Source organism: Mauremys reevesii, linkage group 5 (assembly GCF_016161935.1).
Source record: "Mauremys reevesii isolate NIE-2019 linkage group 5, ASM1616193v1, whole genome shotgun sequence".
Classification (NCBI taxonomy): Eukaryota; Metazoa; Chordata; order Testudines; family Geoemydidae; genus Mauremys; species Mauremys reevesii.
Genome location: NC_052627.1, coordinates 103,260,249 through 103,399,240, shown reverse-complemented (window position 1 = coordinate 103,399,240; position 138,992 = coordinate 103,260,249). Strand labels below are relative to the sequence as shown.

General features: G+C 40.7%; 1 long non-coding RNA gene across 1 annotated transcript; it reads left to right on the top strand.

Moving 5' to 3' along the window:
• Window positions 1–26,680: 26,680 nt before the first annotated feature.
• On the top strand, window positions 26,681–119,987 carry LOC120405809. The gene is made up of 3 exons (XR_005598902.1): window positions 26,681–26,768; window positions 27,676–27,812; window positions 119,759–119,987. It is a non-coding gene; the product is annotated as an uncharacterized LOC120405809 (long non-coding RNA).
• Window positions 119,988–138,992: the final 19,005 nt, after the last annotated feature.

Sequence of the window (138,992 nt, the reverse complement as noted above, 5' to 3'; positions counted from 1 at the left end):
GCCCTGCCCTGACCTAGGGCCTAGGCTTGCTACTATTTGTACTGTTACTGCTCAGCCCTGCCTGAGCCCCTGACTCATTGCTGCCCCGCCCTGGCCCACGGCCTGGTCTTATGGCTACTGTTTATACTGCCAGTTCTCAGCTCTGCCGGAGGGGCCTGCGTGTCTGACTCCTTGCTGCCCCACCCTGACTCTGGGCCTGGGCTTGTTGCTCCTACTGTACTGTCACTGCTCAGTCCCTGCCTGAGGGCCTGAGCACCTGACTCATTGTTGCCCAGCCCTGACCCAGGCCCTGGGCTTACGTTGCTTAGTCCTGTTACTGCAAGAGCTGCCAGGAAAGACTCCCACGGCCGGACTAATTCCCCAAACCTCAGCAGTGTGCAGTGAGCCGGTGTGGCTCCCCACTGCCCCGGAGAGGGTTGAGCCCTGGCCAACACTCTTAATTCATCTACTCTGAACATCTGCCACAAGTAGGTGCCAGCAATTAGCTTGGCTGCCTCCCCTGACATCTCTTCCTTCCCCCTTTTTATATGGGCCAAAACAAATGGTTTCCAAAGCTTGACGGGGGAACCCCATCCTCCCTGAATAATTTAGTGCTCCAGCATGCCCAAATTGCTGAGCATTTTATAACCCCAAGGAATTTGGCTACACGCCTGTTAGAATCTGTTGAGCCTTGTCCACCCAGGTGGTGCCCCACGGCTCCCAGCCAGACCCTGCATTAATGTATGTCCGACAACACGGATCTGCATCAAGTCCCTTCTCGTTCTGGGCAGTAATTGAACCCCTTTACATATTGCCAAATAGTGTTCTCCAAGGTGTGCCACATCCTGTTGGTGACTGCTGATGGGCCCCTATAGTGCACAGCAGTGGCAACAAATGGTCCAATAACATACTCCTCCCTACGTGCATAAAAGACAATCCTGTGCCTACAGTTTCACACCAAGTCCTCCACAGTTGATCGTCCAACATCTGGAATGAAAATACATAAGAACATAAGAAAGGCCGTACCGGGTCAGACCAAAGGTCCATCTAGCCCAGTATCTGTCTACCGACAGTGGCCAGTGCCAGATGCCCCAGAGGGAGTGAACCTAACAGGCAATGATCAAGTGATCTCTCTCCTGCCATCCATCTCCATCCTCTGACGAACAGAGGCTAGGGACACCATTCTTACCCATCCTGGCTAATAGCCATTTATGGACTTAGCCACCATGAATTTATCCAGTCCCCTTTTAAACATCGTTATAGTCCTAGCCTTCACAACCTCCTCAGGTAAGGAGTTCCACAAGTTGACTGTGCGCTGCGTGAAGAAGAACTTCCTTTTATTTGTTTTAAACCTGCTGCCTATTAATTTCATTGGGTGACCCCTAGTTCTTGTATTATGGGAATAAGTAAATAACTTTTCCTTATCCACTTTCTCAACATCACTCATGATTTTATATACCTCTATCATGTCCCCCCTTAGTCTTCTCTTTTCCAAGCTGAAGAGTCCTAGCCTCTTTAATCTTTCCTCATATGGGACCCTCTCTAAACCCCTAATCATTTTAGTTGCCCTTTTCTGAACCTTTTCTAGTGCTAGAATATCTTTTTTGAGGTGAGGAGACCACATCTGTACACAGTATTCGAGATGTGGGCGTACCATGGATTTATATAAGGGCAATAATATATTCTCAGTCTTATTCTCTATCCCTTTTTAATGATTCCTAACATCCTGTTTGCTTTTTGACCGCCTCTGCACACTGTGTGGACATCTTCAGAGAACTATCCACGATGACGCCAAGATCTTTTCCTGACTCGTTGTAGCTAAATTAGCCCCCATCATGTTGTATGCAGCCCCACCTTCTCCTCTAATTTCTTTCTCTGCTGGGAGTTGATGGGTCCTCCCAAGAGGTGGATGTTACTGATAGTAGTCTTTGTCCTCCTCTTCACTGTCATTTTTAGTTCTGAAGGATGCTGTGATGATCCTGGGACCATTGTTGTATGTATAGTTGGGGTTATTTTTTCCAATGTGTATTACTTTACATTTATCCACATTAAATTTCATTTGCCATTTTGTTGCCCAATCACTTAGTTTTGTGAGATCTTTTTGAAGTTCTTCACAATCTGCTTTGGTCTTAACTATCTTGAGTAGTTTAGTATCATCTGCAAACTTTGCCACCTCACTGTTTACCCCTTTCTCCAGATCATTTATGAATAAATTTAATAGGATTGGTCCGAGGACTGACCCTTGGGGAACACCACTAGTTACCCCTCTCCATTCTGAGAATTTACCATTAATTCCTACCCTTTGTTCCCTGTCCTTTAACCAGTTCTCAATCCATGAAAGGACCTTCCCTTTTATCCCATGACAGATTAATTTACGTAAGAGCCTTTGGTGAGGGACCTTGTCAAAGGCTTTCTGGAAATCTAAGTACACTATGTCCACTGGATCCCCCTTGTCCACATGTTTGTTGACCCCTTCAAAGAACTCTAATAGATTAGTAAGACATGATTTCCCTTTACAGAAACCATGTTGACTATTGCTCAAGAGTTTGTTTTTCTGTGTGTCTGACAATTTTATTCTTTACTATTGTTTCAACTAATTTTCCCGGTACCGACATCACCCGAGGTTGCACAAAGGTATTACATGCTTCTGAATGCCAATGCCCAATTGTCAGAATTGCCTGTGCTCCTGAACCCAGCTATCTTGCTGCTGTTTTGGCCCCTAATTGCCAATCAGTGGGAACCAAATTCCATCGGGTAGAACCAAGCTCACAGCCTTTCTGGAAGATAACAAATGCAACCCGGCCTCCTTGATCAGTTGTTGACCATTGCAAGTTTAATATCCCTGCTTGCCCCTGCCGGGATACATCACATAGTTCCAAGCTGCCCCCCACAATATCCCTACAGAACCCAGGCATTAGCTCGCTGATCCCGAAAGCACCAACATTCAAGAATGCTGCTCTGAGCAAGGCCACTTAGATCCCTGTTAATCTTAACTGTGATGCGCCTGCATGACTGCTGCAGGTGGCCATTGGAATACAACCACTTGGCCAGAAACCTTTCAGTGAAGACTGCTGTGTGGATATGGATAACCCTTTAGCCCACTGACAAATGTAACAGCAGGGAGGCGATTCCAAGATTGTTGAGGATGCCAGTTGACAGGTTGCCAACAATACCATCTACCCTTGCACCTGCTGTTCTGTAATGGGCCACTCGGTGACCAGCCTTCCCACTCCTGTAATTGCATGAATTTGTTAAAACTTGTCTCATAGCTCTGTCATGTGAGTGGAGGCAGTGAATCTCCATGCTCCATCGAGAACCATCCTACTCCCAGGTTCCATGTAGCTAGTAGCATCCACTCAGGTTCTTGGCTGCCAGCTTCCGAAAGCTGTTATCTAAAAATGAGACAAGGTAGCTGCTATGCCAGTATAAACCTCAGGAAAGCTAATAAAGTAATCAATATTATCCTGGAGCCTAGCCTGCTTCCTGTAAAAGGGAGGCTTTCAGGTGCAGTGCTGCCCCTTTCAAACCCTGCATTCCCAGGGGATGAGTCAGCGACCATGCTGACCTTTTTTGCAGCAGTTTTTCTCTTCCCCCAGCCATAAAGCACTGTTTCCTTCATTTGGTCAGCCAGACAAATATTACCCCTCGCCACCTCCTGCTTAAAGGTGCAGGATAATCAATCTACAGACCACTAGCTAGTGCGCCACAAACTACATCTTGGGAGCCTCTAATTTATTTTGCCAGGCATGTTTATTTCATCTTCAAAATCTAAACATGGAAGGTCTAGGGACCCAAGATCTAGGGACCCTAGGTAGATAATTGGACTACATTTTTAATTAAGACAAAAACTGTAGTAGCAAACCAAGAACCTCTTTGTACACAAAAGCAGCTAATCTACAAAAATAATTTTTTCTCACCTCCATACCATATAAAAATATAAATCTCCATTTAAAACCACCAAATCTTAACCATCCTCAGATGCTTCCTAAATATATAGTTTTTGTATACAGGTGATATATGTTGTTCTGAGTATGTTGCTTTCTTAACTTCTAATTGTAAAATTGTTTGCTTTGGACTACTGCATTAGAAAAGATTTTGAAGATAGTTTTCCCTAAGAGGAGTCTCCAGTGAACAACATTTATTTAGCATGGACAAAAACATTTTCTTGTATGAGTTATCTAATAAAAACAGGTTAATGTAACTTGTGCCTGCAGTTTGACTAGTGTCATTACTAACTACAGCCCAGATGCTGCAAGAACTTGCATGAGTTTAACTTTAAAAATGTAAGTAGCCCAACTGACTTCAGTGGGATTACTAATGCATAAAGTTAAGTACATGTGCAAGTGCTTCCAGGATTGAGACCTATAACAGCCTATATTGAAATGAAATCTCAAAGGACTGTGTGGAACATCAGATAGAATGGTTGTTTGGGGGCTATTCAGCATTCAGAATAGTACTGGCTTGTTAACGATCACTGAAAAAGACCCTTGGGCCAGATTCTCACCCTATATAAATAGTTGATGAGCAAAATTGAGGGATTTGAAAAAAAAATAGGAGTATTACAAAAATAGACAGGAATAATCACAAAATAGCAACAATATTTTCACCTAACAGACATTGGTCTCATACATAGATAGAACATGTAGGGTAGAGTAGAAGAAAAGTACTCTTAAGACTAAGCAGGAAATGGGGAATTAAGGTGGCCAGCAACTAAGGGGCTTCTATTTTGAATAAAGAAGATGTTGAAAAATTTTCTAAACAAGATACTTTTTAGGGCCAATAGATACTGAAATAGGAAATAATAAATATGATCAGAAATTAACTGCATAAATTAAAAGATCCTCTGATCATATTGAATGTTTTCCTGTTATAGCATGGTACAGACAGGGAAACACCCAATAAAGGCAATGGTCAGAACAATACTCACTGGGGAGGGTGTTTTTATCTGTTTATTGCTCTAACCCTAAAGCTCTCTGTAGAGGTTAGAGCTGGGTGAATAACAGTTTTTCCAGTTCGCTGGCAGTTTTGGAAAATTGGAAACACCCCAAAACTCTGTGTAACTCAGCCCTGAGGTGTGACTACAGCCTTCTTCCTTTTATCCTCAGGGTTATCAGTCCTGGGTTCACCTATAAGGGAACTGAAGTCAGGGGCTGGCTTAAAACAAAATAGCAAAACAAATGAACAGGGATGTTCTTACAAACTACCACACCAAGGATAGTAACATTGTCCTTGTGGCTCTCTGATCTGGATTCCAATGTACAGTTAGGCTGGCTCCTGGTAGTCTGAGCATGACTTTCTCCTCAGCCTTCTGGGTTTCTGGTCTCTGCTGAGATGACACTATTCAATGTTCAGGAAATCTCAAAAGGACTCAGTCTTCCACTGGGTAGGAATGTGGAGGGTAGAAAGGTCCTCCCAGGCCGTGATGCTTCTCTACCTGCTATACCCCAAACCGAAAGCAGGACCACACCCTGTGTCTGAGTTTTGGCTTATGATTGGTTCTAGTAGTGTTGCTAGCCAGTTCTAGCTCCGCCCTGCACCCTAGGCAATCTACCATTGCTGCTGTAGCCCAGGGTAAGTGCCCTATATGCTCAGTGTGGTATTTCAGAAGGACCCTCTCTAAAGGGATTACATCTGTTTCCCTGGCCCAATGACAATAAAGTGCCACTATGAATGAAAATGAATAATCATTGGGCTAGAGAAAAAGAGGATTTGAGAATAACCCCATAGCTTGGTGGTTAGTGTACTCCTATAATACGTGGGAGATTTAAGTTCAATTCCCTGCTCCCCTGGCTTATTGGCTATAAAAGATGGAACAGCTTCAACCAGAAACATGGGAGGAGCCCAGTCAAGGCTAGCACATAAATTAGAGAACTCTTCTTTAATGTGGGAGACTGATGTTCAAATCTGTTGTCCACATCAGATAGAGGGGAAATTGAACCCATCTCTCCCACACCCCACATGAATGCTCTTACAAATGGGCTGAAGCTTATAAGGGAGGCCTCTGCCACCACAAACAGAAAAAAAAATGAGCCAGAAGTATTTAAGTCAAAATCATGAATAGTTTTGGGTACACCAAAACTACATTTGTTTGTGAAGAAACTATTAACCCAACATTTTTTGCTCAGCTCAAGTGGAGATTGGCAGCCAGGGTGTCAGTTAGTACTATTTGATTTGGTGTTTTGTAAAATGGATTCTTGCTTTTTAGTAACAGGACTGTAATAACCAAATTCCTTTTTAAAAAGCCATTGAACAGCCATTAGATGGTAATAACTTTCAGTCACTACCAACAGGCTGAATTTGAAAGGCTTCTCTAGAGGTAAAAGGCTCCAAATTCCATTATAATCGAAATTATAATCCTAGGCAGCAACAGACCCTTCTAACACTACAGCTACGAGGTTTTTAGGAGGAGAATGCATAACTGTTGCTGTTATGGCCATTAACTTTGTGAGGTTTGAAAAAAAAATATTGTGTTTGAGAACTTTGTTCCAGACTATAGCCAATGGCAGTGAGAGCCTGATGAAATCTTTATGGAGATAGACACATAATAGTGTGACAAATTATAATGACAAGGTTGGACTGAGCATTTGTGGTGTGATTTAGCAAAATAAAATCAATTTCTATACAACACATGCAGAGTACTCCTATGTTTGCAATAGCCACCTTGGAGAGCAAGGGCGTATATTACTCTTTCTCCACACCTAGAAACATACCCTTTTAAATATGTCCCCTCTCCCAACCCCAGTTAATCATCAGAAACCAACATAGTTTGAAGAGAGAGCTCTTTCTCACACTGAGTGTATGTAGGGAAAGTGTATGGGCCTCAGCCAGCTCTCAGTGACTTCAATACCAGCTGGATCAGGCCCATACCAAACTCCTATAAAAGTCCTAATATCAAATTTTCCTTTAGTGAACAACATGAACCCATTTTAATATTGCTTTAGAGCAATATTTTATTATATCAATGGGCAAACTAAGATGGCTGCAAAAATGACACAAGATAGTGAATGGAGCAAAGTAACTTTTTCATTAGAGAATCTCCCTCTGCTTGTGTATTATTTGTTACCAGTGCAAATGAAGGGGGACTTCTCTAAATAGCCTTGAAAAAGTATAGGTTATGCTAGTGGACAGTTATGTCCCGTACCTCATATCTATGCATAGCAGGTTACCCACCCTACATTTGTCTTACTGTATAAGTGTCTTAACCTGAAACAGCCTAATTATTTTAGGGCCCAGTTGCAGCAAGCTGTGTAGGTGTGCAAATGGGCATTCAGAAAAGGGGAAGGCAGGGCATGTCTGGCCCCCAAAATGACAAAGCTGAACTCCATGTAGGAGCTGGCCTCAGTCCTACTAAATAATATTGGCCCTATCTTCCATGTGAATGGGAGCCTGGCCCACCCAAAGCACCTGCCTTAGAGGGGAAGAGAACGTTTACTTTGTGAGGTTACTTTGTGACACTGAGGGTTCTCCACGGGGATAATACTAATGTGGGGGATTTAAAATTGGCCAAAGGAAGCAAAATGTGACCACTGTTAAAACTTTGCCAATTACCTTAAATAATTAAATACTGGTAACTTCCCTTTGGTGTTTGTAGTATTCCAGGTATTCCCTCTAATAAGCATAGGGAACTGTCAGGCAAGCTTCGAAGAGTGACCACTATATATGGGAAGATTATATAACTGAAAGAGCTTGAGAATGGAGAGGGAGAAGGAACACTGCCTGAACAGCTTAATATGTCTGTAAACTTAGGAGGACTATGGGGAGATGCGTGTCTTGTTATAGCCATTCAAAAGGTGTAGCTGCAGCTCCTCCAGGTACAGCCATCCAAGTACCCAGGGTGAATAGGTGGTAAGCATAGCCTTACCCTCACTCTACCTAGAAACAGGTCCTCTGCAGCCATCGGGACACCTGGTTGTACTAGATGTTCCCACTCTTTGTTCTCCGGCATGGGGAATCAGAGAATATCTGTTCTGTCTGTTCCCCACACAGTACCAAGGGCGGCTCCAGGCCCCAGCACGCTAAGCGTGTGCTTGGGGCAGCAAGCCGCAGGGGGCGGTTTGCCGGCGCCGCGAGGGCGGCAGGCAGGCTGCCCTCGGCGGCTTGCCTGCAGAGGGTCCACTGGTCCCGCGGCTTTGGCGGACCTCCTGCAGGCACCTGCAGGAGGTCTGCCAAAGCCGCGGGACCAGCGGACCGTCCGCAGGCAAACCGCCGGAGGCAGCCTGCCTGCCATGGTTGGGGTGGCAAAATCCCTAGAGCCGCCCCTGCACAGTACACACATGCAATAACATAATTTGAGTCCATAAAGTACAGCAGTGTAAAGCCAATTGGTTAGTGTTGTATAATTGTATTCTTAAAGAGAGAGAGAGACCTCTATTAAATCAGGAACATAATGAGAAACAAAGCAGTCACATATAGGTAGATTTAGATTACCTTAACTGGGCTAGTCAATTGCAAATGCAGCACTGTAAGGGAAAACACAGAACAATAAATCACAGAACCAAAGGAGAAAATATTGTATGTGCTAAAAGGAAAGAGTCTGTAGCATTCTGACAAAAAAAAAAATTGGGAGTTATTGTATGAAAAATCCATAAAGTCTTCTCAGTGCAGTGCAGTTGCAACGCTGAAGACAAACAAGGTGCAAAGTTTGTATTGCTAGGGGGATAGAATATAAATCAATGGTGTAGGTATTATTTCTATCTGAAGTGGTGGGTTACATTGCCCCTTGAATGCAGTATGAACTATTGGTCTTGTTACCTTACAAAGTATACAATTGACTGAGAGTATAGCATAGTATAGAAAGAATGAGATCAAGCTTCAAGGATCTGTGGTGAAGAAAAGTTGAAATCAGAATTTATGCTCATTGAAAAAGGGAAGACATGAGTTGGACTTTACTGATGTTTTAAATGGATGACAATAGCTGATAGAATTGATGCTAGGAAAAGTGTATATGAAACTGTGTGGTACTGGCAAAGTACAGTTATGTAAAAGCGAAACAACAAAACCAATAAGGATGGTAGAAATAATCATTGTAATTTGCAAAGCAAGCAGAAGCAAACAAGAATAGAATAGCAAATCAAAACAAATCCACACAAAGTATGAAAAATAGCATGTGATAAGTTAACAAGAATGTTACTGAATGAATGAGAACAAATGAGTTTCAGAAGCAAACGGCTGGATTTCTATATTGAAAGAGCAGATAAGGCAATGGAAGATACTGGGAATAAAAGGAGTAAAAGAGATCAGATAATTGTTGTGAACCTTGAAAAATATTTGGTTCAGTATTCACCTGGGCTTAAGTGATATTTCTATTTTAGCTATCTAGTTAAAATCATTTTTATATGGTTATCATTGCCACAGTATTTGAGCACCTCACAATCTTTTAATGTATTTATCCTCAAGCACATTTCTGAGGTAGGGAAGTGCTATTATCCTAATTTTGATAGCCTCCCTGTGCCTCAGTTCCCCAGATGAGTGACTTACCGGAGATCACGCAGAGAGTTTCTGACCAAGCAAGAACTTAAACCCTATAGGTCCTCCTTCAGGTCAGTTCATATTTAATCTGGGCTAGTTACTTTATCCTAATAAGAATGGTAAATTGAAGCTGGGGAGGGGATATGAATGAACAATAGCCATCCTCAACCTTTGCTCAGGTTGATCAAGGCCGATTTGAGGTTAGAAAAAGTAAAAGGTACTCTTTAGTTTAAGTTTCATACTTGCTGATATCAGGCAGGACATGAAGAATTGTGGAAGTACATGAGAGAGGCTAGATCCAAGGAACAGTATTTTCAGCTTTGAAACCAGTCAAAACAGTAAGTCGCACAACAAAGCTTATTGTAGTGTGAGGCTCAGGGCAAGAAGACTTTAAAGGGAAAAGGAATTCTTAGCTCCTCTGTAGAAGAAAGGGAAACAAAGTAGTGGGTGGCTCATTCTTAATTTACATCAATGATAATTTTGACCCACTGAATTTCTGTACAGATTTCATGTTGTATTTTTTGGAGTTTGTCTTCAGTTTGTGAAAATATTATATAATGTATGTAAATGTATTTTCAGAATGTATTGGGGGAGAAATAGTAACAAGTATAGCCTAGAGAAAGTAGGACACCCAGAGCTGCAGGCAGTGGATTGAACAAAGAGATCTGGCTGGAAGAACTGTGGCTCTATCTTGGAATTGTGTTTTGCTCTGAGTTTTCTGTCCAAAGATTCTGAATTCTGACCTAGGCAGAAGAAGGGAAGGTTTTCATAAGATTAGACTGGGAGGCAGTAATGTGGTACAGTTGACTTAATGGAACCAGACCTGGAAGCTGAAGACCAGAGTAGTACCTGATGGTATAGGCTTCACTGGATAGGAGTAGACAGGGAAGAGAGCTGCCTGCTGGTGCCCACTTGACCACTAGTGAGATTAATTGGTTTTCTGAGTGTGATTGTAAGGGGGTGGGGGCTGTTTTATGAATAAGAGTTCTGGGCTTCAACAAACCAGGCAATTAATAACAGGGCCTTTGGGGACACCCATACTTCTCATACATGTTTTGTGGGTTACTAATTTTATTTTTATGTGGCTATAGCATTTTCCCACATCAAAGCTGTTATTTATGGTTTCAAAATCGCAAGGACTCATGAGTCCTTAGAAGTGGGAAGAAACATTTTTAAAGATGCCCAAGTTGATGAAAATTTTAAAGCCCTTAAACTCCATTGATAAGGTTTTAGGAGAGGACTCAAGCCAATAATTTTATATATATTACATCAGGGGGGAGGGGGGGGACAACTGTAAACATTTCATACAGAAAAATAATGATTCAGTTAAGCATTCATGCAGAAGACATCTAGCTAAATGCTAAGCCAACAGTGGGAGAATTTTACCACGTTTTCAGTGTACACACAGCCATAGTGCAAATGCATATGATAGAAGACATTTTATCATTATTATTTTTCTTTTATTTACAGGGCATCAGCCCCTATATTTAAATTGTTTAATATTTTCCATTATAAAAATCTAACCATTTTTCTTGGAGGGTACTAACACTTCCAAGTTTTATAGCAGGTCTTTGAAATTTGGCAGGGGTATAGTCCCATGCAGAGGGAAGTGCCTTCTACTGACTCCATGTAAATCCATTGACATTTGGCTGAGTTATAAGTTTTTGAAAATTGTCATTTCCTGCCTATTTTTACTCATTTATAAATAAGTTCAGCCAAATGAATTCCTGGTGCACATCCATTGAGGCCTTTGCAATTTGGTGAGTAAAGTAGCATGTGTGTGACTAGAAGATGTGAAGCTGTTCATGAGCATTTACAATTTCCAGTAGCTTGTCATTAGACAATTTGTGAGGATAAATTGGAACCATAAGGAAGTATTCCATGGGGACTGTCCATGTGCCCCTGGCTTAATTGTTCACATTCTTCATGAAGCACGATATTCGTGTAGCAAAGGGAATCCAATAAAAAGGTCTCAGCCAAAATGTTTGAAAAGGCTTTGGGTTTACATTGGCTGCATAAAAATATTGTAAGAAAGATTTTGGTTATAGATATAAAACATTCAATCGCAGAGTACATTATTGTACTCAGTGAGAGCTTTGCAACTGGCACAGATATGGAGAACATATGATTGAGAAGTGTGTTATAAAGGTTTATTGATATGAGTTTGGGATGACAGTATATTGGGATTTTAAGCTCCATTTGGGGCTGGTCAAAATTTTTCTGTTGAAACTATTTTCTGAAGAAAAGCAAGAGTTTTTGACTAACTGAAATTTTTTGCAGTGGTTGTTTTTTTGTGGAAAATTTTGACTTTTGTTAAAAAACAAATACCTGAAAACTTGAAAGTTTTTGTTTTTTGGCTGAAAACTGAAATATTGTGATTCAGATATCATAGAATCACAGAAATTAGGTTTGTCTATGTGCCAGACTCTGCAGCGGGACTGAATCTCTCATGATTTGCTCTCACCAAGAAGGGAGACTGTCGTTTATCATGGGACATATAGTTTGAGAATAATGGGAACATGAGGCACTCAAATTATAACTCCCAGGAAGTACCACAGTGATATTTAAGAATCAAACTATTTCAGTTTTTGGTTGAAATATTTCATTTTTTCATATTTTGCCAAAAAGGTGAAATTTTTTATGGGTAAAAATATATATATATATATAATAAAAAAAAATTTCTGATCAGTTGTAGATCCAATATCTTGGGCTCTACCAGGAAACAAATGCTTTATTCCATTTGAAAGTGGGGAGTCCTTGTTTCCCTCTAAGCCCCGATGGCTCCTTGAGATGGGAAAACTTTAAACGTGTCCCTTGTCCAAGGCTGAACATTGCCTGGCTGAAAATCAGCACAGTGTACTTTTTTAGAGGAAATTCACAATTTTGAAGATAGTAAGTAACTGTTACCTGGAAGGTTTAAAACCAGAAATTCTACAAAGCATCTGAGAAGTCTGAAGTATTAGAAGTGACCCCAGTAGTGACAGATTCCAGGGCAGAACAGAGGTGAGGTGGTCACAGGTACATAGTAAATACCATTTATCACATTGCTCTGCAATTTCACAATCACATACATGGTGTGTGCTCCATCCCAGTTACATGATGAGCAGATTGGAGCATATAAATTAATCTACGTGTTTTTCAGATGTACATGGTGTGACGGTTAGGATCACAGAACGCCCCGATATGCCATGACTACTTCTGCCCCTGCTTTCCTGCCCCATCAGCTTAGGACTTCGAGCCAGGCTTGCTAGCTTGCTGCACACCCAGACCCAGGTCTGAACCACGTCCCCTAACAGCTTCAGGCTTAACTGAAAGCAGCTAACAGAAGTGTTCTTGTCTTTAACACTCAGATGCCCAACTCCCAATGGGGTCTAAAACCCAAATAAATCCATTTATACATTTATCCATTTATAAATCCCAGCTTTATACAGGGTAAACTCATAAATTGTTCGCCCTCTATAACACTGATAGAGAGAGATGCACAGCTGTTTGCCCATCCAGGTATACTCTGAGTTAATTAATAAGTAAAAAATGATTTTATTAAATACAGAAAGTAGGATTAAAGTGGTTCCAAGTAGTAACAGACAGAACAAAGCAAGTACCAAGCAAAATAAAATAAAACATGCAAATCTGTGTCTAATCAAACTGAATACAGATAATCTCACCCTTAGAGATGCTTCAGTAAGTTTTTTCCTCAGATTGGACACCTTCCAGGCCTGGGCACAATTCTTTCCCCTGGTACTGCTCTTGTTCCAGCTCAGGTGGTAGCTAGGGGATTCCTCATGATGGCTCCTCTCCTCCCTTTGTTCTGTTCCACCCATTTATATATATTTTGCATAAGGCAGGAATCCTTTGTCCCTTCTCAATGGAAAGACACCAGGTTAAAGATGGATTCCAGTTCAGGTGACATGATCACATGTCACTGTAAGACTTCAAGCCTTCATTCCTCCCATCCTGACTCACAGGAAGGCCTGCCTGCAAACAGAGCCATCCACAGTCAATTGCCCTGGTTGATGGTAGCCATCAAGATTCCAAACCACCATTAATGGCCCACACTTTGCATAATTACAATAGGCCCTCAGAGTTATATTTCATATTTATCGTTTCAGATACAAGAGTGATACTTTTATACAAATAGGATGACCATACTCAGTAGATTATAAGCTTTGTAATGATAACTTACAAGAGACCTTTTGCATGAAACATATTCCAGTTACATTATATTCACTCCTTAGCATATATTTATATAATCATATAGAGTGTAACGTCACACATGGTATGACAAATATATACTTTATATCTTTAAATTAGATATTTACTAAAATCAATGAGAATAACCAAAGTAATTGGGCTTACAGTGTGTAGATGAAGATCGGTGTAGTGATTTTGCTGGCAGACACTACTGGTCACTAACGCTCTGAGAACTGCATGTTCTGTAATGCTTTGAAAGAGACGCCGATCTTCCATTAAGAGAAGTTTTTGTGTCAAAATTAGGAAGGGTATATGTTTAGTATTATTCCAAGGTGCTAAGAGCAGAGCCGTGCAAAATATTTGATGCCAAATTAAAATCTGCAGAGTTCCCACTAAAATGAAGTATTCCATGAGACAGTTATAGTGGAAATCATTTACTGGAAAAATTTGTTAAAGTTAGACATACCATTTTTCTATATTTAATTTTTAAAAATATGAATGTCAACTAAATTTACGAGGCAGATTTTCATGGTGAATTTCAAATTCCTGTTTCACATCTGGGTTTGTTCATCAAAGTGGAAATTCCATGACTGAAGTTCCTTGATATTTCTTTTGTTTACCCTGATTGGCTGAGCTAACCTCATGTGAACAAAAAGGTCAAAAGAAGCCATTTTGACCTGTTCAGATGGACTGTTGACATTTTGTATGCTCGCTCTTATTCAGAATAAAACCAGTAATCTAAATTATTCTCTTAGTTATTCTGCTGTAATATTGAAAAAACTCCTGAAGATAACCAGGATTTTGCACTTGTGCAAATGACAGCAGATTTTCTTTAGTATCTGTTATTTTTCCATGGCCTTGTGTGTCTTTAGCAACAACAAAAATACACATCACAATTTCACCGTAGCTATAAAACCATGTTTTCTTTAGCAATTGTGTTTCTTTAGCAACTGCTCACAGTCTTATGAGTGTATCTCTGCCACAGATCCCCAGTGGCAAATAGGAAGTAGTTCTCTGCTACTCTTCCGGGGAAGCATTTTTTTCAACCTATACTGGGGGTGGAGAAGTGATTCTGCCTGGTGGTCAGTTTGAAGACATAAAAGAGGGGAAAACTCTACCATCTCCCAAAGACGCCAGGCAGAAGGGGACAGGTGGACTACAAGCCCCTTGGTACTTCTTCCCCAAGAAGACAATTCAAGGTGAGGTGGTGATGTGCCTGTTGCAGGAGGTGGGTTTTCTGGGTGGAGGGCTGCATATCCTTGTAGGTACCTCAATAGGTTTGGGTGGTTCTAGTAAGTATCCAAATTGTTGACTGCTTTTCCAAACAAAAATCAAAACTTATTTGAGATTTCCCCTTATGAGGTTAAATTTGTTTTTGTTATGTTAAGGCTGGTTTGTTGCATGCTTTTATAGCTATGGTGAAACTGTGATGTGTATTTTGGTTGTTTTACTCACCTCATAGTACAAGGAGCAGAGACAAGCAGGAGAAAACTAGGCACTGGCTCTTAGGACAGTGGCAGATTGGAATATGTGAATTCCCATCTCACACATGTACTCTTAAAGCCTGATTCTCCAGAGCCTTGTAGTCATTTGTATTTGTGTAAAGGGGGAGTTAAACACAGCACTACTGAATCCAAATGGTTGCATTCCACATCCACTCTATTCAGGTGTATAAGATGTATTCCACAGGGGGGACGGATAGTTCAGTGGTTTGAGCATTGGCCTGCTAAACCCAGGGTTGTGAGTTCAATCCTCGAGGAGGCCCCTTAAGGATCTTGGGCAAAAATTGGTCCTGCTAGTGAAGGCAGGGGGCTGAACTCAATGACCTTTCAAGGTCCCTTCCAGTTCTAGGAGATTGGTATATCTCCAATTATTATATTATAAGACATAAGGCTGTTGAGAGTAAGGCCCTGAGTTAATTTTTTTAGTACAGCATGTGCTGTTTGGCCTAATGGATAATGCTCTGGACTGAGACTCAGGAGAACTGGCTCTGCTACTGGTGGGAGAATGGCACCTTTTGAAAGCACTTTGAAGGCTATGGATGAAAAGTGTTATATAATAAGAGCTAGATACTATTATTCTTTATTAAATTTTTGCACTGTTGTACAGCTCTAGTTAAGATACAGCGAAGAATAACGCTGTGTTGGAACAAGTCACTGAGAGTGCTCATCCAATTGTTGGGGTCAGTTTCTAGCACTGCTTCACAATTAATGACAAGTTACTTTGCTTCAGTGACTGAACTAAAATTTCCAACTTTACAAAACAAAAATCTTACAAAGCTGTTCCTTCTAAGTTTGTAATAGACAGAATTCTTTTTTTCCTATCCTTCAAACATTTTCCCCATTCTTGTTTGTTCCTGTTTTCTTATGCTGGGAAGGTACTATGCAGGGGGAAAAAAGAAGAATTCACAAGCTGTGATCTCTCACCCACATCTTTTTTACACCCAACCCTACAAGCATATCATTTTAAAAGCTCATTCTCAAGAAAAAAGAAATGTAACTGGTAATTGAGATTTTAAAAAAACCTTGTGAACTGAAAAGGACACTTTATATTACTTAAATCTAACTGACAAACTGCATTCTTTAATTCTATTTAGGAGCTTGCCTTCCTCATTAACTGAGAAGGAATCTGCTTGACATTTAAAGTTTCAGTGATATGCAGCATGTTGACAATACATTGTTCTTCAGTATAAATTAAAATATGTTAACATTGTGCTAAACTGTCTAATGCTGAAATAAATGGTTCTCAGGGACTTTTTAAATGTGGTTCATGTACAAACAAAGAAACTCAGTGTTTTCTCTTTTAACTGAACACAGCAAATATTCAGAATTAATAGAATATAATGTAACTGTTCCCAGTTGGTCCATCTCATTGTCATAATACCCACATATATTGCAGAGTAAATAATGTCTAATATTTTCATGAATAGCATATCTTTTCACTTTAATTAGACATGTGAATGGGATGTAGAGGTTTGGAGTTTGATACACACTGTAGGTTGCAAAATTTGCCCATTGGCCTTGACTTTGAACTGGTGGATGATGCTATCTTGGACGTTGTCTTTCATTGAAATAACACACATTTGAAGCAGTACTTCCAAAAATGATGTTCATAGTAGAATTCCTATCGGGTATCCCAGATCTGTTTTTAAAAATGCCTGTACATCATTGTGATTCATATATCCAGAATACATCAACACTGAGATTTTGAAAGCTAATTCCCATCTAATTTTAATGATAATTGGGTAGCCAAATCACTTAGGTGTCTTTGATAATCTCAACCTGAAGATTCACCATGGAGTGCAGGGCCAACCACTGAGAGCATGAGTATGACCATTTAAAGGAGGCTGTTACTCCCAGAATATCTATCACTAAGCATGGGAGATGCTCCTTCTAATCAACTAAACCATGGACACACTTCTCAGAATTTAGCAAAGTATTTGGGCACAATCCTGCAGTCCTTACCAAGAGAACATTTTCTCTGAAGTCAATGGGGAGTTTTGCCTGAGCAAGGCTTGTATGGTCAGGTTCAGGCTTCCTGTTTGGGAGAAAATAAGTATGTTGCCAGATACATCACTACCATGGTAGCTAACAGTGACTGCTGCTACCTTAAATCAACACTATATTAAAGGAAGTAATTACAAATTATATCAAACTAAAGTCAAACTCAGAGCATCTTATGACAGGGATGCTGTCATAAAAATCTGACCTACGTTTTGCCAGCTGTCCCATGTTGTAGATCTTAGCTTAAGGATTGAAAAATGCAATTTCCTTCTTCAATGCATCTTTATAGTGGCAAACAGAAAAATAAACTTGCCAAGAGATTCACTGCAACAAACCACTGTACCTGTGCTATGACAGGAGATCTCATTTCAGCACCAGATTGTCTTCAGCAAGTGGCACAGCAAGTCTGCCTTGACTGTGTACTCTTCTAATTCCTGCTCCAATAAAGATCAGTGGATAAAATATGATACGTGTTTGTTCTTCTTAAAGAAGGACCTTTCTGATTAAAGCAATGTCAAGGGAGAGCAAGGTGTAAAGAGATCCATGGTCTAGTGGTCTGAATTGCTACAGTGCCTGGCTGGGTACTTGATCAGTTCTGTTGTGTGTAAACTTTGTTTTTCATCTTTTCACATGTGAATAATGAATAAGAAATATAGTTCATTGCATTATTCACATTTCAGAATAAAGGATATAGATCCAAAATTTCCCAAATAAATATCCCAAACTCTTTAGGTTTTACCAAATGAAAATACAGCTTTTCAAACTCATCTTTACTCTTAATAGAACAAATTGTGAAAGTGATGCTGGGCTTTTGACACTGCTACTGAACTAATGGTTGTTGCAGACTCTCGATACATTTCAGGAATTAGCAAAGTTAATTTTGGGTTTCCTCTATGTCCTTTATTTATTCTTCTGTCATTTGCTGGACGGAGAAAGCTAAAAATAGATCACTGTCATCTTGGCATATAAAAAACAGAAAATGAACCTATATTCCAAGAGTGTACTAGGCCAGTACCATTGTTAGACTCTGGGTTGGACTTACAACCCATTAACCTACTAACTCATGCAGTTTGGGGGGGACTACCCATAGTGGAGGCTGCCTCTTTTTTCTTCCCACAATGCTGTGTGAAGCCTGCATTATCCATTTACTTGTGCTGTGCTGTTCTTCCCTTAGTCTGAATTTAAGAGGGAAAATGTATGCTACAGTCTAGTTTCATTTGCAATATTAGTTAAGCACAGGCAGAGTCTAATGATCAGATATTTATTTATATAAAGCCTCACCTTAAGCACATTGAAGCTTTGAATCAGGCTCATATGCATACATTCAAAAATGTTCTATTATATAGATAATGCACTTGGGGATGTGAGGAGAAAGAAGGATCATTGCACATTTGTTAAAAATTCTTCACTCTGAAGTCTTGCTAATATTATTGTTACAGATGTCAGTAGAGTCCCGAGGAGAATGAATGTAAAATATACCACTAAATATTTAAATACTGTACCCTTAGATGTCTAATTTGTTATTTACTGTTATTTCTTCTAGTCATTTCAAAGACTCATTCATTTGCATAGTTTACTCAAGCACCATTGTTCTACACATCCCCAGTCATGATGGCCAGGAGCACATAGGAAAAAAAATGAGTTCAAACTGCCCTCGTTGTATTATTTTTACAGTTGATGTGTTTGATAGCTGTTCTATTCTTTTGCTGATCCAAGTACACCTCTACCCTGATATAACTGTCCTCGGGAGCCCAAAAATCTTACCGTGTTATAGGTGAAACCGTGTTATATCGAACTTGCTTTGATCTGCCGGAGTGCGCAGCCCTGCCCTCCCGGAGTGCTGCTTTACCATGTTTTATCCGAATTCGTGTTATATCGGATTGCGTTATATCGGGGTAGAGGTGTATTGTCATTTGATTTTCAAAAACTGAAACTTCAGGAAAAGGAGTGATAGAACTGTCTAGTATAATTTTGTAATAGTAGATTTACATAAAATACAATTTATACAAAGAATGTAACACCGCTGCAAACCCATGGAAGTTGTTTCCTTATAACGGACTCGAATCAAAGGAAGGTTAATAACAGTTCCTATATTTGATGCCCATTTACATGTATATGAGTCAGTGACATTCCTTAGAAGATCTCTGCCACAAGAATAAGAATCTTCCACAGAACTAAAAACAAATGGAACGTTAACACATTTCGGTTCAGACAATATTATTCTACTACATTCACCCAGCAATTGCTACAACAATAGGTTTCAAAAAGAAAATAAACTATCAAGCCAACAGCGTTATTTTAACTTTTCTCTTACAGGTGCATACATGTTGGAAAAGAGGCCAGGACTAGTGATTCAAGTTCAGGTCCTAAAAGGATTTGAGAGCAACACCAATACACTCAGTTGCATAGGCTCACTTTATTTGTAATGTCCAGTAATCGGTCATGATTTGGGAAGGTGGCTCAAAACATGCTTAAAGTTACACATATGCCTAAGTCTCACCGACTTTAATGGAACTTAAGCTTGGGGGATGTTTTCCTGAACTGATATCATGATCAGATTTTCTATAAAGGCATATTTCAGAAAAAAATGTTTATATCTAAATGTCCACAGTATTGTTGTGTGGTAGGTGTACTGCTCTTGCTATTCCTAGTGCAAAAAAGGTGAATTAACTTCTCCTATAAAGTAATTTTTGCTGCCTTGCACTAGGAATAGCAAGAGCAGTAGATGTTGTAAAAAAAGGAACTGGGATGAATAGAAGGAAGTAGTAAATTTGAAGCACAATAGACTACATTCACCGTGTTGTAACTTCATTGACTTTAGTGGAGTTACACTACAGAGGAATTTGGGCCATCAGTGGTCTAGTTCTGACTGCATACAATAGCATAATTGAGTAAAAGTTTATTAAATTTGCAGTTTAGGCATATTCCCCAACATCACACTAGTGATGAATGCTTTAGAGAGCCTCAGTAGCAACTTTGAAGCACATATGGTAAATTGCTTCCTGGAATCAATGATCTGGTTTGATTGTTGTCTATGTGATTACAAAAAGCAGACAGTTTTTGAATCAGAAATGTTAAAGGTAAACTGTGAGAGCTGATAAGCTGCTTAAAATACTGTATAGATGGGCCATTGGTTTGATCTGATGTGTCTGTTCCTATGTTCCTGGAAATAGCTTTTCAGCATCTGAATGCCAAAAAGAATTTGGCCTCTAGGATGGTGTAGAACTAGTTAATTTTATTTTAAGGTCTTCTAGTTCAGGAATATTAAACAGAACATCCATTTTAGCACATACATTTACATGCATAAATCCAATACACTAACGTAAGCACAATGACTTCACAATCTTACTTTGACATCAATGGGGGTTGTGGGAACTCAGCTATTCCCAGAGTAAAATTTACAGTTCCTGCAACTTCTGTGACTGATCCTAAGATTAGAGAGTTTAGAAAATAAATATAGAGCCCAAATATATTTTGAACTCATAGTTGTGCTTGTTTTATTAATTACACTTGGGCATCAACATTTATGTGTGCTCCCAAAAGTGATGATGTGATGTTTCTGATTCCAAAACTGTCCCTTTTTTCTAATCCAGTTGACAACTATCAAATCAGCCCATTCATTCTAGTGAGCAGTTTGTGTGCATATGACTTTTACTGAGGCTTCGTAAAACATTCAGTGTTTTAACGTTGGGGAATACGTCCACGGGGCAAAACTTAGCTCTGTGTAGAAAGCAAGTACAACGCCTGTGCATTAAAATCTGTTTAAGTCCAGAAAGTGGGATTTAAGTGCTTCATAGCCCCTGTGCTGGCCCCCTGCATAGGGGTGAATTTCAGCCACACTGCAGATATTGCAGCCCAAACTGACTTGAATATGAGCTGATGGTGGGTTAGGCCCTTTATAGAGATTAATATGATCACAGATACAGAAGAACATCAGCTAATATGTCTAGAGATCAATCAACAATGGTATGGGTTGAAAGTAGAATTTGGTACCTTTGTTATACCTTGGATGAGATCTTAGTTGACCCTATCCCAAGTTTGTTTTCTCCCCACATCTTGTGTTCTCTGTCCCACCACAGCTCCCCCATCCCCCCCCAGCTTAATTCCTGTGAAAGTGATGAGAAGCATTATTTTGGGGGTTCGTTTCAGTCAATATGAAGGTATATGACAAAGATTTGCCACAGCCAGTACGGTGCAGTACACTGGGTGATGAAACCATTTGCTTCACAGATGCCATATGTTTTATTCCACAAAGTAAGTTTGCTACAAAACCATGAACACTAGGATTTGCCCCTGTGAAGAACTTTATGATTTATGTCATCAAATTTGCAAGTTGCCCTAGAAGCCAACAGAGCCACTTTATCATTTTTGTTTCCCCATGGTAAATTCCAAATGTGCCCTTGCATTGCTGTGACCACCTGTTCTCCCACACCTGTTTCAATTTATAAACCATATGTTGCAGTCACAGACTAGAACCACTATGGGCATGATGTACTTGCTCATAAATATTTCATAGACTTGCTGCTCTCTGCACTTCAAAATAATTTGAAAGCATTAATTGCGCTGAAGAATTGAACAGAGACTGGATATTCATTCATTATTACCACTATTTGTTAGGCAATGAGGTATAAAAGTTGCTGAATCATAAAGTAACCCATATAATAGTATTGCGGCCAGGTATTAGCAAAATCATTTTAAAGTGAAACCTCCCTCACTGACAATTTTTTAATTAAGATTGGATGTTGTTCTAAAAGATAAGCTGTAGGAGTTATTTGGGGAAATTCTAGGGCCAGTGTTATCCAAGAGGTCAGACTAGATGATCACAATGGTCCTTCTGGCCTTGCAATCTATGAATCAACTGTGATCTATGGTTAAAAAATATACAATTGTATTATCTCTCTCCACAATGTATGTGTGTTTAAGCAAATTTGATAAATAATTTATGGCAATATATTACCATAATTGAATAAAAGATGAGCACAATGAGCAATCAAAATAAACATTTAGATGATGGGCTACATCCGTGACTGGTATAAATTGGCACAGCTTCATTGACTTCTATGGAGCTATAGTGATTTATGTCAAGTGATGATCTGGCTCATTGCCTGAAAATTTGAATACAATTCACTCACCCTCCTCTGATGTAGGCTAAGAACTGTGCAGGGCTTGGGATGGGATGCACCCCTCCTCCCTTGGGCAGACTGGGGGATGCAATAGGGCCCTTGCATGTCTGCTATTCTACCCCTACAGCTGGAATAATAATGATAGTATCATCTATAGGCCTGATCCAAAGCCAAAGACTCCTACAGACATCAGTGGACTTTGGATCAGACCTGTGAGGGAAAATATGGGGGGCTTAAAACTTTGGCCAGGCTTTTAGGCCTAAACTTTGGATAAGCTTGTTACTAGGCTGTGTTGAACTTTGGTTCAGCTTGTCTCTGTGTATAAGGGGCAGAGAGGAGGGGGACAGAGTGATGAAAGAGTCATGGAAAGTTGCTTGTGTGTGTCAAGGGGTAAAAGGAGTCACAGTGGAAAGTTCCCAAAATGGAACAATGGCTTTGTGTGTATAAAGGGCATGAGGGGACAGAGTGATAAAGTCCTCAAGTAGCATAATTTGCAATAGCCAGGCTTATGAAATATATTACCACAACAGTTGTGTTAGAAAGGTCGCTGACCGCAAAAGAACAGACAGTGAGTAACGGGGGGGCCTAGTGGGCGAGTCGCTTGTTTTTGCTTTTGTCCTATATTAATTTTGCAATGTATTCCAAATAAGGTAATTAATACGGAAGTATGTGTAATTTGTCTGTGGTTTTAATCTTTATAAGCTAGCTAAAATTTAAGGAGGGCAGAGCAGCTTGCCGCCTTGCATGGGGCCATGCTGACTCTCCTTGCATATATACTCATATAAAATAAAGGAGCCTCAGGCTGTCTGATCCAAAATCAATCGTGTGGTCAGTTTTCCACAACAGACCCTATAGGTGGGCTTTCAGAGAATGGATCTCATAAGTGTGGATTCCATGGCCCTCCTCAGGTCTATCTCTGCACCAGCCTGTTCTGGGTTTTTCTGGGGCTATACAGGATGTGCTGAAGCTCCCCTGCATTTCCTCTTCATCTGCAGCCACTTCCTCATGGTAGGCCTAAGTGGCCTTGTGAAGGCCTTCTATGCTTGGTTGAATTGCATCCATTGTAAAGTATTTGGATCAAATGGAATTGTTTGCAAAATTGTTTGTCATCGCATGCACTCAGAACTTCACTTTTTACCCTTTATAGGGAGGTTTGGAATGTGTACCACTACAAAGGTAGTGTATCATCTTGAGTGATGTTTGTTAATGCGGAGCTGAATGTTTAATTAATGTCATTGCTAAACCAGAGTAATATCACACACTTTGTATTTTAGTGTCAAAAGAGAAGAAGCTGCTAACATAAGGTACATTATGTTTGTAATAGCTTGTATGATGAAAAATTCACAGGCTGGTGGAGGTGGAGATCATCTCTCCATAGTCTTCCCTTTCTCCTTCTTCACTTCTCTTTTTCCTCTTCCCTCTGCTGTATTTGCTGAGCAGTCAATTGTTAGGTGGTAGGATAGTGACATCAGAAATAAGAGACCACTCTCTCTTCTCCCTTCTCTCTTCCCTTTTGCTGCTGGTTTTCATTCTCTCATCTCCCACTCATCCTCACAGACCTTTCCAGTTGCTTTTCATACTGAAGCTATATCGGTTGAAATGAAACTGGCTTTGGCTATTTCAGGGGGAAAAAATAATTGCTAGAACCATACACTCAAAAGTCAGTAATTCTCAAAAATGTGTCTGCTCAACTCTAACTCAGTCTCTTTGTGTGACCAGACATTTGGCCTACTGCTTGTCAAATAATAATTTATTAAATACGTTACAAATTAGAATTTATTATGCAGCTTTAACTACCATCCCTATACCAGGCTATACTGTTAATTTCATTTTGCAATTGGCTATTACTTTTCACTAAAGGCTTGATTGTGATATTATGAGTGTAGTCGGAAGTATGGGGCAGCACACTGCTGTATGGCCTCTGAGGAGTCCAGGAGGGAGATTGTCTCCCCGCAGCACCAGGCAGGGAGTAGGTACACTGCAACAGGTCTATCCATACCTGTCACAATGTATGCTCCCTGATGTGCTGGTGTAAGTTACCACTGAGTATGTTGGAAGAGTAGAGTCAACACTTTGCCCCGTCCTACCCATCTGTATGAGTTGAGGACACAGTGGCTCTATGGATGCTGCTTCTTCCTATGTGCAAGATGCAGCTGTTCAGCATGCCATCAAAAGGGAGAAAGAGCCTGGTTTAAATCCCCTTTCTACATTGGAACCACAGGCAGGATGGGCCACAGTCTAACCCTAGCTTTATCATTAATGTGCACATCCAATTGTATCAAACTCTTGCAACTGAAGCTCATGTGCAAAAAGCTCTACTTGCTGACATTTTTCACTTACATAGTCTAGTGAAAGATTTCACAGTGTTATATTGGGAGTAGGTGAGGAGACATTTAAGACTATGACCACCCTATTAGCTAGGGGTGTAATTCTCCTGCTCATGTGCATATTCTTGTGTCAAGGTTTCCTCCCCCACTCTGAACTTTAGGGTACAGATGTGGGGACCGGCATGGACCCTTCTAAGCTTAATTCCTAGCTTAGATCTGGTAACACTGCCACCAGCCAGAAGTTAGTGTCTGGCACACTCCCTGTCCCCCCAAAACCTTCCCTGGGGAACACAGATCCAAACCCCTTAGATCTGAACACAAGGAGAAATTAACCATTCCCCCCTCCTTTCCCCCACCAACTCCTGGTGAGTACAGACCCAATTCCCTGGATCTTCAAACAAAGAAAAATCAATCAGGTTCTTAAAAAAGAAAGCTTTTAATTAAAGAAAGAAAAGGTAAAAATTATCTCTGTAAAATCAGGATGGAAAATGCTTTACAGGGTACTTAGATTCATATAGCCCAGAGGAAACCCCCTCTAGCCTCGGGTTCAAAGTTACAGCAAACAGAGGTAAAAATCCTTCCAGCAAAAAGAAGCATTTACAAGTTGAGAAAACAAAAATAAACTAATCCGCCTTGCCTGGCTACTTACGTTTGAAACATGAAAGACTGATTCAGAAAGATTTGGGGAGCCTGGATTGATGTCTGGTCCCTCTCAGTCCCAAGAACGAACGAAAAACAAAACAAAGAGCACAAATAAAGACTTCCCCCCACCAAGATTTGAAAGTATCTTGTCCCCTCATTGGTCCTCTAGTCAGGTGTCAGCCAGGTTTACTGAGCTTCTTAACCCTTTACAGGTAAAAGAGACATTAACCCTTAACTATCTGTTTATGACAACTTGCGCTATCTCTCATTGAGCTAGCATGAGTACGAAGAGCAGTGTAGCATGGCTGAGTTGGGCCGCGTACAAACCTTCCTGATCTGGTCGGTAAGTACTCTACACTGTTCAGTTCTGCCTCTGTTGCCATTGCCAGTGCTACCGTGGCTACACTGCTGTTTACACTAGTGCTAGGTCAATGAGAGTTAGATATGTGTAGGCATAGCCTTACTGGAGGGCTTCACTGCAGCTGGGAGTGTGTTTCTCAGCTCAGATAATCAGACACATGGTAACTAGCTAATAATAGCAGTGTAGTGGGGAGTAGCACAGGTGCAGCTTGGGCTAACTGCCTGAGTATGTAGGAGTCTAGGCAGGTTTGCACTCAGGCAGCTGAGCTGCTGCCCCTGCTCCCCCCCCAGTTTTTACTGTGGGAGTTTGAGCATAGCAAGCATGTGACTGTCTACCAGAGCTGGGAAGCATGCGCCCAGCTGCAGGACAGACATTCCCTAAAACTCATGTATTTTGAAACTGAAACTTACCACTGCACCTTACAAGTTCTGTGGGCATTTTTCTTCAACAACACAATCCTTACAAAGCAGCTTAGGGCCAGACTCTAATGCCCTTACTCAGGGAGAGGGTACGACTCTATGTTAATGGTACTACTCAATATGAGTAGGGGTGTCAGCATCTGACTCATAATATGTAATCCTTTGATCCAGTTTCATTTTGAAATGATTTACAAGTAAATCAGTCACATTTTATAGAAAGGGTGCATTTGTAAGAGGGGTAATAATGTTCTATGTACCAGATCTGTAAATAATGTCATATGAAATAGAATTGCAGTATATAAAAAAGCAATTTCTGCTTGAAGTGATGAGAATACCTAAGAGATGGACTCAGACATTGCAATCCCTTCCTGATGCCACATGAATGGAAAGCCTCCCAAAGCAGGCTTGGAACCTAAAGAATAACAATGTGACTGGTATACGTAACTCACACTCAGATGGACAATGACGAGGTGAAGGGTTTGATCTTGCACTATTGAAGTCAGTGGAAACTTTGCCATGACTTCAGTAAGTGCAGGATCAGACCTTAAATCTCTTCACTGGTGTGAGATAAGAGAGAGCACCCAGCCCTGCAAATACTTAATGAGCTGCCATTAAGGGCTGGAAATATCGCTTATTAAGAGGAAGGAAGAAAGAGGGTGAGGGAGCTGTTGGCTAGTAACTTCTGATCAGAACAAGCTGTACTTCTGCTGTGCTAAGCATAGAGTTCTAAGAACTGGCAGAACTCAAGTCAATGGGTGAGACATGTTTCTCTTTGTTTAAACAACCTTGCAGGCAAGGAAACTTTTTTGTATTTGATTATTCTACTCTACCAAGAAAGAATGATTCTCTGACATGAAGAAGTCACAGATTAAATAGAAAAGACAGATAAAACCTGGGAATGGAAGCAGAGAGGCAAACAGAGGTGAAGTGACTTGCTTGCAGCAACATCAGTCAGAGGCAGAGCCAGGAAGGCTTAAGTGCTCTCTATTTGATGCACTTGAGACACCTAAGGTTTGTAAGCACCCCTTCCTGTAGCATGTTAGAACACTTGGAATATATTCCAATTTACCTGCTATGTATTAGTATTTGACACATATAATGATATAGAAACCATTTTTAAAGCACACTACTGAAATTTTAATCCAACATTATACCTCACTGTGCTGTAGCAGTGCCTCAAAAAAACACACAAAACAAATGAGATTCTACTGTACATATTCCTGACTTTAAATGCTTGTAACTTTACAAAATACTAAACAATTATCTTCAAAGTTAGGTGAAACCATAGATCTCAATGACCTCTACACACCTATCAGTTTGTTTCGTCCTTCAACTGTTTTTGTTGAGAGTGCAAAATTTGTGATAGGAATATATGGGCAAAAATGTCTTCTATACCCTAATAACTCAGACAGCTTCACTGAATTTTTCATTGTTCTTTAGGTGCACACCAATTGTGGAAATATCAGATCCACAACCCGCTCCAAAAAAAAGTATTTGAGGAACAGAAAAAGTGGGGGAATGATTAGATTGCAAATTAGTATTCATGGTTATCTATAGTGTATGTGCTCTATGGCTACTATAATACCTGAGGAAACATATGTGAATAAAGTTACAACACAATGGCTGTTCTGGAGATAAAATGTATTTTTCTTACCTTTCTAGTCTAGCATACCATCCATATTCACGTGTCCTCATCAAGGAAGAGATCAACCTTTGGTGACAGTTATCAATATTCAGCATTTTGATAGGCTGTTCTTTTCTACCCCCACTTTCTGCCACATTATCTGTGGTGTTAAGAGGTAGGTGCCTATAATAATAAAAAATTTAATCTATCAATATGCGTTCAGTAGGGACAGCATTGTATTGGGTATTAAGCTGCAATGGTAAATTAAATAATATATGCCTGTACCCATAGTGTTCTTGGGAATAAGTTTTTAAAACAACAAGGAAAAGCTTGTCCTTTCTGATAAAGCTTGCAACAAGGAGAAGAAACTGCGCTGAATCTTAAATCCCAAATCCATTCCTGTGACAATTTAAAAAGTATAATTTTATACTTATCCTCAAATACAGTACCTGTGTTTGGAGTAATTTCAAGACCTAGCTGAGCTGCACTACTTTGGATTAACCAGTAGATTGTGTTGCATCTTCAGAGGATAATTAAAAGCAAAGCAAAACAAAAACAACCCCCTCCCCATCAGCAGTTGGAAATAAAGTTGAAATAAAGTACCGCTCTATCGGTTCAGGCATTATTTTTCACACATTAGTGTTGTAGCCCAAGTCAATGGTAGCTTTTAGTTTTGCCTCTCATTTTAGCTGGACTTACATGTGGCCATCAATTTTATGGGTGAAATTAAATTGTGCATGAAGTTACAGCCATTTATAAAGTTTATGGGAAAATGATTTTTTTTTTTTGTGAGAGAAATGTTATTGAACTTCTTTTGTCATTTCCATCTATTTTTTTCTTAGTCATTTTTCAGGTTTTCACTGAAAACTTAAACGCATGCTTATTTATTTATATATTTATTTAGCTATTTCAATTTAAAACTGACACATTTCAGTTTTGGGAAAACAAAACCCCAAAACATTAATAAATATCAGCTCTTGCATTTTCAGTGAACACCTGTAACATTTTGAGAAAAAATAAGTATTTTCATGATACTTTTATCTCTCAAAAAATGTTTAGACAGAAAAGCTCACTCACATAGATAACCAGTTACCTGACCTGTGAGTGGAATCAGATAGCTATATCTAGATGCTGAGTGGCTCTTAATTCAGGCCTGTAATGTGTGGCAGGGGGACGAAGAAGGAAAAGAGAAGGCTCCCACACCCCTTTGTATGGGGTGCGAAAAATCAGCCAGAATTACAACCCTCACGTTTGGAGGAACACAGAGCTATTACTGAGTTGCTTCGGTTCCTATGGAGATCAATGCCCAAAAGGGGAGGGTAAGGGATACTAAGCAGAGCTACCAGTGCGGTCAAAAAGTATAAGACACCAAGGAATTAATAAAAAAATAAACAACGGCAGGTTATTTATATTTAAATAGTAAATAAACATCTTCTGTCATTCTTTAATCCTGAGGGGGGGAAAATCCTTTTTATGCCCTATTTCACAAATCAGTTGGTTACTTAACTCAAAAGTTGGAAGGGGGTTGAAAAGAGGACTTAGAATGGAAATTTATAGTCACCCTTAACCATAGTTACTAGTTACACTTCCATATTGTAGGCACTTGTCAGTATTATCTAATAAAGGTGATTCACTGACTGACAGTTAAAATCAATGGCCTCCTTGACCTAGGATTTTGAAGTTTGGTAATTTTCTTTTCATTATGGGTTGCTGCATATGAAAATCTCCCCAATTTGACCTTTCCATCCAAGGTCACTAAAAGGTCATTAAAACAACAAGGAGTCCGGTGGCACTTTAAAGACTAACAGATTTATTTGGGCATAAGCTTTTTGTGGGTACCCTAATAAATCTGTTAATCTTTAAGATGCCTCCAGACTCCTTGTTGTTTGTGGATACAGACTAACATGGCTACCCCTTGATAAAAGGTCATAAGTCATTTTCATCAGATTTCAAGCATTCAAGTGCACTTGTTATGTGGGATATGAGGACCCCAATTTGGAGGAATAAAGGTCATCTGAGATCACAAACCATAGTTAAGGCCATGAATTTGTCATGGATATTTTTGGTAAAAGTCAGGGACAGGTCACGGGCAATAAATAAAAAATCACAGGAGCTGTGACCTGTCCCTAATTTTTACTAAAATCATCCCTGACAAAATGGCGAGGGAGGAGGCTCCAGCACCTTTCCCCCCGCTCTCCCCTGCAAGCTGCAGGGGCCCCATTGCACAGTGGCTGGGAGCAGTCCTCCTGCTGTCCTATGAGGCTGGGCGCTGTGGGAGAAACTACAGGGAGCCCTTACCCGTGTTGGAGGCTGGGGAGTTGCAGGGGGAGCCTCCCCTGCCCACAGCCACTGAGCAGCTCTGGGGTCCCTCTGCCAGCGGCTGGGAGCTGCGGGGGTGGTGCAGCTGCTTTCACACTGTTTTCAAACTGGTCTAGTTCCCTTGATTCTAGGCCTGGGCATTTGTGTATTTCATCATTGGCTAACAGGTACACAGGAAAGTGACATCATCTTCCACACAATCAGTATAGGACTGCCGTAAAACAGACACAATCGATAACATGTTGTTGGGATACTAATATATCTCGTCCACCAGTTTTATAGAGTTTGAAGGTATGGTGAATCACTTCATTCCACTTCACCATACATTGAAACATGTTAAGCATTGTTAACAGGAGCTATAAAGCTTAATACTTTGAATAATTCATCAGTGCTGAAGTTTAAAGGATCCTTGTATTGTTCCAAACCACTCTTTTCCATTTTAATAATAAATAAAAAGTCAGAGCTTATTAAGGCAAGGAAGTCCATTACCGGTGTTATGCTAATAGCTACATGTGCTAAAAGAGAAGGCTATGACCAGCTAATATCACGTCCTCCCAGTTTTGAAGAAATTGTTGCAACTGATAGAACACCTATACAGTGTGCCCAGATAATGCAGTGATGAGTGCATTAAAAATGTATTAAATAAGTGTGTGTGTATGTATGTCTGTTCCACACCAAGAAATGTTATAATTAAGGTTTTTTAAGTACAATTCAAGAGGATCCTGTTAATTTTATTGCACAAATTATTTCAGTGGTATATATTCTTTTGCATTGCACTTAGCATCCTTAAGTGTAATTTTAAAAATGTTCTTGTTTTGGAACTTCCTTCATTTTTACTAGATCTCCTGTTTAACTAGCGGTGGTCTCAGCAACCCTCCCCTCTCTCTTTATCTCTAGTCTTCCTCATGCTCCTAGCAAACTTGTCGTATGGTGGCAGCCTCACGTTGGCTAATTGTCTCTGTCTTCTTCCTCTTTCTCTTTCATCCATATTGGGCTGTAAGAATCTCTCCTTAATGGTGACAGCAAAACCAGTGAAACTGGCTGGAGCCCCTGGCTGCACCTTGCAGTGGCTACTAAGAGGTACTGCTGCTGTACAACATTTTTCTCTGCACGCAGCCTGACAACTGAAGCAGTTGCCTGTAGCGGTCACTCCAAGCATTCGCAGGCTGTGAATCAGTGAATGTGTACTGGAAGTCAAGGAGTATTAATGGCATTATGGAGTTGTCTGTTGTGGATCCATAGTTAAAACTGAATTGAGTTTTGCACTTAAATCAGGGGTTCAAACTCCCAGCTATGTATGAAGAATACAGCATGTACTCCTACAGCACGTACTCATTAAGTACAGTATGAACGGCATTTTGGGCTGTATAAGTAGGGGCATTGCCAGCAGATCGAGGGATCATTCCCCTCTATTCTGCATTGGTGAGGCCTCATCTAGAGTACTGTGTCCAGTTTTGGGCCCCCACTACAAGAAGGAGGTGGAAAAGTTGGAGAGAGTCCAGTGGAGGGCAACAAAAATTATTAGGGGTCTGGAGCACATGACTTATGAGACGAGGCTGAGGGAACTGGGATTGTTTAGTCTGCAGAAGAGAAGCATGAGGGGGGGATTTAAACAAAATATTTGTTTAGATATTGTGCCATGCCTAGCTTATCCTGTAAACGGAGTGGAGATTAAGGATAAACTAGGCATGGCACAATATCTAAACGAATATTTTGCCTCAGTCTTTAATGAGGCTAATGAAGGGCTTAGGAATAGTGGCAGAGTGACTGATGGGAATGAAGGTGCGGGGTTGGAAATTACAGTATCCAAGGTAGAAGCCAAACTTGAACAGCTTAACGGTAGTAAATCCGGCGGCCCGGATAATCTTCATCCTAGAATATTAAAGGAATTGGCGAGTGAAATTGCAAGCCCGTTAGCGATAATTTTTAACGAATCTCTAAACTCGGGGGTTGTACCGTTTGACTGGAGATTAGCTAATATAGTTCCTATATTCAAGAAGGGGAAAAAAAGTGACCCGGGTAACTACAGGCCTGTTAGTTTAACATCTGTAGTATGCAAAGTCATGGAAAAAATATTAAAGGAGAGAGTAGTTACGGACCTTGAGGTCAATGGCAATTGGGACAAATTACAACATGGTTTCTGAAAGGTAGATCGTGCCAAACCAATCTGATCTCCTTCTTTGAGAAAGTAACAGATTTTTTAGACAAGGGAAATGCGGTGGATCTAATATATCTTGATTTCAGTAAGGCGTTTGATACGGTACCGCATGAAGAATTACTGGTTAAATTGGAAAAGATGGGGATCGAAATGAAAATCCAGAAGTGGATAAGGAACTGGTTAAAGGGGAGACTGCAGCGGGTCGTATTGAAAGGTGATCTGTCGGGTTGGAGGGAGGTTACCAGTGGAGTTCCTCAAGGTTCGGTTTTGGGTCCGATCTTATTCAATCTATTTATCACTGACCTCGGAACCAAAAGTAGGAGTGGGCTGATAAAGTTTGCGGATGACACGAAGTTGGGAAGTATTGCCAATTTGGAGAAGGATCGGGATATCCTCCAGGGAGATTTGGATGACCTTGTAAACTGGAGTATTAGTAATAGGATGAAATTCAATAGTGAGAAGTGTAAGATTATGCATTTAGGGATGACTAACAGGAATTTTAGTTATAAGCTGGGGACGCACCAGTTGGAAGTAACGGACGAGGAGAAGGACCTCGGAGTCCTGGTTGATCGCAGGATGACTATGAGTCGGCAATGTGATGTGGCCGTTAAAAATGCTAATGCAGTCTTGGGACGCATTAGGCAAGGTATTTCTAGTAGAGATAAGGAGGTGCTAGTCCCGTTATACAAGGCATTGGTGAGACCTCATTTGGAGTACTGTGTGCAGTTTTGGTCTCCCATGTTTAAGAAGGATGAATTCAAACTGGAATGGGTACAAAGAAGGGCCACTAGAATGATCCGAGGAATGGAAAGCCTGTCGTATGAAAGGAGACTTGAGGAGCTCGGTTTGTTTTCCTTAACCAAAAGAAGGTTGAGAGGAGATATGATTGCTCTCTTTAAATATATCAGAGGGATAAATACCAGGGAGGGAGAGGAATTATTTCAGTTCAGTACTAATGTGGACACGAGAACAAATGGATATAAATTGGCAGTCGGGAAGTTAGGCGTGAAATTAGACGAAGGTTTCTAACCATCAGGGGAGTGAAATTCTGGAAATGCCTACCGAGGGAAACAGTGGGGGCGAAGGACCTCTCTGGCTTTAAGATTAAGCTTGATAAGTTTATGGAGGGAATGGTTTGATAGGATAACGTGATTTAGTCAATAGGTCAATAACGTGCGACCACTGGTAATTAGTACCGAGGGTCAATGTTGGGATATTGAAAGTCTTTTTCCTGAGTGTCTGGCTGGAGAGTCTTGCCCGCATGCTCGGGGTTCAGCTGATCGCCATATTTGGGGTCGGGAAGGAATTTTCCTCCAGGGTAGATTGGCAGTGGCCCTGGAGGTTTTTCGCCTTCCTCCGCAGCATGGGGCAGGGGTCGCTTGCTGGAGGATTATCTGCTACTTGAAGTCTTTAAATCAGGATTTGGGGACTTCAACAGCTGAGTCAAGGGAGAGAATTATTTCAGGAGTGGGTGGGTCAGCTTTTGTGGCCTGCATCCTGCGGAAGGACAGACTAGATGATCATAATTGTCCCTTCTGATCTTAAGTTCTAGTTCTATGAGTTCTATGAGATTTGATAGCTGCTTTCAACAACCTGAAAGGGGGTTCCAAAGAGGGTGGATCTAGACTGTTCTCAGTGGTACCAGATGACAGAACAAGGAGTAATGGTCTCCAGTTGCAGTGGAGGAGGTTTAGATTGGATATTAGGAAAAACTTTTTCACTGAGAAGGTGGCGAAGCACTGGAATGGGTTACCTAGGGAGGTGGTAGAATCTCCTTCCTTAGAGGTTTTTAAGGTCAAGCTTGACAAAGCCTGACTGGGATGATTTAGTTGGGAATTGGTCCTGCTTTGAGCAGGGGGTTGGACTAGATGACTCCTGAGATCCCTTCCAACCCTGATAGTCTATGATTCTATGTTTCTATGAATATCTTTAAAAGCTGCTGATTCATATGTATATATTTACAAACTGGCTTTCATAATGGGGTCTGTATAATAAATATCACTATCAATATATTTTTTTAAATACACCCAAACTGTGGATTTTCAGAGTATTTTATGACTGAATATGTAGACAAACTATACATGTGCCAATATGGGAGTCTAAATTCTTATTCATGGTGGTTTTTCTAGGGCTAGCATGGACTAGTAGATAGTGCAGTCTGACCTCCTGCCTAACACTGGTCATAGAATTTCATCCAGTTGCTTCTTTATTGAACCCAATAACTTGTGTTTGACTAAAACACTTCCTGAAAGGCATCAATCAACAAGTGTACTCTGTGTTAGGAAATAGGGACTGAAAAGTCATGGCCAGCAATTTTTCAAAAAATGCCTATTTTTAATGAACTAGTATGGAGAAACTATGTCTTTTAAAGTTATGAAACCTTCAGAAAAAATATTCTAACTAATATCAGAGAGATTTTCAGACAACTCAGATCAAAAGTTGGAGTGTGTCTTTGTGCCAAAACAAGGCTTAAAAAGTAACTCTAAATACAACCTTAATTATGGAGTCAGTTCCGTGTTTCCATAATTATATAAACAGTTTTAATAAAATAATTTGGTATTAATTAAATTACTACTACTCAGTTGAATTCTTTTGTATTAAAATGAAAGAAGTACGCAGTTCCTTAGGAATTTCTTTGCATTATATAGCTATTAGTCATCCATTATTTTAAAAGGGTTATTGCATATTTTTCCTGTAGTGTTCATTTGTCAGATGAAACTGTAGCTAGTGACTTGAATATTAACGCACCTATCAATAAAAAAAGTCCTTTTTTTCCCCCAGGAGAGCTGCAGCCCAATTTTATTATTTTGCATGAAGTATGCAGTTTTTAACAGCCTATATTACTGCAGTATAACTTTGTGAATTGTAAAATTTTGGTATGTGGAACTGATAAATATTTTTGTAATTGAAAAGCTGCTGTGTATGGAATAACTAAGAAAAAGTAACAACTGTGCTTTTATATACTTTTCAAAGAAACTTGATCAGTAGTAAACACAACTGATAATATATATCACTGTTTGGAATGACTATTTTGGAGGGTTTTATTATGCTACTTTTTATTGAAATAATTGTCATTGCAATATAACAAAGTACAGTTCTATGTATAGTAGAAATAAGGCCCACTTCTCAAATTTAAATAATTAGTTTTAAATAATTAGCTGGAGTTAAGTAATTAACTAAATTCTGCATTTGAATGCTCACACTAGCACATAAGAGTGCAAATACTCGCTTTTAGCACCTAAAACCCATTTGCACACCTGAATGCAAATTTGGGTGGCTAATTTAAGTGCCCAAATTTAAACATTGATCTTATAGTGTACCTAATGTAAGAACCAAATCCAAACCCCAGTGAAGTCCGTTGGAGTCTTTCCATTGACTTTAATGGGCTTTGGATTAGGCCCTTTAATACTATGCACTTTATGCTTGTATAAAATATAGGGAGTGGAGTCATATTTGAATTTGGGCTGTTTTACGTATGGCTGGTAAAAAGTGTTTGCCAAAAGTGTTTGTACTTGGGCTCCCCTCTAAAGAGTGCTTGACCTTGCAGTATGCTCAATAAACACATGATCTCTCTTCCCTGTGCCAGATGCAACCTCTATCACTACACCCCTGGCTAATTTATAGAACTCATGGACTTTAAAGCCAAGAAGGGACCATCATGATCCTATAATCTGACATCCTGCACATCACAGGCCACAGAACCTCACCCACTCACTCCTATAACAGGCCCATAACTAGGGCCCTATGAATTTCACGACCATGAAAAACATGTCACAGACCGTGAAAAAAACCTTACCCCATGAAATCTGATCTCCCTGAAATCAGCAGGGCTGGGGAGGGAAAGGACTTGTCCTTCCCCTGCACAGCTGTTACGGGGAGAGATCAGACCCACCCAGGGGTGGCTCTAGGCATTTTGCCTCCCCAAGCACGGCAGGCAGGCTGCTTTTGGTGGCTTGCCTGCAGAGGGTCCGCTGGTCCCGTGGCTTCGGCGGACCTCCCGCAGGCGTGCTGCAGGCATGCCACCAAAGGCAGCCTGCCTGCCACCCTCGCAGCGACCGGCAGAGCGCCCCACGCGGCTTGCCGCCCCAAGCATGCGCTTGGCGTGCTGGGGCCTGGAGCTGCCCAGTGATGAGCTGCCAAAATCTTAACAACCAGTTCCCTACCGGGTCTTCCACGGCACTTGGGTGGCGTGTCCTTCACTTGCTCCTGGTCTTCGGCAGCACTTTGGCGGCGGGGCGAGTTAAGTACCAGCCGCCGAAGTGCCACCGAAGACTGGGAGCACCGCCTGGTGAGTACAAGCCCCATGTGTTTTTTTTATGTTTTTTTTTAGTTATCCCTTTTCAAATTGGGCCCTGCACTTCCTAAAGCTGGCCCTGCACATCGAGGTTGCAAAATTGTATTGGGGGCCAGTTAGGGAAGGCTGTGCCTCCCAAAACAGCCTGTCCACCCCATCCAACCCCCACCCACATCCTGCCCTGGACTGCCCTCCTCAGAACTTGCAACCCATCAGCTCCCCGCTGCTCCTTGTCCCCTGACCACCCCCTCCCGAGACCCCCCACCCTAACGGCCCCCCAGGACCCCACCCCTTACCCAACCTGCTCTGCTCCCTGTCCCCTGACTGCCCCGACCGACCCCATCCACCACCACCCCGACATACCCCCGGAACTCCCATGCCTACCCAACCCCCCCCGTTCTCTGTCCACTGACCGCCCCCCCAGAACCTCCACCCCCTCTAACCGCTCCCTGCCCCTTATCCAACCCCTTCTCCCAGCCCCGGCCCGACCCCCTTACCATACTGCTCAGGGCAGTATGTATGGATGCCGCACGGCCCACTGGAGCTCACAGCCTCACCCCCTTACCATGCTGCTCAAAGCGGCAGGAGCTGCAGAGCTGCCCAGGAGTGGTCCAGAGCGCTGGCGCTGGCAGCGCAGCATGCTGAGGCTCTGCGAGAGGGGGAAAAGTAGGGGAGGGGCCGGGGAAGCCTCCCCAGCAGGGAGCTCAGGTGGGCCGGACAGGATGGTCCCGTGGGCCGGAGTTTGCCCACCCCTTTAACAACCGGTTCTAAACCAGCTTCTAAATTTAAGAACCAGTTCGCGTGAACCGGTGCGAACTGGCTCCAGCTCACCACTGGACTCACCTCCACAAGCAGTTCTGCAGCAGCCTTAGAGCTGGGCTCTGGACTGAGAGGAGCTTGGGACGCCCAAGCTCCAGGGCTTCTGGTCCCTCTGCCCCATGGCTCCTGCCTGGGGGCTGCTCCTCCCCCCTACCCCCTGTGGCTCCTGCCAGGGCTGGGGGCCACCTGGGGTCCTGCTGGGACTTGGGCTTCCGCATCCTGTGGCTCCTGCCCAGGCTCAGGCACCTGGGCTGGGGGCTTCCATCCCTCCACAGCTCCAGCCCCTGCAGCTGCCTCCTGTCTGGCTCGGGGCTGCCCCCCACCCCCATCCTGTGGCTCCTGCCAGGGCTCGGGATGCCTGAGCTCCAGGGCTGCCCCTGCCCCCACCCCCACGGCTCCTGTCCAGGCTCAGGGACCTGGGATAGGGGCTGCCACTGCCCCCTCCCCACCCACAGCTTCAGCCCCTGCAGCTCCTGCCCAGGATCAGGGCTGCTGCCCTCCCCCTCCATGGTTCCAGCTGGGACTCAGGGTGCCCAGGCTCAGGATTGCTGTCCCTGATGGCTTCTGCCTGGACTCCAGGCCACCCAGGCTCAGGGTTTCAGCCCCCGCTCCCAGCTCCTGCCAGGGCTCAGGCCTTTCAAATTGTCTGGGGCCCCTGTGTACGGGCCCCATGGGCCCATGCATTAATCCACCACTGGCCCTGACTAGCAGCTAGGAGCCCCCAGTTGGGTCACTCCCAGGAGAACCAGGGAGAGCAGACCTACCTCCACCTCCGGGAGCCTCCTCCTGCTGCAGGAAACTCTGCAGCTGCTGTCTTCAGAGCTGGGCTCTGAAGGCAGCACAGAAGTGAGTATGGCAATCCCGCCACCCCCCTACAACAGCTTTAGGACCCCCCCCTCCATGATCCCCTTTTGGATCAGGACCCCCACAATTACAACACCCTGAAATGTCAGATGTAAACCTCTGCAATCATGAAATTGAACAATTTTAAGACTCTGTGGCCGTGAAATTGACCAAAGTGAACTGTGAATTTGGTAGGGCCATACCCATAACCTCTGGCTGAGTTACCGATGTCCTTGAGCACACCAGGAAAACAGGCCCTGAACTGCTTGGAGAAAGATCCATCTCCCCTGTTTAGGGGTTGAGCAACACACAACCCTGGGCCAGGACCTGAGGGACAGAGAATCCATCGAGTTACAGAGAATCCATCATTTATCAAGTTCAGTCCAGCAAGTGACCCATGCCCCATGCTGTAGAGGAAGACAAAACTCACCGAGGATCTCTGCCAACTTAAACTCGGTGAAAATTCCTTCCTGATTCCAAATATGCTGATCAGTTAGATGCTGAGCATGTGGGTGAGACCCACCAGCCAGACACCTGGGAAAGAATTCTCTGTAGTAACTCAGAGCCTTCAGTATCTAGTGTCCCATCTCTGTCGATTAAAGATAATTGCCTATAGCAGTCACAGACATTGTGGGCAACCTCATCATCCCATCTCCTCCATACATTTATCAAGCTCAGTCTTGAAACAAATTAGGTTTTTTGCCCCCACTACTCCCCTTGGAAGATTGTTACAGAACTTCAGTTCTCTGATGGTTAGAACCCTTCATCTAATTTCAAGCCTAAACTTGAACACAGCCAATTTATACCCAGGCTCCGTCTGCCTTTAACTTTCTTTGATTAGATCGTGGAAAAGGAACTCTGACGTGGCAATCAGTGGTGGAAGCATTTTTGTTGTTGTTTGACATCTGGCTACATGAGTGAGAAGTGCCAGGAGCATTCTTTCTTTGTGCTAGCAATAACACCAAAATAAACAAAATAACAAATAAAGCCTTTACTGTATTGTGTGCAGTGCAAGCTGCATTCAGTCAGTGCTGAGGATGGTTATAAGGCACGGATCTTAAGGCTCAATGGATACTGAAATCCAAAAGGGATATTTTTATTTTGTGGTTGTGTTGTGCTTTGTTCCTTTCTATTACTATTTATATGTAAGAACAGCAGGGAGATGGATTTGGTGCTTTCTGTTCCTTACTAGATTCTTTAAAAGATAGTGCTGCAGGGCAGTACTATTTTCTTCCCTATATAACTTAAAAATATTCTTATTGTTCTTCTGGAGCTGCATGGTCCCATTTCAGGCTATCAAAGGATAATTTGTAGCAGGGGCCTAAAGAAACACAAGCAGTTTAAGCATGCAGATCTGTGACAGTCTCCCTCCCTAAAATTATAGACTATAACAAAACACTCAGTAAGATATTTTGCTAGAATAGGCTTGCTGATGAGATGAGTTGTACTGCTGATTTTGGACATGTTTGCCATAGCATGACAGAACCTCATAGGTTCTATTTTTGTGTTGGTCCTGCCCTACTTTGAATAGGAAGAGATGTCCAGGTCTGGAAGTTCTGGCTCAGAGAAATGTACAAAAATAAAAACATATTTTCCCCAGGCAGACTGGTTATTTGCTTATGGTTGTGAAGAAGCAGAGAGACTGCAGCTGGGCACAGCAGGAATTAAGAACACCTGTGCGGTAAGCTAGCGCCACCCTGTTATACCTGCAGCCAATGCCATGCCTGGAGGGGGGGAGAAAAGAATGGAGCCTGGCTCAGTCAGGGGTGACTGGCAAAGAGGCAGAAGCTCTCTGTATGCCTGCCTGAAGGCCCAGATCAGCAACATGCCTGCCAACGCAGCCACTGGAGGCAAGTGGAACCTACAGAGAAGCCCCAACCACGGGGCAACTGGGCTAGCGGGGCCACGCTCCAAAATAAAAGGACTTGCATATGGAGCACACCAGGAAAACAGGCCCTGAACTGCTTGGAGAAAGATCCATCTCCTCTGTTTAGGGGTTGAGCAACACACAACCCTGGGCCAGGACCTGAGGGAGAAGAAGGGGTCAGGTCCACCTACAGCCCCCCTAACCAACGGTCTAGCCACTAGGCTGCCCGGCCACTGAGGGCCCTATCACAATAGTATTTATTATTTGTACTATGTAGTAGGTATTGTTTGATGTTCAGAATATGACTAAATGTATTAGATTTCTCTTTTATTAGATAACTGTAGCATATGTGTGTTGGTACAAATTGACCATTCCAGCTCGGCTGAAGCTGTTAACTAAAAAACGTAACGATAGTGTTGTGCTTAAATGTGCTTGCTGCCAGCAAGCGAGTCTTGGATTCCTACACAATCACAAACCTAAGCCAGCTGATGTTCCAAGCACTCTCTTTTAGGCTCAACAGAAGACCAGTCCAACCCGATAGGTAGTAAAGCCAGCTGTGAGCTGTAGGGCTACCACCCAAGGCACTAATCCCTGTGACAGATCAGGGCTAAGCTGTGTAGACTGAAGACTTTTCCTGGTTGCAAATGCAGGAGCTAGGACATTGACTGCTGGCCCTATTTGTTGGAGGCAAAAAGCCAGAAAAAAGGTGTTGAGTATGATCCTGAGAGGAAGCAAAGATACAGAGCACTGAACTCACTGTATTGGCAAATATGGGAATGTCTGAGCAAGGAAACTGCCTGCTGTTTGTTTCTACTGTATTCAGGTACACTGTGTGCATTAGTTATAATCAGACAAGATCACACCAAGAATATACCTGACTCATATCCCCAATTCCTTATCCGAACAGAAACAACCCTGCAGGGGTTGCACGTGGGCCAAAGGCGCAACAATAGCAGTGTAAGTAGCATTGCTAACTATTTCATTGTTCATCATTTTTGCAGAAGATTCCCGCTAATGTAACAAATTAATTTGATGGCCAACAAACTTGTAATTGTGACTGTCTGAAGCAAACAACTAGCCACTTCTATGGAGTCCTTTCAAAAAGAACAAAATTCCCCTGGCAGAATCAGCGTGGCAGGTCACACACACAAACTTGAAAATATAAAACCAAATACCATCATTTAAGACTAGGATGAAGATTTGACTAAGTATTTTAGCTGGAGCAGCTCACTTTAATTTTCTAACATTTTGGCACAACAGGTGGCTTCAGGACAAAGTTTTAACTTTAATACTTTATGTTCTTGCTTTTTGTGAATTAAAAAGAAACAAGCAAATTAATATGCAGTAGTAGGTGTTATTGGGTGTTACCAATAGTGGGTATTCTTACATAATCTTAAACTATCACAAATACTGAAATGCTGGGATGTGGTTTAAGGACCATGTTTTAGCTTTAGTTCTTGTTTGCTTTGTTGTTATGGGTATAAATCACACCACATTATTTGAATTGTTTGTTATGGTTTAATCTTAGAAAACTTCTGTCTGGAAAAAAAAAGAATACATGTTAGCTGTGATATCCCCTTTTGTGTCTACATACATTTTAATCAATAGCTGCAGATGCATTTTCTCTTTCCTTTGATACACTACTGCTCTACTTGTCTTTCCCTCTGGACTGAAAGCTAATCCTTTGTGTTAAACAACAGCAGAAATGAAAATGGAGGTTGTTATTTTTGAAAATTTGGGTTTAAGTATTTAAAGCTAAGCACCCAAAGATTCAGCTGTCTCAAATTAGAGGCAGCTTCTGAATATGTTGGTGTACAGTAAGTAAATTGCCCCAGGAGACAGAAAGTCTGGCAGAGCTAGGAAGAGAACCAAGATCGCTTGCTTTAACCACACATTATTCCTCTCTCCCTGATAGAAATAGGTTTCTAAAGTTAGTGGGCAATTATAGCAATATTTTGGAATGCAAAATGAAATTTGTGTGTACCATAGATTATATACAATGCCGAATTCTATATTAATCTGTGTTTCCTAGTAAAAGGAAAGGTAACACTGCCTGAAAAGTCTCGCCTTAGTAAGAATGAAATTGGTAAAATGAACACGCCAGATTACTGTTCATTTCTGGATTACTCTAACAAATCTATATGCAGCTATCAGCAGACCAGAATACGAGATGAATCTCAGAGTAGGATTAGAACACTGGTTCTTTAGCTCCAAACAGTTTCCTACTTCTTGAGATAAAATAGATCTCAATTAGCCAGCACTAAACTTCCATGAGAATTGGTCAGATAACAAATAAAACTACAATGCAAATTCAGTAAGGATTTTGTCCCTTGTGATGTGCAAAACTCTCATTAATATTAACAAAAGTTACAATAAACGCACATTGTTTACCCTTTATAATGTTGCTTCTGAACACTGGTTGTGCTATGGTGCTCATTTTTGTGCAATTTTCCATAATAAAATATGAGCCTTACTAGTTACGTAAGGAACATTTTTCACTAGGCCAAAAATGTATTTTACTGCAAATCTTTTGGTAGTGATAATACCATTATTTTTATTTATATTTTTTGCTTAAAGATTAGCTTTCACTTCAAAACTGGAGGCTAGTTAAACAGTTATTCTATCAAGGGGAAGAGAAAATGAATCTGTAGCTATTGATTAAAATGTCTGTAGAGACACACAAAAGAATTACAAAGGTAAATATATATTGTTTCTAACAAACGTTTAACATGATAAAATGACAGGGAACTACATGCAGATAGCGTGGTGTGATTTATGCCCAAGATAACAAAAAATTTAAAAATTAAGGCTGAACCAAATGCTCAGCTTTCTTTCATGTAACAAATACTAATGACTTGGGTGAGTGAGGTTTACCTCAGAGGGTAAAGGTTGCAGAAGCAGGACCATCATATAGTATGTAACTTTATCCAATATGGATACAATCCTAAAATGCTGCATGCTTCTTAGAAAGCTCTTAGCACCCTAGGCTAGATTCATAAAGGGACTTAGACATGCATCTTGTCATTGTTTTTAGATTATAAACTTGTTGGTGGAAAGAGTATCCTTTGATTTATGTTTGTACAGCACCTAGCACAATAAAGATCCAAACTGATTGGGGACTAGGGTCTACTGCAGTACAAATAATACACAATAATAGTAATTGATTCACTGTGGTATTTATTTTTTGTTCCTGGTATTGTGTATTTTGTGTCAATTACTGTAGAGAAGGTTCTGATCCACATCATAAAAACATACCAAATAACTGATAGTCAGGATTTGGTGTCTTATAGAACATAAATATTGACAGCATTCACTGCTCCTAATTTTCACTCTGCTCAGAAATAAGAGGCTCAACCCTGAGCATCTTAAATTCTGTGCTGACCACAACTCCTAACTAGATTATATATTCACAGATTGATAGGGGTTTTTTTAAGGCCTGAAGGGATCATTATAATAAATTAATCTCACCTCCTCTATAACACAGGCCATAGAATCTCCCCAATTATTCCTTTTTCAGCTAGAACATATATCTTAGAAAGACATCCAAACTTGATTTAAAGACTACAAATGATGGAGAACCCACTACATCCCTAGGTAAATTGTTCCAATGGTTAATTACCCTGACTTTTAAAAATGTGCACTTATTTCTAGACTGAATTTGTTTAGCTTCAGCTTCCAGCCACTGAATCCCATTATGACTTTTTCTGCTAGATTAAACAGTCATCTTCTATCAGAAATTTCTTCCCCATGTAGGTATTTATAGGAAACTGATCAATGGACATTAGCTATATGCCACATTTATCCAACAATAGAACTCCAAAACTTGTAGTCTACGTTTTAATTAAAAAGTTTCATTTTCTGAGGACTGTTTAAAAATATTTCTAGTCCATTGGATCTTCAGTGTGTCCTTGCTATGACATTATCTTAGAACACTTTTGTATTCCTAAGAAAGAATAACTTAATATTCACCTTCAGTCTTTGTATGACACTGAATCCTGATGCACTTGACCCCAAAATATTGATGAGATAGTTATCTAGCTTCTTGTAATTCAGGTTTCTCTATTCAAGCGATGCTGATTGCCATTTAAAAGCCTTGCACCAGAACATTGTTGACAAACTGTTAGCACTAACTGATATCATGTGGAACTGAGGAGTCAAGAATTGGATTGACTTTCTATCGGTCTGAAATGGGAGAAAATTCATCATAGGCTGTCTGTCATCTGCATTACTGCCAAAAGAGCCCCTGATGAAGTCAGAAAGGGTCAAATGCATAGTGCTTTGTTTTCATTATCTTTATCTCCTCCTTGTGCACACACTGGACAAAACCCTTGCCAAACTGCTGCCTGCAAGGCTTCTGCAAAAGACAAGTAACATTTTAAAGGGCTTCTACAAAAAGAGTTGAACTTACAGACAATTGCAAAATGTTCTGCTGTAGTCATTGACATATACTAATAGATATCTATGGTATGTTATCTATTTAGGCACCTGAATTAGCTCTTGGCTGCCTAAAATAGGTATATAGGCATCTAACTGTAGGCTTCCAAATTTAAATAATTTAGACTAATTTTCAATAATTGGTTGAGTTTTGGGCCCATTACAAACATTTAAAAAAAACCCATCAGTCAGTAGTTTCCATGTTTAATGTGTATTATTCATATACACCAACAGTAATAACTGCCATTCTCATGTTAACTGCCCCGACCTACAAAACATAGAACAAGTTCAAATTATTAGCTAGATATTAAGAAAATGTTTGGTGTGAAATATGAGCCTTACTCGAATCCCAAAAGCCAGCAAATTCTGACACTGACAGACCACCAGAGGGAGCAAATTCCACACCTCCACCATGAATACTTTGTATTTTCCCTCCTCCAGCTTCCAGTTCTCAATATATTAAACCTAGGGACTATCAAAGGCTGTCATTTAAATGGTCAGGTTCCAAATCACAGAGGCCTTAAAGTGGATCCTGAAGAATGATGTACAAGTGTAGTGTTCTCATATCAGTCTGCTCAGTTAATGATGCAGTTTGCCACATTCTGCACTGGCTAAAGCATCTGATTGCTCTTCTAGGGTAGCCCAAGCAATAGTCAAGCCTGGAAGGATATGACTGTAGGAAGGTCAGGCTAAAGGCCACAATTTCTTGGCTAGCTACATGTATGAAAAAACCTGAAAGCAATTTCAGTCACTGCTTATCATAGAATCTCAGGGTTGGAAGGGACCTCAGGAGCTTCTCTCTGGGAATCCAGGATTAGGTGGTAGTCCAAAAGCATCCAAGATTATGAAGCTCTTATGAAGGACAACACACAGTTAAGTCAGTCACAAACTGCATCAAATCCTGTAGTTGTTTCTCCTTGAGAACTAGTATTGTCTCTGCCTTATCCACATTAAGTCAGATATAGAAAGAAGTACTTAACAACCCTATATTGTTTTGTTTGTTTTCATTTCTTTTGTAATGTGACTATGATTTTTCCATTATTCTTCGAAAAATACTATCAAGTTTAGACAGCTAAACTGCATTCAATGTTGTTTGTTCTGAGTCTCATTAATCCTCAGCTAACCTCATTTATACCAAAACCTATTTGAAAAACTTTACCAATAGGGCTCCAGAAAAATATTTGGAATCTATCTGATGATGTTTTTATCCTCCTAACTGATAATTTTATCCTCTAAACTTTTTAATCATATAATAGTGATGTTTCAAGTTTGTTTATCTCCAGGCTGCTGGTGGTTCCAGATGTAGTGCTGACCAGACATATGGTATAAAAAAAGTTTGATTTTTCTCAAATAGCTCATAAGAATGGCCATAATGGGTCAGACCAATGGTCCATCTAGCCCAGTGTCTGTCAGATGCTTCATAGGGAATGAACAGAGCGGGGCAATTTTGAATGATTCAAACCCATGTTGTCCAGTCCCAGCTTCAGGCAGTAGGAGGTTTAGGGACACTTGGAACATAGGGTTGCATCCCTGACCATCTTGGCTAATAGCCATTGATGGAACTATCTTCCTTGGATTTGTCTAAATATTTTTTGAACCTAGTTATATTTGGCTTCATGACATCCCATGGCAATGAGTTCCACAGATTGATTGTACATTGTGTACTTCCTTTTGTTTGTTTTTAAATCTGCTGCCTATTCATTTAATTGGGTAAGCCCTGTTTTTTATGCAGGGATAAATAATTCCCTATTCACTTTTTTCACATCATTCATGATTTTATAGACCTTTATTATATTCCCCCTTAATAATCTCTTTTCTAAACTGAATAGTCCCAGTCTTTTTAATCTCTTCTCCATACCCCTCATAATTTTTGTTGCCCTTACTTGCACCTTTTCCACATTTTATATATATTTGTCTGAAATGTTGCACAAGGATTTTCTTTCAAGTTTTGCCTGACTTGTTTTCAGCAATCCAGCTGGATTGTATAAAAAATCCAGATGAACCGATGGACACCTATTGCTGTATATGTAACCTTTAAATTGGTCTATAGTATCTACAGAGTGTATAATTTAAACTAATATATATAGCAACCAGAACTGCAGGGTGTATTGAAGATGTGAGTGTACCATGGAATTATGATTGTGATATTTTCCCTTTTATTATCTTTTCCTTTCCTACTGGTTAGTAATATTCCAATAGTTTTTCTGTTTTCTCCTGCCTCTGCATATTGAGTGGATCTTTTCATAGAACTATCCATGATATTCCAAAATCTTTCTTGAGTGGTAACAGATAATTTAGACTCCATCATTTTGTATGTGTAGTTAGGATTATTTTTTCCAATTTGTATTATTTTGATTTATCAACATTGAATTTCATCTGCCATTTGGTTTCCTGGTCACCTGGTTTAGTAAGATCACTTTGTAACTCTTTGTAGGCTGCTTTGGACTTAACTATCTTGAATAATTTTATATCCTTTCTAAATTTTGCCACATCACTGTACACCCTCTTTTCCAGATCATTCATGCATATGTTGAAAAGCACAGGTCCCAGTACAGATTCTCAGGGGACATGGCTATTTACCGCTCTTCATTGTGAAAACTAATAATTTATTCCTATTTTTTGTTTCCTGTCTTTTAACCAGTTACTAAGAGAACCTTCCCTCTTATCCTATGACTGCTTACTTTGCTGAAGAGTCTTTGGTGAGGGACCTTGTCAAAGCTTTCTCAAAGTCCAAGTATATTATATCAACTGGATTGCCCTTGTGCACATGCTTGTTACACCCTCAAAGTATTCTAATAGATTGATGAGGCATGATTTCCCTTTACAAAAGCCATGCTGACTCTTCCCTAACATATTGTGTTTATCTATGTGTCTGATAATTCTATTCATTAATATTTGCCTGGTGCTGAAGTTAGGCTTACTAGCTTGTAATTGTCAGGATTGCTTCTAGAGCCTTTATTAAAAATTGATGTTACTTTAGCTGTCCTCCAGTCATCAGTTACAGAGACTGATTTAAGCGAGAGATCAAGTACCACAGTTAGTAGTTCTGCAATTTCATATCTGAGTTCCTTCCGAACTCTTGGGTGAATACCATCTAGTCCTGGTGACTTATTACTGCTTAATTTATCAATTTGTTCCAAAAACCTCCTCTGCTGACACTCAATCTGGAGAGTTCCTCAGGTTTGTCACCTAAAAAGAATAGGTCAGGTGTGACACATCTGAGGAACTGTCCCAGGCGAAGGTGTCAATTTGTGTCTCATCCTCTACAGTGAGGACTGAATCCAAGAAATTCAGTTTCACCTTATATTTTTTTAAGCATATCTAGTGATTGTAGAAGTTTGTCATTAATAAGACACTCTGTGACTCATTCAGGCCTTTGTGCTTCAAACTGATTTTCAGTTTCCTACAGAAATCAAATTTTTAATGTGTAAACAAAAGAGAATTTGAAAAATAGAACACCTTATTTTCAGAAATTAAGACGATAAACTTACTGTGTGGAAGGGGATGTGACTGGCATTTCTTGAGCAGGTAATTCAAACTTCTTAATTTAGTGTCACACCAGATTATAATTCATGAACACTAACTGTGAATTATAGTGACATCCATTAGTGCTGCTATGGTCATTGGTCTGTCAGTTTCTTTCTAGGGCTTTAAAGGTTAGCCATTGAAAATCATTGTAGTTTGACACTTAGCATACCTCATGTCAGCTCATGCTTCTTCTTGCAGTTGCTTGCTTTTTTTGCTATTCAAAATAATCTGTGGCTACTTTCAAAACTGATGTAAAACAAGAGGGGCCAAGTTCATCTGGATTCAGTAGTTACACCAGGGATGAAGTTTGCATAATTTATTAACTAAGTTCAGACATTTTTCAAGATCAAAAATGGGTAGCATTTTATTTTAAAAACACTCATTGATTCATAAAGCCAACAAAATTGCATATGTGCACCATTTAAAAAATTATAATACACATCCATAGAAATAATGCAATAGCTCCACATTTCAGAATACCATAATATTTTTTATTGTTGTTGTTGTTGTTTTATTTATAAGTATCATGTCCAAGATTCATATGAATCCAAAACAGAAATTATGGATTCTCAAATAAGAAATCCACTCTTTACAAATATCCAAATTCAAATTGCACAACAGACTACCTGTTCCATTGTAACTATTATAATTAATTGAGTAAATTGAATGGATTCTAAAAATGATTGACTGATAGCTGCACAGCAGCTAGGAAATCAAAAAAATCTCAAACATTCTGAAACTGCAAAGGGCCAGACCTGCTCACTTGACTCACAGAATTAAATCCCTTGGGTCAACAGGACTACTCTGTGAATCAGGTGAACAGGATTTAACTCAGAGTCAATGCTAAACTTTAAAAGCTCCCTGGGAGCCATTAATCCAACTGTCTAATTCACGCATGTCTTCAAATTTTTCCAAAAATACATTTAGAATACACGACATATTATACAAAATAATGTAACAGTTTCCACATAGTTAAATCAAGCCTCCTAGAGCAAAGGGGATTCCATTTTATTTCTTTTCAAATACAAAATAGAAGTAAATATATAACAAAAACCTGCATTCAAATAATATTTAATGGATTTATTTTTTTCAGAACACACTCATAAAACAAGGAGTTAGTTTTATATGCTTCCCTGAACTGGGCCTACAGAGGTCCAGATTCGATGAGATGATGAATGCTTTTTAAAACTCCTATTAACTTCAGTGGAAATACAGGGAGCTAGATTCATAAAGGACTTAGGCCCCTAAAGTGGCACCACTTAGGCACTGCTGGCATTCATAAAGCCCTCGCTTAGCTGCTGCCTAACCCTGTAGGCATGTAAACTCCCTTGATGCCAACATTTTCACTGTAAAAGTCCCCTAGGCGCCTAAAGTTTGTCCCTATGGGCATGTACAATGCTGCCTCACTCTAGGCGTCTGGATGTCTATCTCACACATAAGCCCCAGTGCAATCCACAAACCAGGGGAAGATAGAGCAGGCAGGATAGGCAGAGGAATGTCTAAACTTGCTTACTGGATTGGGGCTCATTCAAAATCTGGCCACAGGAGGGAGTTGTTGTACTCACCTTATAACTTTGAGCCCAGTGGTTGGCACATTTATCTAGGTTCAATTTCCCCCTTGCCTGAAGAGGAGAGAGAGGATTTAAACAGGGGGTCTTCCACCTCTTAGGAGAGTGGCCTAACCTCTTGGGTATGGAATATTCTGGTGGGGAGGGAGAAAGGTCTCGCCTGTTGAATCAGTTGCACTTTGGATTAAATTCTTAAAATCATTGGGTGAGGGCGAGCAAGCAAGAGAATGACCCTGTAGCCTGATGGGTAGGGCACTTGCTTGGAAGGTGGGAGAAGCAGGGTTTAGTACCCAGGTGCTAATAACTGTTTAATTATTTATACAAAGTGCAAAGTTTCAGCAAGAGTAATTGCGAGGCACTTCCTTCCTCCCCGCTCAGAATAGCCCCGTGGTTAGAGCACTCTTATGGCAGGTGAGAGACTACTGTTAAAATATTTTCTTCCCTTCAAGCAGAGGAGGGAACTGAACCCATGTCTCTCTCAGCGCGGGTGAGTGGGGTAACTACTGGGCTAAAATTATACAGTGGGTGGTGGCGGTTGCTTGTGCCACATCCAAAAGCAGCAAGAAACACCTTAGGCATCTAACTCCAGGATAGGGTTCATAGCTGAAAATCCCAGAGATAGGGGCCTCCCTCATGCCTGGATTTAGGCGCTTAACTGCCCGAGAGGGGCAGGATTTAGGACACACCTCTCTCCTTGGCATCACCCATGGGCTAGTTTAGCAGCTTCTCACTCAGCATTCTGGTTTTTGTGAATCCATGCGTAGGTGCCTGTATTTCTCCAGTCATTGTATAAGGAGCCTCAGTGCCTAACTCAGGCTTTGTGATTCCTGGTAATTTGCTTAGGTGTTCCTAGTGTGGAAATCAATTTTCTATTTTGATATCACTGTAAATTCAGGTTCCTCTTCACAATTCTTTTTCCACTCTTTCTCCTTCATTCAGTCTGCAGCCTTGACTAATTCAAATTTCAATACCACTTTTATCAAATATTTTTTTGTGATGTGCTACTCTATAGTTAATGTAACTACAGTGGTGTTGTCTCCCAGACTTGCAAAAATGTAAATGCCTGTATTGGTTAGATGCCCTGACTTTTTTGCAATAATTTTTTTGTTGAGGTTCACTATTCATTGAATACCTTGGAGGCTCATCATGACTAAAGCTGAACCTATTGGGTGAACGGTAATAAGGAACCATATGAGCACAGCATGCCTTGCTTTCCAGAGTTCATGAAATGGGTGAGCAGTTTGAGGCAGCTCTAAATTTTACATGACCTCAAGGTGTGTGTTGTGTGGTGTTTTTTTTAAAGATTAACCACACTACACAATCAGGCTGAATTTAAATAAGTGTTCTAAACTCATACATTCTCTAGCCTGTGTGTACTTGACACTTTAATGAACCAGAAGAAAATGATCTGAAGCAGATGGTTTGCTTGATAATGTTTTTGTTCTCCTCTCAATCAAAAAAGAAAAATCACCAGCATTAATGAAGCCTCCTCACTGACAGGTCAGAATGTATAGTTTTAATTACAATTATCACATGGAGGAGATGGCTTACTTCAGTTCATTGTGCTGGAAAGGTTCAGATTTGGAAGCATGAATCCAACTGTTTCCCTGAGTCACACCTATTTTAACATCAACATTTTAGTAATCTTAGTAAAGTTTTCCTCCTTCTCTTCCTAATTATCTCCATAAGGTGCAGATTCTCTTACTATTTCCATCTCTGCCTATTTTCACCTTTATTTACAACCTGTTTTTATGACAAACCCAAACTCCTAGGTCTCATTAAAGTTTAAAGCATTACATTCAAGCTAGATCTACAAAATGTGTCTCTATAAATTCCTTCCTATACATTTCAAAAGAAATGAAATTAACCTCACATTTAGATGGCATGAAGTACAGCTCAGTAGGAAGGATAGGGTAAATCAGAGACCTTTTTTGACACAACTGCATAAAAAAATCCATTTTTATGTCAGAAAATCCATTGTGCCCAGGATTATTTGCTATCTGTAGCTGCTTTTTCTTTTAAAAATAACTTATCATTTTGGCTGGTCATACTTAATGAAGCATATGGAAACTTCATTGCAGTCAGCCATGCAGAAAAGCTGTACATTTGTCATTTAACATGGCATTTTGTTTCTACAAACTTACTAACTTGACTTGAGCTCTGGCCCCACAAACTGAAAGAGTGGCTCAAAGGAAGAATTGATGACAAGTCTTGATAATACACGTATTAGTAAGTCAGTTTTAGACTCCCAGAAATATCATATGCCATGGTTAGTGCTTAATTCTCTTTCCATTGCACATCCATTTCAAATACAAGTTAGTATATGTTAAGGAATGATCAAAGCTTTAAAACAATTGTATTCATTCTGTGCCTAGCTTTACTGGGACTACGCCCAGAATAAGTTATAGCTCACTGTGAGTAAGGTATCAGAGTCATGCTGTGAATAGAAACATAAATGCTTCAAGCTAGATTTTTTTTTAAATGGCTAGTGTTTTTGCATGCATCATAATTTGGATTCTGAATAAAACATGCCTTAAATGGATCTAATTTTCAGAAAGTGCTTAGTACCTACTCTCTGAAAATTAGGCCCCTTTGAGGTGTTAGAAGTTGGACACCCAAAATCGCTAGTTATTTTTGAGAAATTTAGTCTTAGTCATTCTTTAACATAGGCTGTTAGCTTATTTGAGAAATCTGATCATCATGAAAACACAGTTAACCAGTACAACCATTTGCTGCAGTAAGGTATGATTAGCTACAAGAAAGGAGTAGAATCGGGCCATTTGCTAATGTCTGTTAAAAAAAAAAGATGTATTATGCAAGATACATCAGTTTTGTGAGATGTCAGAGAAAATGTGCTCTCATTCATTTTACTTTCCTAGTTTTTAAAGATCCAAGCCCCAAATTTCTTTACTCCAGGTTTTGTCAGTTATGTGCCCATATTTTATACTGCACAGAGATCAATAGACAATTTGGAAAGTGTTTTATAATTTATTCATTGGGTATTTCAGGCATACTGAAGGCATAATACACATAAGATCAAAAAAGCCTATATTGGTATTGATCCATATTTTTGTAATGATATCCAGCCTATTAGGAAACCAAGTAGTATAGACTTTGTGAAACCAAGCTCATCACAAAAGACATAGTGCAAAAGGAAATCCTAATGAAGCATAAATTTGAACGTGTTTGGTGTGAACAATTAAGAGGATTTAAGTTTTTAAAATGTACAGACAGCAACTCAAAATACATTTTAAAACCCTGCAGGTCATGAAGGCATTTCTCATTTCGTTCAGAGGCCAGGTTTGTGCAAATGACCTAGTTACTCATCCAAAGTGGTTCTCCTGTAGGATTCCTATAGTATAGTTTAGCTAGTGATCTGGAAAGTATCTTTGTATTTGAAAATGAAATGTCTGGTGATGAAGGCACTGGAGTTGGGCTTAGGTGATCTAAATTTAATTCCTCTGCCTCAGACTTAATTTGTGTCTTTACGCCATGCAATCTATCCTTGTCACAGTGCCCCATCTGCCCCAAAGAACTTTGTCTTGCCTATTACAAATGTTTTCAGGCAGGGACTGTGTCTTATAATGCATATGTACAATGTCTAGCCCAATGGAACCCTGCCCTTTTGGGGGGTCTTTAGGTGTTACTGTAATACTACTAATAATAGGATTGTTTAGTTGCATTTCTCAGTAAAGAAGTATTTCATAGAAAGATTATTTCAGCTACAGGTGAAAAGAACTATGGTCAAATTTTGACTATTATTACAAATAGTTCATTTCTAAAACCGTTGGGGAAATGAGTTCATAAACCTAAACACTCTTCTCCCATTGCATGTCAGCCACAGTAGGGCTCTGCGTGACTTTAAGAATCCAATCTGCCAAAAATAAACAAATAAAAGCCCTTGCTGAATAACACTTTGTGAACTTTTCTTTTTTTCAATTAGTTGCTCTAAGAAGATGGCAGTAAGAACCTTCGCCAGAGCCCTTGGCTATCCTTAACTATAGAAAGTGTCACAATAAAAGAGATTGATATCAAGGTCTTTGGGATACTTTCGCAGTGAGAAGCATCAACAAGTAGCCATTAAATGCATGGTATTTGTCGAAAGCAGTGTTAGGTGAGCCACAGAAAGTCGGTCAAAATAAAAGTACTTTGCATTTTACTGTTGTTAATAGTATAATATACAGGACTGACTTCCAAGCAAGGAACAAGCTTGGTTTGATTCACCCATAAACATACCTGCATGTCTTAAGAATCATTCCTGTCTGTAGATGGAATCAACTCTAGAAAACCAATGCTAATAAGCAGAGTGTTTTATTTACTGCTCAATGGGTTGATGGAAGTAAGGTCTCTGTCTCCAGTGATCTCCCTCTCTGCCTTATCAGGTTTTGCATTTTCCTCTTGAAATTCTCTGTCTATCAAAAAGCAAAACAAAACAATAGTTAAAGCTTAGAAAGATCATCCAGAAATTCAGCCATTTTCTAAACAGCTTTATTATATTTTTTAAAATAAGAAGCAAGACTTGCTGTATGTAACAGCTTTAGGGGAAAATGAATCCTACAGAAGGACTTTTAAAATATTAGGTAATTTTGGTGTTCTGATAGTCTGGCTTTTGAGCGGCATTAATGTATTACTCCAACATTTCAAGGCAAATGTTTTTGATCAATTCCTGTCTTCCCATCCATTACTGACAGTAAGACAGGTTGTAATGTCACCTCAGTGCCTACTATCAATAACAATCTCAGGAATGAATGACAGGAGGGACAGCACACTACCCTATCCCAGGCTAATGGACACACAGATGAGAATATGCCACAGGGAGGAATTGGTTGTGAATCTGAAGATGGAAGGCAGCTTGAGTGAACGTGATCATGAAATGATAGATTCCATGATCCTAAGGAAAAGAAAGAGTCAGTGCAGTAGAATAAGGATAATGGAGGTCAAAAAATCAGTCTTTAGCAACTAAGAAAATGGTATATAAGATCCCATGGGAAGAATATCTAAGGGGAAAAACAATTGAGGAGTGCTTGCAGTTTCTCCAAGAGGCAATATTAAAGGCACCACAGCGAACTATCTCACGCAAAAGAAAGATAGGAAGAATAGTAAGAGTCCAATTAGGCTGCATCGGAAACTCTTAAGTGACCTGAAAATCAAAATGGAATCCTACAAAAATTAGAAACATGGACAAATTACTAAGGATGTGTACAAAAAATAGCATAAGCATGTAAGGACAAAATAAGTTACATTGATCACGGGACATTAAAAAGGAATATAAAGATGTTCTATAAATACACTAGGTGCAAGAAAAAGATGAAGGAAAGCGTAGATCTACTTCTTTGTGAGGAAGATGAACTAATAATGGACACCAAAAGGCCTTAGGGTAGATTGTGGGTGACTAGATCACAAGGATTGAAAAATTAGCTCTTTTTCTCACTCTGAGTATTTGTCACATTCTTCTTCAATAATTATACCTCATGTGGACACAAACTGATGGTATTCTTTTGTGTTTCTTCTGATTTGTGTCTTGGATTTATTTTAGTGACTTCATATGCTGTTCAAACACTCTTCAAGAAAGGAAAGCAACATATACTTTATAAATATGTAGCTCTCCCAGCATTCAGTAATGGGGACCATCTCAGAACTCCCACTTCAGAGGGTCTTGGATTTCTCAGTGGCACTTCTATATTCCACATGATGTTGCTCCTTTTAAAGATATCTCTTCACTTGTTAGAACTTGTCAGCATCCAGAGCCCACTGCCTTGCAGAACTTCCCCTAAAAATTCTGGATGAAATTAGGAACACAAGAATGACCATCAAACCAATGGACCGTCTAGTCCAACAGGCACTGTTGTCAGTGCCTGATGCTTCAGAAGGAATGAACAGAACAGAGCAATTATGGAATGATTCATCCAGTCCCATCTTATGGCAGTTGGAGGTTTAGGGTTACCTGGAGCATGGGGCTGCATCCTTGAACATCTTGACTAATAGCTAGTGATGCACCTACCCTCCATGAATTTATCTGTGGTAAGATTGAGATTAGCTAACATTTGGTGTTTGCTGGTCAAAGTTAGCTAAAATGTGTTAGCTGATCCTGACTGCATTTCCTAGTCTAGCTAACCCTAAATCACAAGCTTATATACATGGCTCCACTTCACCACCTTATTGTCCACAATGGGTTCCATATCTTCTGATCCTCACTCCTTCCCCCAACAGTTTGCCAACAGAAACACAGCTGTGTGACACACAATCTTAACCACACACTCCACCAAATAGTTCTTGTCTTCTGTTGCTGATCACTTTATCATTTATTCATATTTTTTAATTATTTGTATTACCATAGTGCCTAGGTGCCCCAATCTTGGATCAGATCCTCATTGTGCTAGGCATTGTAGAAACCCATAGCAAAAAACTCAAGCAACTTTGTCTAGTTGTCTATAATGACCCTTAAAGACCACTGTAAATGTCTCCACTCCTGTTTTGCTATTTGATTTACATCACTCTAATAACAGAAAAAAGTTTTACTTAATTTTTTTGTTAGGAATTGCATCTGAAGATGTCCTGTTTCTAAATATCAGATGTTATTTTGTGAAGTATTTTTGGCTGATGTATACAGTGTGAACATAACACAGTGATGGAATGTTTAGTGTGAGTCTGACATACTGATGGCATATCTGCATTGAGTGTGTTATAAAACTAAATAATATAGTTTGAGTAGATGGTTATACTTACTGATATGATAGAGCTATTGTATATCTAAACCAGGGAGAGATGCAGATAAACAAAGTGGTGCTGCATCATTTATTGAGTTACTATGAAATATCATATTCAAGCAGTAGTTCAGTATCATCTCAAAGTTGATGTGAAGCAAATTTCCGTGACTAATTTATGTAGTAAGGTTTTTATTTTCATTAGTGTGGCAGTCTATAATCTTCAAATTGTAATGAGAATGGACTCTGTACCACTTCCATCTTTGTTACCAGTATTGGGCCATTCTGGATTTTAGTTGTTCTTTTTCATGAGAACAGATTAATTCTGTGCAATCTTTGCCCTTTGTCATGGGGAAAAAAAGACTTTAGAATGAGGGTGAGGTATTATTTTATCTTCAGCTAGCAATAAGAATGAGCCCTGTCTCTTGGACATAAATGTTGCCATAGTTATCCATGTCTTCGTCGTTTCCAGACTAGACTACTGCAAGGTATTGGGCTTGGGCCTGAAAGTGAAGGCCATGGCATTCTGCTTTTGGGACATGCCAGAGAGAGCACACATCCAGTGAAAATATCCCAACAGTGATCAAGCAAGTATTGCCACTTTAAGGACTCAATACAAAATCCACATCTTCATGCGGGCCACACTCAATAACTGAACCTGAGGGATGGGGGAGGGTTGATCTGCCTAGAAGACTACCACAAGTAATTTTGGAAGAAGTATAGTCTAATGGATAAGGCACTGCACTAGAATCCAGATGATGTAGATTCTTTTCCTGGGTCTGGCCTGCTGTGTGACCTGGTTTAAGGAATTTCTCCTCTCTTATAATTTCCATACTTTTGGCGATCTTGTCCATTTAGGCTGGAAATTCTTTGGGAGGCAGGGACTTCTTTTTTTACAATGTGTGTGTAGAATGTCTACCACAATGTTCAGTCTTGGTTGGAGCCTCTACTGTAATACAAATAATAGTAATAATGGTTGATCCAGCTCAGGATAGCTGTGAAAATCTAATGAGTGGTAAGGAGTATTTACTTTTTTGGGAAGAAAAATGTTATGATCCTTATTTCCTTGGCTATAATACTGAGATTTTACATGGATAGAATAGTTAGAATTGTAGTTAGTGTGTGTGTGTGTGTGTGTGTGTGTGTGCGAGAGAGAGAGAGAAAGCGTGTACACTTTTAAATATTTTCCACTTTGATTGGTTGTCTGTTCTAATTTTCCATTATATGTAGTTGCTGAAATGGATGAAAAACAATGGTCAGCAAATAAATAACTGCACAAATTACAGTTCCCTCAGCTGAAAAGTGTGGATTACCCCAGAGACAAACCAAAAGAAGCAGGCATGTTCCTGCAGGAGATATGAAATCCTGTCTGCCTTTTTAGATTTTCTTCTCTGGGGAGCAAATCCCAGCAGCTGCTTTTAAAAGTTCAGGGTTAAAAGCCTTTTTGTTGCTGGGAATGTACAATGAAGCATATGTAATGCTCCAGTGTGCATATTAAAGCTAAAATAAAGCTTTTTGAAACCTTTGGAAATAGTCAACGAGCGTTGCTTCTCAAACTGAGTGAGTTCAAAATGGTGCCCACGGAGTAACATGTTGGGATCTCAGCATCCTGCTGCAGGATCTTGCTGGGTCCACCAGTCTAGCCTAAAGTGGTAGTACTCTAGAATAATTTACAATTATGCTTGCCAGAGTACATGAAGGATTTGAATTCTGTTCCATCAAGAACAGGAAATGTGAAAAATATCAGTCTGTCCTTGCAACAGTAACAATAGTTAATGATGCAAAACCCAGTCTATTTTCATGACAATGGTAGGGTAACCCTCTATTCCTGAGAGGTATAAAGTATTCCTTTTCAGATACTGAGCTAGTGCAGATTGCAGTGACTGATTGCTTAGCAGTACTCTCTGGGCCTGATATTCTGAAGTGCTGGGCACCTAAAGATTCCATGTAATGCAGGTGAGGTTTTGAATGCTCAACACTCTCTACATATCAGGCCCTATACACTCAGTGATCTGGACTGGCCTCCCTCTCAATTTCTGGTGCACTTTAATGTGTTCATTTTAATCTCTGATGCCCAAATGGTTTGAGATCCAGTTAACCGAGAAACCAACTCCCACCCTGTGTGACATTAATGTAATTGAGGATGCAGTCAGTTAAGGGCCCTCAATTTTGAAATTTGCTTCTTTGCTTTGGGCTGACAGAGCCAGTGGCTACTGGCCTTCATAACCTGCTGCAGACCTATTTGTTTTCCCATGCTTTTGAGGAGAGGGTTTCCTAAGAGGAGGGTAAATGAGGAGTTTCCTATTTTGTGGAATTAGGCTAGGTGAGGAGGGTCCACCATTTATTTAATAAGATATGTAATTGTTGTTACCATATTGTGCCTGGAGCTTTGGATGCGTGCATTTACAAAAAACCAAACACCTTAAGATACAGACACAGAGATCAATACTGTATCTTACTTGTGAAGTACAACGTATTTTGTTTTCTCCTCAGATATTTTACTATCCCTTAGCTATGGGGTAAATGTATGTTGTAATCCTATTTTTATTTTTAATGCTTTCTAATACTTTCTTGTAATAGATTGCACTTGAATCAGTGGAACTACTCATGTAATTAAAGTAAAGCATGCACTTAAGTGCTTTGCTAACTTAGGTCTTAATACCCCAATCCAAAGCCCATTGAAGTTACTTAGGAGTCCTGATACAGTAACAAAGGTTTTGCAAATAAAATCAGGGTTTCATACAGTCCAGCATCCTGCACTCACACGGGACATCTACACAGCCCACGGCAGCGAGTTTCAGAGCCTGGTTAAGCTCACAAGGCTCGTGCTACAGTGCTAAAAATTAATGTGTAGACATAGTGGCTCCCCCTTTACTACTTTCTCGGACACAATCATCTACCCATTCTGAATGCGTTGTGTGGTACTCTGCACAATTATAACTGAGAGAGCATTTGTCTGGCTGGCAAAAGCTTGGTTCTTCAGGAGAGCAGTTTGGCTCTCATAAGTTCAGGTAGCTTTGCACATTTCTAGTAACCCAGGGATGACGTTTGAACATCAAGTCCGACCTGAGTTGAGGGAGAAATACTCTTTAAATTTAATAGATTTATTGCAGAGATGGAAGATGAGTAGAGCTGCCAGCTGAGAGAAATATCTGTGGAACTCTTTCTGGTGTTTAGATGCTAACTTGAACTTGCAGATTGAGAAGAAATAATGAAGTGCCTTGGCAATATACTATTTTGATGTATATCTTCTACTGGAAAGGAGCCAGTGGTATTTACTCTCTTTCTGTTTGTTGTCAGTGTCTTAGCACTCAACATGAACTCTACTCTAGCAAACTGTCAGAATAAGTTATTTCTAGTCTGTAATGAATGCTTCTTTAACATGTTATTGAAAATAACAGGTTTCAAATGTGTGACCGTATGGTATACAATTCATTTTATTCTCCTGTAATGTCCTTAGGAGAAATAAGGGTAGAATGAGAGTGAACAACATACTGTAGCAGAACCTAAACTGGCAAGGCTAAAAATAAAACTTTATACATATATGTGTGTGTACATACATATGTATACACTATATCTCTATAATGTGGGTATATGTATAAAAAACTGGGCATGTTTAGTCTTGAGTCTTCAAATATGTAAAGAGCTGTTATAAAATGGACAATGATCAATTGTTCTCCATGCTCATTCAACAAGTTAGACAAACTCTTGTCAGGGTGGTCTAGATATACTTCATCCTACCTCAGAATGGGAGAATGGACTAGGTGACCTCTTGAGGTGCCTTCCAGCCCTGTATTACTATGATTTTATTATTATCTCTTGGTACAACAATGTTGAGACCACCACTGGGATACTGCATCTGGTTCTGATGTTCGCACTTTATAAAAGATGGTGAAAATTTTGACAGAGTGCACAGAAGAACCACCAGAATGTTTCAAGGAATGGAAAAAATGCTTTTCTGTAGGAAACTGAAAGGCTCACTTCCATAGTCGTATTTATTTTTCACTTTTCCAAGTGGAAGAAGTCCAAACTCCCTCATAGTTAAATTCTGTCACCCTTACTCATGTTGAGATGTACCTTACTCCACAAATAGTCCATGTGAAATAGAGTCTACCCCATACACAGTGCTGTGCTTAAAAGCCACAGTCTTGCCCCATAGGACAACTCTGGCTCTAACCAGTATAGGTATAGTAAACAGAAGTATATGCACATTGTATTCCAAATTAAAGTGTATCAAATACTTCACATATACCTCCCCCCTTTTTTCCCTCCATTCTAAATCACTAAGGCACTCCCCCGCAACCCCTTTTCTGCTATGTGTTTTTCAACAATAAACATAAAGTCCTCATTTATTCTTAACAAGTTAAGATATTTTTGTTTTATCTGTTTTTGGTGATTTCTCTATTAATTAGTCTGTCATTGAGCCAGTCCTTTCTCAGGCAGAATTCCTTCTGACTTCAACAAGAGTTTTGCCTAAATAAGGACTGCAGGATTTAGCCCATTGATTTTATATGCAGACACCAATGTGTTCTTTCTCATTGAGTTTTTCAAGAAGTCATGCTTGGAAAAGAGACACTTTTTTTAGTCAACAGGCTGTGAAAGCCAAAGTATCTTCTAGTTTCTACTAGTTCATTTCTTTAAAAAAAACCCCAAATATTCAGATTCTCCAATTAAATACATTAATAGAATGTTCTTAAACAGAAATTGGAATCTCTGACTGGAGTGTGAAGACCCTTATAAAGCTTAGCATTTCATTTCCAATTATAATACTTGGGAAATAGTGATAGGAAAATGTGCTAGCTTTTACACACCAGAAGGAACAAGTCAAAACTGACTTTCTTACGAGTTTTTTCTTATCATAGCTGTACACAGTGGTACCGTCTGACCTATCATGTTGAAGATGTTCAGGCTATTCAGCTGTTAGAATAAACTCCAGTAGCAAGTATGAAATTAATTTCATATTAAAAATATGTTGATAAAATGTTGGCAGGTAAAAGATGCATGCCTGATGGAAAGAAAATGACTTTGAAAATACCTCCTGAATGTTCACATTTTGAGTTAACAAGTAGTCGTGTGAACTTTCCCCTGTAATCAGGAAACTGCACACCTTGCAAATTGTATTAGGAACTAGATTCCTAGAGCCAAATAAATAACTTACAGAGCATAGGAAGTGGAAATAGGTGGCACTTTTGCAAAGTTTCTTATTTGGGATATAACCATTATTTTAATCAAAATCTACCTTGGATGTACTCATACAGCTCCCATTAAAGTCTGTGTGTCTGAGGGCTGAATAAAGCCCTTAATTTTTAGTATTGTGCATGAAATGAATGTTTGCAATGCTGACATTATGAGTTATGTCAAAGTGAGTAAAATGTTACAACATATACAGTATTTTTTAACCTTTGACTGCTAATCCATTATCTGTCAATATGATTTTATACCATTTATCTCAATAGCACATGCATTTGAGAAATGGAATGAATAGTATGATGCTGTTAGATAGTAAATAATACACTTTACAGTATGGTAACATGTTCAAATGGTGGGAGACCTCCCAATGAAGCACCTCTAGGTCCAAAGAGATATTCTGGATGAGTCAGCAAAAAATCCCCCTGAGGCTACCATTACAGTGCAGCCCTTAGGGCTATCCTCACAGATAATAAAACTTTGGGAACTGGCTATAATGCTGCATCATGGTAAAACTCCTCTGTTCCAGATACAGTGGCCTTACTTCATGGTCCAAAGTGAGAGGATATGGTTAATCACACAGTCAGCATAATGCAGGGGATTATTAAAGTACAGTACTGTACTGACTAAGACAAGATCAGAGTCTAAATGTTTCTGTGGGAGGCTTAGCCTCCCCTGGCCTATTGTACCTGCCACCCAAATCTTTTTAGAGGAAAAATTCTCCTTTCCCCATTGATAAGCCTTCCTAGGTCTAGCTTTTCAAGAAAAAGTGAACTTCCAAATTCAAACGTTAGTATGTAACTTTTGAAATCAAAGTTTAATCAACTCACACAGTTCTGGGAGTCCAGTAAATTAGGTTCTAATTCTCTCCAGCTTTCTAGTCGTTCACTACAAGATGGCAATAGAAGTTAGACTTCTGGAACCCTGGTGAACACCTCTATTTCTAGTGTATCATAATTCAGGAAGTCCTTTACAACTCACTGCAATTTTTGTAGAAAAATTCTACTTTGGCCCTAGATTTGAAGGGGTTATTCCTTTTTTGGTGGATTTCAAATGTGAGCCACAACTGGGCTTATACTATGGTTGGACATTTGGCAAGTGAATTAAATTTGGCTAGCTAGTGTGTGTTACAGAATTCCTGTGAACTAGCAGGTAAAGTTTGCCAAATCATTTAGCAACCTCCTAATCTTCATTGTTTTTTCAAGACACTCCATGGAAATAGGATGTTTGGTGAAGCATTTTTAGATGAGAAGACTATGTCTATGTGTAACCTGAGATGAACATAATTTTTTCTACTTCAAATCAGAGATTAAAAACTATTACTCATGTTTACCAGAAAACAATGCAGTATAAAGCACCACTGTAAATGGTACCTACCCACTTTCTGAGGATGTATTTTTTTCTGGATAGGTGACTAAATTATCATTTATTTTCATTATCGTTATGTTAAAAGCCAAGTAGATATTGTGCTAAATATTCATGACATTTTTTAAAAGTTGCAAGTCAAAATTCAATTGTTTTACACTGGTATATGGAATACTATTTTCACCTGCTACGCCTAATGCCTAGCCAGTTATTTCCCATTTTGTATTTCTTCATTTGAATTTTCCATCTTACCTGGTTGTGTTGCCACATCTTTTATTGAACTTCATCTTGTTGATTTCAGACCAGTTCTCCAATTTGTCAAGGTCATTTTGAATTATAATCCTGTCTTCCAAAGTGCTAGCAACCCCTCACACGTTGGCCTCATTTGAAAATTTTATAATCATACTCTCCACTCCATTGTTCAAGTCATTAATGAAAATATTGAATAGTACCATACCCCGTATAGACTCCTGTGGAACCTCACTAGATATATCCTCCCAATCGTACAACGAACCATTGATAAATACTTTTGAGTACAGTCTTTCAACCAGCCGTGTGTGCACCTTATAGAAAATTAATCTAGACCAGAGTTCCGTAGCTTGCTTATGGGACTGTCATGTGGCACTGTGCCAAAAGTCTTAAACTCAAGATAAATCATGTGTCTACTTCTTCCCCCATGCATTAGGTCAGCAACTCTGTCAAAGAAGGAAATTAGGTTGGTTTGACAAGATTTGTTCTTGACAAATCTATGTTGGCTATTACTTATTACTAGGGCTGTCAAGCCGTTAGAAATTAATCACAATCGCATGATTAAAAAAAATTGTGATAAATCACTCAGTTAATTGTGCTGTTAAACAATAATAGAATAATGCCATTTATTTAAATATTTTTGGATGTTTTCTATCTATTCAAATACTTGCAGAATTCAGACCCCTCTCACAAACCATGAAAATCCACCCAAATTTGAAAACATAAACAGAATGTACTCCAAAGGCACAAAACCCAGAAGTCAATTAAATAGCAAAGTAAAAAAGAACCCCAAATTTATTATTTTTAAAAACATCTCATGGTTTTGGGTGCCTAACTCATCAGTACTGAATGCTTGCATTTGGCAATATTGGAATCAGTTCAGTATGCAGTTTCAGCTTATGCAAATTGGAGTAGGTTCATTTACTTCACCAGAGTTACACTGATTTACAGCAGTAAATGGGCTGGTCCAATCCATGAATATCCATGAAGGTGGCTGAGGTGTTTAATGCCTATTATGCTTTAAGTATCAGAGGTGTAGCTGTGTTAGTCTGGATCTGTAAAAGCAGCAAAGAGTCCTGTGGCACCTTATAGACTAACAGACGTATTGACGCATGAGCTTCCGTGGGTGAATTACTTCGTCGGATGCATGCCTTATTATGCCTTATTAGTTGCCACTAAAAGGGTTGATGGTGATCAGATACCCAACACAATTAATATTGACAATAAGGGGCATGGAATGCAGGCCAACATAGGGAAAAAACAGATTAAAAAATATTTAGATAAATTAGATGTATTCGTCTGATGAAATTCATCCTAGAATACTTAAGGAACTAGCTGAAGCAATCTCAAAACTGTTAGCAATTATCTTTGGGCACTCACAGAGGACTGAAGAGGGCAAACATAGTGCCTATCTTTAAAAGAGAGAACAAAGAGGATCCGTGGAATTATAAACCAATCAGTCTAACTTCGATACCTGGAAAGATACTGGAACTAATTATTAAACAGTCAATTTGTAAGCACATTTAGGAAAACTGGGTGATAAGTAGAGCTGTTGATTAATCACAGTTAACTCACATGATTAACTCAAAAATTAATCACAATTAAAGAAATAATCCTGATTAATCACAGTTTTAATTGTACTATAAACAATAGAATACCAATTAATATTTATTCAATCTTTTTGGAAGTTTTTCAAAACTTTTTCAAATATATTGATTTCAGTTACAACACAGAATATAAAGTATACAGTGCTCATTTTATATTATTTTATTATAGATATTTGCACTGTAAATATGATAAAAATAATTAGTATTTTTCATTTCACCTTGTACAAGTACTATTGTGTGATTTCTTTACTGTGAAAATGCAATTTACAAATATAGATTATTTTTGTGACATAATTGAATTAAAAAACAAAACAATGCAAAACTTTGGACCCTATAAGTCCACTCAGTCCTTCTTGTTCAGCCAATCGCTAAGAGAAACAAGTTTATTTACATTTATGGGAGATAATGCTGCCCACTTCTTAATTACAGTGTCACCTGAAAGTGAAAACAGCCGTTCGCATGGCACTTTTGTAGCTGCCATTGCAAGGTTTTTATTTCCAGATATGCTATGTATGCCCCTTCATGTTTTGGCCACCATTGCCGAGCACATGCTTCCATGCTGATGATGCTCTTTAAAAAAAGTGTTAAGTAAATTTGTGACTGAACTCCTTGTGGGGAGAATTGTATGTCTCCTGCTCTGTTTTACCCACATTCTGCCATATATTTCATATGTTATAGCAGTCTTAGATGATGACACAGCACATGTTGTTTTAAGAATACTTTCACTGCAGATTTGACAAAATGCAAAGAAGGTACCAATGTGAGATTTCTAAAGATAGCTACAGCACTCAAACCAAAAGAACTGGAAGTGCCTTCCAAAATCTGAGAGTTATGAGGTGTGGAGCATGCTTTCAGAAGTCTTAAAAGAGCAACACTCTGGTGCAGAAACTACAGAACCTGGACCACCTAAAAAGAAAATCAACCTTCTGCTGGTGGCATCTGACTCAGATGATGAAAATGAGTATGCGTCTGTCCACAATGCTTTGGATCGTTATCGAGCAGAACCCATCGTCAGCATGGATGCATGTCCTTTCGAATGGTGGTTGAAGCATGAAGGGACATATGAATCTTTACCATATTTGTCACGTAAATATCTTGCAACACTGGCTACCACAATGTCATGTGAATGCCTGTTCTCACTTTCAGGTGACATTGTAAACAAGCAGTAGGCAGCATGATCCTGGGGATGGTTTTGTTCAACATCTTCATTAATGATCTGGATGATGGGGTGGATTACACCCTCAGCAATCTTGCAGATAACACTAAGATGGGGAGAGAGGTAGATATGCTGGAGGATAGGGATAGGGTCCAGAGTGACCTAGACAAACTGGAGGATTGAGCCAAAAGAAATCTGATGAGGTTCAACAAGGACAAATGCAGAGTCCTGCACTTAGGATGGAAGAATCCCATACACTGCTACAGGCTGGGGATTGACTGGTTAAGCAGCAGTTCTGCAGAAAAAGATCTGAGGATTACAGGGGACGAGAAGCTGGATATGAGTCAACAGTGTGCACTTGTTGCCAAGAAGGCTAATGGCACACTGAGCTGAATTGCCAACATTGCCAGCAGGTCTAGGGAAGTGATTATTCCCCTCTATTTGGCACTGGTGAGGCCACATCTGGAGTACTGCATCCAGTTTTTTGCCCCCCACTACAGAAAATAAGTGGACAAATTGGAAAGAGTCCAGCAGAGGGCAACAAAAATGATTACGGAGCTGGGTTGCATGACTTATGAGGAGAGGCTGAGGGGCCCAGGGAACTGGGCTTATTTAGTCTGCAGAAGAGAATAGTGAGGGGGGATTTGATAGCAGCCTTCAACTATCTGAAGGAGTGGTCCAAAGAGGATGGAGCTAGACTGTTCTCAGTGGTGGCAGATGACAAAAAGAAGGAACAATGGTCTCAAATTGCAGTGGGGAAGATTTAGGTTAGCTATTAGGAAAAACTATCTCACTAGGAGGGCGGTGAAGAACTGGAGGGGGTTACCTAGGGAGGGGGTGGAATCTCCATCCTTAAAGGTTTTTAAGGCCCGGCTTGACAAAGCCCTGGCTGGGATGATTTAGTTGGGGTTGTTCCTGCTTTGAGGAGGGGGGTTGGACTAGATGACCTACTGAGGTCTCTTCCAACTCTAATCTTGCATGATTATATTATCTCCTGAAAATGTAAACAAACTTGTTTGAGCGATTGTGCTGAACAAGAAGTAGGACTGAGTGGTCTTGTAGGCGCTAAAGTTTTACATTGTTTTATTTCTGAATGCAGTTATTTTTGTACATAATTCTACATTTCGACAGGTTCAGTGGGGACAGGTGAACAAAACCCAGAGGTAAGTGGGGAATATGGAGACCTGGGAGATGGATCGGAAATAGGAAGGAGTGTGGGCTATAATGGCAGAGAGAAAGGAGGGTCAGGGCAAAACTGAGAGGCAAGATCAAATCAGTATCTTAGATGCCTATATACAAATGCGAGTAGTATGGGTAATAAGCAGGAAGAACTGAAAGTGCTAATAAATAAATACAGCTATGACATTGTTGTCATCACTGAAACTTGATGGTATAATACACATGATTGGAATGTTGGTGTGGATGGGTACAGCTTGCTCAGGAAGGATAGACAGGGGAAAAAGGGAGGAGGTGTTGCCTTATATATTAAAAATGTACACACTTGGACTGAGGTGGAGATGGACATAGGAAACGGAAGTGTTGAGAGTCTCTGGGTTAGGCTAAAAGGGGTAAAAAACAAGGGTGATGTCATGCTAGGAGTCTACTTCAGGCCACCTAACCAGGTGGAAGAGGTGGATGAAGCTTTTTTTAAATAACTAACAAAATCATCCAAAGTCCAAGATTTGGTGGTGATGGGGGACTTCAATTATCCAGATATATGTTGAGAAAATAACACCGCGGGGCACAGACCATCCAATAAGTTCTTGGACTGCATTGCAGACAACTTTTTATTTCATAAGGTTGAAAAAGCTACTGTGGGGAAGCTGTTCTAGACTTGATTTTAACAAATAGGGAGGAACTCGTTGAGAATTTGAAAGTAGAAGGCAGCTTGGGAGAAAGTGATCATGAAATCATAGAGTTCACAATTCTAAGGAAGGGTAGAAGGAAGTACAGCAAAATAGAGACAATGGATTTCAAGAAGGTTCATTTTGGTAAGCTCAGAGAGCTGATAGGTAAGGTCCCATGGGAATCAATATTGAGGGGAAAAACAACTGAGGAGAGTTGGCAGTTTTTCAAAGGGACACTATTAAGGGCCCAAAAGCAAGCTATTCCACTGGGTAGGAAAGATAGAAAATGTGGCAAAAGACCACCTTGGCTTAACCACGAGATCTTGCATGATCTAAAAAATAAAAAGGAGTCATAAAAATGGAAACTAGGATAGATTACAAAGGATGAATATAGGGAGACAACACAGGAATGCAGGGGCAAGATTAGAAAGGCAAAGGCACAAAATGAGCTCAAACTAGCTACAGGAATAAAGGAAAACAAGAAGACTTTTTATCAATACATTAGAAGCAAGAGGAAGACCAAGGACAAGGTAGGCCCACTGCTCAGTGAGAAGGGAGAAACAGTAACAGGAAATTTGGAAATGGCAGAAATGCTTAATGACTTCTTTGTTTCGGTCTTCATTGTGAAGTCTGAAGGAATGCCTAACACAGTGAATGCTAATGGGAAGGGAGTAGGTTTAGAAGATAAAATAAAAAAAGAACAAGTTAAAAATCACTTAGAAAAGTTAGATGCCTGCAAGTCATCAGGACCTGATTAAATGCATCTTACAATACTCAAGGAGCTAATAGAGGATGTATCTGAGCCTCTAGCTATTATCTTTGGAAAATCATGGGAGACGGGAGAGATTCCAGAAGACTGGAAAAGGGCAAATATGGTGCCCATCTATAAAAAGGGAAATAAAAACAACCCAGGAAACTACAGACCAGTTAGTTTAACTTCTGTGCCAGGGAAGATAATGGAGCAAGTCATTAAGGAAATCATCTGCAAACACTTGGAAGGTGGTAAGGTGACAAGGAATAGCCAGCATGGATTTGTAAAGAACAAATCATGTCAAACCAATCTGATAGCTTTCTTTCATAGGACAATGAGTCTTGTGGATAAGGGAGAAGTGGAGGATGTGGTATACCTAGACTTTAGTAAGGCATTTGATATGGTCTTATATGATATTCTTATCACTAAACTAGGCAAATACAACTTAGATGGGGCTACTATAAGGTGGGTGCATAACTGGCTGGATAACCGTACTCAGAGAGTAGTTATTAATGGTTCCCAATCCTGCTGGAAATATATAACAAGTGGGGTTCCACAGGGGTCTGTTTTGGGACTGGATCTGTTCAATATCTTCATCAACGACTTAGATATTGGCATAGAAAGTACACTTATTAAGTTTGCAGATGATACCAAACTGGGAGGGATTGCAACTGCTTTGGAGGATAGGGTCATAATTCAAAATAATCTGGACAAATTGGAGAAATGGACTGAGGTAAACAGGATGAAGTTTAACAAAGACAAATGCAAAGTGCTCCACTTAGGAAGGAACAATCAGTTTCACACATACAGAATGGGAAGAGACTGTCTAGGAAGGAGTACATCAGAAAGGAATATAGGGGTTATAGTGGACCACAAGCTAAATATGAGTCAACAATGTGATGCTGTTGCAAAAAAAGCAAACATAATTTTGGGATGCATTAACAGGTGTATTGTGAGCAAGACACGAGAAGTCATTCTTCCTCTCTACTCTGCGCTGGTTAGGCCTCAACTGGAATATTGTGTCCAGTTCTGGGCACCACATTTCAAGAAAGATGTGGAGAAATTAGAGAGGGTCCAGAAAAGAGCAACAAGAATGTTTAAAGGTCTAGAAAACATGACCTATGAAGGAAGGCTGAAATAATTGGGTTTGTTTAGTTTGGAAAAGAGAAGAGTGAGAGGGGACATGATAGCAGTTTTCAGGTATCTAAAAGAGTGTCATCAGGAGGAGGGAGAAAACTTGTTCACCTTAGCCTCTAAGGATAGAACAAGAAGCAATGGCCTTAAACTGAAGCAAGGGAGGTTTAGGTTGGACATTAGGAAAAAGTTCCTAGCTGTCAGGGTGGTTAAACACTGGAATAAATTGCCTAGGGAGATTGTGGAATCTCCATCTCTGGAGATATTTAAGAGTAGGTTAGATAAATGTCTATCCGGGATGGTCTAGACAGTATTTGGTCCTGCCATGAGGGCAGGGGACAGGACTTGATGACCTCTCAAGGTCCCTTCCAGTTCTAGAGTCTATGAATCTATGTATCTATGAATTTGTAAGTTCAACTTTCATGATAAAGCTTTTGCACTACAGTACTTGTATTAGGTGAACTGAAAAATACTATTTCTTTGTTTTTTACCGTGCAAATATCTCTAATCAAAACTAAATATAGAGTGATCACTATACACTGCAAGATGTTTTTTGAATAAAGGGAACAACTAATTAAATTGTATTGGGTTGGCCTGGGTGGGTTGCTTATCATAATTAATCTAGATCTCTGTGTGTTTCTGGATGCACAAAGTGAAGGCTATGTTTGGGACTGAAGTGAGAACGTTAGCTAGTTCTCCAAGTTAAGATGTTCAAACAAGAGAATGCATAGAAGCACAAGGGTTAGAGTAGCTGAAGGTAACACATTGTTTTAAAGCTGTTGATGGTTGATGAAATGCAAAGCAGTTTGCTGGAAGATTTGGGTCAGGCTAAGAACTGGGGAAATAATGGAAACAATGAATTTTTGGTGAACATTTTGTGAACTCACTCTTGAATTAGCTTATTTTCATGCCCTTTGTTATTCCCTTTCCCACAAATGTTCATCAGAACTGGTTTTTGCTCACATGAATGTTTGAGGAGGAGCTTTAATTTGTGTAAGTTCTGGAGTTTGGGTTCAGATGGGAATCCAAACTTAAGAATCAAGCTCAGTCAAATTTCTTGATGAGAATCCAAATAATTTTGATCTATAAATCAAACTGGATACTTTGCAGAATAAGGCTATTGGAGAAGGGCTTCATGACTTCCTGGTTTCATTCTCACCTAAAATATCAGGAAAACATACTTTTCAATGCATTATGATTTTTCTAGTGCTAGTTGAAACTGGGTAGTGCAGATGGCATTAAAAATTAAAAACAAAGTAAAAGCAGCCAACCAAAACCAAAAAGAATCCCCAAGGTTTCCTTTTTTAATCTTAAAAAAGATGTTTAGTTCAATTCCTGCCCACTTTGTTTCAGAATCATTCAGATGAGTTTTATAAAAGGAAGGGAAAACATTGCTAAATTGCTTTGAGAAAGGTTAACAATTGAACATGGATAAACTATAGATTCCTTCACCACAAATATATATGACATGTTGAGAAATGTTTTAATGAACTAACAAAGGTCTACTAGTGAGTGGGTCAAAGGTAAACATACAGCAGCGTAGTCCACTTTGAAATGATAGCGGGATTCTTTTCTTTTTATATATACAAAAACCAGTTCAGATGAACATTTGTGGGAAAAGGAAGAAGAATTCAAATCACAGTGTTGTATGTCTTTGTATATTATGAACAATGCAACACTGGCATTGTTCATAATATACACCCTAAATTCCAGGTTTGGCATCTGGCATTATATGAGGTATAATTGGATTTAATATAAGCAATTAAAATTGAAATTTGTGCTGCTGAAGCACTTCAGTGCAGCTTTTGCTTGGAAGGTAGTGTTGAGCAGTTTGTTTTGTACCTGGAAAATCTGGCATGACAAGGCTTCATAATAGAGCCAATTATCATGTGTGCTGTTACACATAGCCTTGCAGACCCCAATTTAAACAGAAACTAGTGACAATTCCTTCTGAGAAAATCTCCATAAAACTTAGAAGCCATATGTGAAGACCTGCATGCTTACCGAGGATAAAACAAGAAATAGGAACTTCTTGTTAAATAAACATATGCTTTGAGGCTGCAGTGATTTACTTTCAAACTAAAGATAATAGCACATATTAATGCCACCTTCCAAAACTGCTTTCCATCTGTCATTAATATTTAGCAGCATTTGTTAAATCTGTTGTATTTTATTTTTTAAAAGAAGAAAAAAGTACCTACCAGAAGGCTGTTTTGAAATGAATGCATTCTACTTTCAGTGCAATAGAGAAGAATATATTTGGTCTCTCTCTGCATGAAATAATAGTTTTCTACAGCATTGGTGTAATAAGTTGCTTGATCATCTTTCCTTTTCATGGCCATCCTGCTATATATATATATATATATATATATATATATATATGTACAGCTTCAAAACTAAAGCACATTTCTGAACATGTTAATCAAGTACCACACCTTGTTTTCATGTATTTTTAAAACATATAAACAAAAAATTGCCCAGTGTTTTTTCCCTGAAAACCCATATCATTAAAATGTTCAAAATACTAGAGAGTCCATACTCAGAGCTTCCCTGGGAACATCTCAGCCCACAACCTAGCAATCCTATTAGAGAACACAATGATTACAAAAACAATGCCCTTCCCCATCAAGTTATCTTGCTTTCAGCACAGAAATCCAAACACTGCTTTATACATCAAATCTTGCTTTTCATATATTCATAACAAGTTATCCTGCAAAAGCTTATTCTTTAAGGATTATGATAAACAGGACTGTGACAGAGTGCAGAGAACCAGCAGCTGATCACTATAAATCCATTTAGTTTCCATGTAGAAGAGCCTTGTTGAGGAAAGCTGTGGTTAATTACTAGATCAGTCTGAGGAAGGGGAGAGTTAAGGAGGTAGTAAATCAATTAACTGGAAGAGTAGAAAGCAAGGAAATGCAAGGGCAGAATGTGAGGGCAGAGAAAGAATATGAGCATGAGAGACTAGCAAGACCAGGGTAAAGGGAGATTGCTGCATGGAGAGATCTCTTCCCTCTCTTCTCTCTGGTAAAGCGGGATGATTTTGGTGTCTCACTGTAGAGTTGCTATACAGGAGTGCAAAGGGTGATGGCTGAGATAACATACATAACCTACACATTGGTATTTACGAAGTAGATGTTAGAGCCACTTGTATGAAAAAACAGGAGTGTAGCGCTGCATCCTCATTTTTTCAAGTGTGTATGCATATATCTATGTATATATATTAATTTAGACCTCTCAAAATATATCTACACACACTAATAATAATTCTTCTCCTTACTCTCACAGAACCTTCCACCAAAGTGTTTTTTTTAATCACGAGGGGCCTTGATTCCTTAACATTTATTCACAAAGCATAGCTAATGAAGCCAGTGGGACCAGTCAGAATAAATGCTGCTCAATTTATTGGTGGCAGAATTGGGTTTCAGACCTGGGAGATTTGGGAATTTGGGAAAGCACTTTCATGGGGAAAAATGCCTGGACAAAAATTTTTGGTCAATAATGTTGGTTTTAAATCAAACTGAAAATTTTCAATTTTGATATAAAATGTCATTTTATTTGGGATTCTGGAAATTTTTCTGTTGGAAAATTGAAAATCTAACTGAAATTATCATTTTCCCATGACAAATATCAATTTGATATAAATGTATACAGAAAGCAGGCCATACTTATTGGATGGGGGATCTTACCCTGGGAAGCAGAGAATCTGAATAAGATTTGGGGGTGGGGGTGTATAATTGATTAAACATGAGCACAATTTATGTAAAATTAAGACCTTATACAAATTTAATAATGCAAAAATCATGGTTCCCTTTTGAAAAAAAAAGTGTATTAAGCAAACTAAAAAAAGAAAGAAAAGAACCTTAATAAAATTTAAAAAATCCTAAAAATTAATATTTATAAAAATGCTAGAGGTGGTGGAGATTTCAGCAAGTTACTGGCTAGCAGCCCTTAAGGGATCTATAAAACTGAAGTAGCCCAAGTGGCCCCTGAAAGTTCTGGCCATAACAAAAAACCTGCCAAAAATAAAAAACATTAATTAAAATTAAAACAAAAATCCTAGTTACAACCCTCAATCCCCCACTCCAAATATGTATCCCATCCCCCTAAAAAAAAGCAAAAGCCAGCCTAAAATAACAATTAATAAACTCTTAAGACAGGGAGTTTTAGTGAAACAGTCAAGTCCCAATAACACTACCCTATGGCTAGGCCTTAAAAGTGACGGCAAAGCTTGGAGTGGATTTTTCACCCCTTAATCAGGTAACCCCACTGATAGCCCCTGTTGTAACAAAATATTAAAAAGTAATAGCCTCTAGGAGGAGCTCAGTATTTTTTTATTTTAAATTTGGTCAATTTTTTTTGCTGTCCCTTTACTTTGAGACAGATACTTCTAAGACACTTTTTACCCTGATGTGTCACCCCAATGTGCCACCCCAGTCACTCCTCCTCCTTTTTGCTGCTCTATTTACTTATTTATATTTATTTATATTGTTCTACTTGCACCTCTTCCAAAGCCTCCCTTCCTCTTTCCCTTTTCAAGTCCTAACCCATCAAAATCTTTCAAAATGGCCACCTGTGCACTTCCTGTGCGAGTACTACAGTTCACATTCATCATGGATATATATATATATATATATTTGCAGGCATAGTCATGAAACTTGCTTTCTGCAAAAAATTGTGTAAATATTATAAAACGATGTAGCTGCAATGAAAATTAACTTGTTCAAATGTTCAATAAAAGGGGCCCAGAAAACTGGCAAAGAATGGGGGGTGGATTATTTTAAAGAATGAATTTGGCAAACTTGTCATTTATTTACATTTTTCTTAGAATCTTTCCTGCTTTTATGGGAGAATAACAATGTCTTCTCTATCATTAGATTGTATTTCTGATATCTAAATGCAACTTCCCTTCCCCAGCTGCGCTTAGGAATTTCTATAATGTATCTATATATATCGGTATTTGCCCAACATGAATTGCTCTAAACTAGCCATGAAATAATGACAAGAAGAAACAGAATATTGTCTGGTGGCCCGGTCAGTTTTTTATGTATTTCTCATAAAATAAGTTATCTGTTTTACATTTTACCCATTTCTGTAGTAACTGGGCACTACCTGGCAGCAATAATTGAATAATTGGCTATGACAAGCTTTTACTAATGCCCCATTTTGAACGGGAATTGAAAAAACTGAGTCGAATATAAGAGGAAAGCGGTATGAGTGAGAAGAATTTGTCACAATAAATTAGGACTCAGAGAAATGCCAGCCACAAGATATAATCAATAAAACCTCTGTCTCATCCATATTCAAAGAAGAAAAGTTATGAATCATCTATAATAAGACATCAGCCAAACAACATGGGATGTGAAATGCTGACATCATTAGGAAGGCCTGGAAATGAGGCATGAATGTGAATGTCATCTGTGAGGAGATGTTAAATGAATGTAATTAAAGAATCTATTTTTCTTCTACTAAACCTGCCTGAGGCTTCTCCAATGTGGTGCTGGTGGTTAGGGGGATAGTTGTTTGTTTCTGTGGAATCTTAACACCAAAACATATATGGGAATAAGGAGAATAAAGAAACCATGAGAGGAGCACTTTAAACAATCCTCACCCCAAACTGCAATAGGAAAGGACAGCAGAAACAAAGCAACACACTTCAAGATGGAAGCACCATGTTGTTACTCATTGTATGTGACTTGTCTTCAATAATATAACATCAGTCATGTCCATTCATTTATACCATGGACACTGTTTCTGCTCCTGTGTGGCTAATATATTTGATCTAAGTGAAGTTGACTTTTTATTTATCTTTATCAATTTATTTAAAAAAAAAATTAATGGTATTTTCCTATTTTATTCCCATTTAAAAGAACAGCTTCTCTTTAACTTCTTAGTACATTGTAAGAACTCTCCTTATTGGTATCTTGTCATGTGATCAATTCAAACACCCGTCCCACAAGCAGTTTTGACAGATACAGAAATTATGAAAAAGCAACAGCTAGACAAATGCTGAAGTGAAATAACCACCACTTGAAAGACGCCAAAAGATCCTGCGTGTGCACTTGTCCTAATGCAAGGACTCTATTTTCTCTTCAGCTATAGTGCAGTAAAACAAAATCAATGGTTGAAGTTCAGTATTTTGTTTCAGGTATAGGGGCATACATTTCCACTTGTGGGCGTGCACAAAGCTGCCTAAATCCTGATGCTGCTGTACAGATTGAGCTGTGCAGTGACCTCAGTCAATCTGAAGCCCCTGGCAGAATTCCTGAATTAGGTTTTCCCCACTTATCTCCCCAGCAGGGCCCAATCATGCCTGCAGGATTGTCAATTTCTAGAATATCCTGGTGGTGGGGTGCTTAGCTAGGATGTAGACATACCAAGTTCAAATCTCTTCTCTACCTTGGTTGGTGCAGGGACTTTTTAAACTAGGTCTGCTATAGCCCAGGTGAAAGTCAACTAAGGGTATTCTGGGGTGACCCTCTCCTGTTGGAGCTGATCCATCTTGTATAAATAATTAATATTTGTTGTAGCAGGGGCTTGAACCTTACACTCTCACATCCGAGTGCCCTAACTATGCTTTTGCATAGTCTGCAACACACATGTACCAGACAGCATGATCCAACAATCCCTGACCTTCTCACCCTCAGCTGCCATTTGAATGGGGTCTGAAACAGTAGGTATACTCTGAGCTCTGCAGGCAAGATAGATGGGAGAATACCTCATATGAGAATCCTGACAGAACTTAGGTGCGAGCAGGGCTCTGAGCAACTTGTTAGCTATGTTTCCTGCCCAGTAGGACTCAGGCAGTTTTTATGCATGTCTACTGGTGGAAACCAAGGGAATATTAGCTGCCAACAAATTTACGAAGCAACTGAGTAGTGTTCTGTGAACACCAGTGGTGCCTAAATGTCGGACCTAAGCATGTAAAGAGGCAGTAAGGTCCCTAAGTTCCCCTTGTAAAGCTATACATGTGTAAATCTAGCCCCAAGTCAGTTAGGCAGAGCAATGCTGAGCAGAGCAATGCTTAAATACCTTTAAAAAGCTGGGCCTTCGTGTTTTACTAATCTGTTCATCTTGTAAGTATTTACATCTTGAATATGGCCATTGGCTTTGGAAATAGATTCATTCTATTAAAATGCCAAAAAAAACCAGGATGAACTCCTGGCCTCACTGAAGTGGATAGAAGTTTTTCTATTGATGTTAAAAGAAAGAAAAGAAAAAGAAAAGAGAAATCAAATCATTCATCAGTAAAAGTCATTATATATCAAGAAAAAAAATAAACCCATGTTTAAAAAAAGAAAAGGGGATTTTGCTTATTTTGGAAAAATAATCTAAGAGAATCTTAATTAAATGTATCTCTTTCCCATGAATATAGTGTTGCTTATGGCATTTGTTATAAAAAGGTCCCCACAGTGGCATCTCAAACATCAACATGGATTTTCCTAACAAAATTAATCAAGCTTTTATTTGCCAATATGTTGCTATTTACTATATTTGCAATAAAGTGCATGTTTATCTATATATACTCATTTGGAATATCACTGGAAGGGATGATTTAAAAGTGTAAGCATCAGGTTCAGACAGGACAGGTTCCCTGCAACTTATTCTGTCAGTGTGTTTGTCCGGGTATAAGAGACATTGAAAACAATTGCCCTGCTTGCAATGCACTATATTATGACCAATTTTAATGCAAAAAGAAATTTATTCTGGTATCCATGGTTAATATTTTCCTACTCCACAATGTGAATTTAAGCTGTTCACTGACGTGTCAAAGTAGATATAGCTGTATTTCAGAAGTTATATATAAATGTAGTAAGGTGTGTTAGGATTCTTTAGATGAAAAAGTGCTATAGAAATGTACAATAAAGGCCTGATTTCAAAGCTTATTCGAGTCAATAGGAGTCTTTCCATTAACTTAATTGGACTTCAGTTCATATCCTAATTGTATTTGCTATAAGTGTTCACCACTGACATTGTTCCTCTCTCCTTATAACATGATCATGGAGCTATTCTGGAGCACAGGGTTTGGACTCACAACTTGTAGAGTTGTGAGTTTGGGCTTGGAGACCATGGCTAGTTCAAATGGAGAATGTGCTAGGCCATATAATGTCTATCTTACTGTATCATTTTAAAAAAACAGGTAAATTGTATTTAACCTTTCTTACCAATCCCATGTGCAAGACTATTTCACTGTTCCTCCTTTCCTAAACTGCCTGTCTGTTGTTATTCATTACTTTTATCATGGCTGGCCCCTCTTATTACACACCGAACAATTAAAATAAATAAATCATTGGAACAGGGGTGGGGTATAATGTGCATGATGCAACCAAGCTTTTGCAACAAGAAGAAAACTCCACACTTTTCACATTACTTGGAACCATCTAGCTTACAGTGGCTAACATGCTTAACCATGTGATCTAACTATCATTACTCTTGTCCTCCCTTCCTTTTCACTGCTATTGCTATACTCATTGGTCACATCATTGTTACATAAAATTGATATTTATTTGGGGTGTTGACTGGGTCTTTGTGACTCTAGGTATCCTGTGTTCATACTCCACCCACAACTGCAATTATATTTGTACAAAAATATGCCTTATGAGGTATCATTTCAAAACTAATAACATACTGGGGTAGAGCCAGGGATGAGGGGTTTGGGGTACAGGAGGGGGCTCTGGGCTGGAGGGTGGAGCTGAGGGGTTCAGCGTATGGGAGGGGGATCAGGGCTGGGGCAGGGGGTTGAGGTGGGGGTGGGGGCTCACGAGTGCTTACCTCAAGCAGCTCCCAGAAGCAGTGTCATGTCTCCCCTCCGGCTTCTATGCGGAGGTGCGACCAGGTTGCGCTACACGCTGCCCCATCCACAGGCACTGCCCCCTCAGGTCCATTGGCCATGGTTCCTGTGGTCTCCCCGTAGGAGACAGGAGACTGAATCCATTAAAATAAAGGCAGACCTTGAGATCTAAGGAGCCACAGAAAGACTTTGGATTCTCCATCACCTGAGGAGACAAAGAAAACAAACACTTTGGACTTTGAGGGATCCTACCTAAGAGTTAGATATTGCTGAGAAAGGAAGATTAGTGAGGAAACTACCTTGAACAAAGACTGTAGGTTGTTAAGTTAGGTTGTAGCCATTAGAAAGTTTATTTTTACTGTTGTGCATTTGTAACCATTTCTAACTTTATTTCTTCTAAGTTGATATCACGTAACCTATCTCATTTTATTTTTACTATAAACAAACTCAGTTTGAAGGGAAGCGTCTGTTTACCCCAGTTAAGCTGATAAGCTTTAATGTTCAGACTCCTTAAAAGAGCTGTGAACATAATAGCTTCTGTGAATGTACCATGGAAGGAGACTATGCATTGCAAAGAGACATTTCTGAGGAGCTTGCAGGCTGGAGTTCATGGATTGTTACCTGCAAGGTTTGGGCTTGGAGAACCTTGAAATGTTTGCTGCTGAGGATCACAGAATGGTGTGGCAAGGAGCTGACACACATCTAACCTCCCCAGCTGCATGTTACAGTCATCCAGGGTGTTTGTATGGCACCTAAACCACCCAAGCTTGTGTGCTCCAATAATAACAATAACCATAAATAACGGATGATGCATTATTTACCATTTCTGATTTGTGGTACATACATGGGGAAATAGTTTGCTTAAATGGTTGCAGGATTTTACCAATTTATAGGGTGAAGTTTTAATTTCACAGTACTAATGAAATAATAATATTTTAAATCACATGCATTTGTAGATAACCAAGTAGTAACCATGTGCAATAAATAGAAGGATATGAAACCATTCTGATCACACCCTTCAATCACATTTTCATGTGTTCACATTACTTGCCAGTACTTTTTGTTGCTTAGGCAATTGGTTGCTCTGCGGGAGACTCTTCTGTTCAAAGATTTTTCCCAGTTGGGTGGAAGACACATCTCATATTATGAAAACTGACTTCCCCCACTCATAATTTTTCTGCCTAAACAACAAAACTAAAGTCCTGCAGCTGACAGGGCTCTATGCTGAGGATACCATGGCAACTTCACTACCACCTTTGATCAAATAAAAAAGCCCTGAGTTATTAGATGCATTTGAGCATCACCACACCACATTTTCTAGCAAGATTCCTTAAGAAAACTCATAATAATAGAAATCCATAAAAGAAAGAGCATTATACTACTCATGCGGAAAAGGAAAGAACTGCTTGTCTAGCAGTCCAAATACTGGAATGAGCATTTTTACAATATCTTCTATGAACCTCATCAATTTACACCGAGTACTGTTGGGAAAACTGCAACTACAGCAAAGAAAAGAAAGAGGCAACACGTTAAGAAAAATGCATTTCAGAACTTACTGTCAGCTTCTCAGCTAGATCTCAGATTCTTTGGTAGAGAGAGTCTACTTGGTTAATATTGTTTCCCTATTAGGAAATATATTTTAATTAAATTGCTGAATCATTCCCCAGAGGTTTTTAAGGTCAGGCTTGACAAAGCCCTGGCTGGGATGATTTAGCTGGCGATTGGTCCTGCTTTGAGCAGGGGGGGTGGCCTAGATGACCTCCTGAGGTCCCTTCCAACCCTGATATTCTATGATTCTATGAAAGGATACCAATTATAGTTATTTTATCATATGAAAAAGTGTTGGGATATTATATTTACCATTTGATTTAAGAAGACAGCATACTGTGGTAATTTGGGTAAGGCCTCTTTTGGCAAGAGAATGTAGACTGTGTAATAATTCAGTATCTGAGTATCTGACTGAAAACTTTTTCACAGTATCTACAGACACATTTATAAACATGACATAAATTCTGTTTTACAACAGAGCAAAAATATAATTATGTATACTGAAAGTATACTGCTATTAGAAGTTTATTCCTCTCCTCAGACCTGCATAAAGCTCATTAACACTAAAGGGATTTGCAAAAGCACATTGAGAGGAGAATACAATTTTTATTTTGCAGTGCTTTTGAGACAATTCCTTTGACACAAAATACAATGCAGCCGACTTAAAATGTTAAGACATGTTCAGGTGATTATCCACTATGATCCTTGAGAACCAAGTGTGTTGCTGTGGCTAGGAGGGCTAATGCAATTCAGGGATATACAAATAGGGATTATTAAGAAGGTACAGGGAGATATCATTATCTCTGTATACAGCACTGGTGAGACTATTACTGGAATATTGGGGCAGTGTTGGTGTCCATCCTTCAAGTAATATGTGTGGATGGGAGGCTGGGGGATGGAAAAAGTCCAGAAAAGAGCTACAAGAATAATTCATTAAGAGGTCACTAGATAACAATCTCTAAGGCTACATATATACTAAATTCCACTTTCAGCAGCATGTGGGATATGTGTAGCTACATATTGCAGTGAAAAGCAGGAAGTGTCCACATTGCATAGCTACACATGCCAGGGAAAGGCTCTGGCCAGGGCTGTGACTAGCGTGGGGCAAACCGCCCAGGGTGCAAAGCACGGAGGCCAGGTGGGTCAGGCCAGCCCTGTGTGATGGGAGGGTTACCAACTCTCTAATCACACAAAACCAAACATCCTTGCCCCACCACCTGCCCCACTCCTTCCCTGTGGCTTCATCCCTGCCCTATTCTTCGAGGCCCTGCTCTGCTCATCCACTCCCCTACCCCCCGCCACTCACTCTCCTCCACCCTCACTCACTTTCACCTGGCTGGGGCAGGGGGTTGGGGTGCAGGAGCGGGTCCGGGCTCTGGGTTGGGGCCAAAGGGTTAGGAATGTGGGAGGGGCTCTGGGCTGAGCCTGGGGCAGGGAGTTGGGGTGCAGGAGAGGGTGTGTGGTGCAAGCTCTGGGAGGGATTTGGGGTGCAGGAGTGGACTCTGGACTGGGTTAGGGGGTTGAGGTGAAGGAGGGGGTACATGGTGTAGGCTCTGGGAGGGAGTTTGGGTGCGGTCAGGGGCTCAGGGCTGTGGGCAGGAGATTGGGGTGCAGGAGGTGATGCAGCCTCTGGGAGGGACTTTGAATGCAGGAGGGGGCTCAGGGATGGGGTAAGGGATGGGGTGCAGGACAGGGTGAGGGGTGCAGTCTCTGGCCGGGTGGCACTTACTTCGGGTAGCTCCTGGTCAGTGGTGCATTGGTGCTAAGGCAAGCTCTCTGCCTGCCCTAGCCCTGCACTGCTCCTGGAAGTGGCTAGCATGTCCCTGCATCCCCAGGGGTGGGCAGGGGCTTCTTGCGTGCTGCCCCTGCCCTGAGTGCTGACTCTGCAGCTCCAATTGGCCAGAAACTGTAGCCAGTAGGATCTGTGGGGGTGGTGCTGGTGGGGAGCAGTGGCGCTTGTGGGTGCGGGCAGCGTGCGAGCCTCCTCCTCCACCCCAGGGGCCGCAGGGACATGCCGGCCACTTCCATGAGTGGTGTGGGGCCAGGGCAGGCAGGGAGTCTGCCTTAGCCCCACTGCACCACTGGATTTTTAGCGCCTAAAATCTCCTGGTTTGGATTTAGTAGCCTCCCGGAGGTAAGGTCTGATTCCAGGAGGCTTCCGGAAAAACCAGGAGGGTTGGCAACCCTAATGATGGGACTCAGTGGTGACTCTGAGAGGGAGCACCATCTCCATACCCTGACTCACCTAAGTGGGCCACCTAGCCTGGGTTGGGAAGGGTGCAACAAAAAAAAATCGGGGAGGGGGTGCACGTGATCCCACATGCCCCCACAATGCATTGCCTCTGAGAGGGCTAAATATGCTTGCTCACCCCAGGCACTAAAATGCCTAGTTACTGCTCTGGCTCTGGCAGGGTGGGCAGCAGGGAAACGTTTCAGCAGCTCCCTGCCCTAGTCTGATACTCAGACCCCTCCTCCTACATAATCATGTTCCTTGATATTTTTCTACCAATGATTAATATTTCTTTCTTACTTCCCCCATTTATACCTCCATGTCTGTTCCTCTCTTCTTCCATTCTCTCCCTTCCCTTTTGTCACACAATTCATCTTACCTGGAGAGCATCATATTATTCTCCTCCCTGCCTGGACTGGTGCTGAGAGAAGAAGCTGCAGAAATAGCTCTTTTTCCAATTAAAAAGATGGGTCAAACAGGACCCTGGCTAGCATATATCTTTTTCTGTCAGGTATGACTGATGGCCCTCCTGGGAGCCCTAGAAAGTTCCCATCTAATCGCCAGCTCCTTCTGTTTTTTTTTTCCACATCACAGTCTCCTTCTTGATAAGTTATGGGGAGGTCCTGCATTTCCGACTCATGGTATCACTACTCATGCTAATAAAACTCACCGCAAACTCATTCAGATAACAATTGTATACCACATCACAATCAATTTCAATGTATATCCTAGATATGTATCATAGATTCATAGCTTTTAAGGTCAGAAAGGACCATCATGATCAGCTAGTTGACTCTTTGTGTAACACAAGCCATAGAATGTCATCCAGTAATTCCTGCAGCAAGACCAGACCTTCTTGTTGAGCTAGACCATGTCTTGTAGAAAGATGTGGCCTTTCCCACTTCAAGGAACAACTGCAGCAGCTTCCTGCTGCTGGCGCAGGGAAGCTGAGGAGAAAAACTCTGGTGGTGGTGTGGGAGGAGGGAAGAAGGGAAGCAGCAGGGAAAGGCTCTATCAGCAGGGAGCTGCCGGAGTCTTTCCCTGATGCCTAGGTCTTGTACCTGTAGTGGTGAAAGATTTATTTCAGGATACAGTCCCCATCAAATATGGGCTGTAATTGTCTCATGATGCCCCATAAGGGTTCTGGTGTGGGGTGGTATGTGACAGATAGAGGTGTGCAGTCAGTGGTTGGTTGGTTTGTTTTCTGTACTGAAGCAGGTTCTCCTGGGGTATTTGGATGTCCCTTTCCAGACTAACACGGCTACCCCTCTGATACTTTCCATGATGCAATCTATTTCCCTGGTGAAGTGTCCTTTTTAGGGAAGGCAGTTTTAAGTGTGTTTATAAGTGTATCTTGGACTTTCTCTTTCAGAGGAAATTATGTGGTATCTGAATGCCTGGCTGTACATAACTGATTTTTGATGGGGCCAGTGTGGTTGCTAGACCTGTGGAGGTAAGCACAGTGATTCATCAATTTCTTGTTTATAGTTGTTTGTAGGATTCCATTGTTGAAGCTAATTGTGGTGTCCAGGCCATTGATGCTGGTGTAGATGTGTTCTAGAGGGGGTTTGATGAATGCGTCATGATTGCTGAAGTTGTGGTAGAAATATATGGAGGAATTTAGATCTTCTATCCAGAGGATTAAAATATCATCAATGTATCTTAGGTATGTAATTGGTTTTGTGGTGCATTTTTTCAAGAAATTCTTCTTCTAGGTGGTGTATGAAGAGCTTGGCTTATTGGGGAGCCATCCAGGTAACCATGACTGTTCCCATGGTTTGGACAAAGTGTTTGTTGTTAAATGTGAAGTTGTTGGGGGTGAAGATGAAATGGATGAATTTGGTGATGTGTTTAGGGTGGATTTCTCAGTGTTGTACATTATCTTGTAGATATTTGAGGTGGGCAGTGATACCATCATGGTGAGCTTTCGTGGGTGAGCTTTCATCGGATCCATGCATCGGACGAAGTGGGTATTCACCCATGAAAGCTCATGCTCCAGAATGGCTGTTAGTCTATAAGGTGCCACAAGACTCTTTGCTGCTTTTACAGATCCAGACTAACACGGCTACCCCTCTGATACTTGACATCATGGTGAGGGATGTTGGGAGGTGACATCCCTGGTGGCAAGGCTAGTATTTTGGGAGAAGTTGTTAAAGTTGCACAGTTTCAGGAGGAAGTCCATAGTGTCTTGGAGGAAGTTGGCACTCTATGTGGTGAGTGGTTTGAGTAAGATTTCTATGGGTTCTGATATTCCTTGGCTAAGGCCAGGTATGATAGCTCTGCCTGTGTTCTCTTGTTTGTGTCTTTTGGGAAGCATTTAGAATGTCCCTGGGGTGGGTTTGTGAAGGCTGAGGTTGTAGAGTTTTTCTTGGAGTTGTTTGGGGGAAGGCCTTGAGGGTATCTTTAATTGCCTGTATGAATTGTAGTATGGGGTCTTTGTTGTTCTTTATCACTTTAAGTGGTCTTTTATCACACAAGTAACAATGCTTAACAATTTAAAGCTCAATAGACCACTTCATTTTAAGTGGTCTCTCACAATATTTTGAGTGATTATTTAGCTCAGTCTGGTTTCTTCCCCAGACCTAAAGAAGAGCTCTGTGAAGCTCAAAGTCTTGTAACTTCCACTAGCAGAAGTTGGTCCAGTAAAAGATATTACCTCATCTACCTTGTCTCTCTCATATCGTGGGACCAACATGGCTTCAGTGCCACTACAAATAGCTATGGAAGATAATCTAATGGAGGCTTTTATTGGAACAAGGGTGAAAAACCAGGGAACTCCCCTTATAGAGTTTCAGACAATGCACACACTCACTTTGTCATCCTGGTTATGGACTTGTTTGAGGAGCAGAATTCTCTGTAGATAAATTTATTATCTTGTTGCTTGTCTTTTCCCCATGCTGCCTTCTATCACCACAAGATGATACAACACCACTTGCCACAAGCTGTTGAGTTCTATCAACATGACATTCTAAAAGGTTTATAAATGAGCTTCTCTTTTTACTGCAAATAGCTGGGACTTACCTTGCAAGGTTCTGATCATTTATTACAAATTGCTAAGCACACTTGACTGCCACTGAAGACAATGGGAGTCAAGGGTATTGAGCACTTTACAAGATCTGGTACGCGGTGGGTATATATAACAAACACCCAGAAGTTAAGAGGGTGCTTCTTCATGTAATGAGGCACATACATTTGACAATGAGTTAACATAAAGTATTAAAAAATACCATATTGGCTCCTGAGCAAGGCTGTTAGGATCCAAAGAAAAATAAAAGTAATTATGATAAGTTTAAAATTAATTAAAAAATACCAATAATCCTCTACAGATTCTTACTGCCTGTTTGCCTAAGAGTAGTGAAACCCTTTGGCTTTGTCTCCAAGTCTTCAAATAGTCCTAATTTATAGTGAAGACAGATATAGTGAAGAAGATTATTGCTTAATTTAATAGGATATTAACAAAGCCACTACTCGCTTGCTAAAATGAAATATAGAATGTTAGGTTCTGCCATGGACTTTGCATGGACCATGGTCAACGTAATATAAAATAATTAAAATGTAATTTTAAGTTGAGGGCATACTGCTCAGGCAAACTGTAGGATTTAGCAAATAAATATCTTACAAGGATCAGTAATATAATTTTCCAAATCACAACTTTATTCTCACTCCAGCAATATTCCTGTAACAGAAATATAATTACATTTTTTAAACACACCATTTCATGAATCAGTTATAAACTACTGGCTGGATTCACAAAGAAACTTAGGCAAAGTGAAGCTGAGCATCACCATACCTAACTTTTAGGTTCTAAGAAAAATCACTGATTCACAAAGCCTGAGTTCAGTGCCTAGGGTCCCTATACGAGTGGGGACAGACAAGCACATCAGAATGGGACTCACAAAAACAGCATGCTAGGTTTCGTCTTGCCTAAGCTAGCCAACGGGAGGTGCCAATCTAGGGTGGATGTGCAAAGCCCTGCCCCACTCTTGGAAATAGGCACCAAGTCCAGGCTGCAGGGATCAGCGCGCGCTTGGGGCGGCATTTTGCCGGCAGGGCGGCAGGCGGCTCCGGCGGACCTCCCGCAGGCATGACTGCGGAGGGTCCACTGGTCCCGCAGCCCCAGTGGATGTCCCGCAGAAATGCCTGCGGAGGGTCCGCTGGTCCCGCGGCTCCGGTGGACCATCCGCAGGCACGCCTGCGGGAAGTCCACCAGAGCCGCGGGACCAGCGGACCCTCCGCAGGCACGTCTGCAAGAGGTCCCCCGGAGCCGCGGGACCAGCAACCGCCAGACCGCGCCCCGCGGCGCGCTGCTCTGCTTGGGGCGGCGGAATTCCTAGAGCCGCCCCTGGCAGGGATGCCGCCTTTTGCTTGGTTGATTCTCAACTGCGAACCCTCTTTTGATGTTAGGGCCTGTGCCATTTTGGTTAGGGGCAGGGGAAGAGACCAGGAGAACCTCCCTCATAGCTTCTTGCCCGGTGGTTATAGTACTCATCTGGGAGACCCTAAGAGTTCAAGTCTCACCTGTTTGGATAAATAATGAAAGGGCCACTGTAGCAGGGGGATTGGCTCCTATGTCTCCCATCTCCCAGCTGAGTGCTCTAACCACCAGATAGAGTTACTCTCACGTTGCATATGCTCTCTCTCTCTCCGTCTTGTCCATTGATTATTTATTTATACACAGTGGAACATCTTCAAAAAGATTGACAGAGAGAGCTCCATATCCAGTGGTGCAAGTAAAATCAATTTATTACTGGTATGAGGTGGCACCAACTAAGGGGGAACCGTGACCTCCCAATGTGATCCTCCATGTGACCCAGCCCGGGGCCCCCAAACTCTTCCCCTTCCCTCCCCATGATCCATCCCACATTACCTGGGGGTGGGAGGATACTTTGTCCTCCTTCTGCTGCACTGGAGACTTCGGAACCACAGCAGGGAAAGGAGCAGAACCTCCAGCCCTACCCCTGCCCTTCCACAGAGCTGCATCGTTGTCCTCTGTCTGCGTACTAAAGCAGCAGCAGCCCCGATGGAGGACAGGGCTGGGGTGGTACAGCCTCCAGAAGAGCTGCTGCTGTACAGATGGAGCTGGATGAGAGGCAGCTCCATGGAAAGGCGGGTTGGGGGTGGTAGAGCCATGCCAGAGGAGGCATGGGGCCCCTGGCTCCTCTCGTGTCTTTCCGATATGCCATACTGGCTATAAATACCTTGCTGGTACGGCATACCATACTGGCGTACTTGCACTGCTGTCCATATCAGAACATCCCATAGCTGAGTGGCTGGGGCACTCACCGGAGAGGTAGCAGATCCCTATGAAAATCTTTTCTCCTCATCAGGTGGAGGAGGCCATGAACTGGGGGGGTCTCCAATATCCCAATTGAGTACCCTAAATATGGGGTTAAAAGCTTTGTGTAAACTTGTCTATAGGGGCCCGATCTAGTAAGTGACCTCTGAGTTTGTCTATTGTATAAAGCCCTGCAGGAGATTTAGAAAGAGATACTGCTATCCTTCCCTGGTTCATGCATTGCTCTGAGCCTTAGGTGTCTAGATACCTGGTGCAGTGCACATGCTCAGAGGCAGAAATATAGGCACCAAAGGAATATTTACAGCAAACATTTAGCTGTTGCACACATTTAGATGCCCACAGGGTTTGGTGGGAGCTGAACGGAGGTTATGTGAATCCCAGTGGGGCCTGATTCTGGTACTTAGGTGCCTAAGTCTTTTTGTGAATCTAACCCATTATATCAACTAGAACTAGTTGGAAAATGGAATTTCCATTCCATGAGAAATATTGACATTTCAAAATGTTTTTTAATTCTAAATCAGAACAAAAAAAAATCACCATTTCAAAATTTATTGCAGTATGGAAATAGCAAAAAACCCAAAAACAAATAAAAAACAAAAACAAAAACCACAACTAATTTGGAAACACTGAAACATTTTGTTTCAATAATGATGAAATGTTTCATATAATATATAATATTATATTAATAAATATAAATATAATATAATTAATATAAAAGCCAAAACAAAATGAAGCAAAATGAGAAAATCAAAATGAAACATTTTTATCAAAACAAAATGTTTCGACATTATGCAAAACATATATTTTTAACATTATCAAAATGAAATGACTAAGTTGAAACTATTTGTTTTGACACTTTCCCTTTGCAAATGTTGTTTAAATTGACACAGTATTCTCACAATATGTTTTGATTTCAATGAAACTGCATTTTTGACAGAAAACTGTTCCATCAATTATGTTTTTGACCAGCTCTTATGTCAAACCAAGCAAGTAAAATTAGCATGTTTTCTTGAAATTTATGGGCAAGGTCATTTTGTTCTAACATCTAATAAACCCTCTTTATCATTCTGTTTTTAAAGAAAAATGTATCGAAGCTCGAAGTCAGATCCTCAGCTGGTGTTTATCAGTGCAGTTCCATTAAAGTAAATTACACAACTCTGGTGAATACCAACTGAGGATGAGGCTCTTGGGGCTAGATCCATAAAGGGATTTAGGCATCTATTAGTACATTAGGAGCTTATTCCCAAACTTTAGTACCTAAAAATACCCTTGCCTAGCTCTGTAGGTGCCTAAAGTTCCTAAGAACCTAAGGCTATGCCTATACATATAGCAGCATGAAGAGTACATACTCTGTATGCACCCCCACCCCACCAATATGACAGTGTAGATGGTGAGATGCTATTTAGACATGTAAAAACATGCCAAAACCCTAGGTTAATAGCCTACATGGCTCTTTACATGCCCAAGCAGTGCTCCCATATCTACACTGCTGTTTTTAGCACTGTAGTGTCCTGCTGATGGAGCCTTACCCCTCCATAGGGAAGGGCTCTGGCAGCGGGGAAAGGCTCTGGTGGGGATGGGGAGGTAACAGGGAAAGGATCCAGGAGCTCCCCTGCACACTGCAGTGTGGACACAACCTGCTTTTCACTGTGACATGTAGCTACATATATGCTACATGCTGCTGCAGACAAGGTCTAAGTATTGGTGTGCTCAAAGGCTTCCTATTGAATTATGCCCCCCACAAAAAGACTCTTGTCTAGTAGTTAGTGCACTTTCCTGGCAGTCTCAGGTTCCAGTCCTGGCTCCAATGACTATTTTAAGTATTCTATTAAGTGGAACAGCTTCAACAGGTGAAATTGAGAGTGCCTAATACACCAGTGGCTAGAGCACTTATACAGGAAACCTAGGTTTGAACACCTGTTCTAAATCAAGGAGAGATGGGATTTGAACCTAGGTCTCTCACATCACCTCGGAGGGCTTGAATCTCTGCAGTATAGGGTGTAACTCCAGAAGAAGTTTCATAGTGGTGAATCCTGAGCAGAGATAGGTGCCTCCCTAGAGCTTACTGTTAAAGGGTGGGGCTTTGGACACCTCACTCTCTTCAGCATTTACTACTGACTAGCTTAGGCAGTTCACTGCTCACCTTGCTGGCTTTGTGAATCCCATTCTTAGGTGACTAATCCTCCTTATGAATCATTGAGGGAGTCACAGGGTCTAACATAGGTCTGTGGATTCCCCTGGGCAGCAAGGCAATACGGAATCTAAGTCCCCTTTGTGGATCTACCCCTCACTTGTGGCTTCTTTACCCTCTACCTAAAAACTGAAGAGGATTCTAGATTTCCACATTCTGGATATATAAAATGAACAAATTCTAAACTTGGTTTCAATGTGCATTTTGGAGTTAAAAGTGTACAAAGTATAAGAATTTAAAAAAAAAAAAAAGCATGTGTGTAACCATAGAGTCTTGGAAATAATGCAAATACCATCCCAAGGCCATTGAAGAACATACCAAATGAAGGTAAGATAAATCAGATATTCGAAACAGGTAATAATTCTGGGAGGAAAAACTTGAATTTATTGAAATCTCTAGCATTTTGATGTTCTGTACAAAACTGTAGTAATCTCAAGGTGGTATTTGTGTGTAAAAATAAAGGTACAAGACACCAGGCAGCAGCATTCTTCAGAAGCTGAGGAGTTTGTAATGATAGAATTAAAAATTACCCCCTAATACCAAGATTCTGAACCTACAATGCAGATCCATATAAAGAGAGGCTAAAATATATGAACTGAACAACATTATTTATCATAAATGTTGATGATTATTGATTATTTATCGAATAAAGATATTCCTGGAGCTCTTCCAGCAGAGAAGAACTCTGCCCTAAGGACTTTGCACGCTCTACCTATCACCCCAAGGATTTTGCAGTCTAAATAAGACACAGGCTATACAGTGCAAACATATGAAACTTGAATGCTCAATCTTCAAGCAGTGCAGGTTGTTATGCGTGTGTTGAGGGTGGTGGGAGTTGTTTGCTTTTTGTTTTGTTTTGTAAAAAAAAGAAAGTATATTGCCTCTTCTTAGTGGGCTATTGTGACAAGTGGAAGTAGTATGTGATAAGGAAAGCTTGGAATTAAGAGCATTAGGTCATCTGTAGCACAAGCAGGAGAAAAGTTGTGTTCAACCTGAGAAGTAACAATGCTGTAATCGTCAGGTTAAGTTGTAGACAATTCTCTTGCATCCAGTGATGAATGCTATTAGAACAAGAGAAAATGGATGAGAGTGTTGGCCATAAATTGAAAAGAATTGACATATGGTGTTGTGTATTACCTGATAAGGAGTGGAAAAAAACAAGATATGACTATGAAACACTTGGGGGTCATAAGAGATTACACAATTTAAAGTGCAGGAACTGAAAGTGAACACTGAGATCAGTACATGTCACAGCATGTGAAAGAGGCAGGTGTAGACTTAAACCTTATGAATAAAAAAAGTCATATTCAGATTGGATAAAAATGAATTAAATTTGCAACAATATTAGGAATCACTAAATGACATTATTGGAGATAATCCTGCTAGTTCTATTTAGCTGAACACATTAGAGTTAGATGATGGAGAAATGCTTATTATCAGATGTGGTACAGTATATTATTTTAGCAGCTGGCCTAATAGCAGTACAGTCTGTTCCTCCTGAATCTCTCACAATTATCCTTAGCAGTAACTGTTGTCTACAGGCTATGTTCATGCAAATAAAGCATTATATGCCAATTTTATCAGTTGTAGTAGTATTATGCCTTGTATTCAGACGTTCATAAAATCTTTGACAAAGCCCCTCAGCAAAGGCTCTTAAGCAAAGTAGGCAGTCATGGGGTAAGAGGAAAGGTCCTCTCATGGATTAGTAACTGGTTAAAAGATAGGAAACAAAGGGTAGGCATAAATGCTCAGTTTTCACGTAGTGCGAGGTAATGGCAAGGTCCCTCAAGGACTTGTACGTGTGACACGAAGCATCCCTGCATTCACACCATACACACTATTGTAATAATCTTGGTATAAAATATGCCTAGTGATGTATCATTTGATGATTTAGTTGGCATTGGTCCTGCTTTGAGGACCAATGCCAACTAAACTAGATGACTAGATGACCTCCTGAGAACTCTTCCAATCATAATCTTCTATGATTCTATTATTTGAAAATTAATAACTTACTGATCATTAATAAGGCTATGATTTAATCATGAGTAATTTTAGAAAAAGTCATGGACAGGTCATAGGCAAAAACAAAAAATCAAGGCCCCTGACCTGTCCATGATTTATGCTAAAAATACTCATGACTGAATCTTGGGGGTGGGGGGGTATGTGGGGGAAGGAAGTCAGGGGCCCACTGCAGGAGGGGAACCCCAGGGGACACACTGCTGCTCTGGCCCCTGCCAAAGGGCGAGCCCCAGTGGGTGGGGGGAGGCGGGACTGCCACTCCAGCCACCGCTTGGAGGGGGAAGCCACAGGAGGCCTGCTGCTGCTCTGGCTGCTGCCAAGAGGGGGAAACCCCAGGGGGCCCGCTGGTCCAGCAGCTGCCAAGAGTGGGGAGTTCCAGGGAACCAGGATCTGCTCCAGCCACCTCAGGACCGCTGAGTCCCTGGGGCTAGCCACAAGGGCTGCTGCTCTGGCGGTCCCCAGAGCCAGCTGCCTGGGGCTGCCAGAGCAGCAGCCGGTGCGGCTGGCTGTGGGACTGCCTGAGTGGCTGGCTGCAGAGCCGCTCCAGCAACGACCAGTGTGGTTGTCCTCAGGGCTGCCTGAGCAGCTGGCCCCAAGCCAGCTGCTTAGGTGTCCCTGGGGATGGGGTCAGCCACACAGGCCACTGCAGAAGTCACGGAGGTTGCAGGAAGTCACAGAATCTGCAACTTCTGCTACCTTGGTGACAGACACGGTGCCCTAATCATTAATATTCTTGTGTCATGTATGTACATGATGGGCATAAAGAGCTGTGGACACATGCTGGTATAAGAATTAAAATGTGCCCAAACCAAGTTGTTAAAGAGATCTATCCTAAACAAAGGAATGTGTGTTTACCTCAATTTAACCTAAGCAGTAAACAGACTGATCAAACTAGCAAAGGATGGAGGAAAACTTCACACTAGAAGCAGGGCTGGCTCTAGGTTTTTTGCCGCCCCAAGCAAAAACATTTTTGGCTAACCCCCACCCCAGCCCTGGGCTCCCCCCTGCACTCCCCTGCTGCCCCAGCCCTGGGCTGCCCCACACCCCCTGCCACCCCAGTCCTAGGCTCTCCCCCAAACCTGTACCCTTCTGCTGTCCCAGCCCTGGGTCACTGGTAACTCGCTCCCAGGGCGGGTCATTCAGCAGGAATTTTGGATGTGTACAGAACACAGACAGGATTGGTTCCCATATGGTTACAGAACTGCAGTAAGTGGAACAATTTTCAGCTTGTGTGATTGGAGGATATCTGGATGCATATTATAAGACTGTCCTACATAAATGAGGAAAAGGTGAGATGCCTTTATTATTCTTTTGTTCCACTCTTTGTTTCTATGGGGAATTTGCCAATGCAATATTACTGTCTTGCTTTTAAACAAATAAAACTTTTTTTATTTCTTTTTTTTTAAAGGGCAATAGCTGTTGAAAATAGCAATTCCAGTCCTAAAAACCACTGGGAAGCATTTCTTGCTTCTTCATTTCTTATCCTACTTTTTCTACAGCAAGTCACAGTGGATCAGTATATTTGATTTGGGAGAAATGAAGTAACAGCTGCCCAAATTGAGCCTGAGCACTCCTGAATTTTGAGGGTGTTCAAATCTGGAAGGCGGGTGCTAGATTCCCTTTCTGAATATTAGCTAAATCTGGAAAGGAAAAGTCAATTTCTGCTTCCATGGCTCAGAAGTAGAAATCCTCCTATGTGCCTGAAACTGTATCTGAAGCTGCCGAAGTCCCCTAGCTGAGTCTCCCCTCCCTTACTTTTCATTTTAAATTCTAGTGGGATCCATGTACCTCCCTTGCTAGGCTTCAGATAGAGAGGTGCACTGTCCATTTAGTCCACCCAATTCCTTCTTTGTGGTCTGCAAGGTGAGGTCACACCAATAGCCCTAATGCAGTCCGGGGAAGTCTTCAGAAGGGAACATCTGGGTCAAAGCCTTCTATCCCTTGGGCATACTTGTTCCCCATTCACGGTGCCATCCCTTTCAACTCGCAGCATGGCTCATCTACCTCACTCCCCACCCCTCCCTTGATAGCTGCCAAGGAATTGCTGGGAAAGGTAGTTCTTTCCCTGCTCCAGGCTGGCTCCAGGGCTGGCAGGGAGCTAGGCAAGGGACTACTGCTCCCAGGGTCCCGTGGGTTCTCAGCTCCCATGCTGGATCCCCAGCTGCTCCGTGGCTCCGCTTCTGCAGGGTTGTGAGAGGGGAGGAAGTGAGTTAAAAAAAAAAAGGATGGCCAAAATGACGCCCCCTGGAAATGTGCTGCCCCAAGCACCTGCTTGTTTTGCTGGTGCCTAGAGCTGGCCCTGACTAGAAGATATCAAGATATCTACACCCAACAGCAGAGAGAAGCTTGATCTGGGTTTTACTTCTTGGAAGAATCCATTTGAAAGGTTACCTGATCTATAAAGATGTGGGCGGAGGGAGGGCCTGAACCTCAAGTGAGAAGCAACTAGTTGCAATGCAATATTACTGTATTAAAGTGTCTAGAGTGTGGTATTTTCTGAAAGCTGATGACACACTGATGATTAATATCACTGTGAAATCTATGCATAACACTATATAAGGAATTATGGAAACTCATTGATATTAGGCTATATAGTTTGCCCAGACAGAAGGATATGTCACAGCTATTTACATCTCCTACATAAATTAAGCATGGTGGAATCAAAAACAATGGAAGCCCCATTTACAAGAAGGGGGATGAGACTCCCACAGGAAGGGAAGAACAGCATGAGATTATCTTGCCTCTTGAAGCAAGGTCATTTAAGTTCGGGGGATATAAGCAAGGATGGAAGTCATCTTTGGCATCCATCACTGGCCAGACACAAGAGGCCAGAACTGTTGCAAACTGAAAAAGATGGGTCCTTCAACCAAGGTGGGGGTTGGTGTTGAAGTCTCTGGAACTGAATATAAGAGAGAAACCTGCTTAGGCAAAGATATTTCACCTAAGAAGACAAGAGACACCAACACTTTGTACTCTTGTGGAAGGTCTTGAGCGAGAGAAAGTTAGCCATGGCTGGGAGGAAAAATGACTGTTGAGAGAAACTATCCTCAGCAAAGCCCGTATCTTGCTAGATTAAGTTTTGAACATTTAGAAGCATGTTTTGCTTGTCACTTTTCTATCTTCATTCCCTATACTTGAACTCACTTAACCATATGTACATGTTGTTAATACATTTAATTAATTTTTACCATAAACCAACTCAGTGCTGTATTTAAAGGGAAGGGTGTATTTATTCCCAGTTAAGTTAATAAGCTGTGATGTACTTTTGTGTTTTTAAAGGAAGAAACAAAATTCATCATTTCTCTGAGCTATCCAAGAGAGGGCGGAACACTTCAGAACACATGTTTTTGGGGAAATTCAGTATTGGGAGTGTGTTGGGGGTCACCCTGCAAGTAGTAATCAAGGATGGTGGAAGCTGCTCTGGGGCTGTTTACAGGATGCTGAGATCAAAACTGCTGAACCAGAGCTATCTAGCACACAAATACTCAGGTGTGATCTGCAGGCTGGTAGGGTAGTTTTGAGCAGCTCAGATTGGGAGCTACAACACTGAAACATTGTGATGCACCCAAGATTATGGGGAAAATGGTGACAACCCCTCACTGCTCCAGATTTGCACCCCAAACTGTGACACTCTGCAAAAACTGTGCTGTTCAACATATCTATCAATGAAAAAAGGTCTTAAGCAAAGTAGTCATGAGATAAAAGGGGAGGTCCCTTTGTGGATCGGTAGCTGGATAAAAGATAGGAAACAAAGGATAGGAATAAACAATTAATTTTCATAGCAGAGAGAGAGAAATAGCAGGGTAAATCAAGGATCTGTAGTGGGACCTGTGCTGTTCAACATATTCATAAATGATCTGGAAAAGGTGAGAACAGTGAGCTGGCTGATTTACTCATGATAGTTGAGTACAAAGCAGACTGCAAAGAGTTACAAAGGGATCTCACAAAACTGGTCATTGGGCAAAAGAAATGAAATTCAATGTTGATAAGTGCAACATCATGCACAGTGGAAAACATAATCCCAACTATACATAAAAATGATGGGGGCTAAATTAGGTGTTACTATTCAAGAAAAAGATCTTGGAGTCATTGTGGATAGTTCTCTGAAAACATCGGCTCAATGTGAAGTGGCAGTCAGAAAAGCTAACAGAATGTTAGGAACCATTAAGAAAGGATATTTAATGACAGAAAATATCATAATGCCATGATAAAAATACAATGCCTTAAATATCATTCATAATGCCACTATAGAAATTCGTAAACTAGCTAGAGAAAGGGTAACAAGAAATAATTCTACAAATACATTAGAAGCCAAAGGAAGACCAAGGACAGGGGAGGCCCATTACTCAATGATGGGTGATAAACAATGACAGAAAATGTGCAAACGTCAGAAGTGCTAAATGACTTTTTTGTTTCAGTTTTCACCAAACGTTTAGTAGCAATTGGACATCTAACTTAATAAATGCCTATGAAAACTAGATAGAATCAGAGGCTAAAATAGGGAAAGAACAAGTTAAAAATTACTTAGACCAGTTAGATGGTTTCAAGTCACCAGGGCCTGATGAAATACATCCTAGAATACTTAAAGAGCTGACTGAGGAGATATCTGAGCCATTAGCAATTATCTTCAAAAAGTCATGGAAGACGGGAGAGATTACAAGGACTGGAAAAGGGCAAATATAGTGCTAATCTCTAAAAAAGTGATAAGGACAACCCGGGGAATTACTGACCTTAACTGAGCTTAACTTCAGTACCAAGAAAAATAATTAAGCACTCAATTTGCAAACACCTAGAAGATAATAAGGTGATAAATAACAGCATGGGTATGTCAAGAACAAATCACGTCAAACCAGCCTAATAGCTTTCTTTGACAAGGTAACAAGCCTTGTGGATAGGGGCGATGTGGTAGATGCGGTATATCTTGATTTTATTAAGGCTTTTGATACTGTCTCACATGATGTTTTCATAAACAAACTAAGGAAATACTACATAGATAGAGCTACTATAAGGTGGGTGCATAACTGGTTGGAAAACTATTCCCACAGAGTAGTTATTAGTGGTTCACAGTCAAGCTGGAATAGCATATTGAGTGGGGTCCCACTGGGATCAGTCCTGGTCTGGTTCTGTTCAGTATCTTCATCAATGCTTTAGATAATGGCATAGAGACACTTATAAAGTTTGTGGATGATACCAAGCTGGAAGTGTTGCAAAGTGCTTTGGAGGATAGGATTAAAATTCAAAATGATCTGGACAAACTGGAGAAATGGTCTGAAGTAAATAGGATGAAATTCAATAATGACAAAAGCAAAGTATTCCACTTAGGAAGGAACAATCAGTTGCACAGCTACAAAATGGGAAATGACTGCCTAGGAAGGAGTAATGCAGAAAGGAATCTGAGGGTCAGAGTGAATCATAAGTTAAATATGAGTCAGCAATATAACACCAACATTGCAAAAAAAAGCAAACATCATTCTGGGATGTATTAGCAGGAGTACTGTAAGCAAGACCCAAGAAGTAATTATTCTGCTCTATTCTGCGCGTATAAGGCCTCAGCTGGAGTATTGTGTCCAGGTCTGGGCACCACATTTCTGGAATAATGGGCCAAATTAGAGAACAACAAAAATGATTAAACATCTAGAAAACGTAGGAGGGAAGCTTAAAAAAATTGGATTTGTTTAGTCTGGAGAAGAGAAGACTGAGAGGGGACATCATAACAGTTTTCAAGTACAGAAAAGGTTGTTACAAGGAGGAGGGAGAAAAATAGTTCTTGTTAACCTCTGAGGATAGGACAAGAAACAATGGGCTTAAATTGCAGCAAGGATGGTTTATGTTGGACGTTAGGAAAAACTTGAACTAGGTGAGCACTGGAATAAAATTGCCAAGGGAGGTTGTGGAATCTCCATCACTGGGGATTTTTAAGACAGGTTAGACAGAAATCTGTCATGGATGCTCTAGGTAATACTTAGTCCTGCCTTGAGTGCAGGAGGCTGGACTAGAAGACCTCTCAAAGTCCCTTCCAATCCTACAATTCTATGATTCTATGATATGCCCACACCTTGAATATTGCATGCAGTTCTGGTTGCCCTGTCTCAGAAAAGAATTGGAAAAAGTAAAGAGAAGGCCCACAAAAATAATTAGGGGGATGGAACAGATTCTATATGAGGAGAGATTAAAAAAAGACTGGGACTATTCATCTTAGATGACTACTGTTCTGTAAATTCCTGCTGAAGCCTCTGGCACCAGCCTCTATCAGATATTGGGCTAGGTGAACCATTGGTGTGACCCAGTATGGGCATTCTTATGTTATAGTTGAAAGTCCATCTATTTATAGATCCCTTATAAAGATCAGATAATTAAAAGCTTTATATAATAGTGTCCTATTAACTGCTCTGGGATTTTATGAAGAAAGAAAAAATTGAGAAGCATCCATCTGAAACAACAATTTCCTTAAAGAAAGGGACATGCATGTGCCTTCTAGTCAAGTAGTTAACTTCATTTGAGCCTCCCCTGGTCCTAGTGAACAAGGCATTAACTTCAGATCAGCTTCTTCCATCACCTTGCACATATTTCAGGGAGAGAACTGCTGCCTTTTTCCTGCATCACTGACATCACTGTGAAGTGTTCCGACGACATCAGTGGAAATAGGACAGGCCCCCACATAAGAGGGGCTGTTTGGAAGACAGAGTGAAGAAAATCTATTTGAGAAGGTGGCATGGGACCTGACATAGAAGAGTCATAGAATTGGTCTGAATCCTAAACTAGAGAAATTAATTTTCTAGTTAGGTTAATTACCTTCTTTTATTTTCTTGTTATAAGCACTAGCCCTTGAGACAGAGACTTTGCTGACTGCATTTTTTTCTGCTGAGTCAGTCTACTGGCTTACGGTTTGAGGGACCGTGTGCTCTGGCTGGCAGTTGGAGGCAGGTTTGAAAGCTCGAAGCCTCTGGTAATTGGCTGAGCCGTAATCAGTGGGCGGGGCATTCACTCAGGCAGGGCTTTATAAAGCCGCGCACAAGCGACCAGGGAGCTTTGCGACCAGGGGCTGCTAACAGGGAGTTTCGCAAGGGAGTTTAGAAGGGGAGTGGGAAGGGAGAGGGAGCCCCTCGCCAGCCCTAACCCCGTCCCCGTGGGCCCCCCCTAAAACCTATAAACCGAACCACAGTCCAAAACTACTTTCCATAAACCACCCTTTCACTAACTAGGAGACAATGCAGGCAGAAGCCCAGCAGCAGAGTAGGGGCTATCCAGTTTATTGCACTGACTGTCGCATGTATGATTACCTGCCCTGTGGGCGGGTGGCGTATGTGTGCAGTTGGTGCAAGGAGCTCCTGGCCCTCAGAGACCATGTACGGGCTTTGGAGGCCAGGGTGGCAGAACTGGAGGAGCTGAGAGAGGCAGAGAGGTATGTTGATGAGGCTTTCCGGGACACTGTAGAATTGTCCCACCTCTGCTTAGACAGCTCCTGTGCTGTTGAGGAGGAAGAAGGGCCCAGAGAAGTAGAGCAGTCGATGGGAGCAGAGGGAAACCTTCCCGTAGTTGGGACCCTCCTTCCAGATGGTGCTGGGGTTGCCTCTCGCACTGAGGTTGCCTCTCCGGGGGAGGGAACTCCAGTTTCTAGGAAAAGGCAGGTGTTAGTAATGGGAGATTCGATTATTAGAAATATAGATAGCTGGGTCTGTGATGTCCGGGAGAACCGTATGGTGACTTGCCCTCCTGGTGCGAAGGTTGCAGATCTCTTGAGGCATCTAGATAGACTTATGTGTAGTGCTGGGGAGGAGCCGGTGGTCGTGGTACATGTAGGTACCAATGACATAGGGAAGGGTAGGAGAGATGTCCTGGAAGCCAAATTTAGGCTGCTAGGGAAGAGACTGAAATCCAGGACCTCTATGGTGGCATTTTCAGAAATGCTCCCAGTTCCACGCGCAGGGCCAGGTAGGCAGGCAGAGCTTCAGAGTCTCAATGCGTGGATGAGACGATGGTGTAGAGAGGAGGGATTCACGTTCATTTGGAACTGGGGAAACTTCTGGGATGGGAGGGGCCTATACAGGAGAGATGGGCTCCACCTAAACCAAAGTGGAACCAGACTGTTGGCACTAAACATTAAAAAGGTTGTAGAGCAGTTTTTAAACTAGGAGATGGGGGAAAGCCGACTGCTGCAGAGGAGCATGTGGATCGGACACAGACTTCTCTTAGGGGAGAGTCTGATGATAGAGAATCTCCAGGTTATAGTCAGGAGCAGGGGAATGAGAAGTATAATGTAAGGGCCGGATCAGATGATAAACAGTCACATAAAAAAGAATCTGGCACATCAGAAAAAGGCAGGCTAAAAAACAGGGACAAGTTTTTAAAGTGTTTGTACACAAATGCCAGAAGTCTAAATAATAAGATGGGTGAACTAGAGTGCCTTGTGATAAAGGAGGATATAGATATAATAGGCATCACAGAAACCTGGTGGACTGAGAGCAATCAATGGGACACAATCATTCCGGGGTACAGAATATATCGGAAGGACAGGACAGGCCGTGCAGGGGGAGGAGTGGCACTATATGTGAAAGAAAGTGTAGATTCAAATGAAGTAAAAATCTTAAGCGAATCCACAGGTTCCATAGAGTCTCTATGGATAGAAATTTCATGCTCTAGTAAAAATATAACAGTAGGGATCTATTATCGGCCACCTGACCAGGACAGTAATAGTGATGATGAAATGCTAAGGGAAATTAGAGCGGCTATCAAAATTAAGAACCCAATAATAGTGGGGGATTTCAATTATCCCCATATTGACTGGGAACATTTCACTTCAGGACGAAATGCAGAGATAAAATTTCTCGATACTTTAAATGACTGCTTCATGGAGCAGCTGGTACGGGAACCCACAAGGGGAGAGGCGACTCTAGATTTAATCCTGAGTGGAGCCCAGGAGCTGGTCCAAGAGGTAACTATAGCAGGACCGCTTGGAAATAGTGACCATAATACAATAGCATTCAACATCCCTGTGGTGGGAAGAACATCTCAACTGCCCAACACTGTGGCCTTTAATTTCAAAAGGGGGAACTATACAAAAATGAGGGGGTTAGTTAGACAAAAGTTACAAGGTACAGTGACTAAAGTGAAATCCCTGCAAGTTGCGTGGGCCCTTTTTAAAGACACCATAATAGAGGCCCAACTTCAATGTATACCCCAAATTAAGAAAAACAGTAAAAGAACTAAAAAAGAGCCACCGTGGCTTAACAACCATGTAAAAGAAGCAGTGAGAGATAAAAAGACTTCCTTTAAAAAGTGGAAGTCAAAGCCTAGTGAGGCAAATAGAAAGGAGCACAAACACTGCCAACTTAAGTGCAAGAGTGTAATAAGAAAAGCCAAAGAGGAGTTTGAAGAACGGCTAGCCAAAAACTCCAAAGGTAATAACAAAATGTTTTTTAAGTACATCAGAAGCAGGAAGCCTGCTAAACAACCAGTGGGGCCCCTTGATGACCAAAATACAAAAGGAGTGCTTAAAGACGATAAAGTCATTGCGGAGAAACTAAATGGATTCTTTGCTTCAGTCTTCATGGCTGAGATTGTTAGGGAGATTCCCAAACCTGAGCTGGCTTTTGTAGGTGACAAATCTGAGGAACTGTCACAGATTGAAGTGTCTCTAGAGGAGGTTTTGGAATTAATTGATAAACAACATTAACAAGTCACCGGGACCAGATGGCATTCACCCAAGAGTTCTGAAAGAACTCAAATGTGAAGTTGCGGAACTATTAACTAAGGTTTGTAACCTGTCCTTTAAATCGGCTTCGGTACCCAATGACTGGAAGTTAGCTAATGTAACGCCAATATTTAAAAAGGGCTCTAGGGGTGATCCCGGCAATTACAGACCGGTAAGTCTAATGTCGGTACCGGGCAAATTAGTTGAAACAATAGTAAAGAATAAAATTGTCAGACACATAGAAAAACATAAACTCTTGAGCAATAGTCAACATGGTTTCTGTAAAGGGAAATCGTGTCTTACTAATCTATTAGAGTTCTTTGAAGGGGTCAACAAACATGTGGACAAGGGGGATCCGGTGGACATAGTGTACTTAGATTTCCAGAAAGCCTTTGACAAGGTCCCTCACCAAAGGCTCTTACGTAAATTAAGCTGTCATGGGATAAAAGGAAAGGTCCTTTCATGGATTGAGAACTGGTTAAAGGCCAGGGAACAAAGGGTAGGAATTAATGGTAAATTCTCAGAATGGAGAGGGGTAACTAGTGGTGTTCCCCAAGGGTCAGTCCTGGGACCAATCCTATTCAATTTATTCATAAATGATCTGGAGAAAGGGTAAACAGTGAGGTGGCAAAGTTTGCAGATGATACTAAACTACTCAAGATAGTTAAGACCAAAGCAGATTGTGAAGAACTTCAAAAGATCTCACAAAACTAAGTGATTGGGCAACAAAATGGCAAATGAAATTTAATGTGGATAAATGTAAAGTAATGCACATTGGAAAAAATAACCCCAACTATACATACAACATGATGGGGCTAATTTAGCTACAACGAGTCAGGAAAAGATCTTGGAGTTATCGTGGATAGTTCTCTAAAGATGTCCACGCAGTGTGCAGAGGCGGTCAAAAAGCAAACAGGATGTTAGGAATCATTAAAAAGGGGATAGAGAATAAGACTGAGAATATATTATTGCCCTTATATAAATCCATGGTACGCCCACATCTCGAATACTGTGTACAGATGTGGTCTCCTCACCTCAAAAAAGATATTCTAGCACTAGAAAAGGTTCAGAAAAGAGCAACTAAAATGATTAGGGGTTTAGAGAGGGTCCCATATGAGGAAAGATTAAAGAGGCTAGGACTCTTCAGTTTGGAAAAGAGAAGACTAAGGGGGGACATGATAGAGGTATATAAAATCATGAGTGATGTTGAGAAAGTGGATAAGGAAAAGTTATTTACTTATTCCCATAATACAAGAACTAGGGGTCACCAAATGAAATTAATAGGCAGCAGGTTTAAAACAAATAAAAGGAAGTTCTTCTTCACGCAGCACACAGTCAACTTGTGGAACTCCTTACCTAAGGAGGTTGTGAAGGCTAGGACTATAACAATGTTTAAAAGGGGGCTGGATAAATTCATGGTGGCTAAGTCCATAAATGGCTATTAGCCAGGATGGGTAAGAATGGTGTCCCTAGCCTCTGTTCGTCAGAGGATGGAGATGGATGGCAGGAGAGAGATCACTTGATCATTGCCTGTTAGGTTCACTCCCTCAGGGGTACCTGGTATTGGCCACTGTCGGTAGACAGATACTGGGCTAGATGGACCTTTGGTCTGACCCGGTATAGCCTTTCTTATGTTCTTACATGCTTGACAGTATATTCTGGGTGGTGGGAAATATGCCCTTTATCTAACAAAAATATTCTGCTTACCAAAGTCAAACTAAACACAGAAATTGACAAAACAATCCAGAAGGTAAAGGAGTCCGACTACGGTCTGTGACATTTCAATTAACTTGTGATACTTTTGCTTTCATGAAATGATACAGCCTGAGAGCATATTAGCAATAGTGCTATATCCAGGTAAACATCTGTGTATGTTCAAAAAGAACAGGAGTACTTGTGGCACCTTAGGCCTGGTCTACACTAGGAGTTTATGTCGAATTTAGCAGCGTTAATTCGATTTAACCGTGCAACCGTCTTCCCCAGGAAGCTAATTAGTTCGACCTAGAGGGCTCTTTAGTTCGAATTCGGTACTCCACCCCGACGAGGGGAGTAGCGCTAAATTCGACATGGCTATGTCGAGTTAGCCTATGTGTGGATGGAAATCGACCTTAGTAGCTCCGGGAGCTATCCCACAGTGCACCACTCTGTTGACGCTCTGGACAGCAGTCCGAGCTCAGATGTTCTGACCAGCCATACAGGAAAAGCCCCGGGAAAATTTGAATTCCTTTTCCTGTCTGGCCAGTTTGAATCTCAATTCCTGGTTGGACATCGGGGCGAGCTCAGCAGCACCGGCAACGATGCAGAGCTCTCCAGCAGAGGGGTCCATGCAATCTCAGAGTAGAAAGAGGGCCCCAGCATGGACTGACCGGGAAGTCTTGGATCTGATCGCTGTGTGGGGCGATCAGTCTGTGCTTTTGGACCTGCGCTCCAAAAAACGGAATGCAAAGACCTACAAGAAGGTCTCCAAAGCCATGGCACTCAGAGGATACAGCCGGGATGCAACGCAGTGCCGCGTGAAAATCAAGGACCTGAGACAAGGCTACCAAAAAATCAAAGCGGCAAACGGACGCTCCGGAGCCCAGCCCCAGACATGCCGCTTCTACGAGGCACTGCATGCCATTCTCGGTGGGTCTGCCACCACTGCCCCACCAGTGACCGTGGACTCTGAGGATGGGATAGTGTCGACGGGCAGTTTCTCGGCGATGTTCGCGGATGGGGAAGATGAGGAAGGGTTTGTGGAGGACGAGGCAGGCGACAGCGCTTACAATACTGATTTCCCCGACAGCCAGGATCTCTTCATCACCCTCACAGAGATCCCCTACCAACCCTCCCCGGCCGTTAACCCAGACTCTGAATCAGGGGAAGGATCAGTCGGTAAGTGCTATAAACATGTAAACATTTATTTTTTAAAAAACAGGAATAAAAACTATATGAAAAGAAGGTCAATGCATATGGGGATAGAACAGAAATCCTCTTGGGAGAGTTCCACGAAGCTCTTGTAGAGGTACTCGAAAAGCCTCCACAGGAGGTTCCTGGGGAGAGGTGCCTTATTGGGTGCTCCGTGGAAGCACACTCTTCCGCGCCAGGCTATCCTCAGGTACTGTGGGAGCATTGCCTCCACGAGCATGGCAGCATAGGGCCCTGGTTTGTGCAGGGTTTCACGCAGCATGCGCTCTCTGTCTGTCTTAGTGACCCGCCTCAGGGTGATCTCGCTCGGTGACTGCTGCATCTAATTAGGGGAATTAGTGTAATGTTACTATTGGGAATGCTTCACTTTTCCTTTGCATAACAATAAGCGTCGTTTAACAGCCACGTGGTGGAGGCTGTAGAGGGGAAGCATACAGGGATCTTTCCCGGGGACAGCCACGAGGGGGTGGAACAGGGTCAGAGTTTATGCTTTCCGGATTGCCTGCAGCAGGAGGGCACTGCTATACATTAACTTTTAAGCAGCCTAAAGTTTACGGCTTACCATGCCTGGCTGCTACACGGATTCTGCTGTCCTGCCCCGCTTGTCTGATCTCCAGTGCAAGACCCCAGGCAATGAAAGCGAAGGCCGAAAATTCGAACTTGTCCTGAGAGCGCATGAGATAGGTGCCGTGTATGGTCTTTTTCACAGAGACAGACTAGACTGTGTTCAGTGTTCGCAAACATGTATCTTTGCAAGGAAATCACTTCCTTTTTCCCATCACACAGCTGCGGCTGTTTCCTGACCTGCCCCGGCATCCCCCTCACAGAGGCTGGCGCAGATTAGGCGGCAAAAGAAAAAGACTCGGGATGAGATGTTCACTGAACTGATGGCCTGCTCCAGAGCCGAGGTGGCCCAACAGAGCCAGTGGAGGGAGACCCTCAGTACCAGCGCTCACACAGCGCACGGGAGGACAGTTGGCGGCAGGAAGACCAGCAGGCGACTCAAATGCTGCTTGGCCTAATGAGGGAGCAAATGGACATGCTCCGGCGCCTTGTGGCTGTTCTGCAGGACCGCAGGCAGGAGGAGAGAGCCCCCCTGCACTGTATCTGCAACCGCCCTCCCCCGCCACAAAGTCCTGTCCCCCCCTCACCCAAAATCACAAGAAGGAGGGGCGCTAGGGGCCGTGAAAACTGTCACTCCACCCCAGCAGAGCGCTCATGTACCAAACAGCTCTCATTCCCTAATTTTTGAGAAGTGCTTCCCTTCCTGGCTCACCCAATCCCAAATCCCAGTTTCATCCCCCAACTGTGTAGTTGAGTATTAAAAATTGTTTGCTGTTAAGTACTGTTTCCGTCATGTTTCTTTGCAGAAGACTTTGTGTGAAGGTGGGGGGAGGGGTTTATTAATTGCATAGGACAGCCACCATTACCAGGGTACAGACATGGGGGCAGGATCAACAGCAGGTCACACACAGAGTGCAGTCACTAGGCACCCGGGTCACTCTGGGAGGTGTCTGCTGCCCCAGGTCAGTCTGGGAGGTGTCTGCTGCCCCAGGGTCCTAGCGCCTGCCATACACAAATGGCAAGGCAGGCTGCCCTTACCATGCCCTTTCACCCTAGCCATGAGCCTCTCTGATGCCCTGAGCCCCAGCCAGAGCCCTCATCCCCCTACACCTACTCACCCTTCCCACACACCCCTCACCCCTTCCTGCAAACCCACCCCTTCCTGCACACCCTCCTGTAACCGTCCTCCCCCCAGAGACCACTGTAGGAGCAGGAGCCTGTCATTCCTCGAGTGTAGAAGCGGTCTGTACATCACTGCACACCGTACCCACCACAGTCTGCGTCCCTGTTTGAACCCTTTAACGCGAATTCATTAGTAAAGAAAACTTTGTTAAATAACAATGTTCCATTAACTTTATTTTTAAACGTCTGTTGGAAGGGGGGGAAACCTGGTGAACGGGGTATGTAACCACAGAAAAAAGTCAACAGTAACTGAAACAGGGGCAGGTTCAGCTTCTCTGTAAAGAAACTGGACAGTCATAGGTTACCCTGCTCTCTGAGGAACCTAGCTTTCAAAGCCTCCCGGATGCACAGCGCTTCCCGCTGGGCTCTTCTAATCACACGGGTGTCTGGCTGAGCGTAATCAGCAGCCAGGCGATTTGCCTCAACTTCCCATCCCGTCATAAAGGTCTCCCCCTTGCTCTCACAGAGATTGTGGAGCACACAGCAAGCTGCAATAACAATGGGGATATTGGTTTCGCTGAGATCCGAGCGAGTCAGTAAGCTCCTCCATCTCCCCTTGAGACGTCCGAAAGCACACTCCACCACCATTCGGCACTTGCTCAGCCGGTAGTTGAAGAGTTCTTTGTCACTGTCCAGGGCGCCTGTATAGGGCTTCATGAGCCAGGGCATTAGCGGGTAGGCTGGGTCCCCGAGGATCACTGTAGGCATCTCCACATCCCCAACAGTTATTTTGTAGTCCGGGAAGAAACTACCTTCCTGCAGGCGTCTAAACAGACAAGAGTTCCTGAAAACACGCGTGTCATGAACCTTGCCCGGCCACCCGACGTAGATGTTGGTAAAACATCCCCTATGGTCCACCAGTGCTTGCAGCACCATTGAAAAGTAGCCCTTTCTGTTAATATACTGGCTGGCCTGGTGGGCTGGTCCCAGGATAGGGATGTGAGTCCCATCTATAGCCCCACCGCAGTTTGGGAATCCCATCGCGGCAAAGCCATCTATGACGATCTGGACGTTTCCCAGGGTCACTACCTTTGAGAGCAGTAGGTCAACGATTGCGTTGGCTACTTGCATCACAGCAACCCCCACGGTAGATTTGCCCACGCCAAAGTGGTTCGCTACTGACCGGTAGCTGTCTGGCATTGCAAGTTTCCAGAGGGCTATGGCCACTCGCTTCTGCACACTCAGGGCTGCTCACATCCGGGTGTCCTGGCGCTTCAGGGCAGGGGACAGCAAGTCACAGAGTTCAAGGAAAGTGCCCTTACGCATCCTGAAGTTTCGCAGCCACTGTGATTCATCCCAGACCTGCAGCACTATGCGGTCCCACCAGTCCGTGCTTGTTTCCCGGGCCCAGAATCGCCGTTCCACAGCATGAACTTGACCCATTGCCACCATGATCTCCGCAGCGCGGGATCCTGTGCTTTGTGAGAGGTCTGTGCCACTCTGACACTTCATGTCCTCACCGTGCTGCCGGAGCCTCCTCGCCCGATTTCTCAGCAGCTGACTGTGGAAGAGGTGGACAATAAGGTGCGAGGAGTTGACAACGGCCATAAGTGCAGCGATGATCGCAGCAGGCTCCATGCTCGCAGTGCTGTGACGTCCGTGCTGTCACTGACCAGAAAAGTGCGCAAACAGATTTCCCGCCGGCGCTTTCAGGGAGGGAGGGTGGGAGTGACGGTTGAATGACGACAGTTACCCAAAACCACCCTCGACACATTTTTCCCCCAGCAGGCATTGGGGGCTCTACCCAGCATTCCAATGGGAAGCGGGGACTGCGGGAACTGTGGGATAGCTGCCCAGAATGCACCGCTTCCAATGTCGACGCTTGCCCCGTTAGTGTGGACTCACAAAGTCGAATTATGTCCTTAGTGTGGATACACAAATTCGACTTCATAAGGTCGAATCCACAAATTCGACCTAAGTTAAATCGAACTACTCTTGTAGTGTAGACATACCCTTAGAGACTAACAAATTTATTTGAGCATAAGCTTTCGTGGGATACAGCCCACTTCATCAGACGCATAGAATGGAACATATAGTGAGGAGATTATATATATATATATACACACACACATACCGAGAACATGAAAAGGTGGGAGTTGCCCAACTAACTCTAAGAGGCTAATTAATTAAAATGAACTGTTGTCAGCAGGACAAAAAAACACGTTTGTAGTGATAATCAAGATAGCCTATTTAAGACAGTTTGACAAGAAGCTGTGAGGATACTTAACATGGGGAAAATAGATTCAATGTGTGTAATGGCTCAGCCATTTCCAGTCTCTATTTAAGCCTAAATTGATAGTATCTAGTTTGCATATCAATTCAAGTTCAGCAGTTTCTCATTGGAGTCTGTTTTTGAAGCTTTTCTGTTGCAAAATTGCCACCTTTAAATCTGTTACTGAATGGCCAGAGAGGTTGAAGTGTTCTCCTACTGTTTTTTTAATATTGTGATACCTGATGTCAGATTTATGTCCATTTATTCTTTTGCATGGACACTGTCCGGTTTGGCCAATGTACATGGCAGAAGGCCATTGCTGGCACATGATGGCATATATCACATTGGTAGATGTGCAGGTGAATGAGCCCCTGATGGTGTGTCTGATGTGATTAAGTCCTATGATGGTGTCACTTGAATAAATATGTGGACAGAGTTGGCATCGTGCTTTGTTGCAAGGATAGTGTTTTTGTTCTGTGGTGTGTGGTTACTGGTGAGTATTTGCTTCAGGTTGGGGGGCTGTCTGTAAGCGAAGACAGGTCTGTCTCCCAATATCTATGAGAGTGAGGGATCATCTTTCAGGATAGGTTGTAGATCTTTGATGATGCACTGGAGAGATTTGAGTTGGGGGCTGAAGGTAACGGCTAGTGGCATTCTGTTATTTTCTTTGTTGGGCCTGTCTTGTAGTAGATGACTTCTGGAAACTCTTCTGGCTCTGTCAATCTGTTTTTTTCACTTCAGCAGGTGGGTATTGTAGTTTTAAGAATGCTTGATAGAGATCTTGTAGGTGTTTGTCTCTGTCTGAGGGATTGGAGCAAATGCGGTTGTATCTTAGAGCTTGGCTCTAGAAAATGGATCGTGTGGTGTGTCCTGGATGGAAGCTGGAGGCATGTAGGTAACTACAGCGATCAGTAGGTTTCCGGTATAGGGTGCTGTTTATGTATAGAGGACTGTAAGTATGCATGGCACTTTACAGAAGTGAAAGGTCAGATCTTCAGCAGACATAAGTTGGCTGAGAATTTGAACCAAATATGCCCTCAGAAACTGACAACATAGGGTAACACTTGAAGTATAACAGAGCACTGACATAGGGTCACTGGTACGATTAGCCAACATATTAGGATACTGCTGCACATGCACTGGGAACTGAAGTGGTAAAAACAGACTCCAAGACATAAAAAACCCACTAGTTTTTCACTATATACTTTAATTTTATAACATATCATGATAGTTTACTAATGTAGTAGTACAGAATGTTTTAAATATACTAAAAGTGGAAACAAAATCATCAGTAAATAAGGTAAAGAATGAATTTGGGCCAGATATTGGTCATGCTTTAGCTTCTATAGAACCAGAAAGGATCCATACGGCTGTCTAAATGAGCCCCCAAGAGATTCCCCAGCCATAGACAGTGTACCTCGGAGAAAGGTCAGGGGCATCCCTTTATTTGGTGATCCCCAGTTGCCTAAACAGGACCTTTGGGCTGTGAACAGCTCATATAAATTAGAACAATCATCAAGCTGCTTTAATTCATTGCTGGGGGCCTAGGCCAGTGCAAATTGACTCCTGGGTCGAGAGTCTGCAAAAGCACCTAACGTATAAACGCAACTAAGCCAGACCAGAGGATCTGATACAAAGTAGTATTTAAGCAAATACCCAGTAAGAATATATATAGTAAGAATAATATGTATAGGAAAAAGCTGTCCTAAAAATGAGTGGACAGACTTTCCTCTGAAAAATGTTATATTTATGGAGAGGAAAAAAACCAACCAAAAACCTTATTGTCCCAATTTGGGATAAAAAGTTCATTTTTTTCCAGAAAAATTCCATTTCAGGAGAACTGAAATGGAATTTTCAGCTTGGTGGCTGCCTGCCTAAAAGGCTCATGTCAAGTTCTCTTCTGCCTGGAGGGAACCATCATTTTGATTTCCCTGGCAGAATTTTCTTGTAGGAAATTTCAATTTTGCCAAAAGGGCATTTTTTCCATTGGAAAATCATTCTTTAGGAAAATTCCCAATCAGCTCATAGATGTGTATGTATGTATGTGTGTTTGTTTCTTTCTTGTTTTTTTTTTTTACACAAAAGTAGCATCTTGCTCTTAGGATTGAAATATAAAATAAGAAATCAAAAGGAAAAAATGCATACTTGACTCAAATATGCAAAAACACAAAACAAAAGCCTCTTCAACAGTGCTGTATAAACTTTGTGTGTCCTGAAGGCTATATTCTTATCTCAGTTACATCCAGAGTATTGCTGGAGTAACTCCACTGAATTTCTGAAATGACTCCGACTTTACACTTGCAGAAATGACAATAGATTTTGGCTTTAGATCCTTTCTTGAAGTTATTCCACCCTACAACTAAAGCTGATATGACATTTATCACTAATCAAAAATTACCAAGAGGAGGATGCTCACCATTTTCATCATTATTCATTGGGATATCTCTTTTGCATTTCTTGAAGTTAGCATATTTTTTGTTTCCTTCCTACTTGTGAAATTTTAATTGAATACATTATACAGTGTTCATCTACTTGTTAAATTGTGCCCTGTTGTTACTTGAAATGAACAATTTCTAATGCCATCCTGTTGCATATTCATATAGGTCATATTAATAATAGAGTTCAGAATTTACACAAACAAGTATTGTCAGGGCATAAAGTTTGTAAATACTAATGAATTGATTGGAATCAGAATACCAATATCCTAGAAGAAAAATAAATGAGTTTCTCCTCCTTGTAACTTTTCAGTTTCTTGGGTTTCTCCCATACATGCACAGACATTACATGTATGTTGTATAAGCAGTAACAGTGCATTCAATGAATTCCTATTAACCTTTATTAGGAATGAAAATTAGAAAAATTAGAATATTAATTAACTTTACTGTCTAGGCATATGGCAAGCATAGGATCATTAACACTAACGCATTACCCTCAATGATGGTTTTTGATGGCTCACAGGGATTTCATCCGTGGTCTATGTGTGGTGTATATATATACCTCTGTCACCTCACAGATCACACTGAGTCTACAAAAAAAAAATCTCACGTACCCAATCTTTGTTCATCTGAAAATGTACATAGAACAGCTGCACACTATGTGTCAATAATAATTTCCTGTTTGTCTTTGCTGAATTTGTCCATTAGAAACATTCACCCATCTGTGAGGGCAAAGATTGTTCATCACCTTTGAGAATAAAAGGTGTATGAGAGTATATCATTAGAGTGTGTCTCTATGTATAGCTAGTTATATCTTTATACATACAGATATAGATATGGGTAGTTATTGATGAGCAACATTAATTTATAGAGTGGCAGCTATTAAATAAGTCAGAGTTTACCCAGGATCATGTGAGCTGTCATTCATTCTTCCAGCCCTTAGATTAGGAAATAACTTTGATATCTGTGTTGCTTCTGTTGGCTAATATTGGAATTTTAGCGGGAATCTGCTGGTATATGTGAACTGTGTGTAGTATGGGCATATCAAGCTGATCCCAGTTACCACATCACACCACTAATATAGATTAGCTGTCATCGAAAATCACAATATCATTATGAAAGCAGCAGCTATTCGTTTATAAGCGCATGGCAAGTTTGTAATCTGGCAGAAACTTCAGAAAACATGAAATTAAAATACTAGCTTATCTAACACTTTAATCATGATTTGCTCTTGGTAAACCCATGCTGGCTATGAGTGCTCACCCCTTCATCCTCCAGGTATTTGCAAATTGAATGTTTTATATATTGCCCTCGTAACTTTCCAGATATTTGTCAGGCTGACTGGTCTATAGTTCCCTGACTCCTTCTTCTTTCCCCCCTTTTTAAAGATAGGCTTTACGATAGGCTCCTCTATCAAAGAGGGCTGCACAGAATATATAGAACTGATGATTCCACAGCTTCTGCCATTTAGGTGAGGTAAGGAAAGGGGTAGGATTACTATTTAGACAATTACATTGTAAGAAGACTGAAAATAGGTTTTAAAATGTAATAAATGTGCAAGTTGCACAATATATTTTATGAATATAAACCAATATTATGCCTTTATTAATCTTTATGTTTAATTTGTGGCTTAATTCTAGGCCTTATTTGTTCAAATTAATTATTTGAAATTTTAGTTGTAGCTCAGTTATGAATAGCTACAGTACTTTCTCCCTTTATGCTACTTAATAGCTATTTAATACATGCTTCTCCAGGGATTTGAAACTAGCCCTTATGATCATGGAGTTTGAGATACAGAATGATATGTGGAGTATTAACTCTTCTGCTTAATGAAGCATTTCAGATGATCTACTTTTCATGAACTATTTACCAACAACTGAGATTGGGTACCTAGTATCCTCATAGATAGCAGGTAGCAAGTCTGAAAAGCAGTTTCTCCTAAAAAAACTCAGTGGTCATTTTTTTAGTATATATAGCTTTGATGCTATGCTGAAATAGCAGCAGCTAATAAGATATAAGTGGTGTTTTGGTGTATTGCCATTGATACTAAAGTGGAATATGTTATTGAATTATATTTTTTTACTTTCAGTTAAATATGTGTATCCTTTGGGTGGGCTAGAGTTTATTTCACTGCCCTTCTCCTAGTGCCTAAAAACACTTTTCCTATGGAAAAGCACATAGAGTCCCAGAATTCAGCTATTGAGGATTTTCAGAAAGGATTACAGAGGGTCAACCTCCCCACAATTAAGCCCGAAAGGAATTATCTTAATTTTTAAGTACCAACTTTATCAAATCTTATAAAGAAACATAAATAACAATTTCTACAACATAACATGGCAACTTTGTAATCCACATACATTATCTTCACAGTTATGTATGTGCATAAATAAAGGAAACAAATTTAATTTAAACAGATCAGTCCCCACAGAAACACAATGAGAAGTAACTCAGAGTTCTGTATTACTGGACAGGACACCACTCCTTGATTGCTGTCTTAGGGACTGATCTTTTGCCCACTGAAGTCAATGAGAATGTTTCTGTTTACTTCAGTAGATGCTGGATCAGTCCCTTATAGAGTTGCATATGTTACCAAACATTTTGACTGCAAGTAAAGCCTTGAGATGGCAATTCCATTTGACTCTGGAAATATGGGTAAATGGAGTCCCGTAACAACAACTAACTACTCTGGAATATCAAGGGAGAACATACACTTAGATGGATAGAGGACTTATGTATCTCTTACTTTAAACACTTAAAATATCCAGAAGGTAGTCTTAAAAATAATCTAAGAGGGCCCACACTAACTCCACTTAGGAATCTGCCAGTGCTTCATCAGGGTAAACTTCTCAGTTAAGAGGAATTCTATTTTTATATTTAGTGTTAGTTTTTCTGAAGTAGAATGTTATCCACAATAACAAGGAGGAAAAACATTTTTAGTTGTTGCACAGTTCAATTTTTTCCACTAGAAACATTTTTTTAAAATGTATAATGATAATCATTACATACAAGAAGAACATTCTGATTCATGAATGATTGAAAACTGTCTTGTAATATGTTAGTAAGTTTCTGTTGTTTCTCTCTTTGGGGTCAAGTATATTGAAGACTGCAAAAGATTATCCATTTAGATTGTAGAGACATTATCCAAAAGACTGCACCCGGATTGACTTAGAGGTTAATAATATTTTTCTGGATTTCTAACTGCCTTTACCTTTTAGAGTATTAAAAAACCACAACATTTAAATTACATCTAAGGAGTTAATTGTCATAGTGGAGAAATGTCCAGATATTTTTGATGAAAAATGCAGCATTTTTTTGACAATAACTACATAGATTTCACGCTTTGGTGAACATCAAGTCTTATTGTCCTCTGAGGTGTAAATACTGATCTCAGGTTTCACTTCTATTAATATTTACCTCTTGTGATAATCAATCTGCATGTTCCCTTTAACTGATACAGAGCTAGATTCATCATTGTCCTGTCATCATTTACACCAGTGCAAAGACTGGGCAAAATGCCACCATTCTGGTTTAATAGCAGGTTACACCTACTATGTGCTAATGTAAATGACAACGAAAGGTGCAGAACAATGGTGAACTGGGTCTCCATATCTCTCTATCATGTATTTATTTCTTAAAGATGTTCTTCCAATGCAATTTTAATTATACCTTCATATTCATCTTAAGAGGTAGCCTATTTAAGTCCAATTAGTGTGATTTGTGACCCCTGTTTTCAGTCTCCGATCCAATTTCAAAGTTCACACAGTAAAAAGTAACTAGCCTGGGAACAAAAGTTTCTTTCATTTTGAGGAATAATAGTTGTTCTGCAATTATTATGAATGGTTAACCTGCTTTGAAATCCCTTGGCCTCCTGTAGCTGATCTCATGAGTAACTAAAAGGCCTTTTTCTAATAAAAGTGCTTTAAACTAATAATTTTCATGGTCTCACTAGAGGTTTCTGTCAAAGCTTTTAACAATTACTGTGCCACATCCCAAGTTTACTAGTAGATTTGTACTGGGAGTTTGGCAGTGTTAATGGTTGCATTCCTTTCATGACAGTTGAAATTAATGGGTACAAACAAAATCTTCAAGAGAAATGAAAGTTGAAACTACAGCTAAATGAGCTCTAATAGTCCTAAGCAGAACAACATGGAAAAAATTCTACAATGTAATTAAGAATTACAGCTGCTTGGCTGGTTCTAGGTAATTGTTTCTTCCCCTGGCAGAAGTATTCAAAGCTTTCCTATTTCCAAAGTAAATTACATTTGCCAACACTTTTTCTCACTGCAGTTAAATTTCTTAGTCTTTCAAAGCATAAGTCATTCCTTCCAAAATAATCTCTTTATGGCATGCAGGTCATCCATAAGACAGATCTCTTAATGATTCTTTCTTCTTGTCCCTAGGTTTTAGTGAAGCAAAGTTGTTCTTAGATAGATTATACCAAAAAAGAGGAAACATTAGGTTTTCCTAACTGTTACTAGAATCATGATGACCTGACATTTGTCTACCTGCTTAGTGGCGAAGGCATAAAAAGAATGCTGGAGAAGTGGTAATTTATAGCTGGAGACCATTAGATTTTCAGAAACAGTTGTATTGCAGCTACTGTCTTAAAGCCCTTTTAGTCTCTTGTGGCAATAAAGTGAAGTCTAAAATACTAAGGACTATTTTATATATGAAATTATGTAATCTTGGCTGAAGTATTTATTTCTTATTTTATGAGAAATGTTTCTCTTGTTTTGCTCATTCAGAGCAATGATGGTATGCAGGGGTCATTGTTACAAGAGAGCTCTATAACTGTATATATGTAAATAGTTCATATAGAAGGCGCCTGCAGATGATACTCCAGAATATGTACCAAAACTCCTTCTTGAGTTTGTAGGACCAATAAAATTTCTTGTTCTACACTGCAAATGGCTTTCTCTCTGCAGCTCTTTACATTAATGCCTAACAGAGAGATTAAGCCTGTGTGTGTGCTCAAGTGATCATTTAGGTTAATACTTGTGGTTATTGATTTGCAGTAATCCAGGTACCCAGGTTCTATTTTCAAGATCTGAGGCTTTACTGATTTTTCAGTCTCATGTACCTTGTGAAGTCATTTACACCTTTGGGCAAAGTGGATATAAAATGCTACTAGTGCTAGAGAGTAGATAATTCTGATTTGGTAGCATCTTATACCTTGTTGCATAAGTATACAAACATTTGAAAATGTCAAAATTAAATGTTTGAGAGGGGTTGGAATTTTTTTAGGGGTTGTTTTTGTTTGTTTGTTTTCAGACCAAAATAATTGGCTAAATTGACACAGATTCATGAAATATTTTGATGTCACTTAATCTGTATTTTTCACCAAAAACAAGTTTTGCCAAAAAAAGTTTTGCCCAGCTCTACTGCCAACAGCAAGGATAAGAGCCTGCTAATTATCGACAGCTAACAGAGTTGCTACTTTAGTACAAATTGTAGGTGCTTGTGTTGCAGGTCTTAGGATCTATCCCCTTAAATTATGTCATGGGGGTCTACAAACGTGTCTCCACACTTTCATCACAGCAGGATAACTCAGATAGAGAAGAGGTAGGGAACACATTTACAGGGAAAAATGACAGATGAAATTCCTATAAACCTCTACTCAAACTGGCAATGGCAGAGATGCCTCCTGACTGCTTTATAGAAAGGGAAGTCCCCAGGGCTACAGTATACCCAGGTTAAGGCGTACATGATGGGGGAAAACTACTGTAAAAACAAAAAGAGTAACCATATTTAAAGAGCGAAAAGATCACTAACATTACTAGCAAGAGTCAGATTCTCTCCTATGGCCTAATTCTACTCATCACATGGAACAGGAGGCCATCTGAAAAAAATCATGGTATTTATGATAGTGTGACTGTGGTGGCCCCAATGCCTCCCACACATTGCATAAAGGAGTTGTGACTGATATTCTAGCCTTTTTTTACTGAAATAGTGTGTGTGGCGCTCCTAGGCTGAAGGGGCAATTTTGCTCTCTGCTGTACTTGAACCATATAAAGCCCTATATCTCTAGAGTGAAGTAAGATCACATTCTGTTCTCAGTTCATTGTCTTTATGTGACATAGGCTTCTCAGATAGGTGGGTGATCTTATGTACTTCATGTTAGCTAGACATAGCTCATAAATAAGTACAGTGACATGTCTTAAGCAGAGCTGGGTGAAATCTTTCACACCATTTTTTTAAATCCCACCAAAAATGCAGGTTTCATGACACCAAAACATTTTGTAAATTCATGTCAAATTTTTTTTTTGGTTAAAAGAAAAAAAATCTAAAAAAAAATGAAGAACAAAACAAAAAAACATTTTCACATTTTGAAACAAAACATTTTGGGGTTTTTTGGTTGAAAAATGACATTTCATTTCAAAATTTCCTTTAATTTCATTCACCATTCAAAAACATTTTAAAATGCTCAAAATCAAACCAAAATGTTCCAGGTTTTATGAAATGTTTCATCTGTAAAAAAATTATCCTAATTTTTAAAACTTTAGATTTGCTGACAGTTTCATTTTTGGCTTGACCAGAATTTTTTTTTTCTAAATTGCCTATTAACACTAAATCTGTGTGAATAATGGACTTTTTGGTTCAGGAAACCTTACTTTGAATTGCTGCACGTTTGTAGGTTTTGTCAGATACTTAACATTATTTTTAGGACACTTTTGTGTTTTAATTTTTGCATCAGAAGCTCGATTTACTCAATGCTGTAGTCACTTCTGTCCATACTCACTAACATTACTGGTACACAATTATTTTGAGGGCTTCTCAAAACGTAAGGCTAATGGTATTGGCTAGAGTCAAGCAAAACAGGGGCAAGTGCTGAGTTCATCACCTAAGTCTGCCAGTGCAGCTCATTTGTGATCTGATGCTCCTGGCTGTTCCAGCGCTGGGTGTCTCCTAAATACAGACTGTTGTGCAAGGGGAGGGTGTCCCCTCCCAGATTAACAACACAAAAGTCATTTTATGTAAATTCTAAAAGCATCTTTAAGTCCAAGACTCTAATGATACTTTTCATTGACCCATTGCATCCTGTAGCCCCTGTTCTGATGCTTTGGAGGCTACATATAAAAAATGAGCAAATCTATAAAATTTGAACAAGTCCAATGAGTTGCAGGAATACAACTCAAATAATTTGGTGCAGATACAAAAAGGGAATTATTCCAAGTTAATTAGTTTAGTAACAATCTGGGTGACATTGAAATAAGGGGGAGCTGTCAGAACAGTACAAGCTTGAGTTAAACAATTTTTGCTATGGACAGATATGCAAGTTGTTTTTTAAAGGGAAAATCAGACAATTCATAACATTAATATTACAAGTAAAATGGAGAAGTCAACTGAAAAAAGGGGATATTCAGGCTTCACTGACCAATGTGCTTTATGTTTAGTACACTCACCAAACAAATATTGAAAATATGCACAGTGCAGGTAGTACAAAGAATCTCAGATAATAACCATCAGCTGTATTTACGTAGTATCCTTGAAAAGCATGTTGTAGGGTGCTGTACAATTAATCACAGAGTTATCAATTTTCAACAACTGTAAGCTTAGTAAATATAATAGGGCAGATACTGTTCTGTGCCAAGATCCATGTGGTATAGAATGTGTGAGGGGCATCAGAGAGACATAGGTCTGATTGTCTCTAGTTCCATCAAAAGTTAGTGCTCGGGTTCTAACTTACACCAATTGGCCATGCCCCCCTCCCCTTTGCAGATCATATGGTAGGTGAAAATTGCCAGGGGAAGGAGGTGGGTTGGACAGAGGGCTAAAAAGATTAACTGGGGAGCAGGGAGGTAAGTGGGTTTGTTGGGAAGACAAGTTGAGGAACATCTACAGAGGCCAAGGAACATCCCAAAGTTTCATTTAAGAATAGAGCTGGTTTGGAATTTTTCTGATGAAACGGTTTTTTGTCAGAAAGTGCTAATCCATGAAACCTGAAAGTTTTCTCACAAAAGAGGTGGTTTTGCCAAGATTTCTTAGGTTCACGGTGGAGTTCTTGCTCAAAACCGGAGAGTGAGAGAGACTTGCAGCAAATAGCCTGCTGGTTATGGCACTCAGCTGGAATAGGGGAGAACTACATTACTACAGCCAATGTCATTAGCAAAAATATCCTCACCCTTCCAGCTCTGCATCAATAATGGGATGACAGGTGAGCAGGCTAGATCCCTAAACCTTTGAAGGGCCTTTGTAGGAAGGGAAATATTGACAACTTCTGAATCAGGGGCGGCTCTACAAAGTAGGCTGCCCCAAGCAGCGTGGAGCGCTGCGCCGCCCTTCCCCAGTCCCGCGTCGGGTCCCCTCTTCCCAGTCATGCCTGCGGGAGCTCAACCGGAGCCGCGGGAAGACGGGACCCGCCGCAGGCATGACTGCGGCAGGTCTGCTCGTCCCGGGCTCCGGTGGACCTGCCGCTGGCATGCCGGCGGGAGCTCCACCGGGGCCAAATGCCGCCCCCCCGGGAAACGGCCGCCCCAAGCGGGCGCTTGGCCCGCTGGTGCCTAGAGCCACCCCTGCTTCTGATATCCTTTGTATCTGTGGTTGTTATGATAATTTCTTCTCCAGTTCCTTCAGACACTCTCCCTGACTGAGACTCTTACAGTTTACTCACATCTGGCCCCTACTTTTCATTCTGTAAAACTAAGAACACTTACAATCAACCCCAATCCCCTGAAAAAGCACAACAGGAGATAAAGCTCTTCTCTAGTTACTCTGAAAATGTATTATACAGATAACTTCAAAGGATATAGGGACAGATCCTCAGCTGATGTAAATCAGTGTTGCTCCATTAACTTTAGTGCCATTATGCTAATTTGCACCAGCTGAGGATCTGGCCCATAATTTATAATATATACAACAAACGTGTTTCAAAATGTGTAATATTAACTAATAAATATATCTCTGGCATTTGGAAATATGCTAAGTATTGCACCACTTAGTCCTGAAACCTTTTTTAGTGGAGCAGTTAAGCTTAAAGCTATGACTGCTTCATGTAAACTCCTGATTCATAGTGGCAATCCTTTCAATGTATGCATTATAGCCAACATATCTAATATTAATGAATATTAAAAATTTAACTGATGACTAAAATAGGAAAATTGCACCTTTTGTGGAGAACACGTTCTAACACAGTTGCATGCAATGTATGGAAAGGGTAACTTAACATTGGACTATAGGATTAAGGTTTTATTAAAGCCATTAAAGCCCCATCTCTTCTTACTGCAGTGAAAAGGATCAAACACACAGCCTCCTCTCGTCTAGGAGAAAAGAAAAAAGAGTGGAAATGGTGCTTGGATCTGCGGTCTAGAGAGTTGATGGACAGGTAAAAGAGGACTTGGAAGTAAGAAGAACAGAATATATTAAGTATCAAGAGACTGCAGGGGAGAGTGTGAAGGACAAATACTGAAAACGAACTGCTCCTGTGCTGATACTTTTTGACTGTAACAGAGATAAATGCCTGATATTTAATATAAAAAAAACCACACACTTCAAAAATTAGCTTGCCTTGCTTGTGTGTTTGAAAGATACAGTAGTAAATTTCTCAGTTTCCTGGCTTTTTTCTTACTCTGTTGTCTGCCTAAGAATAATTTTTATCTCAAAATGGGAAGCATTGGCAACCAAACCCCAAACAAAGAAACAAACAAAGACTTAAACAGGAATGGCATACATTAATAAGGAATATGTACTTAGGAATGTGAATGGAAACTTTAAATCATCATTCAACAAAGTTATAATGGAATTTCAGAAATTACAGTATAGTAGAATCTTCCAAATGAGAAAGAAAAAAATATACTATTTATAAATGTGGATTTTTTTAGCCCTGAAAGATCAGTATGCTACTGTATTATGTTGTAGAGTTCATTTCTTACTATGATCCCAACTATTTAGCAACAGAACTATTTTTTAAAATCTATGGCTTCTATATCAGATTCTCCAAAAAGACAACACAATTTAAAGTTATTGACCTTCTACAAAATAAAGCAGGTCCCATTTATTAAGCCCAGGCAGGCAGAATGTACAGCATGTATTATCCCTTATGCTAGATAGAACAGGAGATCTGAACTGCCTGACCAGCTCATCTTAGACACAATTCTGCCACCTGTACTCATACTAAGGGACTACTTGTGGAATAAAGTACAGTGTGAATCAGAGTGACAGAACTGGGACATGCATTATTATTTTAGTGATTATTAGAGGAATGACTAGTATCTTCTTACTCATTTCTTGCTTTCTTTCACCTAATCACAATGACATTAGTAGTCACCGTCAGCTCAAACAAGATTAGGTACCATGTACTTGGGAACACAACATTTAGCACCCAAACATGAGTTTCTGAGGCCAGTTTCTGCTCTCAAATGCACAAGTGTAATTCTAGAATAACTCCACTGAAGTCACTGGTGTCACACCAGTGTAAATCTGAAGCGACTGTGGGTGAAATTTGGTTCATCTTATCAGTAACAGAGTATGTCTAGTACAGAGTAACAGAAACATCTGCAGAGGGATAAAAAAAAGTGGTAGAAGGACTGTAAGAAATAATTTACTTTGGCATGGGAGGTGGAGTGGAAGGAAAGAGGAAGAGAAAGATATGTTACTGTTATTTGGTATGAAGACAGTTAGCAAGTCTCTAGCTTTTTATCAAACGGAGTAATCCTCCATCCTGATGGCATTTAAGGCTCTGAAGGGAGCCCTCTGTCTCAGAAGGAGTTACATTATGAGTGTATTACGTGGGAGGAACATATTGAAAGTCTAGGCATTACTTGATAACCTGATGGGGCTCTGCCAAGTCTTTTTATTTAATCCTGACCAGAGATAAAGAAGAAGGCTATTGTTGTTTTCCTTTTGCAGGAATGGAATTTAGGCCCTTAGCTTATACTATGTTAAGAACATTTTCCCCCCCTTGAGGTTCAAGTAAGGAAGCTGCAGATCTGTTTTTGACCTTGAGCATTTTCAAAACTTCTACAATAATTGAGTTCAAGTAGTTAAAGTCTAGGGCACAATTTCTTCTAAAATGAAGTCATGCTTTCAAATAGTGTTAAAGCAACAACAAACTAAAATTCATTTTGTTAGGATATGCTGGAGCAGTAGCTGAAAAAGAAAAGCAAAACGCAGGAATGACAGAGAAACTAAATCTTGGGTTTATTTTGGTTAAGTGTTATTATGTCAAGATGCAGTAGATGGTGCTGATGGGCTGGAAGGCATAAATTCATATATTTTAGGGCCGTATTCTGATGGAGATAGTTTATGAAAGGTGAGTGTTAAAAAAGACACTATTTTGTTTAAAAGACTCTAAATTGTATTTATGATTCACAAATCATTATTAATTCATTTGGTATTCATTAGCTATTTATGAGAATATCATGCTATAGGTGCTTCCATAAGAGATCCATTGAGGTGGAGATCAGGATTTTGGTGTAAAGATATATGTATATAAACATAAATGGAAATGGAAAAGAATTATTTTAACGATGGAAGAATCTGGGTATAGATTATAAAAGGATGTTGCACAGCACATTGATTACAGTATTAACTCTATTAGTGCTGTGCATGTGTGCTTATTGCCATTCTTCAGCACATTCAGTTGATTCATTCTGACAAACTGATCTCTTCCATATTTCAGTGCCATAAAAATGCTGAAAATATACTGCTGAGCTAGCCAGCCTGTAACAGCAATAGTGTATGTCTGCTAGAGTCCCATCAAATTAATTGCATCCCCTCAATTCCACAAAGATAACAGGGGGGAAATAATTCCTCATCCACACCCACTAAAAATCTAGGCAACTTGTCTGGAGATTTATACACACAGCTCAGTGAGATTATACCCAACCCAAACACAGACATTGTGTTCTGAAAATTATAAATTGACAAATAGTAATAACAAAACAATTAATAATACATATTGTGGCAACTATTATCGCACACATGGAGCACAATATGACAGATCTTCAACTGCCAACTTCTAAGCGAGGCAAACGTTACCTCAAAAGTAGATACCTCAGAAGTAAAAGAGAATAAATCAGCAGGACTCAGAAAATATTTATCTCCAGCATCACTTGTATTCTCTTAGTGAGGATGTAAAAGATGGGCAAATCTGGTAAGTTTGGGAATTTTAAAGAAACCTCTAGACTTTTTTCCCTCTACCTAATTTAATAAACTAAGAGCTGCAAAGACCAGCATACATTGGGGCTAAAATGTTTCTTAAATTTAAAAATCTATTACAATACATGCATGACATACCATAACAATGTTCCTAATTATGGCTGTATTGTCACTTTACTCACAATTCACACTTATTCCATGGCTCCTCATTTTTAAAAAAAGGCTGTGTATGATCTGGGATGGGAGGGAGTAGAAGATTCCATGCAGGTGTTTCACAGAAAGCTTATACATAATATGTCTATGTGAAATAGCTCAGTACTGCCAGTAAGTGTAGGATATAGTCTACTTTCTTTACGTCTTCTTAACTGGGATCCTGAATCTTCACATAATAAGTGAATTTTCCTGTTCACCCTACTGTGTGTTCATTTCCACTCCTCATCACTTACCTATTCAGCACACACTAGGAGCTTCATTACCAAGTTCTGGAGGCTGTTTTGACCTATTGGCTATCTTGCTACTGGTGAGGCAGCAAAAGAATTGCTTTAACTCAACAGAACTCACTCTAGTAGCACCTTATCCAGACCATCGATGTGGCAGGACTCACATAGCAATGGAGTCTTTGGCACTGCTCTCCATTCTGCCTGCCCCTGCTCCACCTCATGCTGGTGTCACAGTTGCTAACTTTCATGCAGTAAATAAGCACCCCAACTTTCACAATAAGCCAGAAATCAAGCTTATCCCATTTCAAAACGAGGATAAAACAAGCCAGTCCCTAAGAACCCCAACACTGTATTTGACTATCCCTGGTGTGCAATCTGGGATTGTGGTGGGCCCACTGTGCACCCCTGACTCTCTTCCCCGCTGCCCCGCTTACCCCTTGCCCCTGCTTGCCCCCTCTTGCCCATGCTTCCTGGGAGCCAATAAAAAAAAAAAAAAGGAAGAAGCAACAAGCTACAACAGGTGCAAGCCAAAAACTAGCCAACAAGCAACTCACAAGCTAATTAAGCCAAAAACAAGCCCAATTTCTATGTTTTTTTTCACGGGTTTGGCATGTCTGGCTGGTGTTCATGAAGCCACCACAAAGCTAACTACAGCAACCACTTCTAATCCTATCCACTCATCTTAAACACAGCTGAGCCATGCTAGTTCTGTTGCTAGGGGGGGTCTTCCATAGTCATGTAAGAGCAGATAGGACTTAAGCAAGATTTAAGTGGCACACAGGGCCTGCTGTAAAAGGATGTTTTTTTCCTTCAGTGTATATCAGTTAGGATTTTGGTCAAAGTGTCAAATGATTTTTATTATGCATATTCTTGAGCCTGACTATATTTTATTTTTTTAGAAAGCAATTATTAAATAGGTCTTTTGGACTAGGATTGAAGAGACCTGCTGTGCCCTCTTAGATGACCTGGGGCAAGTCACTTGATCCCTTGGTGCCTCCGCTTTCATTCTCAGGAACATAGGCATAATGATATTCCATTCTCTACTGTACATGTTTTGAAATATATGGATGAAAACATGGGCTGTGATTCTGACAACAATGAAGCACAATACACATGCCTGAGTTAAGCATCTGTATGTTTGCAGAACTAGAGTCTAATAGCTAAATATTATTAGACTAGGAAAAGGTTACATAGTTATAGTTCATCTACACTTTGCTCCTGACTGGGTGGGTAGCACTGACTTGGTGTGTAGGTGTCCCTTACATTTTCAATTACATTTTTTCACCCCAGTGATCATAGGCAGCGGCGGCTCCAGGCACCAGCGCTCCAAGCGCATGCCTGGGGCGGCAAGCTGCGGGAGGCACCCTGCTGGTCGCCGTGAGGGTGGCAGTCAGGCTGCCTTTTGGCAGCTTGCCTGAAGGAGGTCCGCCGGTCCCGCGGATTCGGTGGTAATTCGGCGGCGGGTACGCCGAAGCCACGGGACCGGCGGACCTCCCGCAGGCACGCCGCCGAAGGCATCCTGCCTGCCATGCTTGGGATGGAAAAAAAGCTAGAGCCACCCCTGATCATAGGTAAATCAAACAGCTCCTACATTTGTTTTTACATATGAAAGGAGAGTTAAAGGCAGTCCACTGGAGAGGATTTTGTTCTTTAAAACTGTGGCAAAGCCATTTCTGGGGGATGAACCGCCTTAAACAGAGGTAGCCAAGAAAGTCTAAAACAAATTTCTCTCTTTGACCCTACTGGTAGTTTCCTAATCTGTTTTTAGGAATATATTATTATGCTTGTGCACAAAGAGAATAATTTGATTCAAAAATATTTAGATTTCTTTCTCCACTCCCTGTATTTAGTTAGATGTTTTATATTTAAATTAATTAAATACAGTAGCAGATGCTGAGTCTGTCTGTGCTATTGTGTCTTTGTCAGCAGTTTACTTTTGGTTTTCCCATTTAATTAAATAGGAAACAGTGAGTGGTTTAAGCACCACTATGCAGCATACATAGGACACATAGGACAAACAGCACCTGCCTCTGTGTATACAGTCTACTTATTGAACGTAATTAATATACATATACATATAGCATGTGTGTGTATATGCTGGTGAGAGTTATTGCCTTACCATTGTGCCTTGTAATTCTTGTTATTTTTGGACACTCTGACTCCTTATCTTGAGTTTTCTTCAGTTTATTTACTGAATTTTTAGTCTGCTTGTTCTGGTTTAAGAATCTCCTGAGCAAGCAGATTGAAAATTCAGTAAACAAGCTGAAGAAAACTTGAGATAAGGAGCTGAAATATCCAGAAACAAGAGCTGTAGAGCACAGAAGGCAGAACTAAATTCTGAACATCATGGATTTTGCACAGTGCACGAAACTCTTCTCCCTATATTGCAAATAAATTCTACCACACAACAATTACAGCTTTTAGCCTACATATGTGTAAAATATAGGTATCAAGAGAAAGTCATACGTACACACTGGACATCATCTATATCATTGGCTTCATATTTATTAATCTTTTCATATCACATCCTTTGCTATTATATGTATTCTGCATCATTGTCTCACTCCCATTGCATCTTAGGATTTGTACCTGGATCTGTTTTTGTCCTGGAAAACAAACAGTGATGCCATAACATTACGTTGCTATCTTCTGAGGCAGTGTTCTATTGCAAACTGCGATCCTCCCCCCCCCACACACACACATAAGAAAAGGCTTAATATGTTTATTTTCCCCTGAAAAAACTGAGATGGTGGAAATCCTAACATAACACTCATGTTCTAAATAAGCATGTGATCTACAACAGTGAAATAGCTTCTTCTCTATTCACTAATGCATTCTACTCATTCAGGCAAAATCTCAGCTTCCTTGATCCTGGACCTCCCAGGGGGCAAAAGTGCCTATGTTCACAGGGAACGCTATTCCAGACACAGATGAGGTGAAGAACTGTGCTCATATCCCACCACTTTCCATCCCTGGTATTCTCCCTCCCCATCCCCTCTGCTTGTGAATGGCCATCAGTAGCTTCTGCCATCTTAGCAGCCTTTTGATATCTCCCTATTAACTGTTTCTCATTTTGGATCTCAGCTGAAAACATCCCTTTGCTCTACTGCCAGTACTTTTCACTGTCTCTCTCTTTCTGCTCTTGTATATTGTGTAGCTCAGTAACTCTATTGTGTGAAATTGGATATTCTCACTTGCAAGTAGGATTGAAGACCCTGGGAGTTTTGCCAGATTTTCATTCAAATCTGTAACATAAAGGGGAAATTAACTTCACCCACATAAAATCCAACTAACAATTGGTGATGTGCTGGGGACTAGCGCCAGGAGACAAAAGTATATCTTTGCCTATCTTGTGGCTGCTATTCCAGCCTTTAAACATGATAAGTGTCTAGGGTCCCTTCAGATAACCTGCATGAAAGGTCTGGTCACTGGATCTGCATAAATATTACATTATCTCCCTTGGTCTATACTGACTGTTCAATTGATGTCCTCTACATTTACTCTTTATAGAATAGGCTACCCTGTCCTGCAGTCCTTTCTCAGGCTCTATCCACACATCCCCAGTCAGGCAGCATAAAGGAAGGGATTAAATGGTGCAGAAGGCCTTGTCTTTAGGCAAATTTCACCTGATGTGAATAAGCCATCACATTTAACTCTGATTAGGCCAAGAACACTTCTGGGAGTAAGCATCACTCTTTCAACTCTCATGTAAGAGATTAACACTTCGGAACACATCAAAGATGCGCTGGATTAAACAGAGGACATTTCAAATGAGAGAGACGGAGAGTAGTGTTGGTAGGTTACAAGCACATTCTGTATACTATTACTTGGTTACTAACATGCTATTTACTTAAACATCTCTAGTCCTGATTATCCATGTACTGTATAGATTGTGTGAAACTAAACAATGAAAGGTAATACCATAGCCAGAGTTTTCAGATTCACGGTACATTTTTACATTGCCATAAAAACTATTAACTCTGTTCTTTCTTGGTATAAAAGCTTGGTTTAATAAAAATTACGACAGACAACAAGTCTGAGCATTCATTAGTGCAGACGTGTGTTTTTGGGGCTGTAAAAGCTACATAAATGGCACAATCATGCATAAAAAAAATGAGACTTGTTTCTCCATTACTCATTATGAAGCAATACTGTCTAATGGGAATAAACTGGGTTAGTAAACTGCTTCTCCAGCAATTTACATTCACATCTGAATCCAGCTGTGACAGTAAGATAAATTGTACACAAACACTTTCAGATAGCAAAATTACAGGCAAATTAGATTTTTCTCCTTTAAGATTGCACAACATTTGTAAAATTTCTTCTCTAGGCCAATTTATTCTCTTTGTTGTGATTCCTTTTGGTTCAAGATATTTAAAAAATAAATTGCTTGTTAGCAAAAATTATAAAGAAAGAACATCTTTTATATGAAAATGAGTTGGTATTTTAGCCATATTAGATTCAAGTCTTTTAAAAAGCCTTAAGTATTGTCATATAATTCAGTCTAGGGTAAAAAACAAAAACAAAAAAAAACAAAAAAAAACCTTTTATGGCACAATATGATTTCTCGTACCTCCAGTTTTGGTAAGCTAGAAAAATTCCACTTTCATACATGTTTAACGAATGGTAAGTGGGAGGGGAGTGGACAAATACGCTGACTATAATATCTCATAGGAAATAGTGTTCGCAACATATTTTTCAGAGTGGTAGCTGTGTTAGTCTGTATCAGCAAAAACAACGAGGAGTCCTTGTGACATTAAGTCTCTAAGGTGCCACAAGGGCTTCTCACTGTTTTTTCAAAATATTTTGTCAATAATGTAAACTTTCCAAACCAGAGAGGCAAGAGGGGAAGCTCTCCTGTTGACATAGCACCGTCTACACTGGGGGTTAGATCGGTATAAGTGCGTCACTCAGGTTGTGTATTTTTCATACCCCTGAGTGATGTAGTTACGCCAATGTAAGTTTGTAGTATAGACCTGGCCTTAGTCTCCTTAGTCTCACTGGAATTCTTAAATGTGGAGCTACTGCACACAGTATATACCCCCAGCAAGCAAAAACATAACAAATTGTCAAAACTTTACAGGATATCACAAAGCATGTGTGCACAGAAACAGCCTAAGAAAGTATAAATGACCAAGATTATGAAGTCTGTTGGAAACCAGCTGCCTGGGGTGAGCTGGGAAAGCATATGTCTTCCTGAGGGGTGGAAAAATTCAAACAACATGCAGAGCTCATATTCAAAAGTCCTTTGAATTCCCAGATCAGGAGAAAAATGCTGTTAGCTGCCAAGCTGAGTTGGAGAAAGGTAGAGACATTTATAATAGTTGGATAGATATGTTGGCTGTGGAGCAAAAAAGATCTGAGGCCATATTACAATAGTTTGATGAATACGGCATCTCAAAGCTAACCCAATCGTTGACACTGTGGGACAAAGCCTCAGGTGGTGTAATTTGATTTCGATCCATTCATTTAAAAGGCAATACATGATTTACATCAGCTGAGAATCTGACCCTTTAAATTTTATAGCAGAGCACAAGAGCCCGGTCAATCCACTCAGCAGTTTGATACATAGTTAAAGTTAATGTCTGAAGACTGTACATTCACTGATGTGTGTGACATGGATTATATGGGATGAGTGAGGTCATATATTTTATTGGACCAGCTTCTATTGGCGAAAAAGACAAGCTTTTGTGCTTACACAGAGCTCTCTACAGGTCCTGGAAACTAACTGAGAGTGTTACAGATAAATATAAGATGGAACAGATTGTTTAGTATAAGTAGTTAACACATATTTCAAGGGACCATTCAAGGTGAAATGGCTTGTTAACACCCCTCCAGCCATAGGGAGGAAGTGAGGGCAAGCAGCTGGTGAGGGGGACGTTGTTAGTGGATTATAGATTGTTGTAATAAATCATAAATCCAGTGTCTCTATAACCCACTAATAAGACCCCTCCCAACTTTCTTCCTGACAGGGCTACAACAACACTGCATACATGGATTATATGGGACATTTGGGATAAATTTACCAAAATCTGAGAGAAGACTGGAAATGAAGCTTAATTCAAATAAAACAATAGACCTTTCTGGAACCATGAAATGACACAAGCCCCAGTAAAATGTTTGTCAAAGTGAAAGTAGTGTATGGAGAAGCAAAGTTCAAAACTTTCAGTCAACTACAACAAGAGATTTAGAGATGTGGATATGGTCCAATTTCAGCCACTGGCTGATAGGCCACTAATGTAGCTGCACTGGTACAAACCCCTAGTGTAGACAGGGTAAACTGTGCTAAGCCACAATTTATACTGGTGCAGTTTATCCTGTTTTCAAGTAGGGGTGAGCCCCATGAGAGGAAAATAGTGGCTTTGCTTGCCTACATTAGTAGGTTTGCATTGGTGAAACTACATTGGTAGCTATCCAGTGACTGCTGAAATAGGGACTAATCCCCAGTAGACAAGGCCTTATTTAGATTCTCTTGGACCTGCACCCCTTTGTCTGAATCTGGCTCACAGAATCTAAGCTGGTGTATTAATGTGCCAAGGGTCTGGAAGAGATGTGTGTAGCAGAAAAAAGTAACTGAGAGGAGATAAGGAAAAGCTGTAAATTAAAGGTATTTTTTTTAGAATATGTCTTGTGGGTCAGAGAGATGGCAGATATGGAAATACACACAGTGAACTGAAGAGACTCTACAGTGGTGACCAACATCACAGAACTAAAGGGGAGCTCTCCCCATTTTGCCTTTACTGGCAAATGCCACAGTGCTTATTCCCAGTGAAGTCTATGACAAATTTAAGTGAGAAAGGATTTACTAAAGATTTTTTAGATTTACCTTATGTGGTAAAACCTTAAAAAAATCACCATGCTGGATGCTTAAATTCATTAATATATATTACAGTGAATAACATATACTTTTCCCAGTTTGTCTTGAAGTTAATGAGATTCTACCTGGGCACTAGAGGTCTACCAGCATGGAACTCCTTGGAAGAGCGGTATCTTAAAAAATTGCACAACTCTTGGAACAAGGGGGAAAAAATTGAAAATTGCCAAAACAAAAATCTGAATTTACATCCCAGTATTCAAAAATCATAGTTTATCTGTATTATAGTCACATTACACCTTCCACGCTTGCAGGGGTTATAGCCTTTGAAATAAAAATGAAAAACCATGGCTTTGGGATTGGTCTAGTCTGCCAGGCTCATGTTTAATTATAGAGGTCAGAAATAAGAATAAGCTCTCTCACAGATGGCCAAGAGTGTGGAGTGCACCGCATCTGAATTACCTCAGGATTTAATCTCAGATGTTTCTGCCACATATGGGGAGAGGGGATTTTATTTTTTTCTAGTGTAAACTTTGATGTTCTTTTCTTGTTGTCTCCCTAAAAATTCTTGCCAATGTTTATATGTGATGGGGTTTGAATGGTATATGAAATACTGTTGCAATATTAGAGTTATCTTTGACTAATTCTGTTCATGTTGGAAAAATGTGCTTCTTTACCTGAAGATCAATTTTCATAATGTTTGTATTGTCTACAATACAATTTGACAAGACCAGTAATTTTCAGGAAAGAAAATAATGATTCTATTTTAAAGGGGTTTCTCCCTCACTCCTTTCTCTAATAATTTTAATACTGTTTTTTTAACAGGGGGGAGGGATAGCTCAGTGGTTTGAGCAATGGCCTGCTAAACCCAGCATTGTGAGCTCAATCCTTGAGGGGGCCACTTAGGGATCTGGGGCAAAAATCAGTATTTGGCCCTGCTAGTGAAGGCAGGGGGCTGGACTCCATGACCTTTCAAGGTCCCTTCCAGTTCTAGGAGATTGGTCTATCTCCTATTATTATTTATATATTCTTGGTTTGGGACTGAGGGGTAACTTTTGGTGTAGATGGGAGGAGTGAACTGGGGATCTATGCCTATACTTAACCTGTGGTTGGATTTTAGAGAAAAGGTTATACAACTGGCCCATATTCGGGAATCTATTATTGTGTATCATTTGTATCACCATAGCATCTAGAAAACCCTAGTCATGGACCACGGCCCTTTTCCTCGGTGCTGAACACTTTCAACTGCCATTGAAATCAAAGAAAATTTTGCCTGAGTAAAGTTTCAAGAATGGGCCCACTACACTAGAAACTTGATTATTTAAGGCCTGATTCTGATCCCCTAAAGTCAATGTGGGAGTTCTGGGTTCTCAGCACCTCTAGTGATCAGGGTCGTAGCTGTTCAAGTTGTATTTTGTCAATTTTTCACATTTATTGGTATAAAAGGGACAGACCATCAAACCACATTTTATTTTAATGCTGTATAAACTGACTAATTCATAATAATCAATAAAAAAAATGGGTAGAAAAAATTTGATTATTTCCATAGCTTCACAGATTCTAAGACCAGAAGAGACCAGTGTGATCAATTAGTCTGGCCTCCTATCTAAGATAGCCATAAAACTTCATGAACATAATTCCTGTTTGAACTAGAGCACGTCTGTTAGAAAAGCATTCAATCTTGATATAAAAATTGCCAGTGATGGAAAATCCACCACAGCCCTTGGTAAATTGTTCCAATGGTTAATTGTCCTCAGTGAATTTGTCTAGCTTCAGCTTCTTGTCACTGGCTCTTGTTACACCTTTGTCCGCTAGATTGAAAAGCCTGTTGTCAAATATTTGTTCGCCAGGTAGGTACTTTTATAGACTATTATCAAATTACCCCTCAACCTTCTAGTTGCTTAGTTAAGTAAGTTGATCTCCTTGACTCTGCTTCTATAAGGAATGTTTTCCAATCTTAAGAGTCTCCAAACAATTTATGCAAATCAGTCCTAAAATCTGCTTTAATGCTGATTTTTTATAACTAAAGGCCCAATAGTACAGGTTTTGTATGCTTTATGTTATGTCCTGAAACTTGAGAAACATGGGCTCCATTGAAAAGAGCAGGTTGAGGCTCTTCAAATATGACAATATTGTGACTGGTATTGCAAGAGCTCTCCAGGAGCTAAAAGAATCAGTCCAGTAACTTGACATCTGAGATGTGAGGGAGAGGTTATCTGGCAAGTGAATGGATCCAAGAGTATTCAGGGCTTTAAAGACCGTCTGGAATTGTCCCCAGAGCAAATAGGTAATTGCTACGGACATGTTTCAAACTCATGCAGTATAATCTACTATTATTAGAGTCACGTGCACAATGCTTGGGTACTACAAAGGTGCTCAGGGCCTGATCCAAAGCCTACTGAAGTCAACACGAGTCTTTATATTGACTTCAGTGGCTCGGATCAGGCTATCTGATACCACAGTTTTTAAAAAAGCTGGTTGAGGAGTATGCTTAACCGTTAATATTGATTTTCAGTTTCAATAAGTCTTAGAACACTGGGGAAGTTCCAGAAGATTGGAAGAAAGGTAATATTGTGGCAGTATTTAAAAAGGGTAAAGGAGATGACCCAAGTAGTTATAGGCCTGTTAGTGTGACATCGTTTCCAGGCAAGATAATGGAGCAGCTGTCACGGGACTCAATTAATAAAGAATTAAAGGAAGGTAATATAACTAATTGCAAGAAAAGATATCCTGTAAAAGAAATAAAACAAAAGAGATTACAAATTTGGTTGATAGAAGTAATGGTGACTGTGAAAAAGAATTGACAGGGATGGTGGCTAATCTGAATATGAGCTCCCAGTGAGATGATGTAGCCAAAAAGGCTAATGAGATCCTTGAATGCATAAACAGGGAATGTCAAGTAACAGTAGAGAGATTATTTTACGCCTGCATTTGGCACTGATGTGACCGCTGCTGGAATACCAGGTTCAGATCTGATGTCCACAATTTAAAAGGGATGTTGATAAACTGAAGAGGGTTCCGAGAAGAGCCAGGAGAATGATTACAAGATTAAAAACCTGCCTTATAATAATACGCTCAAGAAGCTAAAACTACTAATCTTAAGAAAGGGACAGTTAAGGGGTAATGCTTATAGTTTATGAGTACTTATATGGGGAACACATATTTAATTATGGGCTCTTCAATCTAGCAGAGAAAGATATAATATGATCCAATGGTTGGAAGTTAAATCTAATCAAATTCAGACTAGAAATAAGGTGTAAATTTTTAACAGTGAGGGTAATTAACCATTGGAACAAATTACCAAGGGTCATGATGGAGTCTCATCACTGGCAATTTTTAAATCAAGATTGGATGTTTTTCTAAAAGATATTCCCTAGGAATTGTTTTTGAGAATTTCTATGGCTTATATTACAGCAGAGCTCAGAGTAGATGCTCACAATGGTCCCTTTGCACCTTGGAGTCTCTGATGAGGATTCTGTAAGCACATAGAGAAACAGCTTGCCCTGATGAAGTTATACGTATTTATGAAAGAAATTAGAAATTTCAATAGATAATATAGTATACAATAATAGAAGAAACTAGACAAAAATTGAGTCACTTGTAATTTATACTTTAATCTACTATATATATATAAATAAGTTAAAGATTGAAATGACATACTGTAGTTAGCAAAGACATGATTTTGGAAGAGTGAAATGTATAGATTCAGAGCTACCATGTTTGTCTAAAATTTAAAAATCTATGATTTGAACAAATTGTCATTTTATCTTCCAAAGAACATATTACCTCTACAGTGTGAAATACCCATATGATCTGCACTGTCAGATTTTATTATTATTGTGACAGATACTGTAGCATATAAATTTTAAACTAATGAAAAAAATGTCATCTATCTTTTGGAGCTAAGTGTTCAAAGTGCATCAACTATTCAAGCTTGATAGATCGATCTTCAGAGCATTTGAGAGGAATTGCATATTAAAAATACAGTGTATATGAAAAAATCCTAACACATCCATCCATTGCTATATTTTCTAAACTATTCCTGGAACACTTTAGAGAGGATAACTTCCAAAAATGTTTCCCTCTGTAAAGGAATTGGGAAAAATGTAAATCAAAAGAAGAACTCACAGAGGCAGGCTTGTAGTCTCCAAGACTCAGCCTTCAGCAAACTGTCTCTCTCCATGGCTCCCTGAAGTGAATCCAGCCAAGCCCCATTCCTGCAGGAGACATGTATTCTACCCCTTCTGGGCGTATTCTGCTCAGTGAGTATTTGCAGTGACACCAAGCAGCCTTTAAAAAAAAAAAAAAAAAGAACAGGGTTTATTAGTCAACAGCATTGGGTAGCCCTTAGGTTAGCACAGAGAAGCAAAGGTTAGCACTGGTCATATACAGGCCAAGCCAGTGGAAATAGCCAGCCAAGATGTTATGGAATCCTTTTGACCTCTGTCTCCATCAGTCTCAAGAGAGAGTGACTGAGTATCTCCAAACATCAGTCCCTATTTCCTAACTGTTGAACCATGCTGAGTTCACATGTTTCACCTGCCAGAGATTCCCATAGATAGGTGTCAATTATTGATGCCCCCATTGTCTCTCTGGATTGGTTTCAGCCAGTCCTTTAATGACCCCTTAATTCTACCCCAGGCAGTCACATGACACAATACCTCATGTCTCCAGCTCTGCTCCAAAAGCAGCTTTTTTTAACCCATTGGGAGCGATGAAATGTACATAGGGAAACTGAGGCATACATAGGAATCATAAAAATATTACAGAAAAATCCCACTTTGTCACAGGAAGTCAGTGGGAGTTTTGTCATTGACTTAACAGGACCAGGCTTTCACCCACAGACTGAAACATACATGTTGGTCCTTCCCAACCAGAGTGATGTCGGTTGCACTACAGGAAATTGTGAGTCAGGGTGTAAAGCAGAGGGAAATGTGAACTTTTCAAGGCTTGACACAGGGCCGCCCAGAGAATTCCGGGGGCCCGGGGTCTTCGGCGGCCGGGGGCCCCCGCTCAGGGGCGGCTCTAGACCCCAGCGCGCCGAAGACCTGGGTGGCGGCATTTGGCTCCGGTTGAGCTCCCGCAGGCATGCCTGCGGCAGGTCGACCGGAGCCCGGGACGAGGGACTGCGGCGGGTGCCGTGGTCCCGCGGCTCCGCTTGACCTGCCGCAGTCATGCCTGCGGGAGGTCCAGCTGAGCCGTGGGACGGGCGCCCCCTCCGCAGTCATGCCTGCGGCAGGTCCACTCGTCCCGGACTCCGGTGGACCTGCCGCAGGCATGCCTGCGGGAGCTCAACCGGAACCGCAGGGGCCCCAGAAAACACTCGTGGGGGCCCCTGCGGGACGCGGGGCCTGGGGCAAATTGCCCCTCTTGCCCCCCCCTCTGGGCGGCCCTGGCTTGACATGGGATGTGGGGTGGGGGGAGAGTAGAACAGCACCCCTGATGCCAGCAGGAGTCTGATAAATAAATCCTCAGCCTGTTTTCAAATCAAACCTCTGTTGCTTGGACAGATAATGCTGAGTGAGTCAACAAGAAACAAGGACATTTACATCAGAGCAAAAGCAAAGGTTTTATTAAAGGGAAAAGTATCCCTCCAGTGTTGAAAACAGGTTCTTATGTGAAGAAACCTATTATCCTATGAAATTAATGATATTTTCAAAACTCTTTCCTCTTGTTCTAGTTGAATATGGAAATGAACTTTGGACAAAAAGGAAATGCAACACTTTTAGTAGTGTTACATTTTTCTTTATCTATTGGTTATTTTAACTTTTCCAGAGGCTATTACTAGGTGATGTTATTACATTTGATTTCCATGGATCCTTTTTATAAGCTGGAAAATTAATGAAAATGAAAGGAAAGACCAAAGAACTTTGCTTCACTTATCTCAGATTAAGACTCTTCTGTTATTTAAAATAAATTATATTTCCTTCCTGCTGCACACTTGCTTTTTTTTATTACAAATAATAGCTGAGCTGTTATTTACTTCATTTCTGCTACAGAGCTTAGCTCCATTTCGTGTATGAAAAAGCCTTAGAGGAATGGGGCATCAGGTCTACTACGAGCTATTAAAACTTTCATTTTTTTCTGGGCTGCAGTGACAGCCTGTATTTATTCTATTGCTACTTCTTTGCATATATAAATATTATTTTATTTGGCATCGTATAGGCACAATTTTCCACCTTTTTCCCAATAAACAGCTAAACTAGGGAATTTTTTGCCTTAGGCCTGCAATGTGTTGCTGTAACACCCCAAGGGAAGTAATGAAGGCATTCTATATCAAAGAGAAAACCAGAGGCAGAATGTATTCTGAAGACCCCCTTGTACAGGGTGGGATGAGCGATAAGTGGCACTGCTACATTTCTTTAAGAGGTACTTCTCTATCCTCCTCTCCACGTGGTTGTTTAGTTTGAACTAATGTCTACTCTTTGTCCCTTTCAACCACTGTGCCCCAGCAAGGAGTAATCAGGAAAGAGCCTTTATGAGTTCCTGAAACCAGGGACTGCCTATCCTTTATGCAAGTATGGCAAACACATGAGAGGGAGACTGAGCCTGATCCTGCACACTTGCATCCTTGCATGTGCATTTGAGGATCTCAAGCACAACTGAGAGTACAACTGACCTTGAGTCCAAATGAGTATTTTCATCATATAAAAGCAGCAAAGAATCCTGTGGCACCTTATAGACTAACAGACGTTTTGCAGCATGAGCTTTCGTGGGTGAATGCCCACTTCGTCGGATGCAAGAGTGGAAATTTCCAGGGGCAGGTAAATATAAACAAGCAAGAAGCAAGCTAGAGATAACGAGGTTAGATCAATCAGGGAGGATGAGGCCCTGTTCTAGCAGTTGAAGTGTGAAAACCAAGGGAGGAGAAACTGGTTCTGTAGTTGGCAAGCCATTCACAGTCTTTGTTTAATCCTAAACTGATGGTGTCAAATTTGCAAATGAACTGAAGCTCAGCAGTTTCTCTTAGAAGTCTGGTCCTAAAGTTTTTTGGCTGGAGGATGGCCACCTTAAGATCTGCTATTGTGTGGCCAGGGAGGTTGAAGTGTTCTCCTACAGGTTTTTGTATATTGCCATTCCTAATATCTGATTTGTGTCCATTTATCCTTTTCCTTAGAGACTGTCCAGTTTGGCCGATGTACATAGCAGAAGGGCATTGCTGGCATATTATGGCATATATTACATTGGTGGATGTGCAGGTGAATGAACTGGTGATGGTGTGGCTGATCTGGTTAGGTCCTGTGATGGTGTTGCTGGTGTAGATATGTGGGCAGAGTTGGCATCGAGGTTTGTTGCATGGATTGGTTCCTGAGCTAGAGTTACTATGGTGCGGTGTGCAGTTACTGGTGAGAATATGCTTCAGATTAGCAGGTTGTCTGTGGGCGAGGACTGGCCTGCCACCCAAGGCTTGTGAAAGTGTGGGATCATTGTCCAGAATGGGTTGTAGATCCCTGATAATGCGTTGGAGGGGCTTTAGCTGGGGACTGTATGTGATGGCCAGTGGAGTCCTGTTGGTTTCTTTCTTGGGTTTGTCTTGCAGTAGGAGGCTTCTGGGTACACGTCTGGCTCTGTTGATCTGTTTCCTTATTTCCTCGTGCGGGTACTGTAGTTTTGAGAATCCTTGGTGGAGATTTTCTAGGTGTTGGTCTCTGTCTGTGGGGTTAGAGCAGATACGGTTGTACCTCAGTGCTTGGCCGTAGACAATGGATCTTGTGGTGTGTCCAGGATGGAAGCTGGAGGCATGAAGGTAGGCATAGCGGTTGGTAGGTTTTCGGTATAGGGTGGTGTTAATGTGACCATCACTTATTAGCACCGTGGTGTCTAGGAAGTGGACATCCCATGCAGATTGGTCCAGGCTGAGGTTGATGGAGGGGTGGAAGCTGTTGAAATCGTGGTGGAATTTTTCCAGAGTCTCCTTCCCATGGGTCCAGATGATGAAGATGTCATCAATGTAGCGTAGGTAGAGAAGGGGTGTGAGTGGACGGGAGCTGAGGAAGCATTGTTCCAGGTCGGCCATAAAAATATTGGCATATTGTGGGGCCATGAGGGTGCCCATAGCGGTGCCACTGATCTGGAGATATATATTGTCATCAAATTTGAAATAGTTGTGTGTGAGGACAAAGGCACAGAGCTCAGCAACCAGTTGTGCTGTGGCATCATCAGGGATACTGTTTCTGACAGCTTGTATTCCATCAGTGTGCGGGATATTTGTGTAGAGAGCCTCTACATCCATGGTGGCTAGGATGGTGTTTTCTGGAAGGTCACCAATGCATTGTAGTTTCCTCAGGAAATCAGTAGTGTCACGGAGATAGCTGGGAGTGCTGGTGGCGTAGGGTCTGAGCAGAGAGTCCACATATCCAGACAGTCCTTCAGTGAGAGTTCCAATGCCCGAGATGATGGGGGCGTCCAGGATTTCCGGGTTTGTGGATCTTGGGTAGTAGATAGAATAACCCCGGTCGGGGCTCTAAGGGTATGTTGATTTGTTCCGGTGTTAGTTGTGGAAGCCAGTAAATAATTAACAAGGTTTGAAGAGATCTTAATGAATGTTAGTTAGCAAGAGTCAGGCCATACTGTGACCCATATGATGTGAGATTTGTAGAAGCAAGATAATGTAAGACAGAGTGAACTGTGTGAAAGTATTACGACCTTGCAATGTGCAGTCTTGCTTTTTCTAGTAAGATAGCAGAAAAGCTTATGTATAAACAAAATGTAGTTGTTGCTTTTTACTGTCTGTATTATTGCTAGAAATTGTCTGAAACAACGGTATAAAGGCTTGATGTAATTGTTTACCAGTTGAGAGACCTGTCCAGGACCCTGTGTCCTATGGCACTCTCTCCCTCCATTGTAATTACTGGAGAAATAATAAAGTATTTAATTTTGCTGCACCCAAACAAAAAGCGAGAACTAAGTTTTTCTTCGACAATTTGGGGGCTCGTCCGGGATGGCAACGCCCACGGACCCACAGACAACTACTACGGATCATTCCCCTTCGAACCCCATGGCGCCACATGAGAGGTATGAGACCTTTTGAAATCTCTATTGGGGTATCGGAGGAGGACTTTCCGTGAGGACGTCTGTCTCTGTTGGGCTCACGCCATCTGAACTTATT